The 144179-nt window shown below is 41.3% G+C and overlaps 6 protein-coding genes and 1 long non-coding RNA gene across 15 annotated transcripts in view; 1 reads left to right on the forward strand and 6 right to left on the reverse strand.

Moving 5' to 3' along the window:
• The window catches only part of pitx3 (paired-like homeodomain 3), a 16926-nt gene extending 14141 nt beyond the window's left edge, over positions 1–2785 (reverse strand). The window contains exon 1 of the mRNA XM_028424204.1: positions 2520–2785. The gene's annotated coding sequence lies outside the window, so the exon portion shown is untranslated. The remainder of the gene's footprint in view (positions 1–2519) is intronic.
• Positions 2786–7418: 4633 nt separating this feature from the next.
• gbf1 (golgi brefeldin A resistant guanine nucleotide exchange factor 1) lies at positions 7419–73343 on the forward strand. 5 transcript variants are annotated; one of them, XM_028422627.1, is made up of 41 exons: positions 7419–7695; positions 12195–12299; positions 12782–12848; positions 44381–44512; positions 49600–49718; positions 49915–50023; positions 51492–51552; positions 54176–54230; positions 54711–54791; positions 56343–56487; positions 56578–56807; positions 56918–57086; positions 57207–57418; positions 57612–57710; positions 57800–57994; positions 58131–58314; positions 58527–58658; positions 59236–59324; positions 59425–59627; positions 59820–59943; positions 60953–61078; positions 62607–62689; positions 63012–63248; positions 63364–63457; positions 63583–63759; positions 63931–63995; positions 64213–64336; positions 64461–64532; positions 64773–64867; positions 64953–65106; positions 65358–65583; positions 65739–65896; positions 65996–66245; positions 66976–67196; positions 68548–68698; positions 68800–68930; positions 69081–69182; positions 69565–69678; positions 70027–70204; positions 70302–70502; positions 71342–73343. In XM_028422627.1, the coding sequence occupies exons 2-41, from the start codon at positions 12204–12206 to the stop codon at positions 71593–71595; spliced, it is 5715 nt and encodes a 1904-aa protein (XP_028278428.1). In that variant the 5' UTR covers positions 7419–7695; positions 12195–12203; the 3' UTR covers positions 71596–73343. The 5 variants fall into 5 exon arrangements, with proteins under 5 accessions (XP_028278428.1, XP_028278426.1, XP_028278427.1 ...); XM_028422625.1 differs by lacking the exon at positions 7419–7695 and adding an exon at positions 7728–9855; XM_028422626.1 differs by lacking the exon at positions 7419–7695 and adding an exon at positions 7728–9855 and having other exon boundaries at positions 66976–67184.
• LOC114446827 (uncharacterized) lies at positions 29960–33119 on the reverse strand. 2 transcript variants are annotated; one of them, XM_028422631.1, is made up of 4 exons: positions 31273–33119; positions 31099–31167; positions 30741–30875; positions 29960–30193 (listed from the first exon to the last, which is right to left on the reverse strand). In XM_028422631.1, exons 1-4 carry the CDS (start codon positions 32882–32884, stop codon positions 29967–29969), a joined length of 2043 nt encoding a protein of 680 aa, XP_028278432.1. In that variant the 5' UTR covers positions 32885–33119; the 3' UTR covers positions 29960–29966. The 2 variants fall into 2 exon arrangements, with proteins under 2 accessions (XP_028278432.1, XP_028278431.1); XM_028422630.1 differs by having other exon boundaries at positions 31087–31167.
• LOC114446828 (uncharacterized) lies at positions 33205–35686 on the reverse strand. The gene is made up of 3 exons (XR_003671787.1): positions 35630–35686; positions 33502–33558; positions 33205–33274 (listed from the first exon to the last, which is right to left on the reverse strand). It is a non-coding gene; the product is annotated as an uncharacterized LOC114446828 (long non-coding RNA).
• Positions 73344–73820: 477 nt separating the features above from the next.
• macroh2a2 (macroH2A.2 histone) lies at positions 73821–83296 on the reverse strand. 4 transcript variants are annotated; one of them, XM_028423789.1, is made up of 9 exons: positions 83105–83296; positions 81250–81427; positions 80439–80545; positions 79132–79329; positions 77630–77734; positions 77345–77444; positions 77167–77256; positions 75742–75916; positions 73821–74343 (listed from the first exon to the last, which is right to left on the reverse strand). In XM_028423789.1, exons 2-9 carry the CDS (start codon positions 81419–81421, stop codon positions 74178–74180), a joined length of 1113 nt encoding a protein of 370 aa, XP_028279590.1. In that variant the 5' UTR covers positions 81422–81427; positions 83105–83296; the 3' UTR covers positions 73821–74177. The 4 variants fall into 4 exon arrangements, with proteins under 4 accessions (XP_028279590.1, XP_028279593.1, XP_028279592.1 ...); XM_028423792.1 differs by lacking the exon at positions 83105–83296 and adding an exon at positions 82661–82946; XM_028423791.1 differs by lacking the exon at positions 83105–83296 and adding an exon at positions 82387–82639.
• Positions 83297–113970: 30674 nt separating this feature from the next.
• LOC114447608 (uncharacterized) lies at positions 113971–115428 on the reverse strand. Its single transcript, XM_028423998.1, has one exon. The coding sequence runs from the start codon at positions 115333–115335 to the stop codon at positions 113971–113973; it is 1365 nt and encodes a 454-aa protein (XP_028279799.1). The 5' UTR covers positions 115336–115428.
• A 1794-nt stretch (positions 115429–117222) lies between these two features.
• On the reverse strand, positions 117223–131254 carry LOC114447609 (septin-2-like). The gene is made up of 3 exons (XM_028423999.1): positions 131223–131254; positions 130805–130842; positions 117223–118816 (listed from the first exon to the last, which is right to left on the reverse strand). The coding sequence occupies exons 2-3, from the start codon at positions 130807–130809 to the stop codon at positions 117223–117225; spliced, it is 1599 nt and encodes a 532-aa protein (XP_028279800.1). The 5' UTR covers positions 130810–130842; positions 131223–131254.
• Positions 131255–144179: the final 12925 nt, after the last annotated feature.

The raw sequence follows: 144179 nt of genomic DNA on the forward strand, positions 1-144179 counted from the left end.
CGTGGTGCTTACTCCTGCACGACACTTATGAAAGGTTTTAAAGGGCCCTTGGCTACTTCCTGGAGCACCTTTAAGCAGCCACCTCTACCTCTACCTGACATGCTGTTTCTCCGCCTCTGCCCTCGGAAACAGCACGCACACAGACACACACACACACACACACACTGCTAGGATGTGTTTACTTTTAATGCTGGGGGTCTCTTGTTCAGAAATGAACACAAATCTGCAGCAAGATGAGACTCTGCGGTTTGCATAAGCTGCAGTGCTTTGCATAAGCAGTCGCCCTGTGACGCAGATCTCATTAAACAGGCTATATATCTGCTCATAATAATAAAAAATAATAATGGAAGCAAAAATCCTCTCATTTTTCGGGAGATTGCCGGGTCCATCTGGCGGTGCGCGCAGCAGACTGCTTGCATTTCCACGGACTGCAGGCATTAGCCCGAGAATTATTCATAAACGCGTCGAGAATTAATTCCTGGGATTAAGAGTTGATTAAGATGTGTGTCACTTTGCTGTCTGAGAACTTATTAAGGGCCCCCTCGAAGAGGCGGCAGATGGAATTTCAGTCCAATGTTTGTAGATGTTAATTTCTGCCCTCCTATAACAGCCATTTGCATATGATTGAGGGAGTGAGGCCGAGGCAGTCCTGCAGCAGAATCACTGCGAAATAATTGGCTGTGCAAGCCAACACAAGTCCTCAGCAGTGATTAACACAGAGCCTCTGCACATCAAACATTTATTACGCCCCATCAAAATACATTTCACTGCAGTCTCTCAGTGTAATACAACTTTGGGAATTTATTGAAAAATCTTTTGTTGATTGAGATGAATTAACAGAAGGATTGTTTTAACATTTAATACAACATATTTCGATTTTACTGATGCACTTTATTTTTATTTTAATTATAAGAAGGTGCGTTTGACTTTTTTTTTTGTAAATAAAACTACCTGGCCAATAAATAGGTAAGTAGGACTTTGAATGCACCCCATGTAAAAGCATATTTAGGCAGGTGATTATTATTTACTGAAATCACCCGTGTTAAGTTCAAATGCAAGGTCCTGCGCGGTCAGTGTCTTTTCCATAATATTCCACTAAATTACGGTAACAATATTAAAATGTTTAAGTTTCTGTGTGGCTTAATAAAATGTCCTTCTCATCATGTTTAGGTGAGAAAATGATGCTCCGTGTTCTCCACTGCGGGCCTCTGAGCAGGCTGCAGGAGCCGGGGCCTCTGGTGGTGCACACACGGTTGGCTGATAACCACTAAAAGAAATATTTACATTGCACCCTGAGGCCAAACGTGAACTTCGATTAAACAAATCTGATTTTCATATGTCCTGACCTGGGAACAGATGCAAAAGAGGCTATAAAACTGAAGGCATGCAGGGGGGACATCTGATCTGTTAAACCTCGAAAGCAGACCACAATAAATCTGCCTATAGGATGGATTGTTATTTTATTTTATAACTTTAAAAAAAACAGAGCGTGAGCTTGAAAATCGAACATGAAGCAGACCTTATTGAGTAAATAAAAAGTTTATCATAAAATAAAACAAGAGAAGCTGAACGCAGCTCCTCTGTTTATTCTGACTTCATGGAAACAATTTTTATTTCATTTGTATTAATATTTGGGTCTATACAGGGTTTTTATTTATTTTTAACAGAGTGGGTCATGGGCCCTAGATTTATTAATAGAAAGAAATATTTTAAAAATCATAATGCGCTAAATATTTACACCCAATATAAAATATAATAACAAAAATTAAAATAAATGCATCGGCTGATGTAGTTTTGTATTATTAATAATAATAATAATGCTGAAAATAAAAGATTAAAAAAGAAATGTGCACGTGTTACATGTGGATAATAATATCAGTTAAAAGTTATGTGTACCATTGCGCGCGCGCGTGCGTACCATCGTGGCAGAGGGCGCACAGCTCAGATTTAGTCTCCCGTGGCGCCCGCAGCCACCTGCCACTCATCAATTCACCTCCACAGCCTCAAACATTTTTGTCCCCCCCTCCAAAAAATATTTTCACTACGTCCGGCTGGCTGTGCGCGAAAGGTTTGCGGAAACCACACACCACGCACAGCCTGATGCTCCAGGAGAACCCGGGCGTGGAAGCGCCGGTTCACACATGTTATGCAGTCAGGCCTGGCGCACGCACGCACGCACGCACGGAGAGTCTATATAAGATAAAACCTATAGTTACAAAGTAAATGTGGGGAAGCGCGTAAAAAGTAGGCAACACTTCTCTGAATATCTTCTTCTCCTGCGCGTCATCCGCAGCTTCACGAGGAACGAAGTCATGCTGAACATGGAAAGTTGCAAATATAAGAGAGAAAAAGTGGTCCCCTGCTTTTCATCCCAGCAATTTTGCCAAGTTTAACCCCAATAAAAACGCACTGGATGGATGCCAGACCCACGCACACAAACAACGTGAGGGGAAAGAGAAGGAGCGGGAGGAGGAGGAAGAAGAAGAGAGAGGGGGGAAGCTGTGGTTAGTTACACTTACATAGAATCCCGGTCTGGTTAAATTAATCCGTGGAAAAGGCAAAGAGTTTTGCTGTGGGCTGATGGCTGTCCAGGCCTCAGGTTTGCTCGTGACATGGACAAAAAGTTCCCCGCTCGTCAAAAAGTCAGAAAAGGTGTCTGCCAGTCGGTGTCCTCTTTTCTTCCTTCTCTGCTTCTTCTTCTTCTCCTTCTTTCTTCTTCTTCTGCTTCTTCACCTTTCTCCCTCTGTGCTGTCAGACATGAAGGCTGTGGAGGACTGAGGCTTGATCCCCACACGGAGTATAGGGAGGGGGGGGTGGAGGGGGGTTGACTTCATGCTAAATATTGTGTGTGACAGGTCCACTGTAGAAAGGACGGCCCCTTTCTCTCTCTCTCTCTCTCTCTCTCTCTCTCTCTCTCTCTCTTTCACTCCCTTTCTTTGCGACCACATGGGGCACACACGCACGCACACACACACACTGATCTACAAACACACACTCTCCTCCCCCTTTCCCTGTCTGCCATTGGCTCTCTGTCTGCAAACACTCTCTCATCCCATTCTGGCTGCAGCCCTCACAGTGCAGCTGTTTACCTGCTCTGTTGTTGGTTAGCATGGCAAAGATGGAGGCACTTATTGTACTGCAGCATTGAGTCTTCCTAAGTGTTCACATAAAAGGAAAACAATGTCTTCGCTGTGGAAACAGTTTAAGAGTCAGTTTGGAAAGCAACATAAAGGGGTAATCATAAAAAAATAAATGTATGAGTATGTCAAGTATAATTTATTATGATATTGTAATAATTATGCGGTCCATTCGTTTTTATCTTGTTTTCATTAAGTTATTTTTTACAGGCTGTTTGTGTGTGTGTTGAAAGATGTCACACACCTCCAGCTGTTTTTGATTTATCACATCAGACATATGCTCATCAAGGGTTAATCTCCTGACAGTCTATGGTTATTTGAGCTGACCAATCAGCATCTATCAGTTGGACATTGGTGTGTTGTAGCCCCCCTGTACCTGTGCTGTAAGAAATGTCATTTGAGTTTTGATATATGACTAATACTGTGTAACTGTGAGATCTCACATGTGTCATGAGATTCAACCTACATTACCAAATACAGTATATAGTTAACCAGTGAAGTCCATTCTGTTGATATACAAAAATGTATATTTACAGAAAAAAGTTTTTCCCCCCTTTCGTTGCCATAACGATGCTAAAGCACGCAACATGATTTAACTCGTTTCACAAGTATTAGGCTGAAATTTCTTTTTTGTCCCCGAACCTTTGCATTTTGGTGCAGAGATCAGAAGAGGGGAGTTACGATATTAACCACATTAGGAAAGATCTCTGAGTAGTAAGTAGTATATATATAGTTTGAAACTATAGATCATCAACAAAAGAATCATTAACTATTTCATTGCCAGAAAATTAGAGGTTAGGAAGTTTGCTACAGCAGCTGCCTTTAACATATTTTGCTTAAGTTAATGAATGAATGAAAGTGACCTTGATTGAATGGAGACAGGTGGATCTGTGGCAAAGAGTGAATCCACTTCACTTAGGATGAATTGTGACCTTCTTGACCTCCACATGTGTGATTAATGGTTCAAATCAAACAGGATCAGAAATCGTATCTTGCCATTGACCACCATATTTATGAAAGGATTTTACAGCATATATGTATTAGTTCCATGGTGTTGTCTCATTGCCTATGCAGCCTACCTGAAAGGTGACATTTACACCCATACCATACTGTGTGTTTCACTCCCGCAATAAAATGTTAAAAGTCGCACTTTAAAAAATGGTGCCCATAGCATAATCCAGCCTGTTCATTTATTAAAAATCCACTCACAACTTTGTTAGAAAGGTTTGGAAGGGGAGTGTAATCGCCCTGCTCTTATTTGACTAGCGTTAACACATTCTTAACACAGCTGTGGGCGTTAAGATATGATATTAGTGTACACAGCGTTAATGTTTGTCATCTTTCAGTGACCTTTGCTGGTGATGCTGGAGCTAGAAGATTGCAAAATGGAGACCACCAAAGCAGGTCAGATATGAAAATGACCAAATGCAGGTGTATTTGTTTTTCTGTTACACCTGCAGCATGAAAAGCCCACGCTGCATGCCAGCGCTGATAAACCGCTTCTCAGTGATACTAAAGGGCAGCCTTTAGGTGTAAGGGCCACGGAGACAATGGCACAGATTGGCTGTGCATGCACAATATATTTCTATTGAAACTCAATTACAATGTCCCTTTACAGAAATCAAGATGTGCTGTCCGAGTGGCATTCAGACAAATGGACAGGTTAGAATGCAGACAGATCAAGCAGAGACAGAGACAGAAATGATGCCTTGACTGCTGTGAGATGTCAAACCTGAGCCAGGTGGACCAAAACTGGTCCCTTTCTCCAAGAAAGAGTGCTCAAACAAAAATAATCAATAAGACACACACAACGAATAGTCAGATATGTAGAGTGAAGGCAGTCAATGCTTAGTCTGAATTAACACATACGGATAAATCATCAGGTCAGAAACGCCTTGCACACCCTGCATGTTGTACTGGGGTCACAACAGAGCAATTTCTGCAAGTTCACACATGAATGAAGAAGCAAAAGCTTCCAAAGTCTTGTGCTATCTGGAGCAGATTTGTTTGAGTTGTCTTTCTGAATTTGGCTGCATTCAAACCATTCCCTGTCACAGAAAAAGCCCTCCCACAGCATGATCGTACTGCCACCATGCTTCCTAGTTACTCATGTGTATTCTGGTGTTAGCCAGACTCAGTGCGCAGAGTTCTGTCCAAAGTGTGGCAGGGTCTTTTATGCTCAGTAATGTAAATAATAGTGAATACTCTGCGAAGCACGGTGGTCATGTGGAGTAGTTTGAGAACACGTCCACATGGCTGTTGGCCAGTGTTTTCCACACTTCTGTAGCTTAAATATCAGACTCTGAAAAATACCATTGTATTTCATATATATTTATGTCCAGTTATCCTCAATTCAGTAATGATTATTCTCTCTGTAGTTACATTTGTTTTTGATTAATTTAGCAAACTTTTACTGGATACAGTATATTATGGGGGGGGGGGGGGGTTAAGCTTTGGAACTATTTTCATTATTATGTTTACGGGCTTCAAGCTGCTCAACAGTATCTAAACACATTCAATGAACTCTTGATAAACCACCCTCAATTTATCATTACAACTTTCAAACAAGAACCTTTTGCCAATGTGACGAAAGCATCTTGAAGCACAGAGCATGTTCTATTGTCTGGATTCTGTTCCCTCCTAACGGACAGATTCAGCCTCATGTGATATCTTAAGTGAGGCCGCTCCAATTACATGCATCTCACTGCTCTTATTATCATGTCTGTAATTAATGATTAACAGACTCCTATCCAAGACACTAGCTTACATAAATATTTTTAGTTTGGATGGAGCAAACGTAATCCAGAGAATTCCAGCTGTTCACATGCAGCTGAGGAGGAATAGGACAGGCTTGAATGAAGCTATGAGACAAAGTCTTGGTTATTAAAGATGCTTTTTTTCCTCCAAAGTTATCTTTTCTTTAGGCAGTGATAATTAAATCAGTCTGTGAAAGCATGTTTGTTTTCTGCACACGATAGATTTTTAACACTATTTGGGAAAACCTGGCAAATGTATGCGGCTGCATGACAAACACATGAAGCAAAGTGTTGTTATTGCCACAGTAGCTGCTACTGCGGGAATTGACATGCGTATATTTGCAGATGAAATGTTGCAATTACTAATCCCACAGGAGAGTTTGCAAAGCAAACAGAGGTCTGACACAGGTAGAGTCTACATGCTTTAAACATAGAGCACTACTTTGAGTGTGAGTGCTGAGCAAATGGTGGCTCCTGATTGCACTGAGAGATAAAGACAGCGACTGTAGATGTAAAATCTCTGCATGGACCATCCCACCCACTCAACATGAAGAAAACACACATAGTCCTTGGATTGCTGTATGTTTGAAATTCCTTGGAAAGATAAGCACGTAAGCTGATTTTTTTTATCTTTCTTTTTCAACAAAACAGAACAGAATACTGCAAACATGCAGAATAATATCACATGTCTACAGACATAAACAATTGCATTCCCTATCAAGCAATTATTGTAATCAGAACATGCATAAAAGTCATACAAATTGAACAACTTAACCATATGGAGCGCTGTTGATAGCCATTTACCTCCACAAATGAATGTTAAGGGAGGCATTTGTAATATAAATCTCTTTACTTTTCTGCAATGAAATGCTACAGCAAATTTGCTTTGATCAACAAGTGGCAACCTCTGGGCCTGAGCCAATGCTTAGGTTTGAGGGTCTCTTCAAAAGCAAGGCAATGCTTATAATTTAACACAACAAATGTGTAGGTCACTTTAAATAATAAATAATTTATCCATCTGTGAAAACTATACATTTAAGTACTGGTTTGATCACTTTCAGTGATATTTTTGCTAGCATGATACTCATATAATATAATATAATATAATATAATATAATATAATATAATATAATATAATATAATATAATATAATATAATATAATATAATATAATATAAAGGGGAAATGTACAGATAAGATACATTTTGTAGATCAAACTCATTACAGTCATTACATTACGTTAGGTTATGTTCATGCAAGCCGTGCTTTCGTCATCAACCCGAACGCAACCTAGCTTACTTCGCAATCGCTGCCTTTGACCCGCCCTGATCTCTGTGCAACACAAGTTATAATATGTCTTCTTCTCTTTTTTAATCCCGGTAGTTTTTTGACCACAAAAAATTCCAAGCTCTAATATAGTTTGAACGTTATTAGCTGACATATACATGTTTAAAAACACAGAAATGCTCAGTTCAGTGACACGCCAATCAAAACTGTATCAGCAGGTTAGGTTGAGACAACAAAGCTTTTCCACGTCAGTGTGTTTACCAAGACCAGATTGACAGCTGCAGGAAGGTGCTCAATTTGTTCACTTATGGAGCATTTTTGAAGAGTGGATGAATAAGCGTTGTTGAGAAACATTACGTTTTCACGCAGTGGAATGCCCGACATTTTTAATTTGTCGTAGAGAACTGAACTTTGGTCCTCTTCATTCACTGTTGGCTGGCTAGCCTGCTAGCTCGCCGAGCAAGGCTAGCATTAGCTACAGCAAGACTCCATCTTTGAATTAGCAGCTACACGCAGGTAATATTCATTTCTAGTGTACCATAAAAGGGCGTTTGTGTATCTGTCAACATGCGCGTTGCTTTATTAACTTAATAAAATGAATAAACGTTGTGGGAGATGATCACCGGTGATGACACATCTAGCCACAGCTAGTTGACACGCCAGCTAGTAGAGCTAGGTAGTTAGCATTCAGGATATATAGAAATGAATTGGCCACTAAATACTTTAGCACACTGATAGATATAAACTAAATAGTAATTACGCGACCTGTCATTGTGTTTTTGTTTTGTCCAGATGACTGTCAACAGTCTCAAGTAGTTTCTTTGGAGAGATAGGTCGTGTTAGCTTTGTCTTTGGGCAGACGCTTTGGACTTAATCTAATTAGCCAGCTAGCACACTCCTACCTTATCAAACGTCTGAATATCTGGCTTGTATAGCATAATATTAGTGCCTGGCTGGACTATGTTGCACATATTACGCATTAGGGGTTTCAAAATGATGGTCAATATAATGTGACGATTTGTGTTCGAGATTGCTTGTTTTAGTTGCCTGTTTCTGTATTTCTGTACATCCTCTGGCTGGTTGCTCCAAAACACTTGAATAGCTCACTACATCTGTATATGGATGACTACTAAGGTTAAAGAGCACTGCCATAATTGATCAACTTAACCTGATTCAATGAGGTGGCTTACTGGGAAATGTTCATGAACGAAATAGAAAGTGGAAGGTGAACTAAAATGATGTCACCTTAAGTTTATAGGGAAGTTGTGAAACTGTTATGCATGATCAGATCTATTTTGGTAAAGAAATAGAAACTGCATTCTGAGAAAGTAATGCACATTATACAGAAGCAACTCCTGCCTATGAAATGAATATTAATTGAACCTCCCTAGGCTCTTGCCAGTGTGGGACTAATAAAAGCTTATATTATCTAAATGTTTATTGCATTCCTTGGTGAAAGATCTTTCCTGGTTAAAAGGCAAGTGGCAAATATATACATGCTGGCATATTATGTTCTGTAGTTGGTGGATGAAATCAGTTCATCTCTTGTGAGTATTGTCAGCTGTAAGCCTGCCACTATGGCCTTCACCTATTATACCTACATCCTTGTATTATTCTGAATAGGCTTCTTACTCTGAATTTTAAAAAATATGGCCTCATCCACCAAGCCCCTGCACTCATAAATCTTCTTGTAAAGTAAGAGCATTATCTAGCGTGACTTTCATGACACATGGAAAAGGTTAATCCAACCATTTTGAGCTATACAGCTTGTCAAATATGAACAGTATGTCATTTTGATTCTGTGTGTTGATCCATGTTGGTTTTAGGCATTGTCAGAGTAGGCATGGAAATTTGCTGTTGGGTTCTTATATTCTGTATGCGTTTTAGGGTGTAGGGTTACGATTTCCTAGACTTAGCCTGAGATTGATTTTTGCCTCCTATGCGCGCACACACACACACCCACCCCACCTTGTCCTATGTATACCATATGGAGAATGACTGTAAAAGTGGTTGCTAAATTCTAAACAGAATCATTATTATTTATTACATGGATACTGATTTGTTAAGGATTCTGAATAACCTGTGAGGATTAAGGATTATTCTGCTACTTGAGTCAAGGGCATTGTAGTGCCCACTCCAGATATTACTAAAAGAAAATATCATTGTTAGAAGAAAACTATGTTAGATTCAGTATAAATGTACTGACCCTCCCCATGTATGCTTCCCCATTTATGATCCAATACCCTATTTGGCAATTTAGTTTTTTCTGCTATACTTATCTCAGGAAACATGCTTACAGATGTCTACACCCATATGATATTCACACTGTGTATAAATAAAGGAAGCAACCCCGGAAAAGCCAGAACTGTCGGCACTCCGGTGAGGCACTTCTCCTTGGCCAAGTAAACCTGTCTCTGTCTCCGAGTCTGTTTGCAACCCGAACTAGGGGGAACCATTTTTCCCCCAACATTTATTGGTCCTTCGAGCCGGATCCTGAAAACTTGTCTTCGTCGTCGTGGGAAACCAACACTGAAACTGCGCGCAGCTTCCACGATAGGTGGATGTCCCAAAGACCTGAACCGCGTCGTTCGGCATCAGGCCAGTGGTTAAACCGGTCCACGGCGGTGAAGTCCAGTTGACGGATCAATGAACTCAACAACGGGTCGAACGGATTCGGTAAGACAGACACAGTAATGAATGCCACACACAGTGTGATGAAAGAATGAAAAGAGTCTGAGTGGTACAGTAAAGGCGTTTCTACGGTGATAGGAAACCGGCCTACTGTACGATTTTTTGTTTTATCCTGAGTGACATACGTACCAGTGTGGCTCGCAGAAGGCTGGGTTTCATCCCTTAAATACCAACACCGCAACACATTAGATGTTGTAGAAGGCCGTGTTGGTGGCCCACGACTACCAGTAATACTGGAGACTGTTTACTGGAGACTGTTTATGTAAAGTTTATGGAATACCATAAACCAGGTTCCACAGAATATGTCAGATTGTGGAAGAAAAAAATATGGCTTTACAGGAAAATTAGTGACGACTGATATCCTGGAATTGCAAACAAAACTCAAATTGGACATAATCAAAAAGAAAAAACAGAAGGATAAGGATAAGTTGAAATTACAGGTTCAGAAAGGTGATGAATGGTTGACTCAGAGTAAAATTTGTGACGCAGGAAGAAAGCAGAAAGAGGAAAATAGGCAGAAAGTTTTAGCAAGTATGGTAGATGCAGATGAGGAGACACAGGGCGCTAAGAAGAAAAATGTCAAAACCAAAGGAAAGGATGAACAGGTAGAACAGCCAGGTCCATCCACGCCACAAACATTCTTAAAAAATTGGAAACCAAACAAACCTTCTAGAGGGACAAAACTTGTGGTCAGTCCACTTAACCATACAAACACAGGACCTAGGCGGAGTAAGAGAGAGAAAAAGAAGAAAACACTGTACCCAACCGACGGCTTAGTAGCCGCAGCCCGTAAATTCCACCCTAGTAATGGGAATTGGGAAGACAGTGACACTGACTCAGACGATGACCAGACCGACGATGACTGCTTAGACATAAATTCACAGTTGAACTGTCCCATGGTGGAAGTAGCTAATCCACATGGAGATCTGGAAAATCCAACAGTCTTAGTGTTTAGGCCATGGACACAAGGCGACATGCGTAAAGCGTGTGAAGGGGTGCCTCCAATTCAGGAGGGCTACCAGGCATGGCAGGAGGCAGTGGAAGGCCTCAGAATGAGTTTCCATCTGAATGGACTGGAAATGCACAGGATGTTAGGATTAATTTTGGGTAGTCAATATTATCGCGTTAGAGGTGATTTTAATGGCTGTAACGCTCAAGGACAATGCTTTGAGCAAGACAGTGTTGACCTGACTAACCAATTAAATCCTCTATATGATAGAGTTCGTAACACTCTTGTACAAAGAGGAAACTACAACCAAATTACAGATACTAAACAAAAAGATGATGAGACACCACGTCAGTTCATGGATCGTTTTCTCCCCATTTTTACACGGCATTCCAATTTGACTGTAGAAATTGATCCAAACTCTGCTTTTCAACAACAGCTAAAGAGACAGTATATTCGAAATCTCCAACCACCCATAAGGCAGTATGTAGAAAAGTACTGGGTACTTCAAAATACTGGCTGTTCAATTGCATCCCCTACTGGAGCATGAAGATCCTGTGGCAGAAGAAGAAAACAATGAAGTGTAAAAACTTGCTTTGTCTTTTTAGTGATAACAGTACAGCCTAATGGTGACCGTAGCACATGGTGCTAGGTCGGTAGGGAATTTTGCCTTATGTAAAGGAGGTTTTCGCCCCACCTGTCTGTTTCACTAACACCTGATTTTGACTACTGCTTATCTATGTTGACACTTGACTAAATGATGTGGCTACTGAAAATGGAAACAAATGGTAGTTTACTGATGATTGTTAAAGTGCTCTGAAAAGCAGCTTATGTAAATAATGATCTATTAATGTGTAACTAAGTTACAACAGGAGGGAAATGTTAGAAGAAAACTATGTTAGATTCAGTATAAATGTACTGACCCTCCCCATGTATGCTTCCCCATTTATGATCTATTACCCTATTTGGCAATTTAGTTTTTTCTGCTATACTTATCTCAGGAAACATGCTTACAGATGTCTACACCCATATGATATTCACACTGTGTATAAATAATGGAAGCAACCCCGGAAAAGCCAGAACTGTCGGCACTCCGGTGCGGCACTTCTCCTTGGCCAAGTAAACCTGTCTCTGTCTCCGAGTCTGTTTGCAGCCCGAACTAGGGGGAACCATTTTTCCCCCAACAATCATCATTTTATTCATTAAATCCTCTACCTTTTTGAAATGCACTTGCTCAGTGTGTCTTTAAATATTCATAGATAAAGCTAAAATGTTTTTAAGAACATTTTACATTGCCTTTAATAAATGATTATTGACTTGGTCTCGTCATTAAACTGTTGCCAGTTCAGATACATCTTCTGTTGTTATTTTCTCTCAGAGAAGCAGCATGGTGGACAAGAATATCTACATTGTCCAGGGAGAAATCGCCACTGTGGTTGGGGCTATAAAGAGGAATTCCAGATGGAATACTCACACTCCACTGGTAAGTTTAGTTATCTCAAAAGTGACCTTTTATGAATTTCATTATTTTCTGTTAAGAATAGAATGTCTATGTTAACATATCATATTAGATTTGTGCTCTCTTAGCCCAGGTTTCTGATTTTTTTTAAATTTTCAAAATGAAAATATATATGTAGTCTTATGTCCTATGTATACTGGCATACACGTAACCACCATTATGTCACACAATATAAGTGTAAAGTTTACCAAACAGAGACGTCCTGCTGTGCAGACTATTGATACTGAACCTTACTGTGTTCAGTTCAACTGTATTGAACGCTCAGCAGTTACAGGTGCATTTGATGACAACAGGTAAAAGCGATTCGGTTTGCTTAAGTCAGGTTATGATCGAACAGGTATTTGGAAAGTGAATTCTGAAGAAGAGATGGTGCTCACAAGCTGGTGAATACCCCCTGGGAAGCAATGGTACTTACTAGCTTTTACCTGTTCTATTTTTCTGTACAGGATGAAGAGCAAGACCCATTACTCAACAGCTTTGGACAGCTCAAAGAAACACTCAACAGCATTAAAGGTATGTGGGGCTGGGATGATGCCTGTTTATCTGAACAGCTGAAAGGAGCTTTGGTGAAAAAGCACCCTGGAATTTTGAAATGATAGTTAAAGAAATGAGTTATGTGGCTATAAATGGGCTAATTTTATATGGTCCTTCCTCTTGTTTGGGCACATTACTTAAATAAACCTCATGGAGTTTGACCATGTTCAGATTTCTTTCACACAGCCATTCCTACTTTTCTATTCAGCTTCCCCTGAGAAATGTCTTGGCATTTCACACTTTACCTTGTTGCAACTTGCCATTTGTTTTATTCTATAAATCATTTTTAAAAAAAACACAAGATACCAGTGATCTTGTGTTTGTAAGCTGGATTTAAATTGTAGGCCTACCTCTTATCAGGTCATTATATTTTTTGTGCACAGAGGATGTACTAATGTGTCATTATCAACTTCAGTAAGTAAAAAGCTCCTTCTGTGTGTTCTTTATATCATAATCAGTGAAGATAATACAATTTAGGAAGATATATAATGCGAGGTAAAAGACAGACATTTACATTTAAAAATCTAAATCCTCTGGTTAGAATACGGGTTCCAACATCTGCTGCGTCAGTTCATCCTTTTTCTCTGCCTCAGTGAACTTTCTATGCTTTTTTAATGTGGTGGATCTTCTAATACTTGCTCCTGTCTTGCTTGCCGGCCTTGCTTTATGTAGTTAGATATTCCTGAGTGAAATTTTGCAAAATAGCAAGCATTTAGCTTGTAGGTTCTTGTTTTACTGTTAATTAACAATAGTGTGCACAGGGAGTTATGTGGCGCTGCCATGGCAACTACTTTGACAAATAGACTGTGTACTTGCCACAATTGACTCTGATACTGTGATTGTATGTTTCGGATGAGTCTCAGTATCAGAGGCATTTTCTGACACTGGCATCTATATCATGACAACTTTACCTAAAATCATAAAAGGCTCAAATATAAGGTGAAACGTGTCTGTGGCAGCACAAATCCTTGTTAAACTTCAGCACAAAATTGAATCTCTCTGACAAATATGGCTTAAATCAAGTTTGTGTGCTTCTTTGAAGTGACACGTTTTACTTCTCTATTGTTGTCATTAGTAGTCTTACAACATTAGTCTTAATGCAGCACTAGGTTCTAGCAGTATAGATCATTTTAGGATGTGTTAAAGTTTAACTTTCTTGGGGTCATGATGTTGCATCATACCAGAAGTCAAATATGAGAAGTCAGCCCTCCTTGGCCAAGTTCTAAGTTTACACATGGGCTTTATCTAATCTAATGAAAAAACTACTACATATGATGACTAATTAGTAGAGAGTTCAAGTGTCTGTAAACAGAGTGGTCTAAGAATCCCCTCCCCCCTCTTCTGAGAGACCCAAGCTGACTCTGAGGACAATCCTGCATGTTGTCATGCCTTAGCAATGAGTCCTGGCAGCTCCCACAGGCCCCACAGCCCCAGTTGTAGAAGTTGTGAGCAATGGGAAAGATGCAACACATGGAGCTGCACAGAACTATGCTCCAACCGCTGCTGCCTTCCTCCAGGGAATGCCTCTGCCACAGTGAGATGGACAGGCGCGGCTGGCTGAGGAGGAATCCACCACACTGGTTAACCTCCTCTTTCCCTTCTCTTCTCTGTGCACCCATTTTCCCTCAGCCATCAAATCACCAAAGCCTCTGCTCCCACAGCCTCACTGACTCCTTTACAGTTGCTGTATTTGACCAGTCGAATATAAAATTGAAATATTTTCTGTTTTTTTTAAACATTTGCATGAAGTAATGAGTTCATGTCAAGGATGTTTGAATGCCTTGTTCCATCCTTAAGCCCAAATCTCCTGTGAACCCAGCCTCTCAAATGTTACATCCATGCCCTGATGAGAGGCAAAATGGAGATCAAGTAACCACAGTAGAGCTGAATTCTGTGCTTGAGAGACTGATCAATTTGTTTTGTTTTTGCAGCAGTATAACAGCCTAATAGATCTCTCTAGTTGTGTCTCTCATACTGAAACATAGCAATATTTTGGAAGGAAATCTTGCGGGTGGGCTGTGTTTTGCTTCTGCTTTGAGGCTTCACAGTGGCCCAGCTGTCTGCTTAATGAAAGCTCAGTAATTCCATTCACTCTGGTGTGTATCTCCACTCCCTCTAACAACAAAAGCCAACCAGCAAAGGAAATAAGAATTAGTCCCCACAAGGTTTCTCAGCCCCTCTCTGTCTTTCTTCTCTCATTTTCTTTCCTTCCAGCTTTCTCTGCAGCTCACTCTGTCTGGTCAAGGTTTTCACTGCTCTGGCGGTTCTGTTGTAACTTGCGTGATTGACAGGACCATGTGCCATGGAGTAGTGCAGCTGGAAGTATATCATCTGCATTTTTAGTTGGGTAAATATAGCAGGGAGTCTTGTCAAGCAGAGAGATAAATTGTACTGGGAAAGGAAGTGTTGTCTCTCTTTTCTAAATGCTGAAAAAAACATTTCCTTCAACTTTTGGAAAATATAAGGACGTCTCTCCAATCGTGAACAATGAAAGCTCAGTTGAAGCCAGGCCGTGATGGACCATGTGTTGTAATGCCTCAGTTTCACCTTGCTCAGTCAGCCAGGCAAATCAGTCCAAGGAAGTACTGTAGCCTTCCCTCTGATTTAAATGGGATGGTTTGGATTGAGCCTGATGTCTAATGCTCCATCCCTAACCTCATTAGACCCATATAATTGAGTGCTTTCCACAGCTTTTGTGGGCTGCATCTGTCTTTAAATGTGCACTTGGCTTCCAAAAATATGGCGTTTTTTTTAAAGTTATATAGAACACACTAGTTATTATGGTGTTTTCAGAACTATACAATACGGAGTGGCATTGTATAGTTTTTAGTGTTAGTGAAGCATTTTATTGTTTTTATATATATATATATATATATATATAAGGCCACCGATCTACACATTCATCTTCAAATTTGTGTTTCTACTCTTTTCTTTGAAAACCTACTATGACCCAATGACAAGCAATAACTACCAAACAATGAAGTGTGTGTGCATCATGAACTCAAAACCTGCCAGGTGGGTTTAAAACACATCTTTCTGATGGTATTTGAATGAACCATGTGTGACATGAGGTTCCACCTGAATTGACCTAAGCATGAACTCCTGATATTTTATCACAACCACTTTATTTTACATGATAAATTTTTTCTTCTCTTAAATTGTTTGCACCAAAAAGATGCATCCTGGAAGCCACGATTAACACAGATTCATCTCATGGTCTCGATAGGCTAATCCAGGTTTCAGGTTCTCTTTATGTAGAATCAGTCTTAGTCATTAGTGACTAACAGTTGCAGTTTTGATGTATTTTTTCATTTTGCTCATTTTTGTGGTTTTTGTATTTTTACTTTTCTCTCTGTGATGTTGGAATTCATTAGTGCTTGCTGCTTAGCAGTTGTCTAGATGGATCAGTAGCGGTCGTGATGACATGAGTAACCATGGGGGCAGTGTTATGTTTAATCCAGGCACTACAATGGAATTTAAAACAAGAATCTGACACTGACAAATTGCCGCCAAGATTTAAAGCACATATATAGAAGTGTGATCGCTTATTATCAACTTATAACTAAATATGAATGTTCAAAAAAGCTTTATTCTTGGCGTCCCAACATCTGAAGCATTATTTGAGCTGTAGATTGAGTCTTTGTCTCTTACTTGACATTGACAGGGGGTCTCTCGCTCATATCGGATTGTTGTCACACAGACAAATCTTCCTCAGTCTCTTGTTGAATAATTCTGTGGATTTATTTGATTGCTTGACTATACCTTAGAGAGCAAAGGAGTGCAGAGAACAGCTTTTCATTCCTGAATCATATTTTATTTCCTCTTGTTCTCACCTATTTTATGCAGAAGTCACTGAGCTCCAGCTTCTCAAATCTTCAATTCTTTCTTTTCACCCTCCTCTCCCGTCAACCCCCTCAGCTGCAGGGAAGGTCAGATTTTTGACAAGTCTGCAGAAGAAACAGTCTGTTCCTAAATCCCTTCATTTTTATTCATACAAATACAGGTTTAGAGCCTCTTGCAGCCCCCCTGATACATAGCCAGAGTGGCCTTTTGACTGACAGCTTTCTCCTTTTCATCCAGACACTAACGAAATTCACAAGCACACCTCTAATTGACTCGAATCACCAGCACGGCAGCAGAGGTAGACATCAGGGGGCATGGCAGTGGATTTGTAGAATGAACATTGTGGAGGATGATTTGATTACTCTCCAGCTGACCTTTACAATAATTATCCTGCTTTCCCCGAAGCAAGGCACAAGGCAAAGCTAATTTGCTACTGGAATAGTAGAATTATGACAAAAATAATTTGTTTTTAATCTTGTAGTTGAGACCCCACAATGTAACGCTCAGTTATATCTGTTTCAATAGAATGAAGGTGTTCAGCGGCACATATGCAGTGATACTTGCGTTTTGAAGTGTTTTCACATAGTCTTAATCCATGTGTTACTGACAAGCTCACTAATTCATCATATTTTACTATCATGTCAGTCATCGTGAGAGAATGCACACATGCCGTCTCTCCTAGTCTCATTTCAAGGTCAAGTGTGTGTGCGTGTGCTTGTCTTCACAGTCCCCAGCTGTGGTCAGGCAGGCGCTGCGGTCCTCTAGGGGTCGCAGACCAAGCACTTGGGAACTGGTTGTGGCCTTTTAACCCCCCCACCAACCCCGCTCCTACCCCTTTCCCTGCCACCTGATCTTCACACATATATCACTCCCAATTGAAGCAGCAGAAGGCAGCTGGCAAATGCCTAGGAAGAGGAACCATAATTCATGTCGTTCAGCCACTTATGCAAATATGTTTACTCATGGAGGCATTCTGAGCAAGGAGAATCTGCCTCATGGCAATGCTTTGCATGTCTGCTGCATGGCCCCGGTGTCTTGTAGCTTCAAGCATGAGATCACGGGTTAGATTCTCATTCCTGCTGTCAGTTATTTTTATGACACAGTCAAAAGACAATAAACTGTGCAGGCCCTTCTCTTACCAACAATAATATCTTATCAGATTGGTGCCTGAAGAAACACATCCCTTCTAGTTGTGCTTGCACACAATTAAATGGAGTCATTTAGATGTCCAGTTTTTATTGTAGAATAGAAGCAGTGTGTGTTTTTACACCTGAAATGTTGACTTTGTTGTTGGAATAGTGTTTTTTATTGTTTCAATTAGTTCACTAATTGTTTAAGGCTCAAGAAGGAGCTAACATCTATAAAACATCGCTAACTAACTGGCATATGTGGAATATTTGAGGAGATCGTCAGATTAGCTATTCACTGTACTAATTCTTCAATATATCGTGACTCGGCTGTGGACGACTCTGAATTGAATTATTAAATGTTAAAGCACTGATAATCTAAATGTGATTTAACAATCATGGCTGATCACTCTTGTCATCTATCCTCACGTTGATGCAAAGTAGTAGCATGAATGATCGAAGGAGTGAGACCTGTTAACGTTAATACAACATCTTTAAACAACATGCAAGTTGTAGGGCCATGTCAACAAACAGGACAGAAACCTGAGGACTGTACTACCGGACTGAGAGTCCGACCGACATGCAGACTCATAAATTAATATAAAAATATATCTTTTTAAATAATAATGTTCCTTTGGCATCATTGTTCTAGTACATGCATCATGTCAGCCAACTGCAGGCACTGAAGTTTAGTGACTTTTGTTTTAGTTGCTAAAGATGTGCTTGGCCCTGAATTTGTTTGGTATGCTCTTTCTTCAGTTCATGGATGCCATTATGGCACTTTACATTGACATCAAACTTTTCTTGGATACCTCTATTTTTAGGTATTATGATGATGACACAGTAGGCCTCCATCACATTTAAGTATCACACTGAATACCCAGACAATAAAATACTAGCTGTATCAGGGAGTAGTTATTGATAGTTGATGGGAGACACCATGGATTATACAGGTGTTATACAGCAACAGGCCTACCAGTTGTAAAAGTCCCCGTTAAAACAGCTATGATAAATCGCAGAGGCCCCCCATCCCCAGACAAGCTGCCACCTAGTGCTGGTTAGTAGCTGTAAATCTGGCCAGTTAACAGTGCCCTAACCAGGGACTGACAGGCAGGGCTTAGGCCCAGTGTGAAGAGAGGATGCAACTGTTGTCCTGTTTCAGAGGCTCTCAACAATGTGCTGAGTGGATGGAGAGCCCCAGCAGAGGGCTATTAATCATCCGGGCTGGGGTGTCTGTTGAGTGGGGGGTCGGGCTTAAGCACAGAGGGAGCGGAGGTTTAGATGGAAGCGAGGGTCGAAGGTGCTGTGGAGGATCTAGATATGCTGACAGGAACAGTGGGCAAGATGTGAACAAAACAAACTAGCCCACATGAGCCCAAAACAGAGAAGGTGGAGAAGTAGGAGGTGGGCAGACCGGGCCAGCGATGGACACAAGGAGTCATTTTTCATAGTGATTAGCACATGATGGCCAATCAGCTTAGAAAAATGGGCATGTTATTTGGGATAGTATTGTCAATACTTCTGGTTCAGTCACTGTCACATAAAGAACTATGTATCTAACAGTGATATTTTGCAGTTTTCAGCTTTTAAAGTTGGCTTTGCTTTAGTTTGTTTCCCTGTTGGATTTACATTGTCACTGTGGTTAACGACAGAGTTAGAAACCTAAGTTGTAATAGGCACCATGAAAGTTTTCAAAATGTGTTTTGCTGGCTTGGCACACAGGGTCCAGACAGGATCAGTTAAGGTCCAGACCTTCTCTGTCTTGTCAGCTCTGTCTGGATGCTGAGGATTTAGTGTTTTCCTCTCTGCAACCTGGATTGTGTTTTAATGTTCTGTTAAGCATATTCTTATGAGGTGGTAATTGGGGTGCATCACAGAAGAGACGTCCCCACCCACACCCATGTCACCGTGTACTCTTTAAACTAATAGGCTTGGAGTTCACTGTTGCTTTAATTACTCACCAGTAAGCTTGCAGCGTTAATAAAACAGGGGGTATTAAGGTAGGGTTTTGGATGTTTCAGCACCTCTGAGCCCAGAACCAGCTCTTCACTGAAGGTCTGCTCTAAAAACAGGCTCATGGTTGGCATGCGGTGACATGTTGATTTACCGAAAAGCATTTTCAAGATTGACTATACAAGCTGCTATTGACCGTTTCTGAAGGTGTCAAGTGTATTTTAGTGTCATGAATATGCCTTTAAGTTTATCTTCCCAGTCAGATTTGGGGTGTGTGCAAACTTTGTTGATATGACTTGCAGTATTGTCCTTTTTGTTTTGTGTAATCCTCAACACTCACTTGCAGAAAATCAACAAACATCAGATATTAGAGATGTTCTGTACTTGTTAGGCCATTTATAGTGCTCAAGAGATGCATGTCATTGGATTTTGGCCATTGCCTGACGGTGTCCAGCTCATTTTGCTGATATGCACATGCTTTTTCCACCTAATTATAGGGAACATCACATCTCTCCTATAGTGGATTAAAAAAATTAAGATGGAAAGTTTAATTTGTAGTGTTGTAGTAATGCAATTTTGCTCCTCACATGACAATGCTGACCAATATGATTTGCCTAAACTGAGATGATGTCATCAATGTGTTCCTTAATAAACTTTATCATTATCTCCATACTTCATTTGTGACATATTCTGCATATTTTGTGTTATTGGTTTTCACAATCTGTGACCGCAGTGCCTTGCTTTATAGTGTGCGCCACTGTAGAGAGGTTAGTTTAGCAATTTATTGCTGGAAAACAACCCATCATAAATAAGCATGCTAATGTTACTGGACTGTAGTTTGACGTGTGAGGGAGTTGTGTTATGCGAACAGTGCATAAGTCATGGCTAGTTAATGGTGTCGCCAGCATTCTGATGTGTGCTATGTTGCCATGCAGTTGGTTGTAAAATGTGTTTGTGAGTACAAGGACTAAAATAGGATCTTCAAATCCATAGCACCTTTGACAGAGCCCAATAATTCCAAATTGACAGTTATATAGGGTAAAGTCCTGTAAAACTGGGTTTTACGCTGTCCTACTTACCATTATCATAAACACACATGGTTCTCTAGTGAAAATCATAATGCAAAGTCAGTGGTAAAGAATTGAGGCTGTTGTTGATAATCTCCTCAGCAGGACAGCAAAGCCGGTCAAATCAAAATGCACAGTTCACTAGCTGCGGATGCGCTGCTGGTGTGGAGGTCTCGGCTTTGGAGGTGGGGTGGAGGGTATGGTGGAGTTGTGGTTGAAAATAAGGGCCCATATTAGTATTTCGGAGAGGAACTGTCTTGCTTGTGTGGCGCTCTCAGCCTTAAGCCTTTGGTGTCTCAGTGTGAATCCCACACTGCCTTGATGGACTGGGTTAATAAACCTCTCAGCAGCCATCCCTCCCACAAACACACACACAGATAAACTGAGCACACACACACATGAAGTCTCTAGACACACACACAGCTGCTTGTTATTTCATGCCCCATAAGGGTGCTGTGACCACAGACATTGTAATACACATATCCAATTAGCTAAGCATTGCATTGCATGTTGGTCTCAAGCTAGGATTCTCACAGATACATACATGCCCTTGTGTACTGGACATGGAATTTATTTTGTTGTTGGTCTCAGATCACTAAGTGTAGCTTTGTTATTTAAAGCTGGATTTCAATCTTATACAACATTAAATGAAACCATTGAACATATTTGATCTGTACAAGTAGCTGTTGATATGCTGTTTCTAAAAGAGAATTTTAATGCATTAAAAAACAATAACACTGTAACATCATTCCTATGTGATAGCCAGGGCTCTAGAGTGTGACCAATTTGGTCACAAATGCAACCTTTTTTCTCAATGGTGCGACCAGCCGCAACTCTGGAAGTCTCCCTATGGTTTAACAACAGACACACATTAGGCCCATATTGTGGTCTAAACTAATCAAAGATAGCGTTTCACTAGTTTCATTGCTGAACATTGGTAGAAACAACAATTGAGGTATTATAGACAGTATTGTTTGACTTGTGTGGTTCCATCCATTAAAAGCTGATTAACTCTGAGTGCAAGCAGTCAGGTAGCTTTAAGAGTTAATATACATGGTTAAACGACAAACCCCCATTTAACAAATATTGTTATTATTCTGCGAAGTAGAGCATTGTCTACCAGTATGATATTTGCATATAGTATACCAGCTAAAACTGTTGTTCCTCCTCTAACAAAGAATGAAAAGGTTCTGTCAGCTGAAGACACAAGAGAAATATGCAGATATTTTGCAATCATTTTTATAAAACATGTTGGCAGATGAGTGATGAGCGATAGATGTTAAGTTAAGACCTGATCCGTCCAAAAATATATTTACCACGAAACCCTTTTGTACTGGTGCACCTTGGGAAAAAATGTAGGCGCACCAGTACAAGTAGTGCAAAAAGTTATTTTAGAGCCCTGATAGCAGTTGTGGTTGTGTGTGATTTAGACTTACAACACTTACAACCTTTATTTTACCTCAAAGTTACATAAAAAGGCTGCCATAGTGCCGAATTGACATCAGTGTAATCGGCCTTACAAAAGCCCCTTTTACACAGATTGTGCTTTAATGCAGCTTTAAGACCACTACTGTATGCTGGCTTTGCTCACTTATGCTCAACACCAAGCGAAGCTGTGTGACACTGTCTGTGGGAAATCTTCCAAGTAGGCATGTGGACTTTAAAGAGTCAAGGTGCACTTTTTGTGAAGTGTCCTGACACTGTGACCCAGAGCATACATCAAAAGTGAAACAGACGCAACTGGCTATGGACATTGCGGTTTTCCATGTCATTCCTTTGATTCTGAAACACCATTTTGTGAAAGTACAAACTTGGGGAAGCACTGAGCTTTTGGTTAAGTACAAATGTGCAAATATGGCACGATAACAGTGTCTTTTCAGCGCCATTATAGCATGAGTTCCGAAAACAGCTGGTCTTGACTATCATGATGTTTATGCTTTGCATTTACTGCTCTTTGCAGCCACGACTTGTCATTAAATCAGTAGTTCATATGTATGTATATATGTCATTGTAAGACAGTGATGAATTGCAGTCTTATTGACTGAATATTGAGAAGATGATACTCAATTTCATTTCAGTGGAATCACTTGACCTATTCTGCTCAACATCCATATCGTTGTCATCCCCCTCCTCTTTGAGCTTGGAACAGGACACTGGCACAAAGCACTCGCCCCTGAGTGGACACCCAGAATTAAAAAAAGCTGTCCTATTTCTGGGCTGCAGCTGGGGGTTTGAAAGGAGTGTGTGCTGTAAAGGTGACATGGGTCAAAAAAATTCTTGTTGAGGGACAGCGGGAGGGTGACTGGTGGGTAAAGGAGGACAGGCGTGCTAGTGGGTAATGGATGTGTGGGTAGGGTGGGGTGGGCACAAGAGGGGTGAGTGTGATTAAACAACTGGCTACATTTCAAAGCAGAAATATTGAATCAAAAAGAGGTGACACATGCAGCAGGAGTGCTTTAAAGCAGTTGACGCACCCCTTCTTAAATAGAATAGGATCAGCACCGCTGATAACAAATTTTGACAAAAGCCACCCTGCTGACAGCGGAGGGAGCCGAGCAGGCCGCTGTGGCCCAGTGCAGCTGACGACGAGACATGCTAACAACCTGGGACAACAAGAAGGTGTTGATTGCTCTGAAAGCAAAATAGACCTGCCAGTATCTACAACCATGTTCCCTCCCTGCTCTGCCCCACTGTTGTTTTTTTTTCACAGTGACTGCGTAGGCTTAGTGATTTCATTTGTCTGGTTTGCAGACAACTAAGGTTAGAAGAGTACTGTTTTGTGTTGTCAGTGCTCAGACTGGACTCAGATATAAGTTCTGAACAAAAAAAAACGTTGCATGCAGCTAAAAATGAAGTAAAACTTCTGTTATACTTAACATGACTGTACATCTAATTTAGTTTTAGTTTATGGTTCACACCAGACAAAATTCGTCTGGTCCATCTATGGTATCCCCACAGGTGGTAATATTGTTGTGAAATAGCAGTTGGAGATATTTATCCCTAGATTTGTCCATTGTATTTCATAATCCCTGTGTGAAAGGAACAACACTCGGGGCTCTGCCTCCTCCCAGTCTGACCAGCGCCTGGCTGCTCAAGGCAGCTAGCAGCCATCCCAGCTATGCAGATATTTCTGCGTTGGTTTTAAACTGTAAAAATTCCTGCAAAACTGGCAGGAGCTAAGCCTGTCGTGAGTGGTGAAATGTTACTAAATTTACGAGCTGGACGGGCTTGTGCCGTGGCGGCATCCCCTGGGTGGTTGGGTTGCGTGGACTTGAGGTGTCGTTGTGTATGTGGGGTGGTAGAGTGTTAGACGGAGAGGTCAAGGGGGAATGAACTTGTGAACTAGCGGGCATCAATGTTACTGTTTGGACGTCAAGTATAGGTCAAACTAATCCTGGGCTCAGTGTACAGATTCCTCTTAACTCAACACCACAGATGTATGGGTCTGGGCTTTATTCTGTATCTGTACATACACAAGTAACTACTTTTAGGGACGTAAAAACAAATGACATGACTCTTCTTTTCCATCAGTAAATATAAATATAAAAGAAGGAAATGCAGTAAATGCATGTTGTTGATGTCCTATCGAAGCCAGCGTCGCACCAATAATACCTGCGATAACAAACAGGCACTGAGTCTGCCAATAGGAATGTTATAAAATGTGTATTCTTCTTTGTTTTCACACGGTAACAACATTGCTGTTGCCGTCACTCACACCCAGTGCTACCTCTGCAGTTTTGTTTATTTTTCCCTGTTTCTATTGGGGATCATGAAGTTTGTATCCAGCACTCTCCTGTCCATGTGTGGCTCAAATCTTTCCTGTAACATTACAAAGCTTGTCCCCCAAAGAAACCAGCTGCTGCAGACAGCACTCCCACCAGCCACCCCTGCCCAGTACCAGTGAACTCTACGCTGCTCTCCCTGCAGTACATGACTTTGTGGTGTTGCTGCCTCTTTCTAGTGCCTATGTTACACTGTGTTGCCCATATATGTGGCCTATCAAAGTCTGGCATTAAGTTACTAAGTCCCTGACCTGCATGCAAAAATGTGGAAGTCCAGCTTTTAGTTTGACAGCATCTCTAGAATCCACGCTGCGGATAACATGCTAGCTAAAATAAGCTAATGTTACAGGTGTTAGTATTCACATATCATCATGACATTTAGAATTAGGTTATGGTCAAATAACTTATCACCACATTCAGCTGAAATTGGATAAACACGCACTACATTTGGTGCAGGGACACTTGCCCAACCAGCACATTTTGTTTCTGTGTATTTTATGGTAGATCTTTCTGGTCTATTATGGTCTATACACTCTCAAAAAGTGCTACCGTATTTTTTTTTGTTGGCATTTGTAAGACTGTAAAATTTTAGTCCTTGAATTGTACTTCTGTTAATCCTCCATATATAGCTGTATCACTACTAATCCAGAGATTAGACAGAGTATCTCAGATGTTAATGGTGTCACTTCAGTGATTTGTAAGCAAAATAAGTAGAGATAGATAATAATGTATATGGTGTACACTGACTGAACACCTCTCTGCTTTTGTTTACAGAAATGTTGCATTTAGCCATACAGACACCATACCAACACCCACAGACACACAACCCAGGCCATTTTCTTTAAAGGTGACAAAAGGGATAACCAATTGTTTTTCTGTTTATCAGAGGTGACATGACCAGTGGCGCAAGGGGGCGAGGAGGCCCTATGTTGCCATAGCTAAATATACATCCCTGACAGCTCCATAATAGGTTCCAGGAAGTTCAGTCGAAAATAAAAACAAAGCAACATTTCTAGCTGATTGGCTTTGAAAGGCAGTTTTTCCTTGCTGAATGGGAAAAATGTGGACTTCAGCATTCCATGGCCGTGATGCCAGTCGGATTGGATAGGCGCAGCCTTGCGTGTGCAGAACGAGCCTGGTGTGAGGGAGACACATTGCACTGCAGAAACCAACTTTATGGGAAAGAATTTGTCGACATGTTTGATATACAAATAAATGGAATATATTGAGCTGTGCGCATCTTTCGGTTTTGTTACGTTGAATTTTTACGTGAGCGTTGCTTTGAAAAAAAAATACTTTTAACTAAGTATAGGAAGGTTTTCCGACTTTTGTTTTGACACTAGCACCTTTTCACTTTTTTGTTGTGTAGAACATTGAGTGAGAGGCCCTCTGTTTTGTGGTCTGGAGCTAATACTTGTGAAGCCTATAGCGTAAGCCAGAATAACTGGAAACTATAAACTCTACTATATCTGTTCACTTTAAAGTTTTTTTTTTTAATCTCATGCCTACAAGTTTGCATTTCCAGATGTTTGGTGTTCATTTGAATGGTTGTGCACAGCAGTTTCTCTTCTTACTTGAGCAATAGTGCAAATAGACATCTAATAACAAAGACACTGTATGTTCTTTCTAAAGAGCAGGACGCAGACAATGTGTTTACAAACACATACGCCTCTGACAAGTAGAAAATTTAGTCATGAATTCATAAAGATAATGCACTCCCTGGACCCCATCCCATTTGCTCAGCTGTCTGACATTACGGCACAGTATCTTTTGAGGCACTACTGCAGCTTGGTTTAGAATTACTGCACTCCTGGCAAACAGCCTCAGTATTACAATCCTACACCCCTTTAGTAAATTATGTTTGTGTTCCTCTTTTTGTCCTTTTTGCCTCTCAAGTTTGGGTAAATTATGTGCTGAAAGATGTTTTATGACAAACAGCAAGCCCTGGGGAAGTGCACTTTATACATCAGTGGAAGTGAGCTGCCATGTGAACAGCGGTGAAGTGGCTCATTTTTTTCTCCTCTTCAGCCTCTCAGCCCCTCCTCGAGTTGACACGCTAAGAAAAACAAGGAAACTGTGATTTCACAGATGCAGACAGTGGCGGGGTTCGGAAGCTTATTTTAATGTGATTGACCACTTTTATTAGAATAATTTACTTGTTGATATATTTGTTGGTTGTGCAACTGAAAATACACAATTTTCAAAAATATTCTCACACCTCCTTTGTATAAAGGTGAACAAATACTGCAGCAGTTTGTCTGATCCAGTGCTCTCTCAGATCCAGCTCTGCTGCTCCTGAGTTTTTCTAAAGCTGTTTCTAGTATGGCAGACATGCAAGCCCACAGGGGAGTAATTTATGACAGTTGTCGCCTTGGTCTGCTAAGCCAGCTCGGGACATCTCCAACCACTCTGAGCGGGGCAATTCAGTGCCCCAGGGGGGATAAACCCGATAGGCTTTAATGTTTCCCCGCCATGGAGCCTGTGTGGCATCAACAGTTAGAAATGTCCCCTGCAAGCCTCTGTTGTTCGAAAGTCACCATGTGTTGCCATGGCGAGGGCCAACTTGTTGCATATAGAGAGCTTGCATGCTAGGCTTGCGTCTGTATATTGCGGAATGTGCTGTTATGATATGTAGCTGACGTCATTATAGCTTGATTTTATTGCATCTCAAGTGAAGGCAAATAATGGACGCAGAGGCTGCCATCAGCAGTCCAAATGCAGTGGGTCTTAAAACAGAAAAATCCCCATAGACCTATGTTACACAGCTATTTGTCTGGTAGGCAGACAATAAGTAATGTAGCTAGACCAGCTGATGGTTCTGAAGCAGGACCTGGAGTAACATGTGTGAGCCGAGGTTTGCAGAACATACACGTTTTATTTCATCATGCCAGGTGTGCCGTGTACTTTCTCATTTTCTGTGGTGCCTAATTAGCTGTAGTATATGGGAATCATTACCAAAACAACCTTCATTGGAAACTTATACAGGCAACCTTAAAAGTTTAATTTAATAATTAAAAATGCTGATTTTTCCCAATTTGGTTAGATTAGCTGTCTTAAAGTTGAATGAAAGAAACAGGGAACTGATCCTTTACCCATCATGATGTATGCTCTGTGGACTAACTACACAGCACGTAGTCCTGAAGATGGATCATCATCCTGGGTTTCCCTTTGGCGGTGATCAGCATGCAAAACCTACTCAGTAATGCACTTTTGTAATGTTTAGGAAGTAGCTGACTAGCTGCCTGCCAGGGGAACACACACACATCGCTGCTGTGTTCCCCTGTCCCCTCAAACCACCCACCCCTTCAGCCCAGGGTAAACTGAAACAGCCAAGATTAGTATTAATCCCTCTTAATGCTGTGGCTCATAATATAGTCATTAGGTGACTTGAGACTAAGCCGTCCCACCTAACTGCTGCGATTTATTAAACACACACAGAGGATTTGCTGTCAATGCTGGGTGGGTATAAAGCGAGCATCACGTCTAAATACAGTGGTATCAGCCTATTAATACTGATGAGCTGTGCTGTGAATGGTTACATTCAAATGAGGGGTTTGCACACCAAGGCAGGGATGAAAATGGATGACTAGGCTTTCCACTGACTTCTACCATCCTGCATGTAGTTTACATTCCTGAGGATATTTTACAACCATTAGTCAGTAATACACACTTACACGTGGAAAATTAATTTGATCAAATTCAACTTACCAGCAAAACCTGAGCTAATGCCAGCATGTGTGAATCCTTTAGCATGACTGTGTGTTGCCTTTGCCTAGGTGATATGTAAAGCTTCAGAGATAATATATGGCTATTGTCAGTCTGTCTGCACTTCATTTGCGTTCCTCTTTCAAGCGAACTGTTTAATTAGATAGCATTCAGCCTACGTGTTTTATCATAAGTTGAAGAGAAATTCAGGGTTAGCATGTTGGAGGAATGCCTGGAAGTGTGTCTCTGTAGCTACTGCGTTGGTTGAATTGCTTTTTCCTTTACTCTCTGTACACAGAGAACGACACAAACGGACACCAATGTGCTACCATAGATTGGCCAGTGAGTTATAATGCATAAGTGTTGAGTACATCTGATATTAATATTGATGAGGCGGGCCTGTTGCAGACTTTGTCTTACCGGAGAAGATGTGTATCATATAGTGGAGCTGCAGCCACATTAATGATCGTTCTTTCATATGATGTTTATGGGCCAACGTTAGTGCTGAACAAATGCTGCTTAATATGTATGTGTAGGTATGTGCTTTTATTCAAACGCCTATTTTGGTGCTCTGTCATAAGCATGAGAGTCTACAACCCAATAATAAAGAAGTTCAAATAATAACAAGCATTATAAGTTATTTAGACATGTGGTCATTGTTATTGTTGGTTGATTTTGAGTGTTCACTATGAAAAAAGCTCTGAATGTAAAACACTTAGTTACAGTCTAATAGTGAACTGTTTCCTCTGACCTTATCCCTTCAACAGCAGTTTTTCAAACAACTACAGCAGTTCGTTCCTAGTGTTATTCCCGTCAGACTGCAGTTGCAGTGTGAGCCTCTGTGGCAGTGGTGTATTGTGTCTTGTGTGAACACAGTAGAGTCGGACTGTACAGTGCGTGGTTTCTGGAATCTCTCCCACCCCATGGGAATGCCATTAGTGGGGAGCTGAAGGAGTGCAGCAGGTGAAACAAATAAGGACGATAACTCCACACTCCTACACACACACACACACACACATACTGGTTTCCATGGGTAATGAGGACCAACTTTCTGAACATCAACTGCGGGGACCTGCCTTTCTAGACCTCCTAGAGCATTGAAAAAAATCAGGTACACAAAGCACTGTTGTGTTAGCAAATACACGCCTTTAAATTGCTGAAATTATGAAATAATGTTTTCCCCATCATAAATGGGGACCTGTGAAAAATCGAGTCAACGTGGTTGATGGGGACCTAATTTGAATATTATTTGCATATTTCACACAGGTTCCCATGTATTTGTGGGGACATTATTATTTTTCAGTTTTAACTCCCTTAAAACCTAAAAGTTATTAGTAGATAAAGCAGTGTAAAGGTATCTTTTCACCAGTACAGAAACCTAAAAAAACTATGATAAATGTTATTGCAAATCCTGTTATACCAGGACCAGCTATCCACTACTAACCAGGCCACTATAATGAATATACTTCTAACCACTATGTATACCCAAAACAGCCAACTCACAATTTTAATATCAAAGATGAACCTTTAATTTAACTATTATTCAAAAAAAATTTCAACATATATATATATATATATACATATATATATTAAACTGAAGAACATGACCTTAGTTCAATTTTATTTATCTTGCAGTTTCCTTTTGTAGGCTGTGATGCGGTTGTAAACATAGAATTTCAGGTTCTGCCAGTCCCGATTCTTAAGAGCTTCGGGTTCCTTCCTCAAACACTTCTCACAATCACTCTTTGCTGGTACAATACAAGATGTGATGAACTGTTTCATGTGCCTCTCCACTGCTTGCACCTCAGTTTGCTGCCAGGGGGATTTCTTCTTTGGGACAGTTTTACCTGCAACATTTGTAATTGAGTGTAAGTGTAACAGTGTAAGCTGGAATTCAGAAATGAATATAAATGCCAAAAGTACAGTATATGCAAAATTATCTTCACTTTACATGTGAATGAAATTACAAATTAAGAATACTGATTTGTGGATTCTGCAAAGCAAATGAAAAAGAAAATTGTTAAATCCAGCTATTGCAGTGGGTATTTTTTTAGACATTAATGAAATAATAAAGATTTGATTAAAAAAACAAAAAAAAACTATATCGAAGCATTTAATTCCATCAATAACTATGGACTAGGTTTCTGAGCATTGAGATTTTAAGATTTATGCACAACAAAAGAAGAATTTGTTGCCTCAGTTGTTTCTTTCATTTTATGTCTGTAATAATGTCAAAGTTTGTGTCTTTGTAGTTTAATACATTTTATCAAAACAATCAAGTCACCTGAATTTTGATTTTGCTGACTGAATATGGCAGGTTAAAGAGTTGCATTTTAAATAAGGTTTTGAAACTGTTGAGGAAGTAAATGAAAGAGAAGACTGTGATGGGCTCACCCTTGGAAAAAGACATGAGAATACTGTCTCCTGAGGGTGTTGCATCACCTGATGGTAGTGGTCTGCATCTCTTAGGAGGTGGTGGTGTAATTTCATTACCTTCAGTATGAAGTGGTGTGTCCTCTGTGTCCAGTTCTGTGGAAAATAACCAAACAAAATAAATAAGTAAGAGATACAGTGGATAAATGATTTTTTTCATGATGATTGATCTTCTACCTACCAATTACAGTCAATGAAACAACTATTAGTGAGCTTACTAACCAAGACTGCTGAAATCCTTTTATACACCAGGACTGCAATGAAAGAACGCTTATAACAACAGAGAGGTATGTTTGACAACCCTTACTGCAGTACAGACCATCAACAGTAGATGAACAGTTTTCCTCCTGAATGTTCCGGTCTTCCTCGTCACAGTCAACAACTTTTTCTGTTGAAGTAACAAAAAAAATGTATGAAGTACAGCTTACCAAAGTAAACTTGAAGGAACAGATGTAAACTACATAAAGGTACATAAAATAGTAAAATAACACACCATCTGGATCTATCCCAATCTCATCCAAGTTCATTCCATGAAACTCAGCGAGTCTTCCCTGCTCGAGTGCCATTAGAAGTTTGCTGATCTTGGCAAGCTGCAATGTCTTCTCAGGGAGTCGATAAAATTCACGATGGATTCTTATGTCATGTCCAAGAAAGTTGGCCAACTGGTCCATCTCTGTGTCTGTCATGTTCAGCACTGTTGAAAGGGTTGCAGCGTGCTTTCGCAGTCTGGTGGATGTCAGTGACTTGGGACACTTTGCACCACACATCTGTGCAAAGCCACGGAGGCAGTCTGAACCTCGGAAATGTGTCATAGCTTCTGGTCTTGCGAACATGTAGCCATTGTCTTTTAAAACACCAGAAGCTTCTCTTTGCTCAACAAGGAGTTCTAATGCTTGAAGCATTTTTGGAGTCAGGAGGATTGGAACTGGGCGACCTCGTTTTCCTCTGATGATGATCCTTGAAAAGTGTCTGCAGAGTTTCTTTTCCACTTCAGAGAGTGCCCAGTCCACATCTTCATGTGGATCAGATGTGTCTCTTGATGAAAATGCAGATAATGGCATGCTCGCCACCTCTCCTTCTCTGCGCCGGTTAAAGAGAATAATCTGGGACAAACACACCTTTGACAGCTCCATCCAGGCTTTTGTGGAGGGGTTTTCAGAGAGTGACTTGTACCACTCTTCCTGCACTTGACTGAGATACGCATGCAGTTTCTGGACATCCTCAGTGAAAGGCATGAGTGTGGGAACATTCCACTTTGCTTCTCTGATGTTTCTCAGTGCTGTAGCTGAAATCATCTCATTCCACTTTTCCTGATGGACCTCTTGAAAGTCACTGGCCATCTTCACAAGGTCTTTGTTGTCTGAGATTAAACCCTGAGCTTTTAAAAGTTTGCTTACTTTAACCAGCGTGTTCCCAAGTTTGTTTGCTAGTGATGGAATCATGAACTTGTTTGTCTCACTGTCATACCCACATGTAGCCCTAACAGCTGCAACAGTCTCCATATACTTTTTTGGATTTATGAGATCTTCCATTTTTTTTAAGGTGGTGACTCTTCTGGCGTTGTTAATCAGCCTACCCATCTCTCGCATCTTCTCTCGTACATTCTGTTGATTCTTGGCTGATGTGCCGCCTTTGTTTAACAAGTGCTGTCCAACATCAATAATGACCCGGTCACTTTTTATTATGTCTGTGATTGGGTCAGGATTCATGGCACTGATCACCTTCCACAGATGTTTACTGATATGGCCTGGAACAGGTCCTGTGAATGTACACATGGACTGAACACGGTTCTTTCCAGGTTTGGTTGCAACAGATCCTGGTCTAAGTGTACAATGACGCATATGTCGCCAAAGGACTTTTCTTTTGAACAATCCTTGACAGTATGCACAGTGCATGAAGTCATTTCCCTGTGCTTCTTTAGATGGTCGTTTAGAGGGAACTAGTTCCCCTTTTCCTGATTCAATAACAGCAGCATTATGTGCAAAGTTTCCTTTCTTGCGAATGTGATCTAATTGTTTTCTTCTCTCTTTGGAACCCTTTGGAAAGCTTATCGCTTTGGCTACATCGGGTTTATTTTGATGTGCACGTTCTAGATGCCTTGCCATCTTGGCATTGGGCTTACTGCAATACAAGCAGTAGTGCCTCTTGTCATACACTCTTTTTCCCCCTCTTTTTTGGCATGTGCTAACAACTATGCAGTCATTTACAGCCTGACTTGAAGAAGGCTCCTCTTCTGCTTCAGTGTCATCAGATGGCAGAGAAACTCTGTCAGCAGTGATTTGGTATGGTGTTGTGGTGTCACAGACAGGGGAACTTCCTGACCTGGAATCCTCCAGTTTTTCATCAACAGACCGGCGTGTTGTCCTTGTGTTTGCTTTAAGGCCAGTGTCAGTGTCACTATCACTTTCACATGTGGTATCTGGAATGTAATCATCAGCACTTCCTGATGTTGTATCATATAGTTCTGGGGAATCTTCAAGATCTATGTCTTTCATCTGAAAAGAAAAAATATTATGAATACGTAGAGCTGTACTATGATCACAAATGATTGAAGTAAATTAAGATATATAATTGTTATATATATTGTTTGTAAAACGTAGAAATTTTAAAAAAGGTGATCGTTTATTCTTTCTCAGATTAGACTTCACAAGTCACTTGATGATTTTAAATAAATGAATTAGGAGAAACAGAAATGATTGATAGTACAAAATTAAGAACTTACTATGACACTTTTGGTGCGTCTCAGTCTTGGTACCTCAATCTCATCTTCATTACAAAACTTTGTCAGAAAAAGAAAGTATAAATGACATTTTATCTCAAGTACAGTAAAACAAAAATCAAAATTAAATGACAAAATACTCAAATTAATAAGCACATATGTGATATGCGGATAAAACATTTTTTAAACTATTGTTTAGATGAGATACATATTACCAATATGAGAAAACAATTAATAGATTAAGTAATAAGAGTACTTTTTTCTAACCAGTCTCTGTGCTTACACACTATCAAGAATGTGTCCTTTGTGGGGACATTTGACACACAGTGATACAGTTCCTTATGGGGACCAGTTTGTCCAGTTTCTGCCCCAAATCAAAAGGTCTACTAAAAGAGTGTGAGTACATGTGTGTGTCTTGTGGGGACCCCGTAAGTGTCCATTTTAGAGTAAGAATTAAGACACAAACAAACATTTGTAAATGTTCAGATTAACCCGGAACATTCTTCTACCACTGACCATCTGTATTCATTATAGAAAATTGTTTAGATGTAATGATTATCACTAGATTTCCACAAAAACAGTCTTCCATTACCACATTAACGTCTTCAAAATGATACAAATGTAACCCATGACCACAAATACACTGCAGGATTAGATGTAAAGAACACACATGACTGTACCTGTTGATCAGTGCTGCTGGGACAGGTCCCATTATCAATGTCAGTCTCTTGTAGTGAGGGAAGAGGGGTGTCATCTGTTGCCATGGGAACAAGTTCAATGAAGGCAGTCTGTAAAGACATATTTTATAGTTAAAATATTTTATAACATGAAACAAGATAACAAAATGCTGAAATTAAGCACTAATGTACTGAAATATGCAAATAAGGAAAAATATTTACTTAAACTGCATCACTAAACTGACGTATACTGATCTGGACCAGAATTCATATAGAAAACATGAAATTTACATTATAAAATCTGGTTCTAACAACCAGTCTCTGTGCTTACACACTGTGAAGAATGTGTCCTTTGTGGGGACATTTGACACACAGTGATAAAGTTCCTTATGGGGACCAGTTTGTCCAGTTTCTGCCCCAAATCAAAAGGTCTACTAAAAGAGTGTGAGTACATGTGTGTGTCTTGTGGGGACACCGTAAGTGTCCTTTTTACAGTAAGAATTAAGACACAAACAAACATTTGTAAATGTTCAGATCAACCCTGAACATTCTTCTACCACTGACCATCTGTATTCATTATAGAAAATTGTTTAGATGTAATGATTATCACTAGATTTCCACAAAAACAGTCTTCCACTACCACATTAACTTCTTTAAAATGATTTAAAAAAATTTAACCTTTGACCACAAATACACTGAAGGATTAGATGTAAGAAACACACATGACTGTACCTGTTGATCAGTGCTGCTGGGACAGGTCCCATTATCAATGTCAGTCTCTTGTAGTGAGGGAAGAGGGGTGTCATCCGTTGCCACGGGAACAAGTTCAATGAAGGCAGTCTGTAAAGACATATTTACAATATTTTATAACATGAAACAAGATAACAAAATGCTGAAATTAAGCACTAATGTACTGAAATATGCAAATAAGGAAAAATATTTACTTAAACTGCATCACTAAACTGACGTATACTGATCTGGACCAGAATTCATATAGAAAACATGAAATTTACATTATAAAATCTGCTTCTAACAACCAGTCTCTGTGCTTACACACTGTGAAGAATGTGTCCTTTGTGGGGACATTTGACACACAGTGATAAAGTTCCTTATGGGGACCAGTTTGTCCAGTTTCTGCCCCAAATCAAAAGGTCTACTAAAAGAGTGTGAGTACATGTGTGTGTCTTGTGGGGACCCCGTAAGTGTCCATTTTAGAGTAAGAATTAACAAAGAAACAAACATTTGTAAATGTTCAGATCAACCCTGAACATTCTTCTACCACTGACCATCTGTATTCATTATAGAAAATTGTTTAGATGTAATGATTATCACTAGATTTCCACAAAAACAGTCTTCCACTACCACATTAACTTCTTTAAAATGATTTAAAAAAATTTAACCTTTGACCACAAATACACTGAAGGATTAGACGTAAGGAACACACATGACTGTACCTGTTGATCAGTGCTGCTGGGACAGGTCCCATTATCAATGTCAGTCTCTGGTAGTGACAGTGGATGATTATAGTCATCCATAATCGGAGCAATGCTGGCAGTCTGTTTACATTTTTGTCGTTTTATGTCCATTTCTCTCCATTTCATAAAATGCAGAGAATTCAGCATTTCATTTCATGTTTTAATCAGAGTCAGAATCATAAATACTTAATCCCAAGGGGGTTTCATTTTGGCATTATATTTGGCAGTAATTGGCAGCTGGTAAATGTTTGCAGTATCATATCTGACACATTAAGTTGTGTGTGATTTCATACTGCCATGCCTCTTGTTCCTCTAAGAATACTCAGTTTGTGTTTAACGCTTTTGTTTTTAAGTTTTCTGTCAGCATGGTTTTATTTGTCCTTATCTCCCCATTCATTTTACTTGAACTTTTACTTGAAGAAAAGCAGACATATATTTTATCTTTCTGCAACATTATGAGCCATTTTATACAGTTTATACTAACATACCTGTGTTCTCCATGGGTAGTCTTCGCCTCCATAGTCATAAGTGATCTCTTCTCCTTCTTTAATGTCATTCAAGGCAAACAGGCAGAGGTGTGGTTTTTCATTCACCTTGATTTTTTTCATCTTGCAGTTCGGATGTTTGTAATCATCATTAACAAGGCGCCCGAAGGATCCATCTTCTCTAGAGGCATCAATGCTTGAAAAGATGAAAACGAGAACAGGAATTTATTTTTTTCAGTATTTTTTACATGTTGCAGCATTGTGTACAAGGAGCATATCTTAGTTGTCTTACCACCATATCTTTTCCCTCCAGTTGAAATCAAACATAAATCCTTGACATGATCTGTGGTAAAGTCTTCTTCTTCTCTGAGACTCATCATCACTTATCATATCTCCTCTATATTCAACAACAAAATCTCCTTTGCTAATTGGACCCTTAGCAAACACACCACGCCCTGTAAAAGACAAAACAAAAACCTCACAGTTATTCTATTTTAAAATCGTCTATGCTCATATGTACTAAAAGAACATACCACTTACATACAACGGATGAGAATGACACAGAAACTGCACTGCAAATCAGTGTTTAGTTAATGTACTTTGTTTAGTATTAGATGTACAGCAGATAAGTTATGTAGCTTTTTAACTGATCAATCACGAAAGACTGCACCTTACCTTTCACTGTGTCAATATACCTGACTTCCAGTTTGGCTGTTTTGTCAGTCTTTGTAGCAACATGATGGTAGGCATCATTAAGAGGGCTTACACGCCGTGGCATTTCCTACTGCATAAAGGATTTTACAAATTAGTGTGACTTTTATTTACATTACCAGTACATTTATTTATCTATTTGAAACTGAAATGGATACACACCCTGAGGAACAGACCCTCTGTGTACTTCTTGTACAATGGTCATATAGTAAAGCTCTCACTCAATATATCAACTATTAAATTTCTCACAAAATCATTCAAATCTTCCCTCTGTAGCCTCACACAATTAATTAAAATGATTTCTACTATAACTTACATTTCATGAATACATTTCTTGATATTGCATGAAGCTGCTTTAATTTATGCCCAGTAGTTGTTTTTAATTCCATGCAAAATGAAGACCTCAGCCGAGAAAAGTACAGCTATTACAGAGATACGTTACAATGTTAACTGAATAAATGTAACCACATTACCTCCCAGAGTTATCATCCAAGTCTTTACGTTAGCATGAAATAAGCCTTGTAGCAACTTAGAGCTACCAGGGAAGTTAGCAATCTTACTAGCTAAAGTTATTTCATCAATCTAATGTTTATAATTAATTGTTATGCACATGTGCTTACCTTGTATCTCTCACTTTCACCTCTGGACAGAGGAGACAGCTCCTTTGAGGAATATTGCAGTAAATAACCTGGTTTATCATCCACCATGCGGCTTTCGGTCTTTAACACTGAAAACAACACCTTGCTTTCCTAATCATTCCTAATGAGGACCAGGAAGTGGGCGGCACCCAACCATATTTGGAAGAAGTGTGTGTGAGAAGCAGGGAATGTAGTAGCACCAAAAAAGTGTTAGGGGGCGTAGGGTTGAAGCCCACACACACACACACTAACCAAAAAACATGCATTTTGGGCCAAAGCTAAAAACCACACAGGCACCTTTAGAACAACTTGTTTATTGATTTAAAGCAGTTATCCTTATGGGGACCGCATTTTTGGTCCCCACTCTGTAACCGGTCCCCTTTGCGTGACTGTGTAAACAGTCTGCAGTCCCCACAGGGTGATGATTACCAGAACACACTCCTACACACACACACACACACACACACACTCCTACACACACACACACACACACACTCCTACACACACACACCACAGCTTTCTTTCTGTTGGCTCTATCCTCTCCCCACATTTTACATTCTGGCGGCTGGCCCTATTTGTTTCATCAGCTATTTTCCTTGATGCCATTTGGTTTTTCTTCTTGTCACAATTAATGTTCATTGTTTGTGGAACAGTGTTTTATTAAGTTCATTAATGCTAACACACAATATTTGAACATTTAATATCCTATGACATTGATGTTTGTCAGAAGTTAAATGTTCTACAGCAACATACTCATTAGATTATAAACATTCTGCTGATATCTGATATCTGTCTTCAGATTTTCGATCTCTTTGCTAAAATCCATGTCAGCCTACAATATTTCCTTATATTACATTATATTATATTACATATTTATGAATGTCCTTTAACTTTTGGTTGGTTGTATCAATCAACAGGCTTGTTAAATAAAGTCCGAGCCTGCCCCTGTGCTCTGGTTTGTACCGCTAAATGTAGGCCATCAGTATTCTTATTTTATGTTGGACCCATCCTCAAGCCCTCCACACTTCATTACCACCCACCCCTTCCCACCTGATTGCTTTCCTGATTTTGTCCTTGTGCCCCCTCTTTCGTCCCCCACCCAGAATCCTACCCAAGACACACAGTGACATTGACAAGGGTACATGGTTAAAGGATGGGATGGAAATTGTGCGTCTTGCTCTCCACTGTTTGTTTTTCTGGAAATAGAGGTGATAATACGAGCCTGCCTCATCTGAAGGGCAGCACACTGTGACTCTACGAGCAAACTCTTATGCATCAAAATGAAATGTAATGATTTGGATTAGATGGCAGCATTTATGGTTTATTCAACTGAAAAAAATGTTTAAAGAGCTCCTATTTTATCAGTGCCTGTGAAGGACAAAGATATGTAACCATGAAGCCATGAAGGAAAAACCGTTTATTTAAAACTCTAAAAAAATAATAACTTCTTCAAGCTCAGTGCTACAAAATATTTTCCTCCCAAACAGCAAGCATTAATACAGAAATGCTCATGTGCACTCAGGTTTTAATTCAGCATGATAAAACATCCGTTATTTATAAGTACACTGAGCGTAAAGTATGCCCATCCATCACAGAGGGGACAGCAGACTGTGAAACACATTAAATGGACGTTGGGGCTGGGCCAGCTCCCTGCTGGAATAATGTGGTCTCTGTGCAAAGTATGCAGCATAGAAAACACATTTTATGTACAGGATAACAGGTGCAAAGCAGCACAGTGGCAAGCAGGCTGTGGCCCGGGCAAGGTTTGGTAATGAAGTCATGCTGTTTGAATGCACCTGCTTTATTTTACTAGCTCTGCTTTTTTGAGACAAAACACAATTCTGCTGAAAGATATTGTCTTTGAACACAATAACACATCTCGGCCAAATCACGGCCTTATTGGAGATTACTAGCCGTCTCAAATCTGCATGTCATTTCTTAAAGTCTGTAACTTTTTTTCGGTGCAGCAGCTAGAGTGAGACAAAAACATGTTGATTTCAGAAAAACTGGTACAAGGCCGTAAATACTCGTAATTGTTTACAATTTGTTTACAACTTTTCAAATATATTTTTGGTTCTTTCTGTATTAACTGCTGAAAATGGCATTTATGGGCACTGTAGAATTTTAAGACCAAACATTTTTAAATGAACCACAATCAAACTTTGAATAAACAAAACTCGTAACACATAAAGCTAAAGACAGCGAAAGAATACATTAGATGGCAGCAGTTGCCTTTTTTGTATGATGTTTAAATTTGTATCATATTAATAAGTGGGAAGAAAATATGACCGTATCTGCTATACTAATAAGAAATTAGCTATTTCTTTGTTTAAAACATAGTGTATTCCACATTTAAGTTCAAAGTGAATGATCTTGAGAACCTTTTAATCATCTTGGTGCATTTGACTGATATTAAATAGATGTACTTGTTGTTAGAATGACTAGCTTGCAGCATAGAGTAGGAATGCACTGATTGGATTTTTTCATACTGTAATGATACCTGGGCTTTGTGTATATCAAACATCACATTTTTTTCCTTTTTCCTTTTGAGGATATTGCAAGCAGCCATTGACCCTGTTAGCTTAGTAAGATTGAAATACCTTCATACAGCTGACTTTTTGGCTCTCTACCTGTTGTTGCTCTGTGCATTTGTTGTGTGTCATCTGTAACAGCACGGTGCACGTGCTGCTGACACTTGATGTATCCCACCTGGATCAGCCCTGTTACTGTGTAGTGTGTACGCAATCATTCATATGCCTGACCATAGTTCAGTGATTGTCAGCCAACCTGTATGTTGATATCAGTGTATCTGTGATTGGCTAATGTCAACAGCTTTACAAAGTGTTCATCTAATGAATCTACTTAATGAGTTAAGAAAGCCAAAACTTGTCTGCAGCTGTTTCCTTAGTTTCTTAAGAGGCAATGTGAAGACATGTCTGGATTGATTGATGTGGTGATTGATTAGGTTTTAGGACCCTGTAAGTGCTTGGGATTCCATTACTTCTGTGCTTGCTAATCTTTCTTTTTCTTCCAAAGACACAGTACGAGTGCTTTTGTAAATACAAAATGCAAAAAAATATACTCCATGTAGCCCTTAAGGAAATGCTCCCCTACTGCAGCTATTACAGCCATCCTCACAAGCATTTGGAAAAGTTTTAATTTCTCCAGAGCTTTCAAATTGCCTGTTTAGGTTGTGCAGAGGCATCATTCCAAGCATCTATAAAATACCACTGTGGCCCCATGAAATGACCATACGTGGCTCTATAGCATTGTTCCATCCTAATTGCCCCCTTCTACAAGTGTCAATTTCATTCAGGAGAATACAGGGACCAAGGGCAGAAAGGAAGAATGAATGAAACAAGGGTGGGGGGCAGAGGGCTGAGGAGAGCTGACATTTATCAAACTTCTCCTGACAGGTGGATAAAAATACTGTCGTGCAAGACATTGTTCAGTAGATGAACAGCAGAATTCTCTGTGGATTTCATTTAGCCTTGCTGGTCTTGTTAAAGCGTCGCCTTTCTCCTCAGCACGAGGAGCCTAGGCATCACAACCAAGGACCCCGACTCTTAATTTTAGCAGCTGACGAGGTCCAGATCAATAACCATCAGTGTTTGGTTTTGGGCCGCTGCGTCGGTCAAAAAGGGGGATTCACCCCTCCCGTATGAGCTGATTCTCCTCCTGCCTCTGTTGCACCATATAGAAAGGTGTAGTTCACTGAAGGCTTGTGATCTGTGTCAATATAGAGATGTGTGTGTGAGCTGTGCTGATGTTCCTCAGAGAGTTTCTTTTTGGATTTCTGCTTGTGTCTGCACATTGATGGCTGACGATGACAGAACTCCCGCTCCTGGTTTACTGTACATCAGTCAGTTTGGTAGTTCAAAGGTTACGCAGCACAAAGAATCAAATGAGAAAATGTAAATGTGTAAATCTGATAAGAGGGCCGACCTCAGTGAAGGAGTCCGTTCTGTTGTAGCCCACGGCCATTTTTTCATTATATTATACAAGACAGGCAGTCTGTCATCCTGATCATTCTGTAAATGTTCTGAGCACAAATACTAAAAGATTGTTGCTGCTGTCACACTTGAAGCTCACTTGTTGCAGACTGAGTAAAGCTTGGAAACTATAGTTTGCCATTGTGTATATAATATAGTTGTCATAAATAACGATTAAGAGGTAGACACAAAAGATCACACTGTGCTTTGTAGTGTAATATTTTCACAGCCGTGTTGACTGCTCACTGTTAGCATATACTAGAAATTACATGCACACATGATGTGTGAGCCTCCCAAGTGCACATAGACACAAGTGATGCAATTAAAGGTTTGATGTTAAGTCCAAAGCAAATCACAAGCATACTCCTCTCTTTTGTGATTATAACAGTGTCAAACCAAATAGCAGCACTTTTTGTGTTTCTCTATAAAAATCTTTATCTTGGCTTCATCTCCAGTACGACTTTTTCATAAAACTGTGGCTATCCCTCTGTAATACAAACACACAACCCACACTGGCACATACATTCTGTCACGCACACCGCACACTGCACACCGCACACTGCACAACATTGAAATCATTTGCTTTTTGTTTGAAACCCACCACAAATGGACATGAATAAAATATAGATGTCAGATATAGAGAGCTGGTGCTACGCTAGTACTTTATGAATGTAATTGTCTTCCATTTTTAAAGGTTGACCACTGAAGTAACTTCCTAACCTTCTCAGTCTTGAAGATTATGTCTGTTTGTATGACTCTGCTTAGAAGACCTCACAACGTTTTCGGAGAGGTTTTATGTCGAGATGCCCATCTCAGTTGTCTTGACTGGTTGTAGATGCTGTTTCATTAGTTGATGTTTCTCCTGTTGTCTGGACAATAAGGTGCATCTGCTGCTCCCCGTGTTCTAAGCCTTTTCTGCTCCAGTGCCAATACATGTGCATGTGTTAAAGATGGCTTCTGTTTTGTGGTGAGCCGGCCTCATCCTGAGGTGCTCTCCTGGGGGCAAAGGTCCACCCCTGCCTCCCCTCCCTCTCATTGCGGGGTCATTTGGAGAGGTAATCCACACATGGCTGGATACTCTCACCACAGCTCCAAGCAGAGAGATGGGGCCTCCAGCATGGTAAAGGTAGAAAGGATTAGGCTCATGGTGAATCGTAATGGGCTCATTTTACAAACCTTTTTTTTTTAACCAATTAAGCCTAACTCGAGTTGGACTTGTATGCACTCTTAAATCAGGAATTGTACCCAGCAATCGCAGCCCCTAGATGACAACATGCATGGCTGGGTGAGCCACTTTAATCCATTTTTTTTTTTTATAAACTTTGTCAATGTCAGCCAGAGGTCAACCTAGTTATAGAGTGATTGCCTCACCATGGCCACAGCCGTCGTTATTTATTTCACTCTACTCCACAAGCCTCGGAGATTGAGTTGAAGTGCAGAGCCTGTATTTAGACTTTATTTAAGAAGATTGGTGGTGGCCACAGACAGGCCGCTCCAGTCAGCCCTGTGTTCCACGATGGCCAGTCGGATCAATACAACACAATTGAGTTTTCCAATCTGTGGTCTTTGTGAACGCAGCCATAGCACTTAAAGGGTGATCGCCTCTGATGAAGTCTTCATCAGGATCTATTGACAGATTCATTTGAGCACCCTCCTTCCACCCTTACTACATGTTTTTTCACACTGTAAAGTAATGGGACACTAAACCCCTTTTTAAAAAGTTTTCTGGCAGCTGATGGACAGATGAAACCAGCGCAGCCATCTTACTCGATGAAGTTAACACCCATTTGTTTTGTTTAATTCCTGTGTTTTTATTAAATCTTTCATGTTTATTTTTTGTTGCTAAATTCACATTTACTCCGTCTCACCCTTCACCCTTTAAACTAAAACTGCTCCAAGATTTCAGATTTGACAAAAACTAAAATAAAACACCAGATGAAAAAATATTCAATTACTCAGAAAGTGCTTTTGAGAGTGAAGCCTTAAAGTGACCTGGCGGCTGATAAAGGGACTGTGTAAATTTTCAAATAATTTCATATTTGATTTATAAACAAGCCGCAGGGGTATTGGATATCACACGCTAATGCACAGCAGTCACATGTGCGCTTTTGGAAATTGGTTGGACACTCCTCAGCGCTTTTGATGTCCAGGTTGTTTTTTCTTGTCTGGAGTGAAGCTGCTCTTAAGAAAGCCATAATCCTCACGGTATTGCTGTGGCAAGCACTCCTCTGCCACAAAATCTCACAGCAGTGCAGCAGTGTGCGTGACTCCACTAATTTTCCTCATTGTTGTTTTACCTGTTTTGTATTTTGGTCCCCCCCCCCCCCCCACTCATGACGCCCATGAAAGAGAGAGGCTGTTGTCAGGATGGATTGAACAAAGGTTTCCTAGAGTGAAATGCCATCAAAGCTCCATTCTCTATGATATGACACCTCATTATTTATTTGACTTCTTTTCATCATTCTTGTTTCTGTCCTTATCAGAGAAGATATGCTAATGTTAACATGCTGATGACAATGTTAGCATGCTGATATTTTGCAAGTCTATTTTAGTGTTTTAGCATCGAAATCAAAGTTAATAGAACGCCTTCAGTGTGTAAGGTGTTAAGATGAATATTTTCAACAAGTGGGTGGAGTCCAGAAATTGGGCTAGCTAGGCTAATCACATCCTGACTATAGCTTTTCACCAAACTCCTTAAATACCTCTAAGTGTATAGATTTTTTTTAATGTTTATTTAAAATACTCTACTTGTCATCATGCCATAGAGTAACTCCATTAGTACTGTACATCATAAACAGTATTTTATGTGTTCACATTGACTTGTTCCAGCTGTGGTTACATGAATCTTTTCATATAAGTTACCGTGATCTCATGTTGTGTGTTTGTGTTTCCCTTCCTCTTCAGAGCTGTCAGATGTTGAACCCAATGTTTTCCTGAGGCCCTTCCTAGAAGTGGTCCGCTCTGAGGACACCACCGGACCAATCACAGGCCTCGCTCTTACCTCTGTCAACAAGTTCCTGTCCTATGGCCTTATAGGTGAGAAATCACAACACCAGCAGGGATTTATTCTGTAACGTCTTACCCTTTTTGGATATGTACCTAGTGCCACAATGAAAGACCGACAGCAGCGGCTAGCCTAAGATTCCTTGTTAACCAACAGTAAGCAGGTCTAGTTAGTGCCACAATGTCTCAATAACTCAACAAACATCATGAGCACAAAAGCCAGTGCTAAGCTGCTGTAAGGAGGAGGAGTAATAATTCTGCTTGCAATAATATAATTTTGTCAAAGAACATTATCTGCATAAAGCAGCAATAAGTGAGTTCAGAACTCCTGTGTGACGTCCAGTTGCTAGGAATTGTTCTATTCACATAATTGATGTAGAAGCTGACTTGTGCTGGCGTACAGTCAGGACTGCCTGTCCTGATCAGCCTCACCACACAAATATGGCCCACTGTCTGCCAGTTGTTTTGTTAAGTGTGAAATGAGCATGCATCACCAGATGTTAGTCTAAATAGCAGAGGCTGAGTCAATGTTACAATGCTGTCAAAACAGCTGCAGCCATTGCTAAACAAAAAGAGCCTAAGATTACAGGAACATCGCTCCCCGTTAAAAGAGCTACAACGTAATGTACCTTGCATTTCATACTGTTACATTGACATTAACAGTGACGTTTTTTATCATTCCAGTATAGAGCAGTATATAGTATCCAGGGATCTTAGGCACACACACACGTGTCACCTCACAAATCGCCCTCTTAGCCCCAGAGTCTCTGTCTGACACTCCAGACCTGACACCAGCTCCCTAATCCCTACAACCCCCATGCCGACGCCACGGCACCACCACCAGCATCTCATCAGCACTGTTTTATGGGGATGCACAACTGTGGTGATGCAGATAAAAACCGGACAGGAGTTCAGCACATTTTTCTTAAACCTGTTTGATCTTGGATTGAAATATTAAAAAAGGCTCCAGCAGCCACCCTCGCCTCTCGTTTGACTCAGCCAGGCACTCATTTTTGTTCACAGAGTGGGGGCTGGGTGGAGCTCTGAGCAGGCAATATTGAATGTGAGTTCAAAAAGTATTGAAACTTGATCTGAAGAATGTGTCTGAAGCCCCCAGAGGAGACACATTTTCTCATGAAATGTTGGCTGATTTAGATATCAGGGAAAGTTGAACTGTCTCAAGCAGCACTTTATCTATAGAAGTGCAGAATAACATTATCAACGGATGAGTTTTGGTTTCTATTTTATGTCAGATTACATTACATACATTTTGCTGTGTCAAATATGTAACAGATTTGCACAGATTTGACTAAAATATAACATTTATGTTTTTGTCAAATGCATGTAAAGGTGCATAAAATGCTCTATTTAAACATAACATGTAAACATGTTCAAAGAGGGAAACATCTGGACGGCTCAGAAGTCTAAGCATGTATTATAAAGGTGCTCTTTGGTTGGAACAACACAGATTTAAAAAGAAAAATGTTCCAAGAACCTCCTGAAGCAATAATGTTAAGTTGAAGTTAAACAACACAGGCAATACCTGTGAATTCTACAATGAAAGTTGTGCTAGGATTGAGAATTATACTTTATAAAAACACCAACACAGTTTAAATAGGCCTTTAATGGTAGATTAATCTATAGTTTAATAAATACATACATTTGGAAATTGCAAAAGTCTATTTCTTTTAGGAAGGTTGAACAGATCAGAGTGGATACATAGAAGTACAAATAACACTGGTCTTGTCAGGTACTGCCACCTACTGGCTGGAAGGAAATGAACAAAAGCGGTTTCAGTTTTTGCAGAGCGCTGTTTGTAATTCCTTTAGAATCACTAAGCAAGATGCTTGCTTATGCTTATTTTATTTACTTTGTGTATTGCTGCTTTTAGAGAATATAACAACACAATTGAACTGGATGGATTGAGAATTATTGCTCAGTAAAATCTCTCATTTACACTAGAAGAGGAAGGGGGTTAGAGTGGTTAGATAGACTTTCTGTTTTATTCAGAATGCCATGTTATTGATAACATACATACAAAGGTATGTATCAGCTGTCAATCAATAATAAATGCAACATCCCTGTAAACAATAGAAAGCTATCAAAGGAAAGACAAACACAAAATGGAACAAATAAAAAAGCTGGAGCTGATATACTGACCAACACAGCTATTCTTATCTTATTGCAGTGTCACAACGGATGTTTTCACACTGGCTATGGGAAATTCATTAAAGAGCAGGATCATTTATGCTTAAAAAAATGTCTGTGTGTGTGCGCTCAATCCACATATTTCATGTGGAGAGAGGTAATTCCTCTCAATCTGTGGCCTGAGGTCTGTTGGCATGGAGGGAGCAGTGAACTAAGCCTTGCTGCTGACAGATATCCAGCACTTTGTTTCCCACTTCTCCTATCTCCTCCTCTGTCCCTACTTTGCTTTCTCTCTGCCCAGCAGAGTCAGCAAAGTCCCACCATGTACTGCTAGTGACCGCGTTGGTCACTAGACCACATAGGGCTCAGGGCGAGGCTCAGCTGAGGCTTAAAGTGCAGCCACTGCCAGAGGAGATGAGCAGAGGAGGGGAGTACAGCTGCAGCCTGCCTGTGACTTAAGGGTTAAATACATTGTTTTTGTTTAATAACCTGAAGAAGCACATAATTAGCATAAGCAGCAATATTCTCAACCAGGTTTTGTGTTGTGTCTCATTGGGATTTCTAATCCATACTTGCTAAAATAACTTATTCTTAAAATAAAATATTCTACTGTGCCTACAGGCTCTTGAGTTTCTGTAAAGTGCCTGGAGACATTTTGTTCTAAAAAATGCTATTCAAATAACATGAAATTGAATTGAATTATGAGCTGAGTGTAGTTCTTTTAATCAACAGTGCTCAGTGCCTTAAAAGCAGCCCTGACATAAATCCTTCTTCTTTTGGTTGTTTGTAGCTTTGTTGGTATCAGTGCCTGATCTTGAAATATGATGTATTTGTATGGTGATTATCAGTAGTTTATAGTATCAAGCACTCCAGTGTCCAGCGGCTTTTGTTTTTACCAGGTGTGAGGTATGCTTCTAGGAACAGCTTTTTATTAGCCTTCAGTCGTGTTGTGACTGGAAGAAGTATCAGGCTGTACCTGGGTAGCCCACACAGTTGTGCATGCTTCGAGTGCGCCGAGTCAAAAATATATTGACTTATTACATTAATCAAGTCACCTTAAGCCCTGTGGATGGTACAATAAAGCGGCTAAATGACCCTGAGACAGAGTTCCTGGTTCAATCGCATTTTCTAAGGTTATTGTGAGTTGTTGAAAGTACCCTCGATATATTAATATTTCTTTGTGCATCTGTAAACAAATTAACAGCCGCCTATTCTCTGGATTTGTTTTCATGCCTCAAAGCTCGTGTTTATCACACAGTGTTTGGAAAAGATAATTCAAAAGCGCCAACACTTGCCTTGAAGAAAACAAAATCTTATAATTTATGCATTCTGTGCATTTATCGCTTTGCACACTGAGCAGAGCAGCCTGGCCTGAAAGGTGATCTTGTGCCATTCATAAGATGAACAGGTGAACAAACTCATTTTCGTCTCTAGTCATGGAAAAAGCAGCAGTCCCTTTGTTTGGTTTCTAAAGATGCATTGGCCCTTAGGCTGAGTGCAGCTCGAGAGCTTTTTGTGTGTTGGTCTCTAAAACACAGCCACTCTGGCCTTTCTGCTCGCTCTCACTCACTCACGCCATGTCTTTGATATTTGTGACCAGAGTTTGATATACTTCAACCGCTTTATGTGGCAGCTGGTTCAGCCCCCTGTTGACTTTGCCCACATACCCTCAGGCACACACACACACACACACACATACTGAGCCTCTCCTTTCCTCAGTGTTATTTTAACAATGCCCCCCCAGCCCCTCCTTTGGTCACTGCTTGCATAGACTGTGTGCCAAGAGAAGGATTAGTGTTTTATATCACTTCTGACATTCTGCTGGATCCTCCTGTGGCTTCAGTTTCTGTCTCTGGATGTTGGAGGATGTTTTCAGCACAACTTCCAGAACTTGTTGTCACTTTCGCCTCTAGAGAAATGTTGCCATCGCTCTGTCTTACCTGGCGTCAACCACACATGAACCAGTTCTCAGCCGTTCTTCCCAACTTTTAAATAATATGCTGTGTTTGTTACAGTATTTTACATCACCTGCCAATAAGTAAAATGTCCCAAACATCTAATTAGTCAGTGAGATTTACCTTTTAACTTGTCATTTTCACACACTGCCTTTATTTTAATGTCAGCTGCATTACAGTGCCTTGCAGTTTTTGTATTAAAAACAACCACTCTTGTACTGTTACTAACACCAGTATAATACAAATGCCTTCCGACATCCGTCTTTTCGCCTCTAAAAACCCTTTGAAAAATCTGTGTTCTCACTGAAACCAAACCTGATAAAAAATAGTTGTTGAAATACACAAACACACACTGATAAACACAAGTTAACATCATGAGCAGCTCATGTTTTTCATATATATCCCCTTATATATGCTTCTCATTGACAGGCTGCACTGTTGCTTTACTTAGAAAATCCTCATGTGTGCCTTCCTTTCTCTGGCTCTCCCCTCCTCCGTCCACTCTGCTTATTAGGTAATGAATTGCTGCTTCTGAGGGTGATGGGAAAGAAAAACAGCCTGACCCCTGGCAGATAGCTGTCCAGCCACTCCGGTTTCAAAAACACTGAGTCCTGATGCTCTTACAGCCAATTTGTTTCAGCCTGCCCCCAAACAAAGGGCCACATCTGGTCCTTAGATCCCAGGGCTTGAAGGACATTGTGGACAGACCGTACTAGAAATATACTAGCAGTTAGTACGGCAAGAGCACTTAAAACCACATACAGACAAGAACTGGACTTCACTGTTGCACCATTTCTCTAGATTTTGTCTGATTTTAAGGTTATTTTAAGGCTTTTGTTTACTAGGCTGCCATTTCACCTATTTAATACATGTTTGCTGAACATAAAAATCAATATATATGACATAGTGTAGTCATGTGACGTGACTACTGTTGACACAGTGTTTTAAAGATACTTTGGCAACAATTTAACCACGTTTGTTTTTGATTTGGAATTGTTGTTTCTCTTCTGTTTGCAGATGCTAACCATGAATCGGCAGCAGAGGCCATTGAAAACATGGCAGATGCTGTCACACACGCTAGATTTGTTGGAACAGACCCTGCCAGTGATGAAGTCGTCCTCATGAAAATTCTGCAGGTACATCATTTTAGTTACGGCGCTTTTGCTTGAACTGATGGACCTGACATATGTAGTATATAAAACACATCTGTCTAATAATTCACACTTCTCCGTCTCAAAGCTCTGCTGCTGGAGATTGTGCAGAGATGTTCACATTTTAAAATAAATAAAGTTATACAGTACTCTTCAATACAGTTGTGTTGTGCTACTTCAGGTCCTGAGGACTTTGCTGCTAACACCAGTTGGAGCCCATCTAACCAACGAGTCTGTGTGTGAGATCATGCAGTCCTGCTTCAGGATCTGCTTCGAGATGCGCTTAAGTGGTGAGTCACATCAAAACCTCATCAGACTTGATATGTGGTCACACCGAAGGTCAAGTTCATTTTCTTTAGACAACAAAAGTTATTTAAGGTTAGCACGTCTAGTCTTTGTTCATTTATTAAACAAATTAATAGCCTCATGATATTTATCTGATGAGTTCTGTCATTTTTGTCCCTACTTGGACGTGCGTTTACAATTCTACGTGTGTTAACAATTCTCACGCACGGCAGTGTTCTGCCCCAATGCGCACATATGGTAAGCCAGTCCTATCACATTCTGTCAGTCTCAAACCCACTATATGTTGCTTAGCCACTGAAGTTAAAATCATACCCACCAATCAGTAAAGAAGGACAGACCTCACCACTTAATCCTTTACTGTGAAGGATCACTTAGGTCTAAGCAGTGCTTCATAAATACAATAAAGTTGTGTTTTCTGCTTACAAATATTTGTTTAACTCTCACGATTTAGTGTATTGATTTATTAAAAGATGACATTTAATTTTATTTATATGGCACCTTTTACAATCACAATTGTCTCTAAGTGCTTTACAGAAACCCAGAGCCTGAACTGGATTTGTCAGAGGGCCAGATGCAGTTCAGCATGCTGATCTGGATGAAGACAGACCTGCAGAGAGATACAGAGAGAGAGAGGGAGAAAGAGAGAGGGAGGGAGGGAGAGACACAAAACCAAGAGAAAGACTGGACATGCAGTTAGTGACGTAGAATAATGGATCATAAGTCGGCCTGATGAGAGAAGAGGAGAGGAGGTGGGGGAATAAAGATGGTGGTGGAACTGCTCAGTGGATCATGTTTGTGTCTATGATAAAGTTTAAAGGCTTAGAGTTTAAAGACTGAGTTAGTATTCTATTCTACCTGTGGCTGTATGTCAAGAAGTGACTGTAACTTTACCTATCAGATCAAGATAAAGAGATTTCAGGTTAACACTCATAATTAAAGAGGAAGCAAAGCATGGTGGCCCCGATAGTGTGTGAATGGATTAAATCAAAGAACATCTATGGGTATGACTTGTGTGATATGAGGTTACTAATTAGTAATTACATTATAGTTTTACAAAATGCTGTTTGGAATTGCGTGGCCAGCGTAAATAACAGCGTTTTAGTTCTGAGGCTGACGTAATGTGATCGGGCTGGCTTGCCATACACACAGACACATACGCGCACCCACATGCTGGTGAGCACACTCAGACCAGCGGACACAGACTGAAGCTGTTCTGATGTTTAGTTCTTTTAACATTTTGATCACTACTATCGCCAAGGTTTCTTGGTGTAAAAGTGGCGAAAATATGTTTGTATTAATTAATCCACAAGTATCTTCAGTGGCCTGTGTAAGACTCTACGTCTGGCTCTCTGCCGTCTAAGCTCCATCTCAATTAGTGCCCCCTGGAAGACAAACTTCTCTCCTAGTTCCTTTTGTTTGGTTCTAATTTCTTTTTCTCATCTGTGTTTGCAGAACTTCTCAGGAAGTCAGCTGAACATACACTGGTTGACATGGTGCAGCTACTGTTCTCCAGGTAAGTGTGTTGGAAAGTGAAGATAGGCATAGTTAAAATATTATGCTAGATGTCTGTAACAGATCTACCATAATAATAACACCTGTGTGTTTTATATTTAGATATGTTCAATTAATTGAAATAGAAGTATTTTACATATGTTATAAATTTAGTCTTTTGCTACTGTAATCTAATTGGAAGTCTCAAATTAAATTTGTTCCCCAATCTGCTGCTTCATCACTGCTGGATTATAGATTATAGATTTTCTGCATATCTGTCTCTTAGGCCTCATTATTCTACTTGAAGCTCATGAATTTCATTTTCCACTGTGCAGGGTCAGTGGGCCACTGATTGACTAATGCCATAACATGATTTCTCCTTTGGCATTTAGCATAAAAGCTCCTCTCTCCTCTACGCACACACAAAACCCATCCCCACACACCACGCAGTCCCTTTGCATCAAAGTGCCAGTCACATTCGGTCACAGACAAGGGGATGAGCCAATTGAGCTGCACACAGTATGATCTGCATATAGATGAAGCCCATCTCTGCTTCAGCAGCAAAGCTCCAACCCCCATAAATACTAAGAAGCATATACACACACACATCCACACACACACACACACCTTCAGAATTAGCAGTGACGGCAGACAGAAGCAATCAGGAAAATCAGCCACAGAAAAGCTCCTCTGCTCATGTGCATATGAAGCAGCACAGGCAAACAGCAAACACAGCCAGATATAAAGTTAAGGTGTGATTCACCGCTCTGTGTATACCTCCACCAAGACTATGTGCCGCTGAGTTTGTCACTAAGTGTGGGGTTCTCTTTCCTCCAGTGAAGATCAGTGTTAGTTTTTGCCAAGCTTGTCGCCATTTGCCACCAGCCCCTCCAAGCATTCTTGGCCTGTTTTTATATACTGGCAGGACTCTTATGGCACCTTGTTATCATGTCCTATTACCAGATTTTACGGTGTGAGCATAGAAATAGAAAAACACAGAAGCCAGGGTCATAAACAGAGGAATCCTGCACATGAACAGGAGATATAAATGTGCCGACTTCTTTCTTCTGATGCTGCTCCTTCACACACACACACACACACATGCACAAGCTCACATCTCATTTCGCTCGTGTTCAAACCCCAGCCCCCCCACTTGTCCACAGACCCTAGATAATAGAGATGTGACTGCGTCTAGGCTGCTCCCCACCCCCATCAGAGAATAATGAGCAGGAGCTCTTCAGAAGGAGTCTTAGATTGCCTGTTGAAAGTATTAGGCATGTTAATCTGTTGGACCCACAGATCATCCAATAATCATGCTCGCAAGACAACACTCTATTAACGCCAACTTAATGTCAGGAGGGGGCTGCCAGCTCCTCTTTTTTTGTTTGCCTGTGTGTGTGTGTGTGTGTGACTGCTGGTGACATCTCATTTTCCAGCAAAGCTTTAGAACCCACAGAAACGTAGCGGCACACACACACTCAACACACGTTTGTCCCACTGTCCCCATGGGGACACTGCTTTGACGTAATGCATTCATTAACCCTTCATTCTAACGATAACTACCTCAACTGATCCTTAACCTTATTCTAACTCTAAACCCAAAATCAAGTCTTAACCTCAAAACCAGCGTGGACCTGTGGGCACCCTATGTGTTGGTGTGTATGCAGGTTTAAGGTCCTCACTAAATATCCGTTGACACATTCCTTATGTGCCTTGAGGTTAGAAGTCAGTATTACTAATCAAACACTGGATCAGTTTTTTGGCTGAAAAGGTTCCCACGATGATACTTAAGCTGCTTAGGATGTGTTCTACATTACTTGAGTGACAAGCATACATGAAGTGGTACCGCAGCAACTTTATAGAACTCTGAACTCGGAGCACCTTCTGGACATTTTCTCTTCTGTCACACTTTTACTGCAATATAAAGTCCTGCACCTTGAGGAAAACAGTGAAGTCATGGTTAGAAGGAGGGAGACTTCCAATATGCCTTTGTACAATATAACACAGTTATACAGACAGAAATCATAAAAAAGAATAAAAAAGAAAACTTCTTTGGCTAAGGGTTTTCCAAAAATGAAAATAAGCTGAGTTTTGAACTTTGTATTTGCATTTGTAATCAACTTAAGGGCTACGACAAGCTTCAGATGATTAGCTGTTTTTTTATCGATCGATTGTATCATCTATATTTCAAAACCACTGGCAGGATTTTGAGCCCACAAAGTTGAGGTCTCTATGATTAATGTTAAATACAAGCTTAAAGCTTAATGTGCACACACAGTTGTTTCAAAGGTACATGAGCATTTCCCATAAATAGACCACTGAAACGTTAAGTACCTCTTTCTTCCAAAGATAGCAGCTACGTTTCTAAATGTGTCGGGTATATAGCATATTCTCTATGTTAACTTTTAACATGGTGTGATGTAATGGGCTGATGTACTAATAGCAGCTATCGGGGTTAGGTAGCTGAAGCCAGGACAGAAAATTATGGATTGAGTGTACATACTAGGATACACAAGAGCCATGTTCACCATATGTACATATATAGTGTTAGTAGGCTGCACCTGTGTATGGTTCAGACCAGTCCAGCAGCACAGTCTGTAACAGGACATGTCTTTTTTTCTAATCTAAATGTTTTATTTTTACAGATTACCACAGTTTAAAGAGGAGGCTAAGAGTTATGTGGGTGCCAACATGAAGAAGGTAACACAGCACACATGGATGTGTATTTGATCTGCTTGCTGGTGTTGTGCATTTTCTCCTCCATTTTTACTGGCTTGGTTTTCTCCTTGTCACTGTGTTTTAAGGTTTCTTTCTGAACTTTTTTGTGGTTGTAATCTTTTGAATATACATAATAACACAGTAGCAACATTAGTCAAATTGTCCCTGCAAATTGGAATTTGTAGTTTTCAACCTTATTTTTTTTGACTACAGCCTAATAAAGCCATACGTTTTACTACATTACTACATTAAAATGTAGTTTACTAACAAAAACAGCATGTAACATGTAGCTGCAGACACGTTTTATCTACTTTAATAATCCATACAGGTTCATTATTTCAATATAGACGTTGCAGTTGTTAAATCCTTAACCTATTTGAGAAAAAGGACATGATTGATCTTTAATTTCATTTCTGGCTTCAGTTGCCCATCTGTGTATGTCTGCCTGTTTTCCTTCTACAGACACCATCCTGTGTACTGGACACTCAGGATCTTATTTGTGCAGAGCAGCATAGAAACACGAGTCAGAATGGCCTAGAGAGGGTACTTAAATGACCCACGTGATTGGCCCACGGGCGTAATGCACTGCTGTAGGCAGGGTTAGCATGGCTTATTGGTGGGAGCGCATGAGCGTGAATTGGTTTGCTTTGGTTTCAGGATGCCAAAAATGGCTTTTCTCACACCTTTTCAATTTTTAAATCAATAGTATGGGCGTAGGCTCGTTAGGGATTGAACAGTTTTGCTCCTGCTACACATTATTGCTGGATGAGAGGTAGATCAGTATGTAATTGCATACTCAAAGACACAAGAGGGTCAAACATGCTCACAGACATTTGTGTTTTAAGATAATCATGCCCTGTTATGTTCCATGGACACAGCATGGTTCTAATGACACCAGTCATTGTGGTTCCTTTCCCTTAAATCTATAATTTAATAAAAATACTAATACTGATTGGTTGGCTGGTTTAGTCAACATCCACCCCTTCTCATATAATCAGTGGTATCCCAAAGGTCATTGTTATGTTGTGCAGTACGGATGCAGCTCAGAATGTCCCCTTTTTGTTTTGTTTTTTTGTTTGAATGAGTGTCATATTGCTTTTGTGAGACCTGAATATTAAAGTTGTGTCAGCAGTTGTTGTTTTTTGCATGGCCTGTCCGCTTGTCCACTCACACTACCTGCTTATTAGCTGGCTGCACATTCAGTAGTAGTTAGTCTGCTGTGGCAGGGTCTGTGCCCCTCAACCATATGGCCTGTTTGGATTCCACACCCCTCTCCTTCATGCATAGATGTGTATGCTTGAGTATGTTACCTGTTGGTCCCATTGCTGATATGTTACCCATCACTAATCATGGGCACCTGCCTGCTCCCCTTCTTTTCTGAGGCTTACAATATCTTGTGGAAAAACAAACGAGTGCAGGTAAGGAAGATGTCCTCAAGTACTGTATTTAGGCTGGAAAAACCCCCCATGTCTTTATTCCCTGTCCATTATGACTTCACCAACCTCCCACTTCTTCAGTCTAGAAGGAGGAACGTGACATGTGCTGTTTATGAGAAATAATCATCTTCTACTTAGGGTACTATAGAGGCTGTCACACAACTGTCCTTGTGAATGCTTGCACAGCGTTTGTATTTTTAATGCAAACTTATTTTGGGTTAACACTCATGCATATGTCTCAGCTGCTATGTGTCACGCTGTCCTTTGTTTTATCTGCAAGATTAAATGGTTTGAATAAAAATAATTGCTGCTAAAACATTGTAGTATTTGAATGCATGTACATACTGTTCATTTTTCTGTGCATTGTCCTATATTGAAATTAGACTAATCATTTTAGACCATGTTCAAATAGGGTGTGTTGCTAAGTGTTTCTGTGAGCATTCGTCTAGGCAGATTTTTATCCAGAATGCAGTACAACCATTAAAAGTTCACTTGGGTTGCTGAATTTGCTGCAGTTCTTTGTAAAATCATGTAACTTCCGGCTCATAGCTATGCCAGAAAGCACCCTCTCTGAGTGTGGTCTTACTCTGTAATGATGGACTAGCCGTACAGTGTGTTTTGAAAGGTCTCGAACACCAGTGTGCTTTGTTTCCTCTAGTTGAAGATGCGTGCTGGTGGCATGAGTGAATCATCCAAATGGAAGAAGCAGAAACGCTCTCCAAGGCCACCTCGCCACATAGTTCGAAGTCCCTCTGGACAGATGGACCCAAGCCAGCCCAGCACCCTCAGCAACAACCTCTCAGGTTAGACTGCATTATTATATTATTAGCAGTGGTAGTTGTGGCACACATCCTTACAGCACCATTGTAAGACTCCCCCTTGTTTTTTCTCAGGTGGTGTCCCGTTCATTGAGCAGAGCTTGTCGAACTCAAACCTTCCTGCCTCTGACAGTGCTGGCTCATCCATTTCGAGCCCCACAACCACAGACAGTGGCTTGGACACCTGCTCCAAAGCTACCTCCAGGGAAGATCTGTCTGACCTGGAACAGTGTAGCTCAGCTGCAACCACACCTAGCACCGCCGCCATGCTCCCAAGCACCGAGTCTGGCTCTTTGGATGCACAGGTAGCACCAGTTTTTCAAGCTTTTTTCCTTTCTCTGTTCGCTGTGAAATCTTTGCTGGTATTGGTGACATGGGGTGTAGCTGAGACTTTTTTGTTTCTATTTGTTTCTAGTCTGAAGGCAGACCGGTTGAATCAGCACAGTCAGCCTCAGTAGAGTCCATCCCTGAGGTTTTGGAGGACAAGGACTCTGTTACAGAGCAGTCAGACAGCGCCTCTGTCCATGACATGGACTATGTCAACCCTCGAGGAGTCCGTTTTACTCAGTCCACTCAAAGAGATGGTATGGATACTGACGTTTTTCTTTTGTGCTGTTACTTTTTAATCTCAACTCTGTTCTTATGCCTCTGCACTGGTGACAGTCTCATTTTAACCTCTCTCCTCCTCTTCCTCGTGCCTGTAGGAGCCTCTCTCATCCCTTACGGTCTGCCCTGCCTGAGGGAGCTTTTCCGCTTTCTGATCTCACTGACAAACCCCCATGACCGCCACAACACTGACGCCATGATGCACATGGGCCTGCAGCTGCTGACTGTAGCTCTTGAGTCGGCACACATTGCAAACTACCAGTCTTTACTAGTACTAGTTAAGGATGAGCTCTGCAGACATCTCTTCCAGGTAAGCTACAGTTTTGTATTAAATGCTTTTATTTTCTGTGTATCTTGAGGGAGTTTTGAACACTGCTGGCTTAATCGAAAACTAACAGTCTTCCTCCTTGTCCCATCTACTAGCTTGTTTATAAATAACTATGCAGGGAATAGGCGTCGTTATTTTGTGTCTTTTCTGATTATTTATCTTTTCTGCATTGTAGCTGCTGAGTGTGGACCGCATGAACCTGTATGCTTCCTCCATACGGGTGTGCTTCTTACTTTTCGAAAGCATGAGAGTACATCTAAAGTTTCAGCTCGAGGTAACTTAATGTTAAATGTCATATTTGTACAAATATATAACGTAGTAAAACTACCTTAGTAATCATCCCCCTGTGTGCTGGTCCTGCAGATGTACCTAAAAAAACTGATGGACATCATCACATCAGAGAACATTAAGATGCCCTATGAGATGAAGGAGATGGCTCTGGAGGCGCTCGTCCAGCTGTGGAGAATCCCCAGCTTTGTCACTGAGCTGTACATCAACTATGACTGTGACTTCTACTGCTCCAATCTGTTTGAGGACCTCACAAAGCTGCTGTCCAAGGTCACATCCACTGACAGCTCTTCCATTTAATATCGTTATGATTGACTCTAGAAGTATAAATATGAAAGCAACAGTATAGTTACTTTTTTGCTGCTATTTTGTAACGTTTGTTCCAACACTGTTTTAATTGTTATAGAATGCATTTCCTGTGTCGGGGCAGCTGTACACCACCCATCTCCTCTCACTGGAGGCCCTGCTCACAGTTATTGACAGCATTGAAGCACACTGCCAGGCAAAAGTGCTCAACAACACAACTCAACAGGACCAGTCAGAGGCAGAGGGAGACGCTTCAAACAAAAATGGAACAGACTCTACAGCTGGTATACACCTACACATACATACCTGTGAATGTATATACCGTTTGAGTCATAAAAAAAGTTTTTGTTTTTGTCACATGTATCATTCTTTTCTTTTTCTCATGATATTAAAATATGTTTTATGTTAATAAATGAAATGTGACATACTGTATAAGCTACACAAACACATAGACAGATCATAGCTTCTGTGTAAAATATCCTTTTGTTGTTTTCAGATCTTAATAGACTGGCCAGTACCAATGGTCTTCCACAAGCTGAGAATACACCAGTGTGTCCACCAACCAGTGGGCACCTAATGGCAGAGAAGATGAGACTGGGTAGACAGGATCAAGGAGACAATGACACAGGTTTGAGCGAACACATTTTACATTGTAATCTTGTGCAATGGTCAAAACCACAGTGTCCCTACTCGTCCACAGATATGTGATTATAACCATTTAGGTTTTTGGTTTATTTTGGAAATACTGGCACTATACATAGAGTTATGGCGTCCGAAAGCTTGTAATTTCCAGGTAGCTGGACTCCATGGCTTTTAAAATCCTTCCTCTGCTTTATCAGGCTCAGTCCTGTGACAGAACATATACCCACCTTTATTTGTTATGAGTAATCATTTTTAAAAACTTTAATTATCATAGCAGCATCACATCTCTAGAAACAGAAGAAAGCAAATGGTTCTCTGTACACCTCACAGGTCTAATGACATGCACTGAGTGTCCCACATTATCAAATGAGATGGATTCAGCCATGTTTAAAATGAATGTGTAATTTAGATTTCACCTTGCCTTACTGTCTTTTCTCTGTTGTGGAAACTGATCTCCTCTGGTCGTGTAGCCTTTAATTCCACCCACACCATGAACACTCTGACTCTGATTTTTGAGTTGAATTTGAACTTCAGCTAATATCGTTTCATATTATTTTGTACAGCTGAGAAGAGAGCTCCAAAAAAGCCCCAGCGTTTCTCCTCCTATTTACCTGATTCACAGGAGTTGATGGAAATTAGAACAAAGAAAAAGGTGAGAGGTATTAAGTGATGTATGTGGGCTGCACCATTCTAACATAACATAATTCTAACATATCCCCACATTCAAACTGCTTTTCTTTCCATGTGCCCAGCTGCTGATCACCGGCACAGAGCAGTTTAATCAAAAGCCTAAGAAGGGAATCCAGTTCCTGCAGGAGAAAGGCCTCCTCACTAACCCCATGGACAACAACCAGGTGGCCCAGTGGCTCAGAGAAAACCCCCGACTGGACAAAAAAATGATTGGCGAGTTTATTAGCGATCGCAAGAACATGGAACTCTTGGACAGCTTTGTGAAGTACGTCAAAATTTGCAGGGGTCATAAAGTCATGAAGCCTTGAGTCTGTCTTTGGGTTCAGGAATAATCAAACACTCTGAGTTGCATTTTGTCTATTACAAGTATTATATAAATATCAATCCTTCCTTGTTACTGATGCATTGCGCATTACCAAATATGCAGTTGTTATAATAATTCATATTGTTTTTGCAGCACATTTACCTTCCAGGGTCTCCGCATCGACGAGGCCCTGCGGCTCTACCTGGAGGCCTTCAGGCTTCCCGGAGAGGCCCCTGTCATTCAGAGACTCCTGGAAACGTTCACAGACAACTGGCATGTAAGACACATTTCCTCTGAAATCTTCACTACTGAAAGCTACAACTATGACATTATATTAGAACCTGTCCCAATCATGTAGGAGGTTTTCACCCAGTACACAGGTTAGCTGTTAACAACGTCAAGCTTAGTGATGTATTAAAGGTATTAGCATATGATGTGGAAACACTGACAACTGGAAAGAATGAGCAACTTTAAAAAGGGAGCAAGGATGTTCTAGGACTTGAATGAACCGCTGACTAACCACAGGCCTTGATACCACAGGACACTTTCAAAAGTCTTGAAGTGGCAATGACTCATAGCCGTAGGTGTGGTCGTAATACTTTGGCACATCAGTGTACATCAGCAGCTGCAACTTCAAAGGTTGTTGTGACTTGCATTTTGGAAACACACTTTGTGTTTATTAGTTATTTAAAGTTAAATGGTACTTTTTTTTAGTTCTCCTAAATGTTTTAAAATCAAGAAGGTATCCGTTTGAACTTGACATGACATTGATGGATGGTTAGTAGTAGTAGTAAGTTAGACTTAATCCCCCCCCATTACTTTACATTCTGTTCAGTCTTTTTTTGTCATCATATATCTTTAAGTGTGATGGTGATAGATCAAAAGAATAATTGACTGTCATGCATAACCCCACAGATTATAGTAGTAGCATGACATAATGTTAACACGGACTCACACATCTACACATTGATGGTGAAAGGACAAACTCCACGTGGGGGGGGGGGCATTTGACTTCTCAAAATAGCAGGAGCAGACATGTGACCTGGAAACTATTCCTAGTAATGTCCTTTTCTTAGGCCACCGCATGGACACAAATGGTGGCTTTGAAAGAGTATGATTAATTTTAGGCAGTGACACTGTAAATGAGTTTTCCACTCAACGGGGTCACTGTGATAACAGCGGGACGTGCAAGGTGAGATCGAGTCCAGGAACTATGTTAGGTGATCTTATGTAACAGACAGTAGAACTGTTGGTGTTTATTCACGGTTTATTGCCTGTGTTTGTAGAAAGTCAACGGCTCTCCTTTCATGACCAACGATGCTGGCTTTGCATTGGCCTACGCTGTCATTATGCTGAACACTGACCAGCACAACCATAACGTCCGCAAGCAGAATATCCCCATGACTGTGGAGGTAAGTCTCACACACGTATATACATGTTTTGCTGCACAGTCATTGGCTGTATGGGCTTCATTTACACAGTGCGTCTCTGCCCCTGCCACTGTGTAACAAGAGGCAGTTTCAAAGTTTACCACAATAAAAGATTCAATCTATTAACAGGTTTAAAATACTACTTTGTGTTAGTTTGTGATTCAAAAAGGAAAAAAGCAGCACCACATTAATCTTATCTATTTTTTCTCTCACTGGAACATGCCACCATTTGTGTTTGATGGTGTGACATTCCTCTGAGTGTGCTAGCATTTGCACTGGTGCAGCTTGGCGGCTCAGAAAGCCCGCAGCCAACAGCTGTAGCCAGTGGTGGTCTGTCTGAGAGGTGAACTCATCCTAAACAGGCGTCAAGGGGGCAGGGGAGGAGGTGGGATTTCTCTCTGTCTCTCGCTTTATCTGCCGTCTCTGTTTTTTCTGCCTTTGATTGACAGCAGCTGAAGACTAAACAGAGTCTCTGGGGCAGCTTGAGAACAGTTTGTGGGTGGGCCACTCTCACTGACAAACAATGGCAACCACTTGCTTTCTCTTTTTGTCGGCCTAACTCTCTTTTATGCACACATGCTTTGTAGAATTGATCTTTCTTGAGTCGAATCATACCTCAACATACAGCTGGCGTCGTATGTTTGAATGATCCCCACACATTCCCGAAAGGTCAGTTGCGGTTTGGTGAAGAAGGCTCATCGACCTCCAGGCTCAGACAACAGGCAGAGGCTTCCACACAATACTTAGGAGAGGCCCAATAAAAGTGGCGCCTAGCACTTCACTTACTTAGCAGCTTGCAATGTGTAGCATTCACCACAGCATATGTTGGCAGCAGGGTAATTTCTGAAATGGGAAAACTATGCCTAGCACTACAGCGTGTAAATCAGATCCAGTTCCTTAACAATGACATGGCATGTTTTTAGCACAGTACAGGTAAGGTCAGTGGTATGATGTCCATTCGTCCATAAAATACAGCATGCGGTGACCAGCAGCTGCTCACAGAGCTGCTCAGATAGAGTGTGCTCGATATGAGAATGGCAAATACATGCTTGATCCTTTGTAGCCTCCTGCTTTCTCTGCTGGTGTTTATTTCTCTGTGCGTCCCTGCAGAAAAGCTCCTGTTTCCACTCTTTATACCTTCTAGTAGGACAAACCCTGCCAAGTCAAGGGATAAAAGTGAGCCTTGAGGCTGTCAGTCAACGCTGCATGGTTATGTTTATTTACAGGAGGTTCTTGGCTCTAATCCCTGTTTCCCTAACGATGCACCTAAAGCATATTAAGTGACACATAACAAGTGGGTTTCTACCCGAGGCCCTTTTAATTGTTGGTTTGCTGCTCAGTTAACAAAGCACTGAATGCCAAAGGCTGAGCTAAGCTAATGTGTTTAGAGGCACTGACTGAAGTGTTGATGGTGAAGAGTGAAATCAAGCGGCCATTTTTCATTTGAGCATTCTAATAAAGTCTGGCACATAACTGTTGTTGTTGTTGTTGTTGTTGTTTGCTCCAACAGCAATTCAAGAAAAATCTGAAGGGAGTAAATGGAAAAAAAGACTTTGACCAGGACATGTTGGAGGATATCTACAATGCTATCAAGTAAGCCGTCATACCACATATGCAGAGTGATGGGTTATTCTGTAGACCCACTTCTCTCCGTAAATCTGTATTTTCAACTTCCAACTGTGAGTCTGCACTAAAAGATGAGCAGAACACATGGGACAGGAAGTACTTAATTTATTGAACAATTAAGAAACTGTATAAATTCAGTATTTCCTGTCAATGTGGGAAATTCTCTATTGTAGTTGCAAGTATGCTTTCAACAACCGCACAAATATTTCATCATGAATTGCACATTCGATTTGATTTGAAAATGAAATGAGTGAACAAATGTCACAGCTGTGATGGTTTTTCCCCATAGGAACGAGGAGATTGTGATGCCCGATGAGCAGACGGGTCTAGTGAAGGAGAACTATGTGTGGAGTGTGTTGCTCCACCGTGGTGCTTCACCTGAGGGTCTTTTCCTCCACCTGCCACCCAGCAGCTACGACCATGACTTGTTTACCATGACCTGGGGCCCCACCATTGCTGCCCTTTCCTACGTCTTTGACAAGAGCCTGGATGAAAACATCCTCCAGAAGGCAATCACGGGCTTCAGGTACACAAGTTAAGAACAAGGAAAGAATGTGATGTTTACTGAATCCTCAGCAGCACTGGTTGTGTGTATGTGTGAGGTTTTACCATGTGTAAATCATGCGTTTATGTTTTTGCAGAAAATGTGCGATGATAGCAGCTCATTACGGCTTCAGTGATGTTTTTGACAATTTGATCATCTCCCTCTGCAAGTTCACCACTCTGAGCAGTGAGGTGAGGCTCCGTCACAAACACTGTGCCTACAGTGCTGACCGGATCCAGTCTACAACTGTATTGGTAAAGACATGTACAAGCAGAGACGGTTTCAGAAAGCGTTGGTGTGTCTTCTCTCCTTGCAGTCTGTGGAAAACCTTCCTACAGTGTTTGGCAGCAACAGTAAGGCACAGACAGCAGCCAAGACAGTGTTTGACCTCGCCCATCGGCATGGCAACATTCTGAGGGAGGGCTGGAAGAACATCATGGACTCCATGCTGCAGCTGTTCAGAGCCGAGCTCTTGCCCAAAGCAATGGTGGAGGTCAGGGCCCCACTTCTAAACTCTCTTTTCATTCTCTCTTTGATTGGACAATGTCGGCTCTGTGATAACACTGCAAAAGCTGTCTCTGGTTATAGACTCTGTCAGACTGCATTTTGCATGCTGTGCTGCCACCTACTGTTCAGTGCTCATACACTGTGTTTGCTACCTCAGGTGGAGGACTTTGTGGAGCCCAATGGGAAAATTTCTCTGCAGAGAGAGGAAACACCTTCAAACCGGTATGCACAAATCCCATTGCAGGTTTTTATGAAGCAGGTCCAGTTGTTACCTAAATATGATTAGAACAGATTTACAGAGGATATTGCTGAACTTGTGCATGTCCAGCATTTTTAAAAATGTTCACCTCAGTTCAGCACTCTTGTTTCTTTACACATTACACACATTAAGTTAAGTTGAGTCTTGGCTGAGACATCTTCCTTCTGTGTTTCGTATCAGTGGGGAGTCCGCAGTGTTAAGTTTTGTCAACTGGCTGACGCTGAGTGGAGCCGAGCAGTCAGGCCTCAGAGGACCATCGACAGAAAACCAGGAAGCCAAGCAGGCTGCTATCCTCTGCATAAAGGTACTAATCATTTAGCACGATACATTTACAGTGTCCAAAATTTAAAAATATGTTTTTAGTACAACCCAAAACAAAACAGAATGCTGTGCAGAATAAGATGTGTGCTTTGTTTTTGTCTTTCCAGCAATGTGACCCAGAGAAGCTGATCACAGAGAGTAAATTTCTGCAGCTGGAGTCTCTGCAGGAGCTAATGAAGGTCATTATTATAACCACAGCTGTCTGCTCTGAATAGATTTCAACTGCTTGGGTCAAACATTTTCTAAAGGTGCTTGTAGGCTAGGTGTGACCAGTAATTTACCGAGGGAGTTAACAGGAAGTGAGTGACTGAATAGCCTTTGTGTTAATGGAGCCTGTTATATGATAACAATATATGTTTTTAAACCAGATGAGGCCTCTCATTTTAACAAAGCAAGCTGATCTAGATTCTCCTCCTCAGGCTCTGATATCAGTCACCCCAGATGAAGAGACGTATGATGAGGAGGACGCTGCCTTTTGCTTAGAGATGTTGCTGCGCATTGTTATGGAGAACCGGTAGGAAGGAGTCGAGCTGTAAAAGACTTTAAAGTTGCTTTTTTTAAAAACACAATACTCATCTGATTTTTGTTTGTGTGTGCAGAGACCGTGTGTCCTGTGTGTGGCAGACCGTGCGCGACCACCTCTATCACCTTTGTGTTAATGCCAATGAGAGCTGCTTCTTGGTGGAGAGAGCGGTGGTGGGACTCCTTCGGCTTGCGATCCGCCTGCTCCGACGAGAAGACATTAGCTCTCAGGTACACAAAGGCACACCTGTAGAATTCACAGGCTTTATTTGCACAACAGTAACAATCTGTTGTCCATCTAATTACAAGAACCAAAGCAGCTTCACGTGATTCTAATTACAACATAAAAAACACGTTCAATTCATTGCGTTAACTTTAGAATTGTCTGCTTTCTTCATAATGTCATATACAAGAACACAACATATACCACAAAGAGAAAACAAAGCACGTTCACCATACTGTGATCCTCTGTTCCCTCACAGGTTCTTCACTCCCTGCGCCTCCTGCTGATGATGAAACCTCATGTCCTGTCCCGGGTCAGCAGGGAGGTAGCCTTCGGCCTTCATGAGCTGCTGAAGACCAACGCAGCCAACATTCACTGTACAGACGACTGGTACACACTCTTTTCTTTGCTAGAGTGCATCGGAGCTGGCGTCAAACCTCCTGCCTCTTTCCAGATGCCCTCCACTACCACAGACAACGACACAGGTTCAGTATTTCTCTCCTTGACGTGACATGTAGTTTGACATTTTCAAAATGTTTTCTTGGAATATTGGACCTCAGGAATCATAATCACTCCTGTTCATTGTAACATGCTCAAATGAGTAAAGGATGGCGGAACATATATTTTTTTGTACTTCCAGGTGCCCAGTCTGATAGCGAGCTGTCATCTCATCATCCTAGTGAAGTGAGCTTAGACCGTGGCTACACATCAGACTCTGAGGTCTACACAGATCACAGCAAGACCAGGATCCCTCGCTCTACGACTGATGTGGACGTAGCAAGCAGTGGCTGGCTTGTGGTGCATACAAACACACTAATCTCTCTCTCTCTATATAAATAACTAAAGGCTCAGATACATTTTTCTAAATGTCCTGTTTTTCGCTTGTCATTTTTCTAGGTTGGAAAAGACGACCTGGAGACAAATAAGACCCCCTTAGTAAACTCTAAGGCTCCACTCAATCATCCACTAGTCAACCAGTACAGTTTGACACTGGGTCAGGACCTGGGTCAACATGACACAAAGTCTCTCATCAAGTGTGTGGAAACGCTGTCCTTCATTGTCCGTGATGCCGCCCACGTCACCCCCGACAACTTTGAACTGTGTGTGAGAGCCATACGAGTGTTTGTGGAAGCCAGCCTCAACGGAGGTGAGACGTTCACCTACAGTTCACAGCAGGTTTGAATAAGAGTTTAGGAAATACTGAAGAGAAGAACACGGGTACCTAGCCTTATATTTCTCTCCATGTTTCCATCTCAACATCCTGCCCTACATCCTCCTCCTTCCTCTGCTATTTTCCCTCCTTGTCATCCGCCCTGCAGTCCTCTCCTCCCCTTTTCCATTTGCCTCTCTGTGCTGTTTGTGATCTACAGTAAGACAGGGATTAAGCTTGAGAAATTGCATTGGTGCACTTGTTCTTTTTGCATAGTTTATGGCCCATTCATTTTCCTCTAGTGCCGTAGGCCATGGGAACCATGCTGTCAACAGAGCTTTACACAGGCGAACAAAAGCGATGGGTCGATCAAAGCGCTGGGCCTCGGCACGGCGCTAATCTGTATGAGACACTAATAGAAAGTGCAAAACCTGCTATTACTCTTTTGAGCTTTTGTGGTCTGACTTCAAATCTTTTTGTAAAAGGTGGCTTCAGGATAAAAAGGAAGTTTTGGAAACGGCTCATTGTTTTGCGGTTGTTTTGATAGTCAGCGCTACTTGGCTGTAATCAGTTCATGAAAACATAGTGGACTGTATTACTTTAACGTATTTTACAGCCGCTTACGTTCCGCTTAAGATATAAATCGGGCTTTACAGTTTCCCCCCTTGTCATAATCATAGTCTAAATAAGACTTTTTTTCTGTTCCTCCTACAATTTGTCTTCACAGGTTACCGCAACCACGACAAAAAGAAGAGCCACAAGTACGACTCCTCAAAGTCCCGGATGAGGAAGAAGGCAGGCGGGAGGGAAAAGGACGGCGGAGGCAGCACGAGACGTGGCGGCAGCAGGGCTTCAAGTCAGCGCCCGTCACGTTCCCACAGCGACGACGAGGAGGATGAAGGTGTCCCAGCCAGCTACCATACGGTGTCATTACAGGTTAGTCAGGACGTAAGTACATCCCTCTTTACCCTTTTACCACATGTTGATTTGAAGCCTACTTATCCCAAAAGCATCTTGTCCCTCCTGCATGTGTGAGAGAGCTTTTCATTGCAGCACTAAAACGGCGCACCCCATGTAAAGGTGACTGCAGCATCAAGATGTTTTTGGGAAATCTAGGTTGTGTTTCCCATGGGGGCTTTGAGGGTGGGTGAAGAACTGCATTGAAAATGTTACACAGTGAAGCCGCTGCATTAGGAATTAGTGATGAGTCACACCCATCCTGACAGTATTCCCTCTGCCCTGTGCTTCTGTTGTGTGTGTGTGTGTGTGTGGGTGGGAATCTAAAAACTAAAGGATAATACCATCATATTTTCATCATGTCACCAGAAAGAAATGTTCAAAATGCAAAACATAGTCTCATCCTTTGATTATTTTAATTATTATTAACAAACACTTTCAGTAAACTTTAACTTTTTTTAAATTTAACCCTCATGCATTGTTCGCAAACACTACCCTAACTTTAACGGTTTTAAAAATATATTAGATAAATATTTTTTTGAAATTTTTTTGCATAGACCTTTTAATTAACTTCATTTCCACCACCACCAACAATCAAGAATGCGTGATTATTTAGTGCCATGGCTGTGCAGTCAAAAAAAGTGTGTTTATAATGTAAGTCTATGGGACAAAATGGGAGAAAAAATGAAAATCCAGTGCTGTGCAAAAACTAATAATGCAATAAAGTCAATTTTTTTACTGATGTTTGACATGACCAAGACTGTAATAAAGGTTAAAAAGAATCCAGTCCACATTGACCTTTTCTATTAAAAATGATCCATTTTGTGTTTTTTTTTTTTTCAATTTTCAGCACCACCCCTTATAAAATTGGTGATTAAAGGGTTAAAATCCTGGGGGAAAATGATTTTTTCTCTACTGTTGATTAGAACTGAAGTTAATTAAAAGGTCTATGCAAAAAAATTTCAAAAAAATATTTATCTAATATATTTTTAAAACCGTTAAAGTTAGGGGACGTTTTTGTCCCCGAACAACACATTAGGGGGTAAAATTTGCCCACAGTGTACTGTTGACGTATGAAAAATTTTAAAATCATATTAACAAAATTTATGTAAAATTAAGCTTGTTGAGGAAAAATGATTCAATTTGTCCACATATTGACAAAGTTATGGCCAAAATAAACAGAAACATTTCTCTCAGAGGACAAAAATGTCCCGAACAACACATGAGGGTTAACTCTTTAAATCTACATGCTTGTTTGCTGACAGTTACACAGCTGCATGGTTGACTGTAGTGTAATGCCATGTTGGCTGATTGTGTCACACCGGGTGTTTGTGTTCCTCAGCTGCTGGACCTGATGCACACGCTGCACACCCGAGCTGCCAGCATCTACAGCTCCTGGGCAGAGGAGCAGCGCCATCTGGAGGCTTCAGGCAAGAAGATCGAGGCTGACTCCCAGACTTTGTGGACCAGCTGCTGGTGCCCCCTGCTGCAAGGTAGACCAGCAACACACAAGACGATAGACAGACACGTGAAAAGTGCTACTGCTATGAGAGCAGGGAGATCGGAGGTCATTGTCTGTCATGTTGCATTGCAGGTATTGCTTGGTTGTGCTGTGACGCCAGGCGACAGGTCCGCATGCAGGCCCTCACCTACCTACAGAGGGCGCTGCTTGTCCACGATCTGCAGACGCTCAACGCAACTGAGTGGGAGTCCTGCTTTAACAAGGTACAAAGGCCGCAGGCCGACATACACTGACTGCAATGCAATATGGTTTATAACGTAGTTTTTATAACGACAGGCGGCATTAAATATGTTAAGGAAAACCCCTGCGTGGATTTCAGGAGATTATGTATGAGGGTGTTTGTGTGTTTGCAGGTGCTTTTCCCCCTGCTGACTAAGCTTCTGGACAACATAAGCCCAGCAGATGTGGGTGGTATGGAGGAGACCAGGATGAGAGCCTGCACACTGCTGTCAAAGGTTCAAAGCTCCACACTGCAGCACTCACTGCTAACAGCCAGGAGAGACAACATTTATGAAACCATTGAAGTCTGCCTAACTAAACCCCCGCTCTCCTGCAGCTGCTCTGATAAACACTATTTAATGAATATTACACACACAGCTGAAAATCCTGGTATCATCTTACTCTGTACTACACATCTAAATATAGCAAGTCAATAAGCCAGGCTCTCTGATACTGAATGTCCACAACAGGAGTTTGGATAAAAGCTGTTTATACAAGCTTCCATACAAACTGAGCCAGTAAGGTCCCTCTGCCTTCATATCTGCGACCTAACCTCCACCTGAGCAGCTGTATCTGATGTGATCACTGTGTGTGTGTGTGTGTGTGTGTGTCTTCCAGGTTTTCCTGCAGCACCTCTCTCCCCTGCTGTCCCTGCCCACCTTCGCTGCCCTCTGGCTCACCATTCTGGACTTCATGGACAAGTACATGCACGCAGGATCCAGTGACCTGCTGGTGAGGATAATCTCAACTTCACTGCTAAATGATACAGAACACAATGTAAAGTTAGGATGCTTGGCAAAAATACAATGAAACATGAATAAAAGCAACAGTCTCTGTAACAGTTTAATCAGATACAGTTTACACAGTGTAATGCTAAGCTACGCTAAGCTAGCTAGCATAAAAAGAGCTTTAGTAATGTCTCCACTGCACAACTGGAAAAAGAGCTCAAAAACATCCTGAAACATAACAAGTGTCAGAGGAAGATATACGAAGATATGTTCATATTTTAGAGACTAGAACAGTTTGTATGGAATGCGACTCTGAGCCTGCTGATGTGCTGCTTTGTGTTCGGATGTGTAGCCGGAAGCGATCCCTGAGTCTCTGAAGAACATGCTGCTGGTGATGGACACAGCCGGGATCTTCCACAGCGCCGACTCCAGAACGGGATACTCTGACCTCTGGGAGATCACTTGGGAACGAATCGTCTGCTTCCTGCCTCACCTGAGGGAGGAGCTCTTCAAGCAGACCGTCATCGCAGGTACACTCAACACACAACATGAACATCAACCACCCGACATAACTCCATGTGTATTTGTTGTGTTACATGAGTCTGATTTATCATCTTGTTATTTTAGATCCACTACCTGGCCCTCCAGCAGAACCTCTGCAGCAGGCGCCCCCTGCTGGTCGTCCTCCATCTCCTCAAGCATCTCCACCGCCTGCTAAGCCACCCTCCCCACTCCCAGTCCCAGTTCCGGTCCCAGTAAACCCTGCAGAGGCTCAGACATCCAGCAGGCCAGCATCCCCCCAAGAGCCTCAGCTCGCCAGTGCCAACGGTAACATCACCTCCTGTGATCCAGCATCACAACACTCTGCACCCTGCACATTTTCTCTTGAGCAGCGTATTTTCCACAGCTAATGATGTGAACTGGCAAAGATTCAGCTCAGCTAATGTGAACACATTTCTGCTCATTAGTCCACTGCTTGAAAGTTAGCCAGAAAAAAACAAGTTTGAAACTATTTTGCTAAATGTGCTATTGATATTTAACTACTTGCATTTTAAGCTGGATCCATACTCCACGAGAACAGAGAACTCGCTCCTCAAAATGAGTCATTTTTCTCGGAGCGCCCGTGCAGCTCTCTCGGACACATGGCCCGGGCAGAACTTTTTCTCTCAGTGGTGTGAGAGAACAATTGTGTGATTGGTCGGAATTTAGTGGGCGTGATGAATGTGGAGAAGCGCAAGAGCTTCTTCAGGTGCAGAACACACAGACAGAAGGAGGAAGCACAGCGACGATGGACAGTTTAGATGAGAAACGGCGCACAAAGGAGAGCGTCTGTCCAAAAGGTGGCGATAAATATTAATGCCAGTATTGATCACGACATACAGTGGCTCGCGCACATTAAACACCGGGAGACGGGATGTGTTATTGCAGACAGTCATCCACTCGTTCACAGAGTTAAACTCACACAGACCAGAGGTCTGCTACAGTCAGCTACTCCTATTGTCAAGCTATACGCCCTCTTCCCTGAGCATTATCAGCTCGTTAGGCCAGGTAACCACGACTGTGCTCACAATTTGCAATACAACTGTGTAGCAGTGATGATGTTTTGTCCCATTTTGAATCTGACATACAGAACTTACTTTGTCAAACCTCTGCTCCCTTCCTGGTAGGATCTGATCGCTCGTCTCCTGTCCCGCCCTCGATGTCTCCCATGCCAGTGCCGTTACCAACCTCTCCTGCCCAGGCTCCACCACCATTAAGCCAGTCCCCCCTCATCTTGCAGCCCCTCGCCTCTCCCCTGCAGGTAGGAGTCCCCCCAATGTCGCTGCCAATCATCCTGAACCCTGCCCTCATCGAGGCCACGTCTCCGGTACCGCTGCTCTCCGGTCCCAGACCTACCAGTCCCTCTGACGAGGTCAAGTAAGAGAAGACCACCTGTTCCACTCACAACAACTGCAACTACTTCAAGAGCTGCTTGTCAGCAGGTCTCTGACCTGTATGAGATTAGATGAATAATGCTATGTTTGATTTAAAGGACACTGACTAAACTTAGATATTTGGGAACATAAAATTTAGCATGAGAGTTGTTTTAAGATGATTATAACAAGTTAAATCGGAGGTACAATTCCAGCACTGACATCCTGTCCTCTGTTTTCTGGGGGATGAATTTGGTGTTTTGGCAACACATGGTGGATATTTACTGGCAGATCAGAGTGCGTTAGAAGGGACGGTGTGATTTAATGATTTAAGAATTATGTCTTCAATGATTAGATATGTGGTACAGTGGCAGCAGCATGTTTTCTTAGACTTAAACTTGATAAGACCAGGCTGACCTCATGGCTTCGCTCACCTGCCTGTGCTTCATATTGATGTAGAGATTAAGCAGGGACAGTAAACAGTAAGTTATTGGGAGTACTGCATGTTAAATATACTTCTGTCAGATGTTCCATCACTGTGGGATCTGATTCAGAACTGTACAGAAAAGTGACTTATTTATATCACAGTTTCTTTTAGTGAGGCTTCTGCTCACTTATTTCTCACTTATTACATGAGCGCTCCCCCCACCCAGTGACTTAGAGAAATAATTTCAGGCACCTTATGAACCCCTTAAACAAAGAGGAATCATGTGCGTGTGAAGTCGGAGACAGCACATGTAGTACATTCCAAAGTGTAGATAGCTCCTCTGTGCCTCACACAGGGAGTTATTTAGAGAGCTGACCTTATTCATCAGAGCTGACCTTATTCGAGCATGTATGTGTAAGCATCATCACAGGAAGGAAACATCAGAGCACTGATGCTAGCGTTAACCATACAACATTCCTCATTGGAGAGTTTGGACCACCACTGGTGGCATTTTATTTTGAAAACTATCTGTGTATGTGGTTTTAATATTTCTGCTGCAGGCGCACAATCGGTCTCAAGAATCTGTATTTTAGCTGTATTTTATCTCGGGTCATGTGACTTACATGAAGCGAACTGACTGGACAGAGATACACTTTAAAATGTTTGCATGTTTAATTCTGTTTCTCTCTTTGTAACCGCGAGTGTCGGTCTGCTTCTGGTTCATTTTAACACTAACCAGACAGGTTGGTGATAATAATCTCTTGGTAACCATGGTAACAGAAATTCCCTCTAATACATAAGAAGTGTAAATCTATTAAAGAGAGTGTAGCAGCTTTAAATCCATAGCACACACTACAGACAGATGGTTTTCAAAGTAAAATGTTTGTGCTACATTCAGTGGTGTTTACATTTCTGCTGCTCCAGTTCGCTTCCACACACGTGCGCTGACATAGTTGCGTGCTGATTGTGCCTTGTGTACAATAAACATGTGATCTGACTAATTCACCATTTAATGCCAAACCCTCTCTGAGCTGTGTCGATGTGGACCTGGGACTCTAAGTGATGTTTAATGTTATTTATTGATATTGGAAAGAGATATTCCTGCTGCAGTACAGTGGATAAAGTGTGTGTCAGTCAGATAACGCTACAGCCTTACAGAGCCACCAGCATGTGAGCTGTGTGTTTATTTGTTGTACAGGACTCTTAGATTTATCAGGAGCTGATTCTTGCTTGAAGAGAAAATTACGTGACTATAATGTGTATATATATATAAATGAAAGGTAATGTACTTTTTACTATGTAATAAATATAATGTAAAGTAAGTGCTCATCAAGAGTTTGTGTGTTGAAAGATGTTAAAACACATTCAGGTCTCCCAAATCCTGGAAGTTTGTTTAGGGACCGGATGAAGTTAGAACAGGCTGACAATCTATATGATCAGAATTTCCTTCAAAGCTTTAAATAGTTTGAAAGTACTGCTGTTGATTACTTTTATGTATTTTCTCCCAAATATGTTCAGGTATTTATCATTCATGTTATCTGTATACAATCACAACGAAATGCAACACAAATCAACCAAGCCTTAGTTGATTTGTGTTGCATTTAGTTACTAAGGTGACAACAGAATGTGCAAAAAAACTCAGATTAACCCCAGGTTAGAAGCTCCTTTTCATTCTACAACATGTGAATTTAAACATAATTTTACAGACTTCCATCTGCAGGATAATCATTTATCATCTAAGGAACTAAACTGGACTTGAAGCAGGCTCATGTGAAACAATATTCAGAAACAGATGTGACGTCTGAGCTGGTGTAAAACATCTGGTTTTATTTCAAAGCAGAATGAACCACAGTTTTTTTTAGTAAACTAACTGTATCAGAAACTACAGAGGCCAGGAAAAAAACTCTTCTATTTGTACATGGATTGTAAAAACATCAGGGAAACAATAGCAAACTGTACGGACTTAAATTATCTAACCTATAAAGAATGCAATCTGTTGAAGGGACAGTAAAACATAAAAGTGAACAGCACTCCACGCACAAATATTTTTTTTTTCCTCTTTAACCAAGACACATTCCAAAACATCAAAAGCCCTACTGCGGTGTCACCTACCTACACCATCAGACAACAGTTAGAAAAAGACGCCCCTCAAAGCAGGAATCCTCACTTGCCGTCCAGCTTGGCCATTTCCTGAAGGTATATTCCAATGCTCTCGCTGTCGAACAGCACAAAGTAAATGTTTTTCAGAGAGGAGCTGGTGGACGACACAAAATGGTTGCAGATGGCCTTGAGGATGAGCTGAGCGGCTGTTTGCTTTGGGAAGCCGTTCCTGTGAGAGCGAGAGAGCAGTGAGGACTAATGTACAAACAACACAGCTGGTAATGGCAGAGATGTCTTTGTTAATGAAGGTGGAACAGATGGAGACAGGTGCTGCTTCTACTGTGGGAGGAAAAAAAATGGCTTCACAGCTGCAGCTAATGGCCAACTTGTCAGCCATGTGCAAGTACACACAGTCAGCCCGAACTGATGTTCAGTTTGGGAGGTTAGCAGTCGCTCATGCTGCATCGATGTAAACTGTAGGAATCCAAACAGGAGCCAATGGGCCCTTTTTATGAAAAGCCTTTAGCCTTTGTAAAGCTCAGGCTTATCATCTTATTTTGAAAGCTAATTATATTTTATAAAAAAAATATATAAAATATATAAAAACATTTTTTTTTTGAGATAAGAACATTTTTGGCATTCAGAGTCAGGTGTGACCCTTTGTAGGAAGCACAGTGTCGAACAGTCATGGTGTTGCAGCAAGGTCAAGTACAAGCCAGAAAACTAGAATTCAAAAGAGACGAGCCATTTAACAACCATTTAATACCAATGCTTTGTGTTGGATAATAAGGTGTAAAGTGGATTTAATGACACAAATAGAAGTGCTAAGTTTTGCTAGCGTTTACTACTACTAGGATTTAGAGATGGTTGCTAAGGCTTTCCTATTAAAATGCTCATCAACAGAGCATCAGGTTAAGCGTGACACTGTTCTACACTCACTTCTGTGAACCCTTTTCTTTGTTTGCTAATGTTCTTCTGGGACGAGGAACTGCAATGTGGATCAGCACCTTCCAATAAGTCTGATTATATGGATTTGTCCAGGATTTGAACCCAGGACCTCTCGCAACCTATATGAGAATGATATGCCTAGACCCACAAGCCAATAGAGCACACTCATTCGAGCTGTGTGTACATTAGTTGTTGAGGACTGAAGTGACTTTTTTTTCAGTGTACACTGTAAAAATTATATTTTTAAGGAAATTCTACAGACAGAAACTTAAGCCAAACTGTTTTGGGGTGGAAATAATTCTTTTTGGACTTTTATTTACTAGATAAGAACCTTCTGTGAAGTGGCATGTTCAGGCTTCCAAACAGCAGTAGCAGCTCATGCTAAAGGAGCACGGGTGTGAACACAGCTCAGGTCAGTACTCTCGAGTCCTGCACTGAGCTGACAGACAGGGTGCTGATGCTGGGTACATCTCCTGCTGTCAAACATGATGTCATTATGCAGACCTATAGCTAACAACAGTATTAAGGACAGTCCTCGTTACCCTGAAGGAGCCAGACAGTCATTTCATATCGTTTCTTATATATCAAGAGTAACATATTATATTAATGTTTATATAACAATGATAAGTAAATAGATGTAGTGATGCTCTGACTTGTGATGTGTGAAAGTGTAGCTCACCGTCCAGCAGGAAGTGAAGGGAAAGCCACAGACTTGAGCTTCTTCTCCTCTGCTGCTGAGAGGCAGTTCTTCACCGTCTTCTCCAGCTGGTCCTCACACTTCTCTGAGCCCCACTGAGGGATGTTACAGTGGATGATGAAGCGAGCCGCCATCCCATTGGCCTGGCTCACCGCCACTGTGGGATGCAAACACACACACACGTTCCACTCACTTAACACTCACATCACTACCTGTTCTCTTTAGGATGTGTGTATCCCAAACACACAAAAGGAAATAGTGCTGTTTATTTCTTTTGAGGTATTTATCATTTGTATCTGTACACAATTTGAATCACAACTAAAATACCTCTCACATCCATCAGGGGGCAGTTATGGATGTGAGAGGTATTTTAGTTGTGGGGGCAGTAATACCAGCTACCATGAAACACTAAGGAAGCTGCAGCACCCTTCCAGTTCATTACTTTCTCTATATTTTGTTGTTTTTTTAGTTTTGACAGAACATACATTTATAAACTCTGTTAATAACCAATGTCATCTACCTTCTATGGACTGATTTTGTCTCCAAATTTCATGTTGTCAATGTCACAGAGCACAGACATCTAAATGTCCAGACTCAGCTCACCTGAGCCAGTGGATGTTGGATCATACTTGTCTTGGTCTTACAATGACATTTCATACCTGCTGTGTATGTTAAAGGTAGGAGACTTCATTCTGATGCACTTTTTGTTAAATTAGTGTAACTTCTCTTTACAATCCGATAGCAGCCAATTAGTTCGGCAGTTTTGCTTTAAAAAGAAGAATATGAATCATCTGTGGAAGCTATAAAACTCTAAAAACATCAGCCAATCCTACGAGGCGCCCCTGTGCGTATAGTTGCTTGTTGTCACTCTCTTCCTGCTCTGCGTGCATCAGAGAGGTACGTGCATGATGGCCGAAGTCACAGACTGGTTTGGAGGCGTGGCTTCTGGGTGAGCTCCGAGAGAAAGGGGCGTGTGTTTACTTTCAAAATCTGGCTGACCCTCACTGAGTTTTCAAAATCTCCCACCCTACCTTTAAAGGAAAACTGTTAACTATTCAGAAAGCAGAGAGACACAATTTGTGTGCAAAGCATCAGTGTTATCCAGCTTCATGTTATTTAGAGAGAACAGACGATCACACCTTCAGGCAATATCACAGGCACCCATCAACCTGAGGTGCACATATTTGGTTTGAAGAAGAAAGGGTGTTGATAGCACATAGTTCCAACTCCACACTCAAACACAGAACCTTACTGCTAGACTCAAAATCCCCCCAAAAAAACCAAAGTTCAAGTTGACCTTATTATAATAGCCTACAATTGGAACTGTGCTCAGAGGGAATGGTAGTAATTATTTTAAATGTGTCAGACTGCTACAGAGCTGACACCATGATCCTGCATGAGACTTACCTGATGCCACTTCCAATGGCCCCTGTGCTTTCCGCAGCTCCTTCACTCCATCCAGGAACTCTCGGCCTCCAGCCTTCTCCAGGGCGTTGCCTGAAAACACAGCAGAGCAGCTGAGCACAGGACGGTGTGGGTCCTATGGGTGCTAACAAAAACAAAAACAAAAACGTATTCTCCTTACCCACTCCGTCTTTCAGGTCCATTTCTGCATTTGTTGGGTTGATTATTCCCTCTACTTTGATCGTTCCAATTTTGCTGATTTCACTCTCTGTTAGTGAAAGCTGTGGAATCATCAACGTGATTAAAATGACAGGATTCAGTTCCTTATCAGCGTCATGTGTCAGTATCTGTGTCCCAGTAGAGAGGCTGCATCCCTTAAAGGAAGTTCAGTTTACCAACCACTGGTGAGAACTTTGATGGAAATGCCTGTGGTCGATGCAGCCCCCCTGTGTGGACCAGGTGTTACCTTTTGTCCGAGGAACAGGCTCTTTGCTGACAGGATGGTGAATCCATCTCCAGGACCATCTTCCACTGTGGAGTTTGGTACAGACTCTTTGTCGTTGTCTGTGCCCTTTAACAAATGAGGAAAAAGCACACTTGTAAAATCAAAACATAAAAATCAATCCAGTAATCGATCAGAGTCATAACCTAAACCTCAACTCAAAGAGATCTTTAATCTGCTCTTGTGCTGGGTTTAACTTTAAGGGTCTTTAATTCGGGCCTTCCACTGTATGTGGAAAAAAGCTTAACCCTGAATAAAGATCATTTTGTAATGAGAACTAGTATCAAAAAGAAGGAACGCCCAGTCTGATCAAAAGAATTTCTAATAGAATAGAATAGAATAGAATAGACTTTATTAATCCCTTTGGGAAGGTCCCTCAGGGAAATTTGGGAAAAGAGATAAGGAATAAATGTGTTAACAGAAAAGTGCAATGTGTGTTTAGCTAAGATGCCTTTTATAGCTGCTACGAGATAGCATCATATTTGTTAGTGAGCTCGTGCCCTGGGGCAGTGTTTTCTCACAACAGTCTTCTTGTCTTTGTCTTGATGAGGTATTCAATGCAATTTTATTTGTGCCGTATTTTTTCAGCATTGTCTCTAGGTGCTTTACAGAAACTGGGAGCCTCACTCCAAAGCAAGCAGTTACAGCAAGGATGAAGCCCAACACAAGCAGGAGCGAGGGTAAACTCCCCTTAACAAGAAACCTTGAGTAGGTGATAAAAGGGGAATGTCTTGCTGATGGCCAGCCCAGAAGGCTAACATAAGCATTATTATCATTTAATATTTCCTTTCTATATATGTAGAAATTCCCCAGCTTGTCCATGTTGCTGCTCTGAAATCTAGCTTCCCGCCAAAACACATTGCTGCTTTAACCTTTTTTTCTTCCTTCACACTGCCTGCACTCCTGGCAGGCCATGCACTGAGCACTGAGATACACCGCTGGTCAGAGCTTCCATCTCTCTTGCAGCTCGGCTCCTTGTTGAGGAAGCTCCAAAACTCATCAACTTAAACATCTGATCAGCTCTACAGGCACCCAGACACTTTCCCGGAGCTCATATTTTAGACATGTCCCCTGTTTGGACATGTCATCTGTTTGGACATGTCATCTGCATGTTACTCAACTTAGTGATAAAAAAGAACTTGTACTGATCAGTCGGCTGGTTTTCAGTCTGATCAACCTTGACTGGTAACTTAGCATCTAGTTTGGCCCCCCATCTGACCTCTGTTCTGACTGTGCTGACAGTTTACTGAACACGGTTGCAAGTCTTGGATGGTGATCTATGATTATTCGATCGATTAATGATTCTGCTGTTGAAGTGGTGGTAAATAATTTCATACATAAACATTTAATAAATACGATTTTACTTCAGTGTAAGTAAAAAAAGTTGACTGGTGATCTTAGGTCTACAATCATTTAACAGTGGAGTCCGTTAATAGACTATAATGTTTTGTGTGCAGCTGACTGACCTTTGGCTTGCGGCCTCGTTTGCCTTTAACCTTTTTGATGGATTTGATTGGTTTCTTGGTCTTTGAGGGTTCTTCCTGTTTCTCTGGGACGGACGACTGGCTGTCCACTTTCACCCGGCTTCCCCTCTTCTTGGAGAGCAGCTCTGGGTGGATTCGAGGCAGAACCCCACCGTTTGATATGGTCACCCCCCTCAGAAGCTGATGGAGAAAGCATTTCAGAAATGAAGAGAGTGATGATGCACTGCACTACAACATCTGATCCACTGAAGTGGATGGCACCTTAGTACAAATACAACAAACAGCCTTTCAAATATTTGAACGCTGCCCTCTGTGTGAGCGCTGTGTGTAGTGATGCAGGTTAAAGGTATACCCGATACCTGATCCACCTCCAGATGGCAGATAGACATGTCTTCATTACTTAGAGGTCATGCTGGGAGCCACTTTACCACCACTTACAATCAGACATGAAAACGGGTCAGGGGTGAAAAAGGGGTCCTCCCCCAGGAAATGTTTAACTTCCTAGATGCCATTTCCTGCATTCAACAAGTCATTAAACATCTGTTAAATGCTCTCCTTAGTTGTGTTTTAAGCTGGGAGCACACAAACATGAACAAAGAACTTTCTTCTCGCCCTGAGCACTTGTCCGGCAGCTCTCGCAGCCTGTTCCCGACACATGGCCGTTTTCACGTCATACGCCATATGGGGTTTTCACAGTTTAACGTCATACGCCGTAAAGCGTTTTCTAATATTCTAATGATCTCCGCCCTATAACTTGCTCAGCCACTAGTTCATTCTTTATCAGCCTATCAGCAGAGAAGAAGAACGGACCGCACTGATTCAGCACCGACCTCCTTTGCTGTTTATTAGAAAACGCCGTACGGCGTTATGAGTGGCCGTTTGGAAAACACCGTACGGCGTATGATGTTAAAGTGTAAAAACACCATACGCCGTATGAGGTGAAAACGGCGTTTTAAGTACTGGCAAAATGTGATATGGATGGCTTGCGATACAAAGCAGCCGAGCAGACCCCCCCCCCCCACCCAACACACATTTTTTTTCTCATTGGATCTACAGGATTCACGTAGGTCACCTATTTTGGTTTCAAAAAGACGACTTTCGCTGAAAGGTGAGGGATTTTCATGTCTGTACAATATGTTTGTATTTATTACCTGTCACAGAAGACATTGCGACTACTCATGAATAAAAACAATGATCAATAATTAAAATAACTCATTCTAAATCATTTGTGTGTACATATATCGGTTCTTTTTCCACAAATTCTTGCGGTTCAAACACATTTGGGTTACCTGGTTGAGCTCCTCGTCATTGGCCACAGCCAGCTTGATGTGCCTGGGAGTTATTCTGCCTTTCTTGTTGTCCCGTGCTGCGTTTCCTGCCAACTCCAAGATCTCAGCTTAGAGGACAGAGAACAGAGAGGGGAAGCCCATCAGACAAACTATCGATGTGTCCTGCCATTTAAATGCTTTGATACTGTGACCTGGGTGAATAGTCGTTTTTGATTGGTTGTGGGCTTCATTGATATTTGATAAAGAACACTTTATCGTCTCATTTTAGACACTGCGTTTTTTGATGCTTGCATTTAAAGACCGATCCAAAGATTTTACAGGGTTATGGGATTCTGTTTTCAAGAGAAAAAGAAGCTAACTGATGCTGAAGAAAACTTTAATTGACAGGATGTCACGGTTGCTAAGCAACAGTAGCATCTCAGCATTTCATCTTCTAATCACCAATAGATGGTAACTGTGAGACACAAGCTCCAACAGTTGGACCACACTGCTACTCTTTAGTAATAGTCTTATCACAGCCAGATCATATAACAAAAATGCATCAAAATACAAAAGACAATCTGTGATGTCCATTAATAAGAACAAATATATAATGCATGATATTAAACACATCACAAAAGTCAAATTTACTCAATTAGAATTTGAGTGATATTTGTACCTGAGCTGAAATTCTTGTCTTGGCATTCACTGCGGTCACTTTTTTAACTTGGCAGTATGTTTGGGCTCTTTTTGACACAGTTTCACACATTTATATATTAAATATTGATTGTACAGAAAAATACTATATACAGTGACGCTGATACCAGCCTACCTGCCAGGTACTCAATCACAGCTGCCATGTAGACGGGCGCCCCCATGCCGATGCGGTATTTGTGCGTGCCGGTGCGCAGGTACCTCATCATCCTTCCCACAGGGAAGATGACACCCGCCCTGGATGAACGGGACAGCTTTGTGGCCTTCTTCTTCCCTCCCCTGGCTGACATCCTGATCTGGACAGCCAGTGAATAACAAACACAACATTCAGTGTGCTACACTTACAGCACCACAGACAAATTATACTGTATAGGTGCTGTGATGATTAGTTCTCCAAACAGAACGTAAATAGCATTTGAATCATTTTGTTTTTGTGTTCAAAATATTATTAGCAAGCAGCCATGTAATGGGCTCATGGTGATGCATGATCATCCTGCATAGTCATGTTGTATTGTCCAAGGGTTTGTTAAAGTACAACTGCTCCAAATTATTAGAAATTGGTGCAAGAATAGCACAGTGAATTTAAAATGGCTAACCTGTAGGGTCGAGGGTTAATAATTATACAAAATGATTACCACACTTGCAAAAAATGTTGAGTTAGTGAGTTTATGTAAACTGGTTAATATTTATACAGAACGTATAAAACAGGTATAATCACACAATTTGTCTTGTTTCAACTCCATTGTGTATGTTTGCAGCACAGGGTGGAGAATCGTAGCTGAATAGTGAGCTGTGAAGTAAATAAACAATGACCCAAACACGTTCCCTTTAGAATATAACTCTGACACAATACAACCTGCCCCTGACGCCTATTACCTAGCAGAATACAACATATAATTATATATATAGAAGTCTAACCATGATACAACATTCCTACCAGATCTGCTACACACTGATGAGAAAGTGATTGAGTTAGTGAGGGGCAGCCATTTTTTTTTACATCCATGTCATGACAAAACATCACGTTCACTTGACAGCTTGACACCCTGTTGATTAGCATTTAGCCATATTTTTCGAGTGTTACCTTGCGAAGTTACATTATTATTAGTAGTAGTACTATTATTATTATTATTATAGTTCTGTTGTTGTTGCTGCTGCTGCTGTCTCCAGTCATATAGAACTAGGCCTTCGTTATACTTTAGCAAACATGTGCACTAACTGAACAGTGTCTCGTTTTAAAGACAAAAAAACATACGTCACATACTGCCTGTTCGCGGGGTCATAACACATTCCTCTCGGTTTTTCCGTTCCTCCCTCTTGTTATAAGTAAAGGTTACCGGTTCACCTTCACCCCGACGTCTCCATGTAAACAAGCCGCAGCAGTGTGATAGGCTGCGGCCTGCAGCGGCTCGCTCACTGTCTACATGTATGCACTAATTCACGCACGAGCTCACTGCTGCCGTTAAAGGTGGAAGGATACCGAGAGGTGAAGCGGAAGACGGGAATGTGACCGGAGCCGCGCAGCGTACCGAGCCTGACGTTAGAGCTAGGCGAGCGGTCCCGTTCCAGGCGTAGCTGCGCAGACGGTAAACAGGACTGTTCTGTTATAAAACATTCTTTAACGGCGTGACACGGTGAGACCGGCTCACGCCGCTGAAGTGCATTTATTTATTCATACGCACCCCCCCCCCAGCCTCCACAAATCTACGAGTCAACGGTCGCCTGATGAGTCCGCGCAGCGTTTAGCTAGTTAATGTATTCCGCCACGCACTTTCGCCTGCTGTTCAGCAACAGAGATGTTAAACAACGACCCATTTCTTTAAACAAGCCCCCGCCCGCCGCCTTCTTTTTCCATGTAGCCTCCAATCCTCTGCATGTGTGTGATCACATCAGACATGGAAAGTATGGAGAGCGTCCCCGTCAATCCGGATATGCGCCGAGGCATGAAAAATGAAAAGCCCCCAAGTTTCTACCTGTTTTGTCCTCCTTTCCAGGCGAGCCCGAGATGCTCCTGCACGGTGACAGACTCTACGTTTTGTTTTGTTGTTTTTCTTTATTAGCTGTCCTTGCGCGTAATCCCAACCTCAGACCAGAAAAAAGCCCACAGAGCGAGCAGGAACAGCGTAGTCTGGTCGGAGGCTGGCTCTGTGCTACTGATGCTGCAAAGGGGAAAAATTCAGCGGAGAGAAAATCCAGTGAAAACGCCCCCTGAATGTGGCTCCAAGAGGACTCACCGAGGGTAACTGTGTTTGACGGCAAAGCAAACATAAACAGAAGGTAATTCATATTAATGGCAGAAATCCAAAATGGAGACCAAAGCAGTGTCTGATAATGAGGCCTCAGAGTTGTCTCACTTTATTTCTGTCTCACAGGCAGCGCTGCAAGCTCTCAGTGATCAACAGTACACGAATATCTACACGTTATAATAATAATAATAATATCACGGTTCATACAAATAATAATATACACTCATAATGAAGAATAAATTAAATAAAACTGTATAAAATCAATATAAACAAAGCCTAAATAACAACAACTTACGACAGTGTTATGTTTTCTTAGATTAATTTGATTCTTCCAAACATACACTTCTGTTTTGGTGTGTGAGGGTCAGGTGGTAGAGCAGTTGTCTAATAATTGTGCGGTTGGTGGGCAGATTAGGATTTCTTATTTGCATTTATTACACTGTATATGCACCCGTTGTATGTCGAGCCATTGCCATACAAAGTGTCAGAGATTACACGTGAAAGTGGAAAAACATTTAACCTGCTGCTGCAGTTAGTAGTTTGTGCACATGAACTTGAAGCAGTGTAAAGGACACAGAGTAAGTAGAAAAGCAGAACAGTTCTGTAAAATAATAACACATAATTTCATCCTTCAGTATCACTCACACATGACGGTGATTAAAGAATCAGTAATAAGGCTTATATGTGTAGCGTTGTGTTAAAGTGGCCAGACCTGTTGTATATGACAGCTTGAGACTTGCTAGCACATCCCACATTATAATAGAATGAAACAAGTTTTTTTTCTTATTTCAATAACAAAATAACCTAATTGGCTAAATTAAGATTAAGATTTACTTTATTTTTCCCTGTGGGGAAATTAAGTTGTATAGCAGCATTTTAAAGGATAAATAGAATAAACACAAGCAAAAACTCTTATATACAAATACACACAGCAACAAAAAAAGAATAAACACACTGTTGGCTACTAAAAGCTCAGAAGAAAATGCCTATCAGCTCCACCTCCAGTATGATCAGCTCAGTTTTAGTCTCCATGTCTGAAGTAAACAAACAGAACCTGGACACAGAGGCATAGAAATCCCACTTCTGACTAGTAGTCTGTGTACACAAGTGTAAATCCTCAGAGTAGAAGCTTAAAACTGCTCTACTGTGGCGAAATTTGAAGAAACCAGACATGTAGGTGTTGGGGACCTGACGACATATCAAGAACGACTCCACTGAAAGATGTCAACTTGATTCTAAAATAAAAAAAACTCGAATTTCTCTGTATTTCATTTCGGGGGAAGATGTACTGCTGTGTTACGAGTCGTCTGAAGCTGTGAGGCCTTAAAACGAGCTGTTCCAGGGTGAACTGACTGGGAAAGTGAATCAGACAGGATGATCCTGGTGCATCAGAAGAGATATTCACAAGGGATTGAGAGTGTCACAGTAGATAATCAGATCACTTGACTGATATTTGAACTGTCAAAGCCAATAGATCCCTGAAGGGTGAACACAGCCACATCCACTCACTGCTGATATGGCCCTGTGCGTTTATATTAACTGTCACATCCTTCTTATATCACTGTATTTCACAAGATATTATTTTGTACTCTGCAGTGTGTTTATTATATTCAGATGTCAGGAAATCTAAAGCATCACTACACAGGCTGTGACAAGTCTTTAGTCATGTGACTTTCAGGTGGGTGCCAATAAAGGATCTTGATCACTGAAGAAGTGAGTTGGACATAAGGTAAAACTGTCTTCATTTTAGCACTTGATTACTGAGAATTTTTATGACCATGGCAACATAAATGTCAGAATTGAACAACAAAAATTCTTAATTTGATCGTGATCATGCACTAAGGGTGACTGAGGTAAGTGTCACAGTCACTCTGTTGCTCTTGTATGCACTGTTAAATTTGAAAACATTTATTTAACAAAGAATCAGAATCGGGTTTATTGTCATGTAAGTGAAGGGGGTTCACATTACTAGGAATTTGCCTTAGTGATTGGTGCATACATAAAAACAATAATTAACATGAAATAAGATAAAACTAAGATAACATTAAGGTAAATAAACTAAAGTAAGGCTAAATTGACATGACATAACAGACATGGCATAACAGACATACAATGAACAGAACATAAAATGAGTGGCAGATGTAATGATAAACATAGACCCTTTTTTTATTTTTTATTTTTTTATTTTTATTTTAGATACTGTATTAATCCCCAGAGGGAAATTCATTACGGCTGCTGCACAAGCAGTGTCATACAATGACTAGCAAGGCGCGCCACAGGCTAGGGTGAAGTGTCTTGCCCAAGAACACACAACAGTGACTAGGGAGGAGTTGGGATCGAACCACCCTGCTATCCCACTGCGCCACTGTTGCCCCTTAAATTTTTTTTTAGATACTGTATTAATCCCCAGAGGGAAATTCGTTACGGCTGCTTATATGAACGAGTGTAACAATGTAATAATGTAACAGGTACCACATGGGTTGGTGAGGTGGTACTAGTGTACAAGTAGTGCAAGATGGAGTAAACAGTGCAAATAGTCATCAATATGCAGTGACTATACTAAAGTGACCTTGTGAAGTGAAGAACCTTTAATTACAGTTTAACAGTCCAACAGCAGAGGGGAAGAAGCTGTTCTTGTGGTGTGAGGTTCTGGTCCGAATGGACCGTAACCTCCTGCCTGAAGGGAGTGGCTCAAAGAGTCCGTGTCCAGGGTGAGAAGGGTCAGCTGTGATCCGACCTGCACGCCTCAGAGTCCTGGAGACATACAGGTCTTGGATAGATGGCAGGCTGCAGCCTATCACCAAAGCTTATCTTTTGTGGTTAACCTGCTTGACAGATTTTAAGTTCACCATCTGTAACAGTAGGTGGCAGTACATCATGGTTCAAAATATCAGCACACCTCTAGGTGTGCACAGGACAGCACACCTACCAAGCATTGCTGCATGGCCACAAGTTTGATAAAAGAGCAACAATGTAGTTGCTCTGGTTAATTCTGTAGTCTTACTAAAGTACATCAGCATACAGTATAAAGTAAAAATGGCTGACTTCCTAATGTATGGCTTAAAGAGGGTTTGTTTCAACAAATCAGTAAGGAAAGTAAAGTAAGTTGACTGATACAAAAAACAAACACGCAACACGATGAATGCTGTACTTTAGGTAAGGAGATGTGTTTGCTGTATGTGGCTTTTATTATTATTAATAAAACCAAAAATCACCAGTGCTTCTGCTGACAGACTATATGTATGACAACAGATATCATAAACATATTCTTATAGAACATTCACGTTATGCAGGCTGACACAAGGAATAATGGCTGTGGATCGATGCTTTGTGGAGCCGTGTCCCTCCTGCTTGTCCTTGCTTCATGGAGGATTATTAGTTTTGTTGGTTGGGATGGACATCTGTTGAGGTGGACAGTAGAGGCATTGTAGGAGATTTTAAAATAGCCCTAGTTAGAGTCAGCAAGATTCTAAATTTCAGAAGTACAGCCTCCATTCCCCAAAGCACATCCCGATGCCACACCTCCAAGGCACATGGACGCGCATTACCTGTTCACTGAAGACCAGCACAGCCCTACAAGCGTGCGTTCGCTGTGGCTCGTTCACCAGTTGTACATAACAATGCGGCTATTCTCGAAAGTTAGGTTTGCCAAGATAAAAGATTGGGATATGAAAACATTGCAGCTAGCTGTCAGTTTGTGTTATTGATGAACTCGTATAAAGCTAAAATCAACAAGGGTAGCCATGCTACACAGCCAGTTAGCACAGAGTGTTTATTAAGAAGGTTCAGTGCGTTGTGCCTGTTACGTTTGTGTATGGAGCAGCTTCTGCAGGGGGCGCTGTGGTGGTGGCTGTTTCTCCAGTGTACAAGCTGGAGCCTTCCTCGCTGCACTGAACTGCATATATGACATTACTTTGATCCTCAGTGGGGGTTTTGTCCTTAATGTGTACCAGTTTCCATCTTCATGTAGCCGTGGATTGATGGTCCTCTGGAGATACTCCTGAAACATGAGGGATGATGATGTTCATTCTCTGTTAGTTGCTGTGGGTCTGAGAGTTCGACATACAAGCCAGAGGACCAATGGTTTCAACAGGGTTGCTCACAATGACTGGACGATGTTTTTAGGGTCCTGCCACTTTCACAGACTTTCATGTTAAAAAAACATTTAACATGAAAGCATTTATTAAACAATCAGCTGTGTGAAGAGAATATTAGGTAATATAACAACGGAAACAGACTGTAAATACTGTAAATATTGTGTTTTTGGTGGGTGATTTGTTACTAATGTGAACATGTTGGCCTTTATTTGTTAATATAAGCAGTCTGCTTTGTCTCCCTTCCATGGACCGCCACCTTACCGTGGTGGAGGGGTTTGAGTGCCCAGGTGATCCTAGGAGCTATGTTGTCGGGGGCTTAATGCCCCCAGCAGGGTCTCCCAAGGCAAACAGGTCCTGGGTGATGGGCCAGACTAAGAGCGGTCTAAATACCCCCTTATGAAGAAAAGAAGAGCAAGGACCGTGACGTCGCCCGGTATGGCGCAGCCGGGGCCCCACCCTGGAGCCAGGCCCGGGGTTGGGGCATGAATGCGAGCGCCTGGTGGCCGGGCCTTTCCCCATGGGGCCCGGCCGGGCTTAGTCCGAAGGAGCGACGTGGGGCCGACCTCCCATGGGCCCACCACCGGTGGGAGGACAGAATTTCTAGGCGCAGCGAGGGACCGGAGGGGATCTGGTTCGGGAACCATAGGATTTCATCTCTGCTTTTTGCAGATAATGTTGTCCTGTTGGCTTCATCGAGCCGGGACCTCCAGTGTGCACTGGGACGGTTTGCAGCTGAGTGTGAAGCGGCTGGGATGAGAATCAGCACTTCCAAGTCTGAGGCCATGGTTCTCGACCGGAAAAAGGTAGTTTGTCCTCTCTGGGTGGGAGGAGAGCTCCTGCCCCAAGTGGAGGAGTTGGTGTATCTCGGGGTCTCGTTCACGAGTGAGGGAAAAATGGAGCGGGAGATTGACAGACGGATCGGTGCAGCTTCCGCAGTAATGCGGTCGCTGTACCGGTCTGTTGTGGTGAAGAAGGAGCTGAGCCGGAAGGCGAAGCTCTCGATTTACCGGTCAATCTACGTCCCTACCCTCACCTATGGTCATGAGCTTTGGGTAGTGACCGAAAGAATGAGATCGAGAATACAGGCGGCCGAATTGAGTTTCCTTCGAAGGGTGGCTGGGCGCTCCCTTAGAGATAGGGTGAGAAGCTCAGTCACCCGAGAGGAGCTCGGAGTAGAGCCGCTGCTCCTCCACATCGAGAGGAGCCAGCTGAGGTGGCTCGGGCATCTGGTTCGGATGCCTCCTGGACGCCTCCCTGGGGAGGTGTTCCGGGCATGTCCCACTGGGAGGAGGCCCCGGGAAGACCCAGGACGCGGTGGAGAGACTATGTCTCTCGGCTGGCCTGGGAACGCCTCGGGATTCCCCCAGAGGAGCTGGAGGAAGTGTCTGGTGAGAGGGAAGTCTGGGTGTCCCTGCTTAGACTGCTGCCCCCGCGACCCGGCCCCGGATAAGCGGTTGAAGATGGATGGATGGATGTTTTGTCTGCGATTGTTTTGCATTGTTTTTTTGTATTCAGATTGACTTATGCTGGCTTCCAAGAAGTGTTATTGAATCTAATGAAGTTAAAGAGTTAAACCAGTAAATTAATATTAACTATCAGTCTTACTCAGCAAGGTTGTTAATAACAACCTTAACTAGAAAAGTGAAATGCAAGTTTGATTGCTGCAGCTGAAGCATTGCTTTGAATGCTGATGTGAAGGATTGCTCTGAATTGTTGAAGAATCTGCAATCTGAATTTAATTTGCTGAAACACGGTTAAGAATTTAAAAAGATGAAGCTCTTATTTTGAAAAGTAGAAAATGTTTGAATATTAGGAAGATATGAAAAAGAAACAGCTGAAGACAGGAACAGTATGAAGTCATCACCTTAAAGAATAGCCTGTGAACATTCATGCATATATGAAAGGTCTGAGGCTGGAATAAAACCATAAGACTATAAGAAGCTCAGGCTGTGTGATTTGAATGTGGAAAAGTAGTATACAGCTGAAGGATGATTAATATGAAAGTCAAAGACTACAAACCCAACCCAACATTCCGCTTAATACACTCTAATATTAAACTCAGAGGAGACCTCAAAAACCACTCCAACTTTGAGAGGCTAGCGAGCGCAAACTATTCAGAATTAGAAAATTCTGAATATAAGTTTGATAGAGCTGCATCTATTGAGCGTTTTAAAACTAAACTGGATTTGTAGTTTGTAATTTGTAGGAGGAGATACATTTGGCAGATGACCCTCGTTGAAGGGCTCTCTCATAGACTTCAATGTTAAATGGCTTTTGAATTTTTATGAATATTTTGAAAATTAAACATATTTGAACAAATCAATACAAGTACAATACAAGTTTAATAGCCCTTAAGGAGCCGAACAGAATGGTTTCTGTAGCTGAAAGCATGGGGAACTAGTTACATGTCAAAGTTGAAGGTGGTTTTAAAGGCTCCTCCATGTATTCCTATGAGAAAAAAAAATCAGAAAATGATGAATATTCTGAATATTATAATTAGAAAAAACATAAATTGTTGACCTGGAATGTCCTCAGTAAGCTGAACATTTTGATATTTGAATGGCTGAAATCGGTGAATGTATGCTGAAGATACGCTGCGCCAAAAAACGTACGGAAGATAAAAAGAGGAAGAAGAAAGAAAGAAGAATAAAGAGGGTGAAGAACAAGAGATTGAGTGCCTTGCAGCAATCAAACTAATAATAATAATAAAGACGTAGAATCTCAAGAATAAACCCGGTGAGTCCAACATAAAGACAGTTGACAGTCTCCATGTCAGCAGCCTTTACAGTGTGTCTTTGACTTTGTGAACTCTGCAGACTTTTCTTCAAAGTGAAGAAAATCCTGAAATCAGCATCAATTGAGATCGCAACATGACGCCTGGTATGAGGAATACAGTCACACTGTGTTTACATTTAGCGTGTGTGTGTGCATGTGTGTGTGATACCTGTACAGTGTTTACAGTCTGTAAATAAAGCAGCTGCTGTTAAGTCTTACAAACACACATTATTAAACTCCACATTGTTCAGACACACTGTGCTGTGTCCTCATACTTGTTCCTCTGTTGTTACTGTTGATACAAAATACTTCACACATGTTCATAAAAAGAATAAAAACCAGCATGAACTGATGTGAGTGACATGAAAACACATCAGTCTGTCCAAGTGTATTCTGTTCACTTGAAGGTGTTTTAGGAGCGACTCTATGGCGCCACCTGCTGACAGAAACCTGTGATCAGCTGCTGTCTGGTTAAAGTGAGGCAGAAAGTTCATCAGTCAACAGATGAAGATCTATATGAACACAGAGGTCATCTGGATCCATCACATCTGAACTTTAATAAAACAGATAAACATGTCAGGATCACATAACTGAACAGTGCAGGTCTTTAAAGGTCTTTCACATGTTCATAGCTGTGGCTAGCATGCTAGCTGCAGTGATGTCAGCACAACAAGGAACAGGTTCTAACAGCGTCTTCATGTCCTGATGGTGTCAATACATTTAATACAAATGACACCTTTAATGCCTCAGTTTTATCGAGAGGAGTTCCACTAGTACTGATGGTTTCTTTTGAGTTTTGTCTCTTACTTTTTATTATAAGTAAAACCAAACAGGCGACAAGATCCCCTCCTACTGTCAGTCCAATGATGGGCCCTGTCCATCCTGTGTCTGCTGGTGGACCCTGAGCTGGTCTGTCAGTGTGTGTCTGAGCAGCAGCGGCTGTAAAGGACAAAACTGAACTCAAATTTTAAGATGATTTCTTTGATTATTTTGACCTGTTCAGATCCTTTGCAATGGAAATCAATAATATATATTCGGTGTATGAGTACTTTTACTTTTAATACTTTAAGTACATTTAAAAGTACTTAAGACTTTTACTTAAGTAGATTGTTGATGTAGCACTTCTACTTTTACTTGAGTATAAATTTTGCTGGGTAATTGTACTTTTACTTAAAGCTTCAGTACTTCCTCCACCACTGATGATACCCCTACACCACCAGCCAGCTTCGTTTGATGCCACAAATGCATTAATTGTGTCAAAACTTTTAAACGGATTAATCATGATGTTTGATTAATCTTCAACAGCCCTAATTATTATTTATCCACTTCAAATCATACAGTAACATTTTGTGCAGTCAAACCGAAAATTGAATATGTATTTTATTGTGTCAGCCTGAAACCATTCTACCACGTTGAACGACACATGCATGGCGGTTCAAATCCCAAACAAGCCATGAACCACACACACACACTACCACATATCCACCACTAGATGTCCTACTCGAGCACTGTGTTATTGAAGACTCGAGGAATGAACCATTTCTTATCAAGTGAAAACTCATCACTACTGACAGATTTTGCACGAAGTTTAACTTTCAAATTGCACACTGTTGTTTTTGTACTTATGTTTTATATTTACAAATAATGTTTATTTCTACCGTTAGAGGTATATTTTTAGTTTGCTGAGGGCCTGTACATTCTTCTATAACATCTTTCCAGCACAGTTATTGATCCACACACACAAGCACCAAGGACAACATTTCTATTTGTTATTTTATGTAATCTGATTACCGTTTTTGTTTTGACCCTCCTTTCTTTCTTCTCTTTGAGTCCTCTTTCTCCTTCCTTCTGTATTATTCTTCCTTTCTCATTCCATGTAATTAGTTTGATTGCTGTTGCTAGGCAAACTAATGTTCTTCACCCTCTTTCTTCTTCTTTCTTTTGTATTCTTCTGTACGTTTTTTGGCGCAGCGTATCTTCAGCATACATTGACCGAGTTCAGCCATTCATCTATCAAACCTGTATTCAGAATTTTCTAATTCTGAATCGTTTCCGCATGCCAGGCTCTCACAGTTGGACTGGGTTTTGAGGAATTCTGGATTGTCAACAAATTGTTCATGAGCAGTTTTACCTTCTTGCAAACAGAACTCAGTGATTCTCAGAGGTGTAGACTTGAGTCACATGACTTGGACCGGAGTCCGAGTCGCTAATTTGATGACTTGCAACTCGACGATGCATGCAGAGGATACAGGCTCTGCATCCTTTGATTAACAACACTGAATTTAAAGCAGCTAAAGCATCATAAAGCACTCTGAGCTGTGCACAAACAAATGATTATGAACTCACTGTTGAGGTATCGACAATATGAGGAGCGAACTGTGTTTTTAAATGCATTTAATGACTGAAAGTGACAGTTTTCCAGCTTAGTTCTTGCACAGATGTTACAGTGAGTGTTCATGTTACAGCCTCATCCTGTACAAATGACTGACAGACCTTTGCTGTTACAAAAGCATTGTAGAGCAGGGCCCTGAAATCACAGACTAAACTTATTATAGTGCTATAGAAATAACATGTCAGAACACATATTTCAAACCAGCTTTTTTCAACAGTTTTGTACATGTTGTGACTTCTTTTGTCCTTGTTTTATTAAAATGTGATTTATTTATTCAAATAATCTGCTGATTTCAAATATATACATGAGCTGTCTATTCAATATATTATTAGTTTGTTGTTAAAATGACTCAGAATTCAAAGTTAAGGACCTCGGACTCGCCTCTCTTGACTCTGCCCCTCCTCTGATGATGACCCCACCTCTTATTTGTTGGACATCACCACAGAGTATGCACAGGTTCACTCACACTGTAACAGCTGACTGATGTTGATATGTTTCAGACACAAATATGCACCCGCTGTAATTATAACTCTTATTAATGACACAATTAATGCTGTTTTAAATAACTATAAATGTAAACAGTCCTAGCTGTATGTGACCATCAACCTTCCTGTCATAACCCAGAAAGAAAGATGATGCAACCCTGAGAGGATCAAACCTGGTGAGCTCAGTCTGCTGGTTCAGTTCATGCTGAGCATCATTTATATTCACTCAGTGATGAACAGTTAGTGCAATCAGTAAACATTCAACATAAACACACATTTAAGTAACACATTCATATTGTCGGCCTCACAGTCTGCCTCACTGTGCAGTGCACCCACAGCTTCTGCACATTCTTCAGGTGGTCTGAGTGTCCCTTAGTGTCAGTGGGAGTCTCTGACTGTCATCATGTGGGCAGTGTCACAGTCCACCTAAACTCCAAATACAGGCAAAGAGGTGAAAGTGAGGCAGGAAGCTCGCAGTATGAGCCAGGAGCTTTAGACATCACTGCACCTTCCCCTGGATGTTACAGAGAGAGACGTGCATTGATAATAAGTAAACACAATCTGACATCACTGTGTCATGTGATGTGGACCATGTATAAATAATGCTGTTTGTGCTGCTGCAGCTCTGAGGAGCAGCTTCATTTCACTGAGCTAACACTGATGTATGTTTGAGGTGAACCTGTTCCTAAAGACACACCAAAGTCCAAGTCCTGCACACGTCACAACACACAAACCAGAACCTGCATAGAGACCAGACCTTCCCCGGCTCTCTGGATCTGGCTTCTCTTCTGGTTTCTCTTCAGCATGACTGGCAGCAGCTGTAACAACATGGAAACAAGTACGACATGAAACTCCCACATGATCCTCAGAGTCCAGACCTGAGACAGATGTGGATCACATGACTCCTTTAAAACTCATTTAGATTTGAATCAACACAAGTCCTCACAGATACTTTGAACTCAGCACTGAAACAACAGAGGAGATCTGAGGCTGCTTTTCTTCTGACTTCCTGGACCTTCAAAGATTGATGGTGCGTTCAAACACCTGCAGCTTTGTGGGGCGTTCTGAGTGTGTTGGTGCAGATACTGTCACCCTGCTGGTTCTAAACATCATTTCAGCTGTAGCTAGAATTCATATCTCATTTATTTATGCAGAATTGTGACAGATATGTTATGGATCAAGGACGCCGTGCGCTCTTACAGCGATCATTCTGCAACATGGACGGTGGAGGTTTACACACATGATGGCGGGTTACATCCTCTCTTTGTTCCACACATAGAGGATGGATCATGTGAGAGTTTTCATGCATTTTAACCACGCAGAGAACAAGGTTAAATAATCTTTAAAACTTGTTATTTTGTACGTGTTTATGCGTGAAGGCTGTGTGACAGAAGACCTCACCTGAAAGGCCTCCGATATCCAGTGGATAGTCGCTGCTTCATCCCCTCTGAATGAATCCGTACCTTGGTGGACTTTGAGTAAAGAAGTGACCTTAATAGTGTGAAATCCGTCCTTGTCCGATGACCTCAGCGTGCAAACTTCCTCGTTGAGTGTGTGTGAAGCAGCGTCTCTATCAGCAGCTCTCTCTCTCAGGCTCACTGGCCGTGTACTCACTCACTTCCTCAATCAGACTGAGCACGCTGTGTGTGCTCAGTCTGAAAGCCTCCTCTGTGACTGCGGCACGTTGTCAGCTTGTGATGAAGAAACTGCACGAATATTTGGTATTTTAAATAAAAATATGACCATCAACAAAAATGTTCAAAACACACTTTATTATTCATGTTTGTTCCTTCCTGATAAATATGACTGTAAACAGTGTGTTAACACACATTTTAACATGCAGTGCACCTATATAGAGTAAATATGTATTTATTGATCCTAGGATACAAAAATAATTCATCATGTGATCAAACTTTTATTTAAAAATTAAATTAATTAAATTGAAACCTTTATTAGTCCCACAACGGGGAAATTGCTTAAGGCAGCCCAGGCGCCACACACCAGTGAGTGCACTGGAGGCTATGCAGGTAAAGTGCCTTGCCCAAGGACACACAAGAGTGACTAGGGAGGAGTTGGAATCAAACCACCACGGAGCCACTGCTGCCCACATTTGACTTTGATATTATTTTTAGTGAAACCTGTAAAACAGAATCAATAAAGTTTGTATTGATTGAACGAGCTGCAGTCTAAAACTTTATTGATAATATGAAACTAATAAAGGATTATCTTATCTTATCTTATCTTATCTTATCTTATCTTATCTTATCTTATCTTATACACATAAACACAAACAGAAAGCAGAAACTTTAACAAACACTGCAGGTATGACACACACATCTGTCAAACATGTGTCAATGTTTCTAATCAAAGTGCACCGATTGATCCTCAGAGAGCTGATCCATCAGAGGAAGAGGAGGTCTGCACACCACTCACAGCATAGATGATGAAGATGGAGGAGGAGAGTCTGCAGGTCTGAACAGTGAGACATTGTAAGAAGCTCTGATGGTGCTGAGGAGTTGTTCTGAAACTTTAAAGCCCATAACAAAATAAACTGAAACCACACAGACAACCAGAACCACCACTATCAGTCCAATGATGAGTCCTGTCCATCCCCCTGGTCCGTCTGGTCCGTCAGTGTGTGCCTGAGCAGCAGCTGCTGTAAAGGACAAAACTGTGAGTTGAGACTGGTTGATGTTTAAATGAACACGTGGACTGTTTGAATTGAACCTGATGCTGTCTGTCTGTACAGAATATTATATGTTATGGTTAGAAGCACAGAAATCAGACAGTTCTCAGCAGACAGCAGCATTAACTTACTCACCAGAGACTGTGATGTCCCAGGAGGCAAAACCAGAACCAGAAGCCGTCCTCACATCACACACACACACAGACCAGAGTCTTCAGTCCTGAGTCTTGACAGATGAAGTCTGATTCGTCCTTCTCTGAGGGCGTCTGTGTCACTCTGGACTCTTCCTGCAAAACCTTCATCCACAGACCCTGAGAGCTCAACACCAGCATGGATCTGATACAGGACTGATACTTTCTGTTTGCTTAAGAGGTGACAGTAGACATGAATGTCCTCAGTCTTAGTCTCATTGTCTGTGGTGAACGTCCACTCCAGTGTGATGTTGTGGTTCTCCTCTGCCTGATAGGAGCTCTGCGTCACATTCACTTCAAATGCTGCTGCTGCGGAGGTGAGGATGAGGAGCAGCAGGATCATCTTCTCCCTGTGAGAGGACACAGAGGTGAAGAGTCATCAAACAATAACAGAACTGTGCATAAAATAAATAAAAACATAAATAAATAATTCATTCATAAAATCTGGTGAGTAAAATTATCATATCATAAATAGTATAGAACTAAGTAGCTATGAATGTAAAAGCATTTCCTGAAGAAAATGCAAGTTTGATTGCTGCAGCTGAAGCATTGCTTTGAACACTGATGTGAAGGACTGTGATTTGATTGTAGGAAAAGCTTCTTGTGTATCAGCCTGTCACCATGGTAACAGCCCTGCCTGCCTGTATCCATGGCAACTTCAATGTTTATCAATGGCCCCTAACTGCAGCTCTCTCTGTCCCCCTCCTAATGCGCTTCCAATGTAAAAACACCCTCTAAACAACTGCTGTTTTTGTCCAAACCGAAGCCTTCAGACAAAAAATATGGACACCGTCAGAATCACAAGATGTCGCTCTACAACACAGTATAAATCTGTCTATGATGTCAAATATACAGAAGTAAATCTACTAATTCCAGCCTGTAATCCTTCTCCTTATGTCCATCGCAGATATGGCAAACAACAGATCATCAGCTTGATCATCAGATCACAAGCTTCCTCCCTGCGTTTTCTTTGAGTTGAGTCTAACATCAAATTAACGTCACCAAGATTTCTACCATCTCTGCAGTCTGTGGGTTTAAACTTCTCTGGTCTCTCTATCAAGCAGAATGGAGTTCGCCCCAATACGCACGCACACACACACACACACACACACACACACACACACACACACACGGCATGTGCGTAAATGCGCATGACTCTCTCTCCCTCTCTCTCTTTGAATAAACGCGATGAAGTTTAACTTTTCACTCACCTCTGTTGGTACTCACCACCAAACTGACTGTATGAAGAAATCTGTTGCTAAGATGTTAGCCTCCTCTGCAGCTGTGTTTCTTGTTCTTCTTCTCGTTAAGTCCAGTAATCACGCTTTAGATTATTTTCCTTTATTGCTTTGAACTTCAGACAGGTTCGTTTCTACAGAAACTATAAAATAACTTTCTGTGTCAGCCTGTCACCGTGGTAACAGCCCTGCCTGCCTGCCTAATTACACTGAAGACTCAGGTGTGTCAGCCTCTTTCACTCCTCTCAGGGCAGATCCCATGTATGTTAATGGGGGTTACACCCTCCGAACAACAACCCGAAGCCTTCAGACAAAAAATATGGACACCGTCAGAATCACAAGATGTTGCTCTACAAAGCGGTGTAATTTTTATGTGTATGATGTCAAGGATGTGGAATTGTCAGCGAGTTAGAAAATATGGCTGCTCTGCTTCTCTGTTTTTGGTTTTACATTATGTCCTAATGGAAGAACAGCTGCTGTACAGGCAAAACGGTTTGGTGTTCAGTTTGTTCCATACTCCACGAGAACAGAGAACTCGCTCCAAGGGTGGTAAGAGTAAAAAAAAAGTTCTTTTCGGCACAGAGGTACCATACTCCGCCAGACGTGTGTGTGCAGAACTCCTCATACGGCCTCCTACGCAGCGCACGTCACACACAAAAGGTTGACAATGCAGTTGTATTGTAAATTGTGAGCACAGTTGTGGTTACCTGGCCTAACGAGCTGTGCGTCCAGCCACTGTAACGCTGTGATCAATACTGGGATTAGTTTTTATCGCCACCTTTTGGACAGACGCTCTCCTCTGTGCGACGTGTTTCTCCTTCCAGCAGCTGTTTGCCAGCTGCATCTGAAGAAGCTCTTGCGCTTCTCCACATTCATCACGCCCACAATAAATTCCGACCAATCACGCGCATGGTTGACGCACAGTCTTGAGAGAAAAAGTTCTGCCCGGACCTGTGCACAAGAGAGCTGCACAACAGGCGGTCCGAGAATAAAAATGACGTCATTCTGTGGGCGTAACGTCTGCAGGGGGGAGGGAGTTCTTTGTTGGAGTATGGATCCAGCTTTAAGCTTCCTCCCTGCGTTTTCTTTAAGTTGAGTCTAACATCAAATTAACGTCACCAAGATTTCTACCATCTCTGCAGTCATGGGTTTAAACTTCTCTGGTCTCTCTATCAAGCAGAATGGAGTTCGCCCCAATACGCTGTTCTTCCTCTCTGATCCTTCTGTTCTCCGGTAATATCGTCTCATAATCTGTTTACTGTCTTCCTCGTAGTTCTGTGCCTCGCTCTCGCTCTCTCTCTCTTTGCAGGTCTCAAGACCTGCATACTGACCTGCAGTCGGCCCCTGATCTCTCCTGTGCTCATCGACTTCACTAGCCCCTGCTGCTCATCTTTACTTTGATTACTATCAGATTACTATTACTACTCCATGTCACTGAAGGCCACAAACCAGGCCAGAAATCTCGGTGTAATACTCAGACCTGAATTTTAACACCCATGTAAAAGCCATTACTAATGGCTTTTACATGGGTGTTAAAATTCAGGTCTGATGATGTGTCAAAAAACAATGCACCTGGTTGTGTTATAATTTCAATTTTAACACATGTTTTAACACATGTTGTAACACATGTTGTGTAGATTTTAGCACACATTGTGTAAGCGTACGTAAGTGTGTAAGTCTGTGACATTTTGGAGGGAAAGCAGTTTTATTCATTTGGACTACTGCCTGGCTGCGCCTGCTTTTTGCACTCCAGCCTGGTCTGTGTGGGAGAAGGATGTTGGCAACCCTGGAACCGCCCGTAGGTTATACTTTTCTTTGTTGTACTAGTTAGATGTACTTATTACATACCTTGACAGGAAATAACGTCAAAATATTATTAAGAAGTTAGGGTAAATCTGTTATGATTCTAAATGATTTCAGGTTAGAGCTAGTTAATTCGGTTGGTTTATGTTGGTTAAGGTGCAGAACTTGACAAAGACAAACCGCGGTTGTGAATGACAGTTCACGCGCTGTTATGCTATGGTTATATTTTTATTAATATTTGTCTGTGCTACAACAAGATGTAAATGTTTGTTAATGCTAACTGTTGATGTCGCGCTAGCTGACGTTAGCTAAACCGTTAGCTAAACGGTTAGCTAATGTATGAACACAATTTGAAAGCAGCAGCTAGTGTCCAGTTACTTTGTGTACATTATAAGCCATGCTAAAATCTACATACTCTCCATTTATATCACGTTTTGTATATGATTTAATTCTGAAGAAGAAACGTTTGTGTCGGGCTGGAAGTGTTGCCATTAACATCAGCACATAACACTGTTAGCACTAAGGGGAACCTAACTAATACAGGTCCGAAGGCATGTGTTTACTGTGTCAGGCTGACACAGTTGCTGTGTGGCGATACATTGTGATGATAAAAATCGGGCTACATGTAATTGAAAGCGCGCCGATATGAGGTCTGGTTTAATGTTTCACAACAGACATGGCAAGTGCAAGTGAAGCTTAGCGTCCCAGCTACACGCTCATTGGATCAGATGTAGCATATGGGCGAACAGACAGTCCCCATTCGTTCGGAAAAGTGACTCATCGGTTGGGATGGGCTTTTCAGTTGGCTGTAGCTCTTTCTATCGGTCAAACAAGGTGCCAATCGAAAGCTTAGGGCTGGACTTTACCGTGTGTAAACACAGGACCAGCAGCAGGACAGAGAATCTGAAGGAGAGGAAGAGAATTGAGGAATGTTATCAAGTTTTAACCCCGAAGCTTCGCTGCATGGCATGCTGCATGAGAAGTGTTTAAACACTTCTCATGCAGCATCTCATTTAACATTTGTACAAATGTTAAATGGCGACATTTTTTCTGCCGTGGCGAGTGGTTTGTGTATGTAGATCAGGTTAAATCAGCTTTTGTTTGGATTGTCACAGTGGTTGATTGAGACATGAATGAAAAATAGCATAACATAGGTTTATATTTGCTTTTAAATGAAATTTAAACTGAACATGTATCCTCGCTCTACAACTGTAAACTCACTTTATGTTCCCCTCTTTCTCTCCAGGATCCAATTCTTGAATCTGAATCTGTCAAAGTTCTTGCTAGTGTTTTTAAAAATGGAAAAGAGTGTTCAAAAAAAAATTATTCTGTTACTAGTTTGGAACAGTTAATAAATTTCACATCTAAAGAACTTGGATATGAATTTGACAGAATTTTAAAATATAATTCAGAATTCCAGGAATTCATTGATGTTGACAAAGATACAGAAATTACAAAGTTTGACAGATTTCAGATCTTCCTGAACCAACAGAACAACCAAGTGCTACCACAAACAAATGCCAGAGAGACACATCAATTCCAGGTATATTCTTTTTGTACTGTAGCATTGTTGATCTTTCAGTGTTCTAGGAGACTGTGACTGACTGACTTGGCTAGTATGACCTCACAGTATACAGTGTTTCCCCTAGGTTTAGCTTAGCCTAATGGAGTTGAGTCGGGCAACAGTGAGCAAAACAACACACGCTCTCTATCCACTGGTGGGAGTGTGCTCACTTGTACAACCGTTCAAATGTTTTTTCCAATGAAGATAACATTAAAGCAATCAGACATACAGTCTAGACATTGTTAATGTTGTAAATGACTATTCTAGTTAGAAAAGGCTGATTCTTAATGGAATATATACAAAGGTGTACAGAGGCCCTTTTCCAGCAGCCATCACTCCTGTGTTCTAATGGTACATTGTGTTAGCTAATCATGTTAAAAAGGCTAATTGATGATTAGAAAACTCCTGTGAAATTATGTTAGCACAGCTGAACTGTTATGCTGATCAGACCTGGTGACCCCAAACTTTTGAACGGTAGTGTGCACACGTGTCTGCGTTTGCATGGGCACATGTCTGTGTGCAATATACAGTATGAACTGGGGAGAGAACACATTATATTCCATTGCTTCAAAATGTTTTCTCAAAACTATTTTGTACAAATCCAACTGCATGCCCTGAAATGAAACACCCCCTTTGTCCTCTGTTAACATGTTTAACTTTCAGCATGTAATTTGTTTCTTTATATTTAATTGATTAATGTAGGAAAAGGGCTTAGATGGGGATCCGCAATGCCCCTCTCTGCCAATGCAGCATGTTCCACTGCCAGATGAACAAGGAAACCTGCAGTCTCTTCTTCAACGCAAAGCACCACAAATACTTGAAGAGCACAAGAAAACAGGAACACTAATAACAGAGTCAAGGAGGCTTCTTGTGAAAGTATGTGTCAGTAACCTGGTGGAGAAGCATGGCTTGTAAGTGTATATCTCATATATACTCAACACAATATTCCACTTTAGCTTAAAACTAAATTTTGACCCTTTTGGGGTTAAATGTTTGTGGATTTGCTTTTTTGTCCCCTTCAGTTACCCATCAAGTGCTGAAAAGCTTTCCCTAGCAAAGAGTATTATCACCACTTTTCCAACAATGAGAGTCCAGATCGATGGAAAAGGAGATGGATTTGTAAGTTACATCTAATGATTTTCCATCTTTCCCACACTTCTTTCCTGACATTTCTGCCATTAGGTTAAAATATTATTTTTAAAAATTATTTTGTTTTGTAATCTTAGGAGCATTTTTATGATCCGATATCTCACAGTGGATTTTTGGAAATTAGACTACGCAACATGCGTAGAAATTTGGAAGCAGGACAACGACGTTACAAAAAATGCAAAATAAGCTGTGACAACACACCAGAACAGGACCAGCCTGAGAGCAGCCCTGAGTGGATCACCCTCATGAAAAGGCTCAGGCCTTCCCCAGAAAATATATCTTCAATCAAAACAGCAATGGAGAACACATATGCCAAACGTAGATCATGGATCACCAAGGACAGTCCCTCAATGACGGAGATCTTCCGCGATTACCCACGTTTTGTGGATATGCCTAGTCTAGTAGGTCCCCCATCACACCTCAGTCATTATGCCTATTTCTTTTATTATATAATACAGTGGTTCTCTAACTATACCTTAAATCAAGGCAACTGTTGCCTCAATTTAAACTCTTGGAAATATTTAAATAAAAAATACAGAATGTTAATATTCTAAGCGATTTTGAATATGTTTTAAAATGTCTTCTTTTTATGCTAGCTTGATATTGTGTTTAACAGAATGACAAATGGAAAGGCAGACCTGTTCATCAGACGATGGGAAGCCAGCATTATTCCAAAGCTGAGAGCAGTTGCTGCCAACGAAAAGGGTGATGTTGCATCTCTGCTGGAGGGGTTGGAAGACCAAACAGACGGTATGTGTCTTTATTTGTTCTCACCACATTTTCTTTCTGTGTTTCTTACAGATGATTTACCTTTGAATTCTACATTGAGGATTTATACTTATACCTATTCTAAATCAATCTTCAGATGAAAAGTGCTACACAACACTTGTGGCACTAACACATCTACTGCCACCACTGCCAGGATCTCGTTGCAGTGTGAAATCTGCAATATCATTCCTACTTGATTTCATGCCGGTATGCTTGCATATGTTTTATCTGTTATCTAATATACATAAACAACCTTTTTGTAGATGGTTTTTGAACTTCTAAAATGATTTTCTTTCTTCTTCTTCTAGTTCTCCAAGAGTGGAACAAGCATTGCATCCCTCTGCAGTGTCAGATGTAAGGACGCAACCACAGCTGATCTGTATTGGCAGTCTGAAAAGTGCAACAAGACAATACATCATTGTTGGAAGGAATGACGGAGTGACCATCCCTCTTGATGATGGCCTGACATGTGCAGTGGACAAACTGTTCAAGCTCTACTGGGTTTGTAATTTGTCTTATCCACCACAGCTCAGCTCAGTATTCACCTTCTTTGAATTCATCTACGAAGTGACCATCTCAACTAACAGGAGAGCCAAGGTACTGGAACTTATTTCTAAAGCTGGATCCATACTCCGCGAGACAAAGACATTTCCCCCCCCTGCAGACGTTACGCCCACAAAATGACATGTCATTTTTTGTCTCTGACCGCCCGCTGATCCGCACTCCTGTGCACAGGGTCCGGGCCGAACTTTGTCTTTCAAGGCTGTGCGGCAACCATGCTGTGATTGGTCGGAATTTATTGTGGGCGTGATGAAAGTGGAGAAGCGCAAGAGCCTCTCCAGGTATATAGGTAGGTGTATAAACAGCACTGATTCAACAGATTTAGATAAGACCATACCGGTTTTGCATGATGAGCAATAAAAGAAAGAAAGAAAGGCAAGTAAGGGTGATTTGTCACCAATAACTCCAGACAGCCGTTCACACATACCAGATGGTGACTGTTATTACCATTCTATATACTCCTACATACCCGGGCATAATAGGCTCGTTAACAGTATATCTTTGCTATTGTTACTTTTAATGTCGCATCTTCACAGCTCATCACCGGACAGTTTGAAGTATCGCAGGCACATTGGAACACAGTAGATGTGCAAATGTGGTCATAAAGGCACAAACACTGAATCTTTGCTATTGTTACTTTTAATGTTGCATTTTCACAACTCATCGCCGGACATCTCACGCTGTTGCAGGCACCCTCTCTGTATAATGCCCTCTTGCCATGGCACAAGTCCTTGTGGTGTGTTAAAAAACTCAGTAAAGTCTTTCCTTATAGTTTAGTGGGCGGGCCGTATGAGGAGTTCTGCACACACGCGTCTCGCGGAGTGTGGTACCTCAGTGCGGAAAAGACCTTTTTTTTGTATCTCTTACCACCCGTGGAGTGCGTTCTCCGCTCTTTGTCTCGCGGAGTATAGAACAGCCTTAAGCTTCACACACTGTAAACCACACAAGAATGTACATCTGTCCAAAATGCAGAAAAGCAGTATCTACAGAAATAAAGAAAGTGATTTGGCACCTGCGAGAGATACATGCAATGTCAGATGGACAGGACTGGACTATAATTTGCAGCCAAGATGGTTGCCCAAGGACGTACCATACATTTAATTCTTTTTCCAAACACCTTCACAGAGACCACCGGTCTGTAACAACATTAATGGACATTAATGTGTCATTTGACAATCCAGTTTTGTCAGAAACAGCTGATAATGACAGAACTAATTCTGAGGAGATGTCACCACTCCCACTCCCATGTAAAACCACAGCTCCCAGTGACTGCGTTGCCTCCTTTGTGGCACAACTGTACAGTTCATCAAACACAACTTTGATGGATGTCTCACGGAGTATTGCCTGTACAAAAGAAGTACTAGAGAGGACTATAGACAGTCTGCAACACTCAACAGCTACAGTGTTGAATAATCTGCAGGCACCACTTGACAATGAGTCTGTCCAGTCTTTGATGAGTGAGTTTGAAAAGGCTAAACACATGTTCAAAGATGTAGACACACCTTTCAAAATGAACAAATATTTTTCAGAAAACCTTGGTCTTGTGAAGCCAAAGGAAATATTTCTTGGTCACAGGGCAGAAACCTCAAGGAAGAATGGACAGATGAAACAAATGTTGGCATGTGACACATGTCAATACATATCAGTAATTGAAACAATAAAATTTTTGTTCAGTAATGACCAGATGCAAAAAGTTTACTTTCAGTGTACAAATCAGTCTGAGGGGAAAATGCACAGCAATTCAATTTTCAATTCTCAATTTTCATCTCACCCTTTGTTTGGAAAATGTCCTCAAGCTCTTCAAATACAGCTGTATTTTGATGACTTGGAAACAACAAACCCTTTGGGTACTAAAACAAAAGTTCATAAAATGGGAGCTGTTTATTTTTCCTTGAGGAATCTGCCACAAGAATATAACTCCTCTCTTAACAATATTCACTTGTGTCTGTTGTTTAATAGCATGGACAGAGAGGTTTATGGCTTTGGTAAGATTTTTGAAGCACTGTTAGATGACCTCAAAATCCTTGAAACTTCTGGTGTACAAGTGGAAATTCAAGGACAAAAACATCTGCTGTATGGGACAATCTGTGTCTTGACTGCAGACAACTTAGCTATCCATTCCCTATGTGGTTATGTTGAGAGCTTTTCAGCAAAAATGTTTTGTCACTTTTGCATGGCTGACAAAACTGTTGCTCAGTGTGTTTATGATGAAGACAAATTCATCAAACGTACAAGGGAGAACTATCAGGAGCATGTAGGGCTGTGCGATTTGACGATAAATGATTGTGAAGGATTTGAACGTATCGGCGATCTACCAGAACGGACAGATCGTTTTATCGTCCATAGAGCACCTTCTATTAATTGCAGTTCTATGTTCGCGCAGACGCATGAGTTTTTTCACTCGGCCAACTCTCAGTGCGCTTAATGTGAACACGACCAACCAATGACAGCCTCCCTGTTAGGAAGCTACGGCTGAAAACGAAAAGAGAACGGAGAACTGGTCCCTAAAACCAACTCCACCTTTATGTTCGCTACTGTTTCTGCCGGCAGCAGCGGCGCGTCTAAGCCTGTGTGTGTGCGCGCGACGTGTGTCGCAGTGGAAGGGCCGCGTGTATTATAATGCTACGAGCGCGTACGCGCCCACCTGTACACCCACCTGAACATTTCCAGCTCGTTATATTCAGGTTCGCTGCTGTTGTGCCGTCAGCACCTGTGTGTGTGTGTGTGTGTGTAGTGGGAGGGCCGCGTGTGTACATCAGATGCAGACAGAGGCAACAGCTGATGACGTCACCAAAACAATAACGCAGGCATTTGATGAAGAGGCTCCATATGAGGACTCTAGTAAACGGTGGACAGAGCTGACAGCAGCAGCTCTGTTTGTCCTTAGATATGATTCCCATTAAAGTTTGATCATTTGGTCTAAATCACATTGAACTTTAGGAGTTACTTAAGTCTCAATACTGTATTTATTGTTTAACCTTAGGAGGCACACTTCAGTCTGTTTAAATGACTGTTGAATAATACTTTACAGAACTACATTAGTCTTCTTTTAACCTATTTGAAATAAAACTTTATTTTGTTCTGTAATTGTTATTTAAATTTTCATGTTTATTGAAAACTAATACTGAGTGCACGTTATCAGAGTTGTTGTTTGCCTTTAAAATCTACTGACAGATTTTGAGAGGTGACAGAGTAGGCTACCTGACGTCATTTACACAGAAACATGCAAATTAGTGTCAATGTAAAAACAAATCGTGATAAAATCGAGATCGTGATTTTATCATTAAAGAATCGTGATATAAAATTTTTGCCATATCGCCCACCCCTAGGAGCATGTCAGACACAATGATCCAAGCTCCACTGGAATTAAACAAGATTCCTGTTTGAATAACCTGCAGTATTTTCATGTTACAGAAAACACATGCGTTGACATTATGCATGATATCCTCGAGGGTGTAGCCCCTTTAGAGGTGAGACTAATGTTACGTCATTTCATTTATGATGAAAAACTTTTCACCCTAGAACTGTTGAATGAAAGAATTTCCAGTTTTGACTATGGGTATGGAAATGAGAAAAACAAGCCCAGTGTTATTCTTAATCTGAAAACTTCCAATAATGCAGTAAAACAGACCGCCTCTCAAATGTGGTGCCTGCTGCAAGCGTTACCCTTTTTAGTTGGCGATCTTGTTGACAGGAGAAGTCAGCATTGGCATTTATTCACTTTGCTGAAAGAAATATGCAGTATTGTCTTTGCTCCTGTTGTCACACACACTGGTTATAGACCACCACACTTTATTCAAGGAACTGTATGACCGAAATCTGACTCCTAAACACCATTTTATGATCCACTATCCAAGGATGATTGTGATGTTTGGACCCATTTCTCAGCTTTGGTGTATGAGATTTGAGGCAAAACACAATCCGTTAAAAAGACATGCTCGTGTGGTTGGAAACTTCAAAAATATTTCTAAAACACTGAGCTACAAACATCAAGTTCAGCAAATGTATAGCTTCAAGTTAGGTGACCCTTTCTCTGAAAAATTAAGCATTACAAATGCATGCATGGTCACTGTCAAGTCTTTGAATAAGGCTGAAATTTTGCTGGACAATCTAAGATCATTCCACGGAGATGACATTACTTTGAACAACACTGTCTATGCTGCTCACAGTATTAGCAGACTGGGACAAACGTACAAAACTGGCTCTGTACTGCCACTGAAACTCGACAAGAGAGAACCTTTGTTTGGTGAAATAATTCATATTTTACCACAGGATGTTAATGTTACATTTCTACTGTTTGTAAGAGTTCTTACAGTCAAGTACTTTGATGAGCATTTTTATGCCTATGCTGTACAAAAAAGTAAGCAGTATGAAATGATCCGCCTGACTGATGCTTTAGATTTCAGGCCTTTGGACATACTGCTTGGTTTCAGTACAGATGAACTGTACTTGAGCCCAAGGTACAAGTTTGTATAGCTTTTAATGTAATGTATGTAATGTAATGTAACACAAAAGGTTATTTTATCCTGTTACATAAACTTTCAATAACCTTTAAATAAACAGAAAGTGTCCCGATATATTGTCCAATGTATTTTTAGTCACAGCACTGACACTGACACAGTTTTTCACCATTATTAAGGGTAAATGATGAGCCTGTCACACTTTACAGTCAAATGCAGGATAATGTTTAGCACATGAATGTGTTGTATTAACACATTTATAGTTTTTGCAGGTAATTTTCAGTTACACATAAAATTACACATTTGAGTGTTTACTAACACATTGTGTGTTAAAATGGCTCACACATTGATTGTGTATAATATGTTAAAATGACACATTTTTTGTGTAAAATTACCTGACACAATTTCTGTGTTGAAATGGGCAACACTTCTGTTGTGTTGAAGTCAACACATGATGTGTTGTCCCTGATCGCACACGGCCCATGTGTTAAAATTCTGCACGTGTTATTTTTGACACATCTGTTTTTGCAGTGTAAGTCTGCCTATTACCACCTGAAAAACATTGCTAGGATCAAGGGCTTTCTGTCCAAACAAGACACAGAAAAACTTATTCATGCATTTATTTTCAGTAGGCTAGATTATTGTAACGGTGTCCTCACAGGTCTCAGCAAAAAATCAGTCAGGCAGCTGCAGCTGGTCCAAAATGCTGCTGCTAGAGTTCTGAATAATAGCAGGAAAATGGATCACATCACACCGGTCCTCAAATCACTGCACTGGCTTCCTGTAAGTCAAAAGATACATTTCAAAACTTTACTCCTGGTCTACAAAGCACTGAATGGTCTTGGACCAAAATACATCCTGGACTTATTGGTTCCCTATGAACCATCCAGACGCTTTGTAAAGGTTGCCTCATACTCACATTTTTACATGGCTGTTTTAGAAATGAGAGAAAAGAGGTTATTATTTCTCATCACGTATAAATGTCATGTATGTATATTTGTCACCTGCCAATCTACGCTGCGGAGGTGTGGGATCCCTGTGCGGAACATTTAAATGTCTCTACGGAGGACACACGGGAGGACACAGGAGACACACGGGAGGACACAGGTGGAGGAGTGGACCTTTTCCTGAAAGAAGCCGGCATGTGGAGCAGCGTTTGGGCCTTTTCCCTGGCTGGATTTACCGCGATTTAAGTAGAATCTACGGACATTGTGGATGTACCAAAGACAGTGGATTACCCCAGGACTAACAAGGATTTTACCCGAACGACTGGAGTTTGGTGAGATCGCGTTTTATTCTTTTTTAATGGAGCGGCGTCTCACCGAGGAACTGCTGATCTAGTCCTCACAGAGGGACACGGGTTCATTTGGACCGTTCTCTCGAACTCTGAACTATAAATATTCTGTATATATTATTTGGGAACTGTTCGGGTTGCACTAAACTCTGGGGGTACAGGGGAGAAGCTTTGTGGAAAAAGACCGGTTGTGTCGCGCTGCTTGTGTGCGGAGCTGATCACCTGAGCTCTGCCTGCAACACAGCGTGGACTCTAAACAATCGATCTCTGGCTCCTCTGTGTTTTTGTAAATATTGTTGGGATTTTGGTGTGGTGTGTGTGGCCTAGCCTGGCGGTTTTTATTAACAGATAAACCAGCAGCAGCAAAATAAGACCCGCCCGTGAGAATAGTGCGTTGTGGCGTTTTCCTGAATTGTTACAGTGGTGGCCCGTACGGGGACTGGGTTGAATACATTTATTTTGCATTGCTGTTAAAAAAAAAAACAAATAAAAAAACGAAAAAAAGGAACAAACGAAACTGGTGTTGGTTGGGTGGCCGGTCCTATTTGTGTGAATTGTTTTTTGGATGCTGTTTGGGCTTGAAGGTGACAGGCCTAGGGAGAGCAGTGTAGCACACTGTGCACGCATATTGTTGTGAGTTGACTATTGCATACACTTTATTGTATAGAACATTGCAGCACATCATTTACATTACATTGCACATATCATATAACATGTCCATGATGAGTCAGCTGGGGGCAGCTCAGGCCAGCCACACCGCTGATGATGAGGTGGAGCCTCTAGTGGATCTCAATGAACATTCTGAAACACCTGGTGATGGCATTCAACATCCACACATCACAGTAAGGCATAACTGCAGTGGTGACAGAAATCACAAGTTTGCTGCAGACTATGTACCTGGATGGTGGTGAAGGAGAGCAGTCATCTGATGAGGATGATGATGCAGAGCAGATTCAGATGCTTCATGGCAGAATTGAGGCCTTAGAAAACCGCCTTAGGGAAGCAGTGGATAGCCTGCTCAACAGGGAGGAAGGTCTGAGGGCTGCTATTGATGCAGCAGTTCAGAGAGCCAATGACTATGCTGATGAAGGACTGGCAAAGTTTGAGCAAGCTGTGATCGCGTGCCTGAAGCACAGAGACGACCAATGGGAGGCCAGATTGCAGAAGGTCATGAAGTCACAGCGTGTGTCTTGGCGGCCTGCTGGGTTTTCTACTCCGGCCAATATTGTGCCTACCACACCTACCACACACTCGCTCGATGCTGATGTTTCCGTCATATCTGGGCCAACATCTATGTCCACAGCATCCAAAAAGCCACCAATTAAGATGGAGTTCCCAAAATTTGGTGAATCAAGAAGCTCTGCAGATGTTACAGAGTTCATTGAACAATGTGAGAATTTCTTTACGCTTCAGCCTCTGAGTAATGCTGAACTAATTGGCACACTTAACTCTGTCCTAAAGGGGCCGGCACAGAGCTGGTGGCGGGCAGCCCGCAACAAAATCCACAGCTGGGGTGAATTTAAAACTGCTTTCCTCGAAGCCTTCTTGCCATCTGATTATGGTGCAGAAATTGAGGATCAACTACGTGCTAGTGTCCAAGCACCCACACAGTGTCTGAGGGATTTTGCTTATGACCACCGGGCACTCTGTTTGAAGTGGCGTGAGATATGCCAGAGGAGGAAATAGTGCGACGCATCCTCAATGCCTGTAACCCAAGGCTGGCTAGTGGTTTGCGAGGCATCGTCTCTACTGTGGAGCAGTTGGTTAAGGTTGGCTCTCCGATTGAAAAGGACTGGAGCAATTCCAAAGACTATTGGACCGGTGTCCAGCAGAGTAAACCTCCTGACCGCGCCGCTAGGAAGCATAGCAGAAGGGCTGACCAGGCGCAGGCAGCTGAGGTGTCTACGGTTCTTGCTGTTCCGAACCTTCTGGTGGTGCCGGTAGCTATACGTGGCTCCAAGGGCGATGCCGTGCTGGACAGTGGGTGCACATATTCCCTCATGAGCCGCAGACTCTGGGAGAACATTAGGAAGAGTGGTGAGACGTTAGGCAGCCCTGAGAGCCAAAAGTTCCTCATGGCTAATGGACAGGAGAGCAAAGCTATTGGCAAGGTTTCTCTACTGCTCACTCTTAACAACACTCATCACACTGTTAATGTTTTTGTCCTTGAGGAAAGCCAACTATGCATGCCCTTACTGCTTGGACTGGACTTTTTGTGCACAAGCCAGCTTACCTTAAAACCTTACCTGGGAATATATGTCATGCCAGATGGAAGGGAGTATAAGTTCCTGAAAAAATCACGGGACACACTGGAGTGGAAACACACTGAGCCACCCGTCTTCTTTTACATGGCTGTGGTGGAGGACCCCACCAAACACCATCCTGATGTGCCGCTGTTGGAGGAACAACCAGAGGTGGTCAGGCCGGTGCTGCAGAAGTGGCCTACAGTCTGGACAGAGACCACTGGTGCCACCAATGTCATCCAACACGACATACACACCACAGATGAACTGCCTGTTCGAAAGAGGGCTTACAGGGTCTCACCTCAGAAGCAGTCTGTCATTAACAAGCACATTGATAAGATGCTCGCCTCTGGTGTGATCGAGCCATCCTCATCTGCGGGTGTGTGGCCTAGCCTGGTGGTTTTTATTAACAGATAAACCAGCAGCAGCAAAATAAGACCCGCCTGTGAGAATAGTGCGTTGTGGCGTTTTCCTGATTTTAAAAAAACAGGTGAATTGTTACAGCTTGAAATCATCAGGGACAGGCCTACTGTGTGTACCCAGGGTCAGAACCAAACAGAGTGAAGCAGGATTCAGTTATTCTGCCCCTCACCACTGCCTGAAAACTCATTTGTTTACTGCAGCGTTCTCCTAATTTCTTGACTCCACTCTCATTTAATCATCCTGATTTTATTTGATGTTTTTATGATTTTAATTTCCTTCTTAATTTAATGTTTTAAAATGTTTTTATTCTGTGATTTCATCTTATGTAAAGCACTCTGAATTGCCTTGTGTATGAATGGTGCTATATAAATAAAGCTTGCCTTACTAATGGACTGACGATATATAGATATCCAGTATGATATAATCACTGTTTCATCTTGCTTGTCATGTTTGCTCTGTATTGTATCATGTTTGTATCATGTTTGCTTCTCTCTCTCTCTCTCTCTCTCTCTCTCTCTCTCTCTCTCTCTCTCTCTCTCTCTCTCTCTCTCTCCCCCTCCTTCATCCTCTCTGTCCTGTCTCCCTCTTCTCCTCCTCTACCGACTAGCAGCAGGACTGGTTCCTCCTCAAGCTGACGGGTCCTGCTCAAGGTTTCTTCCACCTAAAGGGAGTTTTTCCTTGCCACAGTGCTCTTAGGGGGGTTCAGGTTCTGGGTCTCACGCTCTGAGTTTCTGTGAAGCGCTTTGAGACAATTTCTGATTGTAAAATGCGCTATATAAATAAAACTGAATTCAATTGAATTTGAACGGATTAATGATCCTCCAGAGATACTGCTGAAACATATGGGCTGATGATGTTTTTCCTCTGTTGGTTGTGGGTCTTCTTTTTGTGGCAAGCACCAGTTGGGATAGTCACATGTTTGCAGAGCTTTGCTGGTGTGAATTTTAGTTTGACAAGTTCTTGTTTAATTAATAAATAAAATGTAATAAAATGTATTACCATGGCAATGTAAATGTCAGATTTGAGCAATGTCATGGGAGGTTCACACAATTTAATTTGATTGTGGTCATTTTCCAGGTCTGGATAACTCTCTCTCTCTTTTTGGAGACAGTGGATTGTGGCAGAGGTAAAAGCTGCAGATGTACATATGAACAAATATGTAAACATGCAACAATAACTAGAAAACTGTCGTCACATGCTACATGTCAGGCCAGTAGAATGAGCTTGCTCATACGGACTCTATATTGGAGGAAGACCTGTCTTTTAAATTACATGTTTCATGAATTACTCACCAAATTGACATTTTTGACTTGAATATGTGCCTATTGTAGTTCCATTCTAGTTGGAGTTTTAGTTCCATTTAGGCGCATTAGTTCGCCACGACCTCTGCTGCCATGTTTTGGATGTTTGTTTTCTCTACCACTGAGTTTTCACCGGCTACCGGATGAAGTAAGGAAGGTTGTTATACAGTAATAAGTGGGTGCACAACACTTTTAAACTTAACACCATCATTTATTGATCATTAACTTGAACAATGTTTCAAAACTTAATATTGTGCACTGAACGGCATTAAAATAAAAATGTGTAAAATCATTCACTACCGATTCACAAAATCACCCTAAATCACTCACTAATACTTATTTGTTATTAACAGATTGTTTACAAGTTACAAACCAAATCACCATACTCTAATAGTTACAAAAAACGCACATTGGGTCGCTGCACAGGTCTGCACACAAACACGCATACACACACAGACATGTCCCTACACAAACGTGCTGCAGACACACATACACAGACACATACCCACACAAACACACGCAGATACGTGGGCGCACATACAGGTGAGCACAGTCCCTCCAGCAGATAGAGAGCGCATGTTGTTTTGCTCACGGTTGCTCCTGACATGCTAGTTGAATAGACTGAACTCTGTTGACTACACTAAGCTAACCTGATGGTAGTGATGCTGGTTCTGTGCTATTTGTTTTTTTTTCCTTTCACTAAGTTTAGCAACTCTTCATAGTTTACTAGTAACATAGTAAATATATGGCCAGGACTTCTCCCAGAAATATTATTAAATCTTCCAAAACATTTGGCTTGGGGTCCTTCACAGCAGCACATGCACCAATAACACAGGGCTGCCCGTGGATGTGCCTGATTTTAAATCGGCGCGGATTTTGGCCGATGCCGGTATATTAAAAAAAAAAAATAGCAAATATCGGCCCGATATATCACCCGATGAATCGGTGGACCTCTACTTCACTGCGCTTCTGCATCCAGAGTGAATTTTATTTTCACTAAATAATCAGAGTACTTCCTCCACCATGCTTTGATTGTAATGTACTATAAATATTAAATGATGATCACATGTAGAATCATAATGTAACTGCTGTTTCCCTGTCAAAATGTTGTACTTGCTAACACCTGACAGGTCAGAATGATGTTATTCAAATACTGATGTTTCTTATTCTGCTTTCCCAGCAAAGTTTAGTTTACTCATCATGTAGGTCAGAGCTGCTCTGGTTCCTTCACCCTCTCTGCTCTTCATCTCCTGAAGCTTCTGGGCTTTCTCTGTGTTTCCTGTCTCCTTCATCTTCTCAATCAGGAAGTCCAGGTGGACATGAGTGGACAGTGAATCCACCTTCAGGGCGATCTGCTCCAGTCTGACAACATGTTGGTAGGACTCGTTCAATAATTGAAGCTTTTCTGCTGTCAGTCGTTTCATTTCTTCCTCCAGATTTTCTGAAAGACTCTTGTTTTCCACTTTTTGTGTCTGATTCTTTTCATATTTCTCTTTCATTTCTGCTACAGTTCTTGTAACTTTCTTTGTTTTGGTCACATAGATCCACTTCTTTTTCACATGGTTTGATACAGGACACTTGTTTGTACATGAAGTACAGTGACCATCTTTCATCACTTCACACTGTTGTGCATACCAGGCCATTGTGCATGGATAGTGACAGTTTTCCTCACAGACAGTACAGCAGGTCGCTCCTTTAAAAAAGATCAAACCCCACATCCCTCCACTGATATCTTCTTTCTCTTTGTAGACTTCATCAACTTCTAGAGCGAACTTCTCATTCTTATTCATCTCTTCTTCGTGTACCTTCATAGCTCTTGTAATTTCTCTGATTTGTGTCTGTTTCAGTTCAGTCAGTTTGATCCTCTCTTGCAGGTTTTGAATGCAGGCTGTCAGTCTGATTCTTTCATTTAGCACTTCAACAGTTTTCTCCAGTTGTTGAGCTTCAGTTTTTTCCAGAAAGTCGGTAAACTGTCTCATTCCTCTCTCTGATGTTTCAGCAGCACCTTTCAGATGCTCTCTTTCCTCTGTTCTGTCTTCATGCTGGCAGTTATTAAACAGGAAGTAAACAGGCTGGTTCTTGTCATCTCTGGAACATTTCACATCTGAAGCTTCAAGAGCTTGAAGAGGATTTTTAGGTTTTCTTCCATCTGAGTGTGTAATCAGAGCTACAATGTTTTTCTCCATGTTGTTTCCAAACAGAGACATCACAGAGTTAAAAACATACATCAGACGATCACTCAGTCGATTATCTGATGCCTTCATCACCAGACCCGCTGCATGAACCTCTTGAACTCCATCCTCTGATCTGAACAAATCAATCAATCTCTGACTTATGATGACATCATGTTCGATCCCTCTAGTGTTTCCATATCCAGGAGTGTCAATGATGGTCAGAGAGTAGGGCAGAGATTCACTTTCAAAACCAAAGAGCTTGTATACCATCACAACTGATGCCTGACTTCCTGCCTGATCTACCTCCTCGTCTACGATTTGAAACCACACTTCATCCTCAAACCTTACTCCCATGCTGTAGTTGAACAAAGCATTGATCAGAGCAGATTTCCCTGCTCCTGTTTCACCCACCAATAAGATGGTTCTGTTTGCCTTCTCCACCTTTTTTTCTCCAACAGTCAGTCTGGTCAGAGTTCCAAACTTCTCTTTTTTTGTTCTCAGCTGGTAAACAGTGGGAGATCCTTCAGAGATCAGAATACTTTTGGAGATGATGTCCTTGTATTTGGATGAGATGCTCCTGGAAAAAATGTCAAATTTCCTCGTTTAACACTTAAATATTAAAAAGTAATTTTGATCTTATTCATTCCTCATGACTTGTGGCACAGTAAATCTAAACTATCTACAATATACATGTTTAGAAGATCACAGTCATTTTAGTGCATATGTCCAAACAGCCTCTGTCTTCCTGTCATACAATATACATTTTCTCTCCTTCACTGTTGTATCTGAAGTTAAAAACCATTTGAGCTAATAACTAGACAACAGTGAAGATCATGTTTATATCACAAAGACTATTTAAAAGTGTTTTGGAGGAAGCACAAGCTGTATCCATAGGTCTGAGAGAGCAGCAATGCATACACTGGATTGTTGTGTTTGTTCTTGGTGCAGGGAATGACACCACTCTTATATCAAGTCGGAAAGTACAAAACTGGAGAAAAAAAACTTGTCATACCAGAAATAGTAATAATTTTCAGATATAGTTTGTCTTGGATAAGGTTTGTGGAAGTGAAATGTGTATAATAAGTCAAGGGCTGAAAAATGTTAGCAGGAATTCAATTTTTATTTTGCTTCTTGACAAGGTACTCTCGAGGACTCATTTTCATCCTCTACAGACCTCATTGACTTAGTTGTATAAAAAAAAAAAGTTTTCAAGATTCCCTTTCTTATCATTTGGGACTTCATGAATTGGACAGTTTTAAGATTAAAAAATATTAACATCAATAATAGACCCACAATCTCATCACTTATGTACAGACAATCAGGTTTAAATTAAAGAACGTGTGCCTGCTTAGTGAAGCCGGTTTGATTGTATTTTAAGTAGTGCAAAGATTAAACTCATTGTTTATGAATGCTTTGTCTTGTCTGATATGATGGAATCAAGAAAGACAATTGTCGGACTGTCTAAACTGTGTCAGTAACAAACAGCAGCTGATGATCATTGAAAACACTCTGAGCAAACTGCAGGAAGCACACATTTTATTGATCACAACACAGACAACTGGCACAAAGCAACAACAACACAACAGGATCATCTATCAACACACTATTATAAACACACACAGAGAACCCAAAGAACCAATCCTGAGTCAGTGTTAAGTGTCAGAACATCCTAAATTAAAACAAGCCACTAGCGTGATTAATAAAATACCAACGTGTATATAACATTTTCTACATTGACTACTGTTAATACATTAATTAACAATTTGTGGATAATATTTAAAATGACAATAAATGATAATTTGTTCATAATATTTATAGTGTCAGCTTCACTCTGGGGCTAATGCGCTCAGCCATGAGCAGGTTTACATCTAAACCCATATTTCTCAGTGCTGATATGAAACCTAATCAATATTTCTGAACATAACTGTACTTGTGTGTCCACCTCTGTAGCACCAATTATGAAGAGTTTTAATCAAAGAAATGATGGATGAATGTGTCTGTGTCTGCTCAACTTTCTCATTGAAACAACAAAGTATATTTATAAGATTTCATCATGTGAGAAAACTCAGTGGGAGAAATGGAAGAGCAGAGAGGGGCAGGGATATCAGTTAGCACTGATGGGCTGCATATATTGTATTTATCATAATCACATCATGTATATATAAAAAATTTCCCTGTCAAAATGTTGTACTTGCTAACACCTGACAGGTCAGAATGATGTTATTCAAATACTGATGTTTCTTATTCTGCTTTCCCAGCAAAGTTTAGTTTATTCATCATGTAGGTCAGAGCTGCTCTGGTTCCTTCACCCTCTCTGCTCTTCATCTCCTGAAGCTTCTGGGCTTTCTCTGTGTTTCCTGTCTCCTTCATCTTCTCAATCAGGAAGTCCAGGTGGACATGAGTGGACAGTGAATCCACCTTCAGGGCGATCTGCTCCAGTCTGACAACATGTTGGTAGGACTCGTTCAATAATTGAAGCTTTTCTGCTGTCAGTCGTTTCATTTCTTCCTCCAGATTTTCTGAAAGACTCTTGTTTTCCACTTTTTGTGTCTGATTCTTTTCATATTTCTCTTTCAATTCTGGTACAGTTCTTGTAACTTTCTTTGTTTTGGTCACATAGATCCATTCTTCTTTCACATGGTTTGATACAGGACACTTCTTGGTACAAACAGTACAGTGACCATCTTTCATCACTTCACACTTTTCTGGATTCCAGGCCATCGTACATCCAGGAAAGTGACAGTTTTCCTCACAGACAGTACAGCAGGTCGCTCCTTCAAAAAAGATCAAACCCCACATCCCTCCACTGATATCTTCTTTCTCTTTGTAGACTTCATCAACTTCTAGAGTGAACTTCTCATTCTTCTTCATCTCTTTCTCATTTACCTTCATAGCTCTTGTAATTTCTCTGATTTCTGTCTGTTTCAGTTCAGTCAGTTTGATCCTCTCTTGCAGGTTTTGAATGCAGGCTGTCAGTCTGATTCTTTCATTCAGAACTTCAACGGTTTTTACTAGTTGTTGAGCTTCAGTTTTTTCCAGAAAGTCGGTAAACTGTCTCATTCCTCTCTCTGATGTTTCAGCAGCACCTTTCAGATGCTCTCTTTCCTCTGTTCTGTCTTCATGCTGGCAGTTATTAAACAGGAAGTAAACAGGCTGGTTCTTGTCATCTCTGGAACATTTCACATCTGAAGCTTCAAGAGCTTGAAGAGGATTTTTAGGTTTTCTTCCATCTGAGTGTGTAATCAGAGCTACAATGTTTTTCTCCATGTTGTTTCCAAACAGAGACATCACAGAATTTAAAATGTAGGACAAACGGTCATTGACTCTATTCTCAGTTGCCTTCATCACCAGACCCACTGCATGAACTTCACAAATTCCGTCATCTGATCGGAACAAGTCCAATAATCTTTGAACGACAATGGAATCACATTCGATCCCTCGCGTGTCTCCATATCCGGGAGTGTCTATGATGGTCAGAGAGTAGGGCAGAGTTTCATCTTCAAAACCAAATATCTCGTACACTATCACATCTGATGTCTGACTTTGGATCTGACTTCTCTTCTCTTCCTCCACAATTTGAAACCACACTTCATCCTCAAACCTTACTCCCATGCTGTAGTTGGCCATAGCGTTGATCAGAGCAGATTTTCCTGCTCCTGTTTCACCCACCACTAAGATGGTTCTGTTTGCCTTGTTCACATTTTTATTCCCAACAGTCAGTCTGGTCAGAGTTTCAATCTTCTCTGTTTTTGGTCTCAGCTGGTAGACAGTAGGAGATCCTTCAGAGATCAGAATACTTTTGGAGATGATGTCCTTGTATTTGGATGAGATGCTCCTGGAGAAAAAGTTGAAATGTACTTATTTAACACTTAAACTTTATGTTGTGATTTGTATTCTGTTTTTTATTACTTTTGACCATGTGGAATCTAAACTGGGTGTTATCTTTTTAGAATGACATCAATGTAGTTAAAAAGATATGAATTGGGTCTAAAATCATCTGCGCCGCTAAGTGGTTTTCTGTATTATTTGCGGTGCACAGAAGCTGTGTGAGAAGGGAAAAGGGAAGGGGGGCATGGGGGACAGTTCACCTCTGGGTCTCCCAAATGAAACGGACAGGATGTGAATGGGGGATGTCCCACTCTCTCCTGATCGTGTGCATTATTGCGTATTGTTTTTATATAGTAGTGTGTTGGCTACATTTACACATAGCAGGGTATTTTGATAAACATTTCCTTCCCTCCGTTTTCCAAAATAACATCGTGCACACATCATAGTTTTCAAAAAAGATTTAGTTTACATTAACCCACATAAATACGCTCCCAAGAGCCATCATAACTACACCAAGCCTGTGGGTGGCAGTGTGGGAAAAAGGAGAAAGCTGTGCAAGACAATCAGCAAACAGCAGTCTGCCTAGGTCAGGGGTCGGCAACCTGCGGCTCCGGAGCAGCATGAGGTTCTTTCGTCCCTCTGTTGTGGCTCCCAGGCAGCGAGCTAATTTTTGAAAAAAATAATAATAGTGTGAATAAATAATGGCCGTTTATTTTAAATGTATTTTATTTTATTCATTTAGTGTTTTCATAGTAATAGTTTTTTTTGGAGATTGAGATGCTCTTGTGACATTAAAATAAAACTTAATATTTTGTCAAAATATTAAGCGTCACTTCCTGTTTCGACACTGTCCTGTTTGTTCACTTGGTGTGCGCTGTTGGTGCTACGGACTTTCTGCATTAGACATATTGTGTTTGCTTTTATTGTGGTAATACACAAGCACCGTAGTGTTAGAGTTAAGTGCACCAGTTTCTGGGTTCCCTTCTCGTTTACCACTGTAGCGAAGCTTACCGTAACTTAGCGGTTAGCATTAGCGCTTAGCATGGCTTCTTCCACTCGCTCTGCATCTCCCTCTCCTGCTCACTGCACGGTGTGTGACATGTTTAGCTACTCCTCTGCCTCCTTTAGTGAGCGTGAGGTGTGCACAAAGTGTAGCTTATTCACAGTCTTGGAGGCGAGGCTAAGCGAGTTAGAGGGTCGGCTCCGCATGTTAGATAATAGGCCTGTAGCCACAGCAGCTAGCCAGCAGCAGTTAGCCTGTGCGGACCAGCCTGCCTTAGCTGATGTTATCCGCACCCCGGCAGCCCCTGAGCAGCCGGGAAGTCAGAGAGGTTGGGTGGCGGTTCGAAGGAAGCGTAGCCCGAAACAAAGGCCCGTGGTTCACCACCAGCCGCTTGACATATCGAACCGTTTTTCCCCACTCGGCGACACACCCGCTGAGAAGCCGACCCTGGTTATTGGCGACTCTGTTCTGCGGCATGTAAAGCCGACACCAGCGGCTATAGTTAAGTGCATCCCGGGGGCCAGAGCGGGCGACATAGAGGGTAGCCTGAAGCTGCTGGCGAGAGATAAACATAAATACAGTAGGATTATAATTCACGTTGGTGTTAATGACACCCGGCTTCGCCAGTCAGAGGTCACTAAAGTTAATATTGAGTCGGTGTGTAATTTAGCTAAAACCATGTCGGACTCCGTAGCGTTCTCTGGTCCCCTCCCGAATCTGACCAGTGATGACATGTTTAGCCGCATGTCCTCGCTCCGTCGCTGGCTGTCATGGTGGTGTCCAGAAAACAACGTGGCCTTTATAGATAACTGGGAAACTTTCTGGGGGAAACCTGGCCTTATTAGGAGAGACGGCATCCATCCCACCCAGGGTGGTGCAGCTCTGATTTCTAGCAACATAGCCAAGTTTATTAGACCAACCTGACAACCCAGGGTCGAGGCCAGGAGGCAGAGTCGCTGTCCTACACACCTCTCTGCTGCCTCTGGAGGACTGCCGCCCTCAGTTAGAAACACATTAAACACAAATACACATAGAAACACTAAGCTTAATAATGTTATTGAAGTGGTGACGGTCACACGTCCTCCCACAGTTCATCAAGCACACAAGCTAAGATATATTAATCATAATAACCTCATAAAAATACACACTAACACACACAAACACATAGAACAAGGTAACAGAACACTCAGGTGTGGATTGTTTAACATACGATCCCTACACTCTAAGTCGCTCTTAGTTAATGATTTAATTGTTGATCATCACACTGATATATTTTTGTCTCACTGAGACTTGGTTACAGGGTGAAGAATATGTTGCTTTAAATGAATCAACTCCGTCTTGTTATATTAACTGTCATGTTCCTAGAGTTACAGGTCGCGGAGGAGGAGTGGCAGCAATCTACCGCTCCAGTCTTCAGATGAATCCTAAACCTAGGTCTACTCATACTTCTTTTGAGAGTCTCACTCTCAGCCTGTCTCACGGAAGCTGGAAGAAGTCAGAATTTGTTTTACTCGTCGTAGTGTATCGTCCACCTGCTGCTGCTTATTCAGAGTTCCTGCTGGAGTTTTCAGACTTCTTATCAAGTTTAGTGCTTAGCACAGATAAAGTCATTATAGTGGGTGACTTTAACATTCATATGGACGTCGACTCTGACAGTCTGAAGATTGCCTTCAACTCACTCTTGGATTCAGTTGGGTTCTCTCAGTTAGTAAATGAACCCACACACTGTCACAGTCACACCCTCGACCTGGTTCTCACCTACGGCCTGGAAGCTGAGAACCTGCTAGTGTGGTCTCAAAATCCTGTTCTTTCAGATCACTCATTAATAACTTTTGACTTCTCTCTTTCAGACCTACCAGCACCTAAGGAAAAGGTCTACTACAGCAGATGTCTGTCTGAAGACGCCGTAAAGCAGTTTAGGACAGCAATCCTACCAGTACTCCCCACAGTCCCAAGTACTGATGGGGGTACCAACTTAAATGTTACTCCTGCAGAGCTGGACCGCTTTGTCAACAACACTGCAGACACACTACACTCAGTCTTAAACAGGATTGCTCCACTGAAGAAGAAGAAAACTACAAACCAGAAGAGGCTAGCTCCGTGGTACAACTCAAACATCCGATCACTGAAACGGATTACACGTAGGATGGAGAGGATGTGGCAGTCCTCTAAATCAGATGACTCCCGGAGGATCTGGAGAGACAGTCTGCTGACGTATAAGAAGGCCCTTCGTAAAGCCAGGACAGCCTACTATTCATCACTAATAGAAGAAAACAAGAACAACCCGCGCTTTCTCTTTAACGCCGTGGCCAGGCTGACAAAGAGCCACAGCTCTGTGGAGCCTCGCATTCCTGCAGCTCTTAGTAGTGAAGACTTCATGAGCTTCTTCACTGATAAAATCACCACTATTAGAGGACAAATCAACCACAATCTCTCTGTGACCGCTGAGGATACACCGCCACTTCTGGAAACGGATCCTGATCTAACTCTGGACTGCTTCGCGTCCATCGGCCTCCCTGAGCTGACCACCAGCATCAGCAAGTCTAAACCTACTACCTGTCTTCTGGATCCGATCCCTTCACAGCTCCTCAAGGATGCTATTCCTCTGATCGGAGACTCTATATTAGGACAGATCAACTTGTCTCTGGGAACAGGATATGTACCACAGGCTTTTAAAACTGCTGTGATCATTCCGTGAAAACCTTCACTGGACCCGGACGTCCTAGGAAACTACAGACCGATCTCCAACCTCACCTTTATCTCCAAACTACTCGAAAGAGCTGTTGTAAGTCAGCTAAACGACCACCTGTGTAGTAACAGTCTGTTTGAAGCTTTCCAGTCTGGTTTCAGAGCCCATCACAGCACAGAAACAGCACTGCTTAAAGTCACCAATGACCTCCTCATGGCCTATACATTTGGAGTCCTGTCGATCTTTGGATGCTCATACTTGTGGGAGCTGGTGTTTTCCATCATGAACTACATTAAAAGTAAACATCGCTCCAGCCTCACAGATCAGAGCTCAATCCTTCGTGAAAATCAAAGCGACGTCTTCCAGCTCTGAAATGGATACGATACGCTGTGCAGTGAAGTTCCAGAGCAGAACTTACATTAACGAGGTGAAAGAAATAATTACACAAGCCGTTATTCTGAAAATACATATTTTTATATCGGACCCTGAACGACGTGTTCCATATTCAGGTTGACTACTGTAGCCTACGGCATGGAGGAAATTAATGACGGCACACTGAAATCAAAATAACATATAAACTGGCATTTTTTGTTTAGATAAATACAGTGGGGAAAAAAAGTATTTAGTCAGCCACCAATTGTGCAAGTTCTCCTATTTAAAAAGATGAGAGAGCCCTGTAATTTTCATCACAGGTATACCTCAACTATGAGAGACAAAATGAGAAACAAAAATCCAGAAACTCACATTGTAGGATTTTTAAAGAATTTATTTGCAAATTATGGTGGAAAATAAGTATTTGGTCAATAACAAAATGTCATCTCAATACTTTGTTATATACCCTTTGTTGGCAATGACAGAGGTCAAACGTTTTCTGTAAGTCTTCACAAGGTTTTCACACACTTTTGCTGGTATTTTGGCCCATTCCTCCATGCAGATCTCCTCTAGAGCAGTAATGTTTTGGGGCTGACGCTGGGTAACACAGACTTTCAACTCCCTCCAAAGATTTTCTATGGGGTTGAGATCTGGAGACTGGCTAGGCCACTCCAGGACCTTGCAATGCTTCTTACGAAGCCACTCCTTTGTTGCCCGGGCGGTGTGTTTGGGATCATTGTCATGTTGAAAGACCCAGCCACGTTTCATCTTCAATGCTCTTGCTGATGGAAGGAGGTTTTCACTCAAAATCTCACGATACATGGCCCCATTCATTCTTTCATTTACACGGATCAGTCGTCCAGGTCCCTTTGGAGAAAAACAGCCCCAAAGCATGATGTTTCCACCCCCATGCTTCACAGTAGGTATGGTGTTCTTCGGATGCAACTCAGCATTCTTTCTCCTCCAAACACGACAAGTTGAGTTTTTACCAAAAAGTTCTATTTTGGTTTCATCTGACCATATGACATTCTCCCAATCCTCTTCTGGATCATCCAAATGCTCTCTAGCAAACTTCAAACGGGCCTGGATATGTACTGGTTTAAGCAGGGGGACACGTCTGGCACTGCAGGATTTGAGTCCCTGGCGGCGCAGTGTGTTACTGATGGTAGCTTTTGTTACTTTGGTCCCAGCTCTCCGGAGGTCATTCACTAGGTCCCCCCGTGTGGTTCTGGGATTTTTGCTCACAGTTCTGGTGATCATTTTGACCCCACGGGATGAGATCTTGCGTGGAGCCCCAGATCGAGGGAGATTATCAGTGGTCTTGTATGTCTTCCATTTTCTAATAATTGCTCCCACAGTTGATTTCTTCACACCAAGCTCCTTACCTATTGCAGATTCAGTCTTCCCAGCCTGGTGCAGGTCTACAATTTTGTTTCTGGTGTCCTTTGACAGCTCTTTGGTCTTGGCCATAGTGGAGTTTGGAGTGTGACTGTTTGAGGTTGTGGACAGGTGTCTTTTATTCTGATAACGACTCCAAACAGATGCCATTAATACAGGTAACGAGTGGAGGACAGAGGAGCCTCTTAAAGAAAAAGTTACAGGTCTGTGAGAGCCAGAAATCTTGCTTGTTTGTAGGTGACCAAATACTTCTTTTACTGAGGAATTTACCAATTAATTCATTAAAAATCCTACAATGTGATTTTCTACATTTTCTTTTCTTATTTTGTCTCTCATAGTTCAGGTATACATATGATGAAAATTACAGGCCTCTCTCATCTTTTTAAGTGGGAGAACTTGCACAATTGGTGGCTGACTAAATACTTTTTTTTCCCCACTGTATTATACCTATATATAGATTAATATTACCTTCAATTTAGTGGTCAGATAGGTGTAGATTAGTAGTTAGGGGTTTGTGGCTCCGAGTGTGCTTTATTCAGTGGGAAACCAGCCCAAATGGCTCTTTTAATGCTGAAGGTTGCCGACCCCTGGCCTAGGTCAACCCAAAACCGGCGATGCCGGCATTGAAGCAGTCTGGGGCTGTGTCCGACCTAATCATTATAAATGGCCCTATATAGTGCCTTCGCTATATATACAGGCCTATATAGTGCCTTCGCCATTTTCTTAGTGATGTAGATCCCATATATATCCACAATGTATCCCACAATGCATCATGAGAAGTAGTGTCCATTCGGTGGTCACTACTTTTAGAGATATGTCCCATCATGCATTGCGCAGACCAGCGAAAAGAACGGGATTGGACGTTACGTCACCTGTCTTATAAATATAATGATGGTTTAAACAATGTAGCATGACCGGTTGTGTTTGGTTTATTTATGTTTTGCCATAAAATGTTTATTGAGCTATAACGGCAGAAATTATCATTGCTAACAATGTAGTACAAGATTGGTTTGTTTAAATTGCGAACACAATGGCGTCATTGACGGCAATGCAAAATGAAGGCGGTAGTGTCCGAAATGTCTGAAAATGCTTTCACAATGAGTTCACTATATGGTGCCCTACATTGAACTCCCTATATAGGGTGTAGGGAGTGAGAGACTGAGTGATTTCAAACACAGTCTGGCTGTTTGTGTCAGAAGTTGTTCCAAAATTGTTGACCCTCGAGACGTAATATCTCATTTGAAAATGCAAACACGTAAAAAGTGGAGAACATAAAACAGAAATGCTAACGCTACCTGGAATGTTTCCATTACTAGACTATAGCCTACTTTGGCAGCTGTACTACACAAAAAAGGTCGCACTTTTGATGCACAAATTGCTGAAAACGATTCTTCATTTTTGTCAGTTCACATTCAAACGCAGTTTTCCGTAACTCTCCATTTTTGCCGGAGTTTTTAGAAAGAATCATATTCAGAGGTGAAATCGCCGGTTATGTGTAAAAGGTACAAATGAAGGGAAAACTATTTGTTTTGTCAACACAAGGTTGACTCAATAACCAAAAGGTTGCCGGTTCAACCCCAGCTCCTCCATAGCCATTGTTATGTGTCTTTGGGCAAGGCACTTTACCCACATTGCATTCACTGGTGTATGAATGTGTATGAATGAATTGGCAGTAGTCAGAGAGGCCGTAGGTGCACCTTGGCAGCCACATCTGTGTGAGTCTCCCCCTGGGGAGCTGTGGCTACAGCTGTAGTTTACCACTGCCACTATGTGTATGTGGTGTAAATGAATAATGCATCTGTAAAGTATCTTTGAGTGTCCTGAAAAGTGCTATATAAGTGTATAAGTGATGTGCCTAGAGAGGCAATTTAAGGCACAAGTGAGCAGCTTAAACAAAAAATGCAATAAAATAGAAAATATTAAGTATTTACAGGTTATCAAATCATATGGTTGTGTGTTGACTGCAGAGGAGTCAGGGAGGAGAGGGAGTGTGTGTGGGGAGGAGTTTGAGGACAAAGGTGGCCTTTCTTCTTTGGGTTCTGCAGGCGGGGCACCGGAGCTGTCGTCTAGAGGGGAGCCACTGAAATGCTGAGTGGAGGATGTGTTTGGATGGTTTACTGCCAGGTTGAGTGTCTGTTGGTCATGAGTATGAACAAGAGTAGGCCAATGATCTTAGAGCAGACTGAAACAGTTCTGTGCAGTCGGTTTGTGTTGTGGAGGCTGATGGAGTGGAACCCGCAGGTTATTGCAACAGAGGACTGTAGCCTAATGCTGGACAGAGAGTTTAAACTGGATGTTGTGCGCTGTGTTTTTAGGATGTCCTTGACGGTGCTCTGGCTCGTTAGTTAGCTAACTTGTTAGCTACTGCCTGCTAACAGTCCGTCCATCAATGACGGGCTGATTAACATTAAACTAATGTAACAATACGTTGCTTGCTGTCAGCTGGTTTTATCAGTTAAATGCAGGGTGAAAAGGGGGAATGATTATTATTGCCACTTATCAGTTATTTAGTTTATATCCACAGCCTGCCCTATGACACACAGTTATCAATTTGACTAGTTCAGAGGCGATCTCGCCCAGGGAGTAATTCAATGTGGAACCGCCACTGAGTCCAGTGCTTTTAACAAAACTACAAGGTACAGAAAGTATTCAGACATCCTTACATTTTCCACTCTTTGTTATATTGCAGCTATTTGTAAAAGTTATTTTTTTCCTCATGAATGTACACACAGCATCCCATATTGACAAAAAACAGAATTGTTGACATTTTTGCAGATTTATTAAAAAAGAAAAAGTGAAATATGACATCTAAGTATTCAGAGCCTTTGCTCATTATTTAGTAGAAGCACCCTTTTGATCTCATATAGCCATGAGTCTTTTTGGGAAAGATGCAACAAGTTCTTCACACCTGGATTTGGGGATCTCTCCAGTTCTGTCAGGTTGGAGGGTAAACGTTGGTGGACAGCCATTTTTAGGTCTTGTTATGGCAGCAGGCCTTCGGTCATTTTGAGGGTTTAATCTAGTTTGCATCGCTCTTTCGATTTGTGTGGACCCTTTCCCTTACGTCAGCGGCATGGCGCTGACCATGCGGCATGGTCAGGCACTCGGGCGGAGTCCCGTCTGTGTGTGCTGACTGGTTACCTTGTGTGTGATTGTGAGGCTTTGTTCCTAAACAGTCGGACTCGTGTGTGTTTATGTGGCTAATGCTAGGCTGAGGCTTAGTTTGTTTTGTTTTGCCTCTTGTTTTTGTTTAGTTTAGCATTAGCTGAGGCACTCATTTAGTTTCTGTTATCTTATGCATCCTGTTGTTTTTGTTACTGGTAATTATCTGTGTTTTGTTGATTGTTTTGTTTTATTTTGACATTAAACACCTTGCTTAACCAATACCATCTGGTTTATATTTTGCGTTCCTATTCCCTAGCAGAGCTGGGACGCAACAGGTCTCTCCAGAGATGCTCAGTTGGGTTTAAGTCAAGGCTCTGGCTGGGCCATTCAAGACAGAGTTGTTGCGAAGCCACTCCTTCGTTATCTTAGCTGTGTGCTTAGGGTCATTGTCTTGTTGGAGGGTAAACCTTCAGCCCAGGTTGAGGTCCTGAGCACTCTGGAGAAGGTTTTCTTCCAGGATATTCCTGTACTTGGCCGCATTCATCTTTTCCTCGATTGCAACCAGTCATCCTGTCCCTGCAGCTAAAGAACACCCACACAGCATGATGCTGCCACCACCATGCCTCACTGTTGGGACTGTAATGGACTGGTGATGAGCAGTGCCTGGTTTTCTCCACACAGAATTAAGGCCAAAAAGTTCTATCTTGGTCTCATCAGACCAGAGAATCTTATTTCCCACCATCATCATCACCTTCAGGTGTTTTCTTTTTGCAAACTCCATGCAGGCTTTCATGTGTCTTGCACTGAGGAGAGGCTTCCGTCAGGCCATAAAGCCCTTACTGGTGGAGGGCTGCAATGATGGTTGACTTTCTACAACTTACTCCCATCTCCCGACTGCATCTCTGGAGCTCAGCCACAGTGATTGTTGGGTTCTTCTTTACCTCTCTCACCAAGGCTCTTTTGCACCGATAGCTCTGATTGGCCAGACGACCAGCTTTAGGAAGGGTTCTAGTCATCCCAAATGTCTTTCATTTAAGGATTTGGAATGCCACCATGCTCTAGGAAGTGCAGCAGATTTTTTTGTAACCTTGGCCAGATCTGTGCCACAATTCTGTCTCTGAGCTCTTCAGGCAGTTTGACCTCATGATCCTCATGTGCTCTAACATGCACTGTGAGCTGTAAGGTCTTCTATAGACAGGTGTGTGTCTTTCCTAATCAAGTCATCAAGAAGAAATGGACGCACCTGAGTTCAATATATGAGAGTCACAGCAAAGGCTCTGATACTTAGGACCATTTCATATTTCACTTTTTCTGTTTTAATACATCTGCAAAAATGTGATTTTTTGTCAATATGGCGTGCTGTGTGTGAAAAATTCAAGGGGGTCTAAATACTTTCTGTACCCACTGTGTATCTAACTATATGAAGGCTGCTTTAAATGCACTAATTGGGATGTTTTCAGTGTCGCTGCAGCCAGCCCGGATGAGTTAATGGACACAGTGACATCATACATTGTGTATCCCCAATAAGACAGTAAAACACACAGCAATAACAAGTTGTGGTTTACGGGAGAATTCAACTTGCAGCTTAACGCTGCTTTTACAAGCGGTAACAAGGATCAATATAATTCTGCCAAATATGCTCAAAGGTCAGCAAATCCACATATGCACTCCAATTAGGACAGAAGATTCCAATGACATAAAATTAATCTGGAATAAACTGAAACTCATGACCAACTACCAACTACCAACTCCCCCTTACCTAACACTAAAAACTAATAACAGCATCTTGTCCTATAGCAACTATAGACTTTATCAAGCTTCTGCCCGTCAGCCATGTGCTGATGCTGCTGTCCTGCTCTGGTCGATCTCCATTGTGGTTGAATGTGCAGAAACACTGGCTCATACTTTGCCAGTTGTCTGTCTCATCTGCACCACTAGAGGGCCCCAACTGTCCATTTAAAGAGGTGTAGTTATTCTAATGGAGTTTTACCTGACTGATGATTTCAGCTCATAGTTTAAAACATTATTGGCTTTTTTCACGTATGAAAAAGGAGTATCACTAATGAGCAGGACATAGAGACTGATATATATAGAAATAAGATTAAATGCATCATAAAAACACAGCTGGCTATATTACATTGCATTCTGGTGGATTTCAACACCTATTTTACCTACAGAAGTAAAGGCTTAACTCAATAACTATTACTGGAGATTCAATAATAACTCCTTATTTATTTTAAGCAATGATGACAAATACAAAACAAACTGAAAACGAAACAGTTTTGTCAGCCTAATGGTGGTACTACACTAACAGATTATTAGAACAAAATATGTTTACATCTGTTACTTTTTAACCTCTTTGCCACCATGATTTTAACCACAAAAATGTCTGTTTCACTGTATTCCCAATGAGACCAGATCAGCTGGACTGTCAGATTTTAGAGACTTCACAGAATAGATCCGATTAAACAGATTAGAAACAGATTACTCAAAGCCTCCAAAAAAACTGCAAAAAGCTGCACAACAGGTAACTTAGTTCACCATGAATCATCACACACAAGCAGTTCAAATGAAGTGACCTAAACGCAAAGGGAGGGATCAATATAGAAGGAAACCCGCTCACTGTCTCTCACTCCTGGCTTGCCCTATATGCCATAACATCTGGTGTGCTTTCAGCTGAATCTCAGACCTCACCTGGCAACAAGAAGTTCTTTTCTCTGATTGGCTGATAGGTCACTAATGCTACAGCTGTGAGTGCGCAGTCCTGGGTTGTCTGGTTAACTAGCGGCTATAACTTGTACCTGGCGCTATCGCAATATTTTGACCTTTGGTTCTTGATCAGAAGCAGCTCTCTCATTGACTTCAATTTTAGAGTAATTTACAAAATCTGTTATTATTTTAAAACCTATAAATATCTAAAAGAAAATCAAAGTTAACCCATCATGTCCTCAATAACCTGAACATTTTGACATTTGAATGGTTTCAATAGCAAAAAGATATGTTGAGCCAAAAAGTGTACAGATGGAATAAGGAAAATATGTAGATTTAGAGTTTAATTGCTTTGCAGTTCAGATCGTACACGTCAACGCAAAAAACATTATAATTAATTTAATGCAATGATTTTCCTTGCGATGTTACCTTTTTTATATACAAATGTTTCAATGCCAATGTTTATTTTCAATATCAATTTCACTGTTGTTTTAGATCCATAATGTAAGTTTTTTTTAAAAAATATAACTGTTTCAATTACATTTTTTAGTATAGTACAGTTTCTGTCAAATGGGTTAACAAAAATGAAAGGAAAGTACGATTTAAACTTGAACTAGTTTAGAAAAACATAAGTTATTGTAATTTATTTCATTGTATTGATGTCCTACCCAAATCACCATATCTTGCTGTAGTGGTTATATAATATTAATGTTACTCACTCCATTGCCAAAGGGAGGAAGTTGGAGTCTCAGGTGTTCTGTTAAAAAATACACACATTAAACACATTACATTTTATAATTCTATTATAACATATATTTTACTCATGAAAAGCCACATAACACAGAGTTCAACAGATATACAGTTTTTCAGTGAAATGCCTGCTACAATAGTACTAAACCTGCATTTTATTGACACATAATTCTCTGTTTTTTTCTCCATCCTTTTCTCCATTCTCTCTCTTCCACCTTTGTTTTGTAGGTTTTGTGGTCACAGGATACTGATATCATTACTGTTGTTATTGTACAAATACCTGTGCAAATTATGTCTGTCTTAATCTGTCAATATGGATATCTGTCTACATTGATTCTTGACAGTGACATAAAATATTTGATCATTCTTTTTTCAAAGCGGTCTTACCTGTGCTGTTGCTTCTGGAAGCTCTGTAATGCTGAAGAGGCAGGGGAAACAGAAAGGAGTCAGAATTTATACTCAAATAAGACGGAGGAGAAGCTGATTTTCTGTGGTCACACCCACACCTTTTATGTGGAGTCATGTGGACTTCCTGTACGTTGTGGAATTTTCGTCCAAGAGACTTCTTTTCTTGTCACGACACGATAAATCAGTGTACCGAGTGTCAAGTCTGTAGCAGTTACGGTGAATATTTTCACTCTTTAGGGGGCGCTGCAGAGACATGCAGCCACGCCCGCCAATGGTGACAGTGTCAAGTCATGATTTTCGTCGGGGGACAATTTTCTTTTACCAAATTTGGTGAGTTTTTGAGCATGTTCAGGGGGTCAAAATCGCTATTCCGTGGACGGAAGGAGAATAGGGAATAATAACTTCTTGCATTTCAATAGGGCTGTCGCATGTTTCGTGCTCAGGCCCTAATAAAACAAGAATACCTGTCATCAGTATATAATTATCAGAGCTGATGTTCTTATTGCTTTGCTGCTTTCTGACCACAGCTGATAGTATGCATGATGGTACAGTGAATTCAGTGAATGTTGTTTTCCACACAGACTCATTGATCACTGACAGCTTTGTGTCTTTGTGTCCATAAACATTCACAAATCTGAAGCCTGCATTATTGTTATTCTGATGAAAATCAAATGTTCTTCCATGTGAGTTGTTCTTCTTAACATGTTCACAGCAGGTGGAGGCAGCATCTTCTTCAGCTCTAACCAATCAGCAGTGATCCACAGACTGGTGTATCTGTGTCATACTGCAATCTCTGTGCAGTTTGATCTCTGCTCAATCTTAGTTGTTTGGTCGTTTTCGGTCTTCTCTGATGAATCTGTACAGTGAACAAAAGAAAGCTGTTGTTTGTCATGCTATTTCTTTCTGTTTTCTCCTGACTCTAAGGTTTAACCATTACCATTATCAGTTGAGCTGACCCTATTGGTGCAGAGTTAGGGAAGGACATGATTTTATGGGATCTCAAGTTAGGATAAAAGGTTTTTACAAGAATGGCATATTGTTCCCTGGCTGTGAGGCTAGGCAACCACAGAGGCCTCTGTTTTGTGTGACTCAGAATTTGCTTCTTTACTGTTAGAATAAATTGTAATTTTGAGACCAGATATTGTCCACTTCTTCTTAATCAAAGAACCGGGGAAGATGAACGAAAGGATCCGGAAGATTTTTATGTCCCAAACAATAGCAGGTGAATTGTCTGATGTTGGACTAAAAGCTGAGGCTTAGGGAGAATATGACTGTAAATGACACCATGGTAACAGCTGTCTGTCTATTTGAGCTTGGACAGACAGCTGTGTCTAACTTCATTTCTTCCTGTATTTTAATGTGTGTGTTGCACCCTCTGAACAACTGCTTCATGTGTCCAAACCAAAGCACTCAGAATTAATAAATAAAATTTAACCCTCATTCACTTTTTGGGACATTTTTGTCCTCTGAGAGTAATTTTTCTGTTTATTTTGGCCATAACTTTGTCAATATGTGAGCAAATTGAATAATTTTTGCTCAACAAGCTTAAATTTACATAAATTTTGTTAATATGATTTTAAAATTTTTCAAAGGTCAACAGTACACTGTGGGCAAATTTTACCCCCTTTCATGTTGGTCGGGACAAAAATTTCCTCTAACTTTAACGGTTTTAAAAATATATCAGATAAATATTTTTTTGAAATTTTTTTGCATAGACCAGGGATGTTAAAGTCAAATACACAGAGGGCCAAAAAAACAAATTGGCTATAAGCCGAGGGCCGGACTGATTCAATGTTTATTAAAACATATTGAAATGATTGCACGTAGCCTATTGGACCAAGACCTTACACAGTGTATTATTTAATGATTAAATGAATAATCGGGAAAACATTTTTCAGCAGGCACACAGACAAGAACAAACTGCCTTCAAAGAAAAATCATATGTCCTGTACATTCTTCTTCTGTAGCCTTTGTTCCGTGTCCATATTCTTGTTTTTGTCTGTGTGTTTCTTAGACGTTTCATGGTGCCTTCTAAAATTGTATTCTTTCATTACAGTCAAACTTTCTCCACACAGAAGACACACAGGTTTGCCATTTACCTCAGTGAACATGTACTCTGCCTCCCACTGAGCTTGAAACCCCCTGTTCTCAGCATCCACCTTCAGTTTTGCCATTTTTGGGGAGGAGGTAGCTGAAAGTTGACATCTGCTCTGACTGCTAATGAATGATGAAGGCGAAGTCAGTTCACCCGTGAGTTCGCGGGTTACCGTTGCATTGTGGGAAATGTAGTATTGGTGCGAGCAAAACACCAGCGGGCCTTGACTTTGACATATGTGGCATAGACCTTTTAAAATCCTGGGGGGAAATGATTTTTTCACTACTGTTGATCAGAACTGAAGTTAATTAAAAGGTCTATGCAAAAAAATTTCAAAAAAATATTTATCTGATATATTTTTAAAACCGTTAAAGTTAGGGGACGTTTTTGTCCCGAACAACACATAAGGGTAGTGTTTGCGAACAGTGCATGGGGGTTAAAAAACCATGAGTGTTTGCTCTACAAAATTTTGTGATTTCATGTTGATCCTGTAAAAGATGTGGAAATGGCAGCGAGTTAGAGGGTTTGCTGTGTTCTTGTCTTTTTCTTTTTACATTACGGCTTAATGAAAGAACCAAGAACCAACACATTTGGCGTCCATGGGGCAAGACGCGGTGTCTTGCCCCATGGACGCCAAATGTGTTGGTTGGTGTTGGTTTTAAGAGTCACACCATAAAGAAAGCCAACTTGCTTTCCTTCGAGTTGGAAATTATCCCTGTCAAATAAAAGGTGCAGATATGGAAGCAGGATAGAGAGAATATTTTTAATGATGTAGGTGATGACATCACCCACTCTGCCTCTAAGCATTCCGCACAATACACAGTAATGTTAAACTTAGAGGAGACCTCAAAAGTAACTGTAACTTGGAGAGCCTGGCAACGGAAAACAATCAGAAGTGATGTGGGGAAAAAAACTGTATACAAGTTTGGTGGATGTTTTAAGCTTTGAATGGAGTCTTTGTATTAAAATTTGTAGGAGAAGCTTCATCAGTTCTAACTGTTTGGTGGGGAAACATGGTTTATACACTCAACAAAAATATAAACGCAACACTTTTGTTTTTGCTCCCATGTTTCATGAGATGGACTTGAAGATCTAAACTTCATTCCAGATACACAATATTACCATTCCTCTCAAACATTGTTCACAAATCTGTCTAAATGTGTGATAGTGAGCACTTCTGCTTTGCTGAGATAATCCATCCCACCTCACAGGTGTGCCACATCAAGATGCTGATCTGACATCATGATTAGTGCACAGGTGTACCTCAAACTGCCCACAATAAAAGGCCACCCTGAAATGTGCAGTTTTGTCTCACAGCAAAATGCCACAGATGCCACAAGCATTGAGGGAGCGTGCAATTGGCATGCTGACAGCAGGAATGTCAACCAGATCTGTTGCTCGTGCATTGAATGTTCATTTCTCCACCATAAGCCATCTCCAAAGGCGTTTCAGAGAATATGGCAGTACATCCAACCGGCCTCACAACCGCAGACCACAAGTAACCACACCAGCCCAGGACCTCCACATCCAGCAGGTTCACCTCCGAGATCGTCTGAGACCAGCCACTCAGACAGCTGCTGAAACAATTGGTTTGCATAACCAAACAATTTCTGCACAAACTGTCAGAAACCGTCTCAGGGAAGCTCAACTGCATGCTCGTCGTCCTCATCGGGGTCTTAACCTGACTCCAGATCGTCGCCGTAACAGACTTGAGTGGGCAAATGCTCACATTCGATGGCATCTAGCACGTTGGAGAGGTGTTCTCTTCACGGATGAATCTCGGTTTACATTGTTCAGGGCAGATGGCAGACAGCGTGTGTGGCGTCGTGTGGGTGAGCGCTTTGCTGATGTCAATGTTGTGGATCGAGTGGCCCATGGTGGTGGTGGGGTCATGGTATGGGCAGGCATCTGTTATGGACGAAGAACACAGGTGCATTTTATTGATGGCATTTTGAATGCACAGAGATACCGTGATGAGATCCTGAGGCCCATTGTTGTGCCATACATCCATGAACATCACCTAATGTTTCAGCAAGATAATGCACGGCCCCATGTTGCAAGGATCTGTACACAATTCTTGGAAGCTGAAAATGTCCCAGTTCTTGCATGGCCAGCATACTCACCGGACATGTCACCCATTGAACATGTTTGGGATGTGCTTGACCGGCGTATACGACAGCGTGCACCAGTTCCCACTAATATCCAGCAACTTCGCACAGCCATTGAAGAGGAGTGGACCAACATTCCACAGGCCACAATAGACAATCTGATAAACTCTATGCGAAGAAGATGTGTTGCACTGCATGAGGCAAATGGTGGTCACACCAGATACTGACTGGTTCTGAGTCCCCAGACCGCCAATAAAGCAGAAACAAAATGCACATTTCAGGGTGGCCTTTTATTGTGGGCAGTTTAAGGTACACCTGTGCACTAATCATGATGTCAGATCAGCATCTTGATGTGGCACACCTGTGAGGTGGGATGGATTATCTCAGCAAAGCAGAAGTGCTCACTATCACACATTTAGACAGATTTGTGAACAATGTTTGAGAGGAATGGTAATATTGTGTATCTGGAATGAAGTTTAGATCTTCAAGTCCATCTCATGAAACATGGGAGCAAAAACAAAAGTGTTGCATTTATATTTTTGTTGAGTGTATGTGGCTGCAGACCTCAGTGGGTGGGTCTGGGTAAAACTTACAAACAATGGCACTAAATGTTTCCATAATTACCTGTGATGATCTGGCTGCCTGGGCCAGGTGTGTCTAATGACTGATTAACGACTATGAAACTGCCGGAGGGGGACTGGTTGACAGCCCTTTGTTCTTGCTGTGAGTATGTGCAAACTTCCTGGGAATGGATGGAATCACTGCATTGTATGTGGTAGAAAGATGATGTCTGGGGCCACCACCTCTGTTAAGGGAAGAAAAAAATAAAAGCTGAAATTCTGAACTCTTGTCTCATATTCTATTTAAAATTCATTTTAAATGCTGAATCATTTCTACATTTAAAGTTGCATGTAGAGACTAAATTCTCAGAAAACCTTTCAAGATTAAGAAACCTTTATTAGTCCCACCATGGGGAAATTGGATTTTTAAACTAGTTTTCAGACGACTCCTGAGTCTTTTAATTGTCTGCATAGATAAACATGTCCTGAGGAAGACTTTGAGACAAAATGGAGGAGAAGATTCAGCAGACAGAATCACTGATTATTATTATTAAAATAATCAGCTGCTGAAACATCTCTTTTTGTTCTGCCTGATCAAAGTCTGGATGAAAACAGGTTGTTCAGCCTGAAACATTTCTTTGGGTGGATCCTTCCACAGAGACACACTGTCTGCACTGTATTATCAACAAAACATGCAGTCATCACATCAATTCATCCGTGACTTCGTTTAATGATAACATACTGAACATATTGGCACACAGCACCTGTGCTTATACAACCTGGATGGTTTCTCTTTCACTTTGACACATATATTAAATAAAACATTTTAATGAGAACAGCATGAAAATAAAAACACCTTTCACACTTCAGATACTGAAAATGACCAATTTTTATTATGGTTTTGTTTCGATGGATGTTTTTACACAGGAGTCCCCATGACACAGCCATGTTTTTGTGTGTCGAATTTACCATCATATTTGAAGTTGGGCAGTTAGGCAGATGTGAAGAAGAAACGGAGAGAGAGAGACGGGTAGGGGGATATTGAGGTGTACACAGTTTGGTTGGTGGGGGGTCAGAGTTTTTGTTTAGGGGGCAGAGCAGGGACTGCCTGATTGTTACATCCTAACTCAACACCGCGTAAGCAGACTCTAAAACAAAAGAAACCTAAAGTAAGCCCAAAACTGCAACTCCTCAGCTTCTTTGCTAGTCGACGATGAATTAAACAACCAAAACGAACAAAACAACATACACAGCTGATCGTTACAACACTCGCCACTGAATCAAAACTAAATTTACATTTTAGCACTCGCTAAAACAATGAAACAAAGACTGCCAACGACTTCAAATATGATTGTAAATTTGACAATGGGGTCTCCTGTGTAAAACAAAACAAAACCACATATATATATATATATATATAATAAAAATTGGTCATTTCCAGTATCTGAAGTGTGAAAGGTGTTTTTATTTTCATGCTGTTCTCATTAAAATGTTTTATTTAATATATGTGTCAAAGTGAAAGAGAAACCATCCAGGTTGTATAAGCACAGGTGCTGTGTGCCAATATGTTCAGTACGTTATCATTAAACAAAGTCACGGATGAATTGATGTGATGACTGCATGTTTTGTTGATAATACAGTCTAGACAGTGTGTCTCAGTGAAAGGATCCACCCAAAGAAATGTTTCCTGTTCAACAACATGTTTCCATCCAGACTTTGATGCTAAAATCTTTGCTTGACAGTCAGAACAAAAAGAGATGTTTCAGCAACTGATTATTTAATCAGTGATCATTTCTGCCAAATCTTCTCCTTTCATCTTGTTTTAAAGTCTTCCTCAGAATATGTTTATCTTTGCAGACAATGAAAGGAATCAGAAGTTGTCTGAACAACTTTTACCTTTTCACCTTGAAGTCTCAGCCCGACATTAGGCTACAGTTCTCTGTCTCTCTGCAGCATTCAGCTGTCTGTCAGGTTTATTAACTTGGACCAAAAACTTGCGTGGAGTTTGAAGATCTTGTTTTAACAGCAAGAGCTCTCACTCCTTCGATCATTCATGCTACTGCATACAAACTACAAACACTGCGTCACAGGCGATCGGGAGAGAGTGAGATATCTGTGTTATGAAAGATCTTTGCAACAGCAAGGCCATGGAAGGTGACCCGCGTTATAGCGAGGGACCACTGTATTAGTAAAAGGCCATATCTCCCAGCCATATAAGAATTACCTGTTGATTTTGTATGATTTACTCTAGTTAGCTGGTGGGCCAGAAATAACACATTTTAAGGTAGATGAAATCTCCAAATTGTCTCCAAACTTGAATGAAACACCAGAAATGGGGTGACTGATTTAAATATTTTGAAATAACTTTAACTATAATAATATGTTTAATAATATTTCTAAAAAATGTAATAAATTTTAATGAATAAAAATTAATTTAAATTAGAAATGTTCTTTGAATGGAAGTCAACACTAAAACCACATCCCCCTACTATATGGAAAAGAATTAATTTTGTGTGTGTGTGTTTTTAACTGGCATTTAAAGGATTCAAATCCTGAAATTAATTCAATGTTTGGTAGTTTTGAGTTAGTTTGAAGTTGAAGTTGCTTGAAACAGAAAAAAACAGAAAGAAATATTGATGTACAGGATAATTTGCTATTTATTGCCACAAGGTGTCCAATGGGTAGTAAATTTGAAGAGAGCACAAGGGTCAAGTAGACAAGCTTAGGCGTATCCACACATTTTTTTTTATAGTATGGATGTTTCATCCACACCTGGATCTGGCCTTTTGGGGGCCTAAATATGCAAATTTGAAATAAAATGAAATGAAATTGAAACAATGCCGTGTTTAGGGATGTTTTGTCTCTGTGTGGATGCACCATATAAATAAAACAATCTAAATCTTTTCTGACAAAGGCAACATCGTCTGTGAAATAGTACAATGTACACACAGTACACTGGTGACTAGGCAATAGAGCTTATTACAATTCATTCATGGGCCTAAATTATTCTCTCTATTGATATTCTTTGTTGCAAAGTATCAGTTGACCTGGTTACGTATTACGAACGCACACAGACCAAAACATAATATTATGTACATTCTCCCCAAAACCACAACATGTACAGTTCCTAAATAGATTAAATAAATGAACACATCCATGCCAATGCAGTTAATGTCCCTGTCAAATCTGATTCAAGAAAGAAGAGCAAACTTGGAAGTGAGGTTGTACTCATGAATGTTGCTCCAAAAGAGCATAACCTTATTGCATTTAGACTTAAGTCCACCCGAGACACAAGAAGTGTCCCAAAAGTTGAATTATATTTAACCACAGGAGCTGTGAGTGCAGAAAAAAAGGAGATTAGGATCTGTAAAAAGAACAGTCACTTGTCATTGTGCAAAAAATTGGTACTTGTGGACAAAGGCCACTGGCTTGAAAGTGTCTGGGTACAGGTCTCTGATTTTAGGCTTTCAGTTGCCAAGTTTAACTGTTGGATTTAGAAGTAGATTATACTATTTTATAGAAGATGCTATATCAGAACTTATGTATCAATTTATAATTACTCAGCTGCGATGAAACAACAAAATGTGTGGGTAGTGGGACTTGGCAGAATCCTGGTGACAAATATGACAGTACAGAAAATTAGAACAGATGACAGCTAGTTTAAAATGGTTGAGTGCAGCTGTGGTGGTGCTGCATCTCCACAAGGATGCTGTAAAGCAGAGGTGTCCAAACTTTTTTGGGGGATGGCCAGATTCGATAATGCGAAAGTCTCCGAGGGCCAACAGTCCCCGATGTCATTATTTAAAACAATAAAAACTGCGTATGCTGTTTTGTAATATGTTACGTCTTACACAGCAAACAAAATAACATCTTAGCATTCAGATGAACAGATCAGAAAATGTATATGAATATACAGCATAAATTTAAAACATTCAGAAACTGTGTGGTTGTGATAACAGAGCAAGTCAAGTTATTGACTCTACTGTGCAGGTGAGATCTGATCATATGTGGCAGGTCTGGTTTAGGAGCAGCAGACATCAGTAAAATGTCAGGTAGACCAGGTGGGAGTCATTTAGTGCTGATCTCGAAGGGTCTGGTAATTTAATGTTTACACAGGTTTGCAGTGCATGGCAACGAGACGTAAAAACGTGATGACGTGCCCCATGGAGGCCAAATGTGTTGGTTCTTGGTTTTAAGAGTCACACCATAAAGTAAGCCAACTTGCTTTCCTTCGAGTTGGAAATTATCCCTGTCAAATAAAAGGTGCAGATATGGAAGCAGGATAGAGAGAATATTTTTAATGATCTGCTGAGGCTCTCTCAACTGTAGGTGATGACATCACCCACTCTGCCTCTAAGCATTCCGCACAATACACAGTAATGTTAAACTTAGAGGAGACCTCAAAAGTAACTGTAACTTGGAGAGCCTGGCAACGGAAAACAATCAGAAGTGATGTGGGGAAAAAAACTGTATACAAGTTTGGTGGATGTTTTAAGCTTTGAATGGAGTCTTTGTATTAAAATTTGTAGGAGAAGCTTCATCAGTTGTGCTGTCCTCACACCACGTAACTATATAGAGCTAGACAGCCAGCAAACAAACTGAACAAAGGTCCCCAGACAAGGCTTGCTTTTCTTGGTTTTACTGAAGATCTTTGATGAACAATGTTATTTTTTGTTTTTGTAACTGAAAAATACAGAAAGGAAAAATAAATGACTAGCGATACAAAATTCTACACTTAATTAGCCTAGCTTACACACATGTATCACTTTACATTCAAACAGTCGAAATACTTTTAGCTCATGTACAAGTGCTTTGTGAACACATTGCTACTTACAAAGACGAATGTTTCCCAAGGCACAGGCGCTTTTAGCCACATTCAGCGTTTGCATGAGTCGTTTTCTCCCTTATTTTACTGACTTGTTGCTCACAACATTGCCGGAGAAAGTACAACAAAGATATGTGCCAGGTAAGAGCGCTCACTCGTTCGTGTTTCCAAACACACAAAATCAACAAAGAGGGTTTGTACAAGAGATGTCTCACTCTGATCAAATTTCAACCCATAAAAATATTTTAAACAATTTTAACATGAATTTACTTCTATTTATTAACTGCTAAGTTATTTAAACCTTATTTATGCAACTTAATTCCACCATAAACTAATGCCTTTAATCTAAAGGCATCACACTCCCCACTTGATATAAACACTTTATATCACCAAAACATCATGCACCATATTCAAACACATGGATTATTTAGCATCAAAGAATATTCATTCAGTCTCTGCAAGCAAAACAATAACCTCAGAAACTGGTCTGAGAAACACTTTAGCAGTCCCATCTCGCACAGTCCGCACTTCCACTTTGCGGACCTTGTTGTCACTGCTGGGGAATGTTTTCACTATGAGTCCCATGGGCCATTCATTCCTGCTGACTTGAGAGTCCTTTAATAAGACTACATCTCCTTCTTTGATGTTAGGTCTGGTTTCAATCCACTTCGCACGGCTTTGTAGAGTGTACAGATACTCTCCCTTCCACCTCTTCCAAAAGGTATCAGCAAGGTGTTGAGCATGCCTCCATTGTTTTCCAAACAACTGTCCTGATGAAAAACTCCCAGAAGGGGCAGAAATAGCACTCATCTTCTGTGTTAGTAACATAGCTGGGGTGAGTATTGCAGGACTGTCGGGGTCGGTGGATACAGGAACAAGAGGCCTTGCATTAATAATCGCCATCACCTCGGCCATAAATGTGCTTAACACCTCATGAGTGAGACATGTTTGTTCTGTTCGTGACAACATTGCATCTAGAATGCGCCTGGCAACCCCTATGAGGCGCTCCCACGAGCCTCCCATGTGTGATGCGTGAGGAGGGTTGAATGTCCATGTACATCCTCTCTCCTGTAGGTACTTTCCTACTGTTGTGTTTTCTGAGTCCAGGCCTAGTTCCTTACAAGCTCCCACAAAATTAGTGCCTCTGTCTGAGCGCAGAAGCTTGGCTGGGCCCCGAATACAGAAAAACCTCCTTAATGCATTGATAAAACTGTCAGCAGACATAGTCTCCACCAGTTCAATATGCACAGCCCTAGTAGACATGCATGTGAATGTCACTGCCCAGCGTTTGTTCTGTGCACTACCACCTCTTGTGCGACGTGTTACAATTGTTCATGGCCCAAACACATCTAGACCTACAGTGGTAAAGGGTGGTTCAGGGGTAACTCGATCTCTGGGTAAGTCAGCCATTTTCTGGGTCTGCATTTTTCCTCTTAACTTACGACACAGGACACACTTATGGATGACAGACGAAACAAGACGTTTACCTCCAACTACCCAATAACCAGCACCACGGATGGCTCCCTCAGTTATGTGCCTCCCTTGATGAGCCACTTGTTCATGACAGTGACTTACAAGTAGTTTGGCAACGTGGCTGGTAGATGGGATAATCAGAGGGTGTTTTTCATCCTCTGTGAGGTTAGTGGAGGAGAGGCGACCACCGACACGTAACAGGTTGTTTTCATCAACTACAGGATTGAGCTTTTTCAGTGTGTCAAGTTTTGTGTCCGTTTGTTTACCTTTCTTAAGGTTTTTGAGTGTCTCTTTGTAGGCATCCTGTTGGACAGCTTGAATGATGACAACTTTAGAGTGAGTTCTTGGATGCTTGGTGTCTCATTAAAACTTTTCCATCCTCTTAGTCCACTTGTCTTTTGTGTGAAGGATATGATGACATGAATGAGTTTGGCTATGACTCTGCATAGTTTGGTCCAGTTTGAGTATCTCTCAAAACGCTCAGAGTCCAGCTGTGACTCTGAAATTGTAGTTTTCAAAACCTTCGTGTCTGGACGTATCTCTCCGTCTTTTCCTGGTTCAATGAGTGTAAAAGGGCCAGTGTGTGCACCTGTGTGCATGTCAGAGTACAGGAAAGATGGACCTGAGAACCAGATGCTGTTCTGCAGGTCAGCTACTTGAATAAATCTTGTAGCTTTGTCAGCTGGATTTAACTCAGCTGGCACATAATGCCATTGATCAGGGTGTGTGGATGTCCTAATGCGTGTCACCCTGTTGGCTACATACATGTAGAATCGTCTGGAAGTGTTGTGTATATAGCCTAACACAACTCTACTGTCTGTGTAAAATGTCACATTGTCTACATGCATGTCCAGCTCGTCTCTGATGAGCTCAAACATTTCTACGGCAAGCACAGCAGCACAGAGCTCAAGGCGTGGCACTGTGTGCGGGGCGGGGTGCAAGTTTGGATTTCCCCATCACAAAGCCCACATGGCATTTTTCTTCACTGTCAACTGTACGCAGATAAGCTACTGCCCCTATAGCTACAGTGGAAGCATCAGAGAAAATGCATAGTTCTTTTAGTTTCATTGTGCTTAACGTACCTGGGCGGTAGCACCTCGGCATCAGGAGGTTATCAAGGGCGTGCAAAGAGTCTCTCCATGAGACCCACCTTTCGTGTTTTTCAGGGGGTAAGGTTGTGTCCCAGTCTCTCCCATCAGATGACAGTTCTCTGAGTAGTGCTTTCCCCTGCATTATTATAGGAGCAACAAAGCCCAAAGGGTCATAGAGACTGTTGACTGTCGACAACACTCCCCTCCGTGTGAATGGTTTTGTCTCGCTTGATACATGGTAAGTGAAGCTGTCAGATTCTAAGTTCCAAAAGAGTCCTAAGCTTCTCTGAACTGGAAGAGGGTCCACTGCTAGGTCTAAATCTTTCAAATCCTTTGCACGATCCTCAGCAGGGAAAGCTTCCATGACTTGACCACTGTTTGATGCCACTTTGTGAAGGCGTAGGTTAGACTCTGCTAACATGTTTTGTGTTTTCACAAGCAGGTTGATTGCTTCCTCTGGGGTGGCGACTGATGTGAGCCCATCATCAACATAGAACTGACGTTCAACAAAATGCCTCGCCTTGGATCCGTGTTCTTTTTCACCCTGCTGTGCTGCTTTCCTCATACAGTAGATGGCGACAGCGGGTGATGGGCTGTTCCCAAACACGTGAACTTTCATTCTAAACTCAACTATATTTTTTGCAGTGTCATTGTCTTCATACCACAGGTAACGCAGAAAGTCCCTGTGGTCTTCATCCACAACAAAGCAATAAAACATTTGTTGCACATCAGCTGTCACAGCTATGGGCTCTTTTCGAAAGCGCAACAACACTCCTAAAAGGGA

The sequence above is a fragment of the Parambassis ranga genome, chromosome 15 (genome assembly GCF_900634625.1).
Source record: "Parambassis ranga chromosome 15, fParRan2.1, whole genome shotgun sequence".
NCBI classification, from domain to species: domain Eukaryota; kingdom Metazoa; phylum Chordata; class Actinopteri; family Ambassidae; genus Parambassis; species Parambassis ranga.

Excerpts from the sequence above, each read along its gene's own strand:
- macroh2a2 (XM_028423789.1), bottom strand. The coding sequence starts at position 81,421 with ATGTCAGCCAGGGGAGGGAAGAAGAAGGCCACAAAGCTGTCCCGTTCA. Across the intron at positions 80,546-81,249 it reads TGTGATTGAGTACCTGGCAG|CTGAGATCTTGGAGTTGGCA; the intron begins GTAGGCTGGTAT and ends CTGTCCTCTAAG. Across the intron at positions 77,257-77,344 it reads GGACCTGAAAGACGGAGTGG|GCAACGCCCTGGAGAAGGCT; the intron begins GTAAGGAGAATA and ends CTGTGTTTTCAG.
- gbf1 (XM_028422625.1), top strand. The coding sequence starts at position 9,826 with ATGAACTCAACAACGGGTCGAACGGATTCG. Across the intron at positions 58,659-59,235 it reads TCAAGGAGACAATGACACAG|CTGAGAAGAGAGCTCCAAAA; the intron begins GTTTGAGCGAAC and ends TATTTTGTACAG. Across the intron at positions 68,931-69,080 it reads GGGAGTCCTGCTTTAACAAG|GTGCTTTTCCCCCTGCTGAC; the intron begins GTACAAAGGCCG and ends GTGTGTTTGCAG.
- LOC114447608 (XM_028423998.1), bottom strand. The coding sequence starts at position 115,335 with ATGGGAGTAAGGTTTGAGGATGAAGTGTGGTTTCAAATCGTAGACGAG.
- LOC114446827 (XM_028422630.1), bottom strand. The coding sequence starts at position 32,884 with ATGGCAAGGCATCTAGAACGTGCACATCAAAATAAACCCGATGTAGCC. Across the intron at positions 31,168-31,272 it reads GATTGGGATAGATCCAGATG|AAAAAGTTGTTGACTGTGAC; the intron begins GTGTGTTATTTT and ends TTACTTCAACAG. Across the intron at positions 30,194-30,740 it reads TCTCATGTCTTTTTCCAAGG|GTAAAACTGTCCCAAAGAAG; the intron begins GTGAGCCCATCA and ends CAAATGTTGCAG.